Source organism: Pinus tabuliformis, chromosome 1_1, assembly GCF_031772625.1.
Source record: "Pinus tabuliformis cultivar Carrire ecotype Pingquan chromosome 1_1, CPIR1, whole genome shotgun sequence".
NCBI classification, from domain to species: domain Eukaryota; kingdom Viridiplantae; phylum Streptophyta; class Pinopsida; order Pinales; family Pinaceae; genus Pinus; species Pinus tabuliformis.
In genome coordinates this window covers 359,154,030-359,298,208 of record NC_142297.1, presented here as the reverse complement: position 1 = coordinate 359,298,208, position 144,179 = coordinate 359,154,030, and positions in this window count along the sequence as shown.

Here is a 144,179-nt window from a genome sequence, read left to right as displayed (position 1 = left end):
CTGGTGGTTGGGTGATTCTGGCAATTCCTGAAATTGCCCAGCCACAAGCCGGGTGGGGGGCGAGCCCGCCTGCCCACTCGGCTGGTGGTTGGGTGATTCCTGAAATCGCCCAGCCACCAGCTGGGCGGGCGCCTGGTGGCTGGGCAATTCTTAGAATCGCCCAGCCCCCAGCCGAGCAGGCAGGCAAGCGGGCCGTCGGGGTGGCACCGGCCTAGGCCGTGCCACCCCGCTGGCCCGCCAAGAATCGCTTAGCCACCAGCCGGGCAGGTAGTCGGGCTGTCGCGGTGGCACTAGCCCAAGTCGCGCCACCTCGGTGGCCCACACACCCGCTCGGGTGGTGGCTGGGTGATTCCCGGAATCGCCCAGCCACTAGCTAGGCAGGGAGGTGGCTGGTGGCTGAGCGATTCGCGGAATTCCCCAGCCACCAGTCGGGCGGGCGGGTGCGCGAGTGGGCCACCAGATTGGTGCCATCCAAAGTTGCGCCACCCCGGCGGCCCGCCCGCCCGCCCGGGTGGTGGCTGGGTGATTCGTGCCACACCGACGGCCCGCATGCCCGCCCAATTGGTGGCTGGGCAATTTCCGAAATCGCCTAGCCACTAGACGCCTGTGCATGCCCGTCCGGCTGGTGGCTGGGTGATTCTGGGAATCACCCAGCCACCAGCCGAGTGCCCGCCTGGTGGCTGGGTGATTCTCGGAATCACCAAGCCACTAGCCGAAGCCGAGTGCCGGGCTAGTGGGAATCAACCAGCCACCAGCCTCCCGCCTCGATGGTGGCGGGGTGATTCCTGGAATCACCCACCCACCAGCCGAGTGGGCGACAGGTGGCTAGGTGATCCCGAAATCACCCAGCCACCAGTCGGGTGGGTGGCTGGTGGCTGGGTGATTCTGGGTGATTCTCAGAATCACCCAACCACCAATCGGGCGCCTGACTGGTGGCTACATGATTCTGGGAATCCTAGCCACCAGCGGGGCGCTCGGCTAGTGGCTACGTGATTTCGAGAATCCCAACCACCAGCGGGGTGCCCGGATCATGGCTGGGTGATTCCGGGCCCGGCTGGTGGTTGGGTGATTCCCGGGATCACCCAGCCACCAGCCGGGCAGGCAGTTGGTTTCTAGGTGATTCCGAGAATAACCCAACCACCAGCCGGTCAGGCGGGAGGGCCGCCAGGGTGACGCGGCCTGGGCTGGTGCCACCATGGTGGCCTGCCCGCCCGCTCGACTTATGTTTGGGCGATTTTGGGAATCGCCCAGCCACCAGCCGAAAACAGCCGCGCGACCGACTAGTGGCTGGGTGATTCCCGGCCACCAGCCGGGCGGGTGGGTGGGTCGGCAGGGTGGGCGCCACCCTAGCGGCCTGCCCACCCACCCGACTGGTGGCTAGGTGATTCCCGGAATCGCCCAGCCACCAGCTGCCCACCCAGCGGGAATCACCCAGCCACCAGGTTGCCACCTAGTTGGTGGTTGGGTGATTCACAGAATCAACAGCCACCACCTGACTGGTGGCTGGGTGATTCCGGGAATCACCCAACTACCAGGCGGCTGTCCGGCTGGTGGCTGCGTGATTCTTGGAATCTCCTAGCCACCAACCGACCGCTTGGCTGGTGGCTGGGAGATTCCCGGAATCACCCAGCCATCAAACGGGCGACTGCTTGGTGGATTGGTGATTCTGGGAATCACCCAGCCATCAAACGGGCGGCTGCTTGGTGGCTGGGTGATTCCAGGAATCACCCAGCCACGAGGTAACGGCTTGGCTGGTTGTTGGGTGACCCCTGTCGGGTAGGCGGTTGCTGGCTACGTGATTCCGGGAATCACCAAGCCACCAGCCGAGCGGGCAGGCGAGCCGCCGAGGTGGCGCGGTCTAGATTGGCGCCGCCCCGGTGGCCAGCCCGCCAGCTCGGCTGGTGGCTAAGCGATTCCGGGAATCGCCCAGCCACCAACCGGGCTCGGAATCACCCAGTCACCAGCCACGTGGGTGATTCCGGGAATCACTCAGCTCCCACCAGCTGGGCGCTCGACTGGTGTCTGGGTGATTCCGGGAATCACCCAGCGACCGCCCGACAGGTGTCTGGGTGATTCCGGGAATCACCCAGCCACCGCCCGACTGGTGGCTGGGTGATTCTCGGAATCACCCAGCCCCTAGGCGGCTGCCCACCTGGTGGCTGGGTGATTTCGAGAATCGCCCAGCCACCAGGCGGCCACCCGGCTGGTGGCTGGGTGATTCCAGGAATCACCCAGTCACTAGCAGGCCGCCTTGCTAGTGGCTGGGTGGTTCCTCTAGGCAATTCCAGGAATCACCCAGCCACTAGGTGGCCACCCGACTGGTAGCTGGGTGATTCCCAGAATCACCCAGGCAATGCCGCCTAGTGGCTGGTTGATTTCGGGAATCACCCATCCACCAGCGGGGCAGCCACCTAGTGCCTGGGTGATTTCGAGAATCACCCAACCACTAGCTGGGTGGGTAGGTAGGTGAGCCGTCCAGGCCGCGCCACCCCAGCGGCCTACCCACCCGCTTGGCTGGTGGCTGGGTGATTCCCGAAATCACCCAGCCACCAGTCGGGCGGCCACCTGGTGGCTGGTGATTCCCGGAATCACCTACCCGCCCCCCGGTTGGTGGCTGGGTGATTCCCAGAATCACCCAGCCATCAGTTGGGCGGTGGCTGGGTGATTCTAGGAATCACCGAGCCACCAGCCGCACAATTCTGGGAATCATCCAGCCACCAGGCGGCCACCGCACTGGTGGTTGGGTGATTCCCGGAATCACCCAGCCACGAAGTGGCCACCCGGCTGGTGGCTGGGTGATTTCTGGATTCACCCAACGATCGTCGGCTAGTGGCTGAGTGATTCCCGGAATCACCCAGCCACCAGTCGAGCGGTCGCCTAGTGGCTGGGTGATTCTTGGAATCACCCAGCCACTAGTCGGGCGGGCCGCCCGGGTGGCGCAGCGTGGGCCAGCGCCACCCCAGTGGCCCGATCGCTTGCCCGGCTAGTGGCTGTGCGATTCTGGGAATCGCTCGGCTATCAGCCGCCTGCCCGGCTAGTGGCTGGGTGATTCCGAGAATCACCCAGCCACCAGCCGGCAGGCGGGAGGGCCACCGGGGTGGCTCGACCCAGGTCGTGCCACCTAGGTGGCCCGCCTGCCTGCCCGGCTGATGGCTGGGTGATTCCCAGAATCACCAAGCCACTAGCCAGGCAGCCGCTTGGTGGCTGGGTGATTCCAGGAATCACCCAGCCACCAGGCAGTCGCAGGCTGGTTGATTCCTGGAATCACCCAGCTTGATTCTCAGAATCAAGCAACATGATTCCCGGAGTCACCCAGCCACCGGTCGGGCGGTGGCTGGGTGATTCTGGGAATCACCCAGCTACTAGGCAGCCACCCACCCAGCTGGTGGCTAGGTGACTCTGGGAATCACCCAGCCACCAGCTGGACGGCCGGTTGGTGGCTGGGTGATTTCTGGAATCACCCAGCCACCAGCTGGGTGGGCGGGCTGGGCTGGCGCCACCCCGGTGGCCTGCCCGCCTGCTTGGAATCGCCCAGCCACTAGCCGGGCGGGTGGGCGAGCTGCCGAGGTGGCGCGCCCCAACCGTGGGCGAGTGAGGTGGTACGGTGGCCGTGAGCGTGGGCAAGGGCGGGTGAGGGGGTCGGGCGGGCGAGGGAAGTTGAGGGGTTGGGGTGGGTGAGGGTAGGTGAGTGGGTGGCACGGGCGAGGACGTGGGCGAGGGTGGGTGAGGGTGCAGGCGAGGGCGGCTGAGGGGGTGGGGCGGGCGTGGGCATGGGCAAGGGCAGGTGAGTGAGTAAAGGGGTGAGCGAGGCTGGGTGAGGGGGTGGGTGGGTGTGTGAGGGGGTCAGCGAGAGGGCGGGTGAGTGGGCGACTGAGTGGGTGAGGGGGGGTGGGGGCGAGGGCGGGTGAGGGGGTGGGGCGGGTGAGGGCGTGGGTGAGAGAGGGTGAGGGGGTGAATGTGCAGGTGGGGCGGGCGTGGGCGATGGCAGGTTGTCATTGGAGATATTCCCCATGGTTTCAATATTTCGAACATTGACTATGATAGTGACCCTTATACTTCTCAAGCTCTTAGTATAGTGGTTGCGGGATTTGTAGAAGTCACGTCATCACCATTATGGAGATTTCTGACATTTCATTCAGACACACAATTGGCAATGATATTGTCAAGCTTCAAGGGGAAAACAAATTCAAGGATGCAGCTTACATGGTAAGACGTTTAAAATGTATATTTGATTAAAATTGAAAAATTCATTTATGTACAAGTTAATTGAACTTTTACTATTTCCTGTTAGAGGCAAAAGTCAAATCTTCTTAACAATGAAGATCAACAATTTATAAATGATTGTGAGTTCATTCATATTGATAGTTGGTCAAAAGATGATAGCCATATGTCTCTGATTTTTAATCGGGTAGACAGAAAGAGTCATAGCCAAATACTAACTTATGATGTTGTTGTGAGAAAACTAACATATGAAGACAAAGAAGCAAAATGAGAGATAATTAACATTTATCAAAAACCACAATTATTGATTAACTATCTTATAGACATTTGTTCAAATGAAGGAGATTGGGTTCTGGATTTATTTTCTGGGTCAGGAAAGTTTTATTATATGAATTCAATTTCAATATGTTATTTTTTAATTAATATGTCATTGTACAAATTTAGTTCATTATTTCTTTTGTGCTTGATAATTAGGTACAACACTAGCATGTTTCCTTCAAAAAGGAAGAAATTGCATTACAATTGAAAAAGATCCACAACAGTGCAATTTCATTCAGCAAAGAATTAATGCTCTTCAATTTCTTCCAGATGCAATGCAAGAAATTGGGTTGAAGAAAGGGGACTTTAGTGAATCACGTATGGCAAGAAAGGCAAAGGAACCCCAACCACCATTATATGGAATGTTTGGAAAGACATACATTGGGAGATTTGCGTACATTAAAGATCCATTAGAAGATGAAAATGAGCAAAAGGAAGCAGAAAATATTGTGGAAGAAGACAATGATGAAACTCTAGAGGACGAAGAGTTTGGATTACGTGACATTGTTGATTAAATTTAAGTTATGCTTGTAAATCAAGCTTTGCAATGTTCTGACTTTGACATTTTATGAGAAGAATAAACACTCAATTAGGGTTGTTATCCGTTCAATATTTGTAATATGTTATTTTCGCATTGATTTTTAAGTTAATCATTATTTTTTGAAAAAAAAAGTGATTATTATTATTTTTTTGACATGAAATTCATAAAAAAAGATATTATATAACCATTTTTAGTTAAAATTATTGTATAAAAATTGTGATTTTGACATGTCAATTCTAGCAAAAAATTATCAAAACGTGTAGTTTTTTAGTTATATTTATGTTAAAAATGGTTATTTTTATGTCCATTGTTAAAAAATATTGTTTTTTAAAAACAATTATTTCATGTGGATTGAAAAATTAATTAAGGATGTATAAATATGTAGAATATCGAAAATTCTAAATATCGATCTTCTAATTTAAAAATGCAAAACAATAAAAAGCCCACTAAAAAAAAGTTAAAATTAAAATAAAAAACAAGAAAATGACCACTTCAAAAATGATCAAATTTACAAAATAATTATTTACTTATACATTAGAAAATTTAAAGCCAAAAAACAGGTCTTTTAAAAAAAGGGGGTGATGCAGAATACTCACTTTTCAAAATCAGCATGAAAGTCACTACCATTCTAAAATGTAATGTACATAAAACTATCCTTCCCATGAAATTCCTTCCAAAACCTATGCTCTAAAAAAATATGTTCGTTCTGCATCACCCCTTTTCAAAATCAGGTCACTTTTTTTCTATCTCTACGAAATGGGTAATAGTATCAGTTCCCGTTTCAAAATGTTGTGCATCTGCCACAACATTTTGCTTCCCTTTTTTGTAGATGATTTCAAAGTCATAACCCAACATATTTGTGACCCATTTTTTTTGCTCTTCAGAAAATAATCTTTGTTCTAAAAAGTATTTAATACTACCGTGATCCACTTTTACCTTGAAGTGTCTTCCGATTAGGTAAGGTCACCATTTTTCAAGTGCATGTAGTATTGCCAACATTTCCTTCTCATAAATAGCTTTCTGGAGGGACATTTGTTTGTATGTATGTAACCATAAAAATACCCAATCGCTTACATCAAAACTTCTTTCATTGTGATGTTGATATGCCTGTTGTTTCATTTGATTATGCACCAAAGTGGTGTTATCCTTTAAAAGTTGGAGAACTTGTTGTTGATGCTCGATGTGATCTTTCACTGCTTGAATCTTTGTCTTCTTGATAGGTCCTTCTATCTTGAGAGTTTTAGGAGTGGTAATTTATTCCAATGCATTACAAGATATAGTCAGATTAATTTCTTGATGCTCTATGTGATCTTTCACTTCTTGAACATTTATCTTCTTGATATTTCATTCCATCTTGATAGTTTGAGGAGTGGTAATTCGGGCCATTGCATTGTAAGATATGGTCAAATTCATTTCTTCTTTCTTGATGTGGTCTTTCACTTCTTGAACCATTTTCTTCTTGATATGTCCTTCTATCCTAAGAGTTTGAGGAGTAGTAATTCTTTCTAATGCTTTACAACATATGGTCGGATTCATTTCTTCTTTCTCTGGGGTTGGTTCCTAGTGTATATACTCTTATTTTGATGTTTCTTGATGCTTTTCTTCCTCCTCTCCACAGTAAATGTAAAATAATTTCTTCTCAGCACACTTATGACCTTTAATGTATTTGTTATCACAATTGTAACAAAGCCCTTTTTCTCTTTTTTCTTCCAATTGCTGTGGTGTAACCCTTGTAAGTTGTGGAAGGCTAGGAGAAACAACACTTCCATCTTTATAGTTGTGAGGGGTAGACATCTTTGTTGCCATAATTTTTCTTTCCACTTTGTAACAAAGCCCTTTTGCTCTTTTTTCTTCTAATTTTTATGGTGTTTCTCTAAAGAATGTGGTGCTCTTTGTATCCTCATAATGTGCTATAACTTCCTCTGTGAATATTGACCACGTAACAAGTGGTTTGTGAGAACAAATCCCTTTATACCATAAAAATTGATCTTGTTCTAAATATGAAGATGAAATACATACCTTTTGTAACAGTGGTAGACCATGTAGATCAAAATATTTCCCCATTTGAAGTATCCAATTTACTGGATCCTTGCCATCAAACTTCCTCATCTCAATTTTTTTTTATTTTAGGAGCTCTATCTTGAAACAACTATAACTCTGTAATTTCAGATCTCCAAGTTCTGAAATTTCTTCCTACGGTAGCTCTCTAAGTTCTCTATCTAACCCCATAAGTATGATTAGGATTTGATTATCCAAGAAAGAGTTATGCCAAATCTTCCACGGTGACTTTATTATAGACTAGTTCAGTAGAGCGAACTTGTACGATGTGCCACGTCTCACTGTTTCGATCTTAGTACCTAAAACTAATATACATAAAACTACAAGAAGTTCTCTTTCTGAAAATCTTAAAAAATTTCAATTTGATGCTCAAAACAAAAGTTATGACGATTTTCTCCTAGTCACCTATTTGGAACGTAATTCGGGAGTCTATAAAGTATCTAAATTCCTCAGACCATATCTACAAATTTCTAGTGAGACAAGATCTGAAATTCAGACTTGAGGTTTAGACCAGTTTATTCTCAAATGTTTTTTTTCTCTTCTGAAATATTGTAGAAAAACGTTATACTGAAAATTCCATGATGACCTGTTTTAGATGAAATTTTGGAGCTTTCAAAAACCCTAACTTCCTCAGATCATATATTCGAAAATATAGCAAGTCAGGATCTGAAATTAGTACCCGAGGTTTACCACGATTTCCTCTGAAATGGGTTTTGTTTTTAGCTTCTGAAACGTTGCAGAAACAAATTTATAGTGAAACCCTAGAATCCAAAGCTTTGATAACAAATGTTATGAAACCAGCTCGCAAAAAGATAGAAAAGATACATCAATGCCTTAGAAATAAGCCTCTTTGAGGGGGAAACCTCCTTTACATTACACAAATGAACAATCCTTAGATGATACAAATGACAAGACCTCCTTTCTATATATAGGAGTCTAAGGGGTCATAATATAATCAGAGTCGACATAACAATAATAATTTAAGGGCACAATAATAAAAATAGTGGGCTTCTATGGGGCACAATAATAACAATATGGGGACTACATGGGTACAAAAATTTAATAAGGGGGTTGTACTAATAACAATAAGGGGTTACACTAGTAGTATAATAGCATAACATGTAGACCACAATGCATATATCAACAAATGAATTACCATCCATGACTACCCAACACGCGTGCACGTGACGCACTAATCAACTAGCATATGTTATGCATATAAACGTAACAATGATAGAATTACAAGAATATGTATAATCATAAGGGGTGTAACAACCATTAACGAACATAGCTGCATGCCAACATACAAACCTATATGACGATATGATCTTACCCTGAGGTCTAATGTTGTAACATCGTTCAGATAATCTGCTTCTCTTGTTCTATCTCAACTAACACATCAACATCATGATGAAAAAAAATACATGCAATGACCATCACAATTCATACATAACAACTCATAGAAAACTAATATGTATCAATGACAAACACATTCCACCCATCTAGTCCAAGTGTTGAACCTAGGATCTATGATACCATTCTATGGTATTAGATAACACCCAAAGAGAATGAAAGCCTACTATGATACCATTCTATAACACCCTCCACCCACATTTACCCAATTTCACCAGTCCACTGGGGTAAATATGTGATGAAGAGTTACTATGATACGACTTAACCTCCTACGTACATTTAAGGAAGTGGAATCGACAAACCAAAAATTTATTGACCTTCCTAGGAGTTATAGGACACCCAGGAGCCAAACAACCACTCTAGGTGCCCAAAACCAAAGATAACTTTCCTTTTTGTGATCTGGACTCCTAGGTGTTTTAATGAAAAGGAAATTTACTAAATGTAAGCCTCAATTCGCATGGATTTCCCTTCCTCTCAGTGATTGCATTCTAGACTTCCTAGTTTTATCCATGTGACCTTGGAATCTGAGCCACTTTTTCCAGTCTAGGATCTAGACCTCTTCCCATAACTTCATATAACTTTCCATAATGATTAATGACAGAAGGAAAAGTCCTCTAATACAAAACTTGATCAAGTACCTGATCTAACCAAGCGTAACAATGACATACATTTCTTCAAACATATGGCAGACATGTAATCTACAAGTCATGAATGCATATCTGAACATGGGGGTGTGAAATGTATCTAAGATTTATTAATAAGGTCTAATTCCCTCTCATATTAGCTATAATAAAATTTTTTATCTCATACATTCATTTAAGAATCAATAGATAAACAACTCATGTCAAGATCCATAGAAGATATACATCATATGGAAATCATATAATCATAAATTAACCAACATGTAAAGCATCGAAATCTAGCCATAATGTCACCAACATATTTCCAACATATATAAATGAATCATAATACAATAATATATTTTATTAGCATATCAAATTACTAACCAAGTTAGGGACTTCCATGTACCACCCAACTGTAGATTGGGCTAAACCAAATATCTCTTTCAACCAATCACCCTCGTGCCATATTCTAAGCATGAATGTGGGATCTCATGGAATAAAGAAACCAAAACCAAACCAGGGATTCTAGAGGATAAAACACCTTAACCCTCAACCATTGATTGCACCACATGGTTATACATCACTAACACCAACCAGATTGGTCTCTACCAAAGTTATCTAGGGCTCTAGAGTGTTTGTTACAACCTAGCTCTAGGACTAGTAACTCAACCCACAATTGTCGCATGGATCCAAAATGTTTGTCCATCCAAGGCTTTAGTACTAGTAACTCAACCCACTAAGGGCTCCAGAGTGTTTTTCTAACCAAGTATTCTGATAATAGTAACTTAACCCATGTTGTTCTTGGGCTTCCAAAGAATTTGTCCAACCAAGGCTCCAAGAACTAGTAAATCAACCCATAACTGAAAGGAACATTAAAACCAATAAAAACAAACAAATGGAAAAACCCACAACGCCATGGCTATCCATGAAATAGAAAGGCTAGGCAAAACCATTATCGATCCAAGCAATCCTCCATGCCAATGACATATCATAAACAAATAATCACAAGCATATACCTTGCATGCCAAATCTAGCAAGGAAAGCATACATGCAACTCGTTACTTGCAAAGAAACAACCATTGTACCTATTGATCTTGTTGTCCCCTTGTGATTTCCTACTTTTCCTTTTCATTCTTTCTCCAAATCTAATGTATGCCAAAGTGCTCCAAGAATAATCTAAGTGCATAAGCTTCGCCATGGTACTATCAAAAGCCATGAGCCGATCCTCAGAATCCTTTTTATCATTGAAGTCATTATTTTATTCATTTTCATCTATTTTTCCTTCTATTTTCATCCTCATGAAAATATGTGACTCTTCATCTCCCTTTTCTTCTATTTTCCTTTATTTTCATAAATAAATGCCAATTAATGCCTCTAAGCATTTGCCAATTTCCTTAGACATAAATAAACTGAAAGTGACACCCACTCAAATGTTTCTCCCACCTTTCAACTTGGAATATGTGTCCCACGACCTTGGTCATATCCTTTTTACATATAAATTGAACAAGAGGTTGTTACATTTGCACTTGATCATGTTAGGCATTTAATAGGTTAAGTATCTCACTAATTATTGAATTTCCAGTTTTTAGAATAGTAATTTCTTCTATTTTTTAGAAAATGTTAAAAAGGGTATTTTTATGTAATTCGACTTGGATTGGAGTCTTAGGACATCCTAACTCATAAAAAAATGTGTCCCATCTCATTTGGATTCAATTTTCTGGGTCATTCTGTGAGATAAATTAGAGGATAGACTAGTTGGAAGATTGGGTATTTTAGTCTTCATCATAATATTTTTGTGGTGTGCGTGTACTACTCTTGATTTGGAAGGTTATCATTGTAATCCTACATTTCTCTTACCATCATCAACATTTTTGTCCTCACTGCACAACACCCTCAAGACTCTATCACTAAAATTACATTTCTCAGTCATTGAAGGACACTGTGTGCATGTGTTTTTGTGTAATATGGGCCTCTAAGAGGTGATAAGTTTGGGGAAAGCCTCATATATACTTCATATACATTTATATACCATTTCCCACCTTTAGATCACCTTTTCCACCCTCATAATGCTCACATATCCAATCCTATTGAAAAACAAGGAAATCTTGTAGCATCCTATAACACCATGTAAAATCCCTACAAACTTGACCAAAATTGTCCTTGAAGCTTTATTTTCTCCCCTAACCTTTAATAATGACTTAGGATCCAAAACCATGATTTAGTAAGACCAAATAACTCTTAATCCTTTCCTCTTCTCCATTTCAATTCATCTTTGCAGTTACAGTTAGTGGACAAATTCATGACTTGAAGAGCATAATGATGATTTCCGTTATTACTTTATGAGGTACCTTATGAAATATATTGAAAAATCTATCTTGAATGCAGTGATTGAAGAATGATTTCATGATTATGTTTTCTTTCATACATCTTAGGCTAGGGTTTTCATTTCCAACATTGTTATTTCTATTGCATAAAATAGGTTTCCTTTTGATGTACCATTTACACTCTGCAAATATGTTAATGTTTACATTTCTACAAGTAGGATTGGCATTTACATTCAGTCAAAGTAGAATAGAATTTCCCTTCTTCAAAAGTAACTATGATTTCTTCTCTATAAAAGTATTTAGGTTTCTTTTCAGCAAAAGTAAGTAGGTTTTCTTTTCTACAATTAGGATTAGTTGTGCTTTTTCTTTATATAAATATAGAGTACTTTAGTCCCTTGCACCAACTTAGGTATAAGTGCACTACATATTGCACACACAGTGTTGCAACCTCTTAAGTTTGTATGACATTGAATCAAAGAAACAAAATAAGGACACATTGCATGATGCCCATATAGTGTTGAAACCTCTTAAGTTTGTACGAACCTCGGGTTGATAATTTAAGTTGGTCGCCTTGGGAGTTGCAACATTCTTAATGCAATATTGGGGCTCATTGTCTATGAATTTAGAAACTTTTGCATTATTCTCCTGTTCATCATGGGTGTAATAGGCTCCTTCAACCTTCTATGTAACTTAAAATTCTTCTCTGCCATACATGCTTTGTAGCTTGTCAAACATTTCCTTTGTTGTCTCGTAGTACCTTACTGTGGTGAAGTAAAATTATAAGTGCAGACACGAACGAATTCCTCTAACCTGATAATGGTTCTAGCCACAATAGATACATTCTATGGAAGATTTCCTTAGGTTAGAATCAATCAAGAGGGCCTACCTCTTAGTCACTTATCATGCTTGATGATATCTTCGCTTGCTTGTTCCAACAATCTCTTGCTTCCTTCTTCAAGCTCCTGAAACAAGTAAACAACAACAACACACAAACATAATAATAGACAAATTGAAATTCAACCTACTTAACAAGTCAAGAAACATTAAGCCATGAATATGTAATATTACAAAACATGTAGGAAATCAATTGATACTTGCATATATTAATATCAAAGAGAGATTACAACCATTCGTCTTAAAATCGCAGTCTTCCTCTAACAAGACCAGGTTCCCACACGCTTCTTATTGCATTCCACGATGGCCTCAATCAACAATATTTTTGAGGATCTTCCCTTTAGAATTCACTTCAAACCAAACACACCTCTCCCTCACACAACTAGATGGCTACAACTAGTAATAGCTTGCTTGTCTAATCGAAATAGTATACTCACACTCATCCAACAATCTCACTAGCTTGTGCTTGGGAAGAAGGGAGGTTTATATAGGAAATATGGATGGGAGATAGATCCTCTTCTCATGCGAGAAGGACTTATCCCTTAAGGTAGTTCCATCATTATAGGAGAAAGGAGCCCAAACTGTCATCCTTGACCCCATCTGGGCAAACCATTTACTAGACTTCCATTACAGAGCTTCTAGAGCTGGAAGCTTCCTCTATAATTTAAAAAACTTTCCATAATAGGACCGACGTGACTGAAACACATCTTAATCACAGAATCGATGCGGGGAATAGTTCTAATATCTAGACATTGGAACGGGGTAGACAAAGGCCATTATCGTTGGTCTTGTAAACTGGGCAAAGCAGAATTTTCAAGGGAAATGGTGCAAAAGGGAAATGATCTGCTCATGAAGAGGGACATAATCGGAATTTCTTCATGAAGGAAAAGCATGCAGGGTTAATTGTAGTGGTCCTCCAGGATCAAGGAATGGGAAGTAAAAGGACAATGACAAAATTTTGTGTAATGGATGCCCCCTAAAGCGTGAAGGACAAGCTAGAGTGAGGGATGAAATGCTTTATAAATCAATGTGTGGAACGAGTGTGCCATCGGAAAAATTGCAAGAAAGTAAAAATACAAATACATAAATAGAGATCTCTATCAAATGATACATGAATCGCGGCATGGATGCAACCATCCAGAGAATGATCATGTAAATGGATCTAGGTTTGGTCACAACCATCCATCAAAGAGGATCATAACAAAGCCAAGGTATGGTCGCAACCATCCGATAATGAGAAGGATCACATATGGTAACTCATGGTCTAGTCACAGCCAGCCATCTGATAGAGACATGCATATCATCATAACCATGTCACAGTAATTCGCAACTTGGACTTTTGTGATCTAAGTCCAGGGTCTTGCACTCCAACACGACCCAATCAAAGTATAGATTCTAGCATGAAAATAGATGTGTTAACATCGAACATGCTAGAAAGCTACTTGATTACCAGTCAATGATGTAAACTGTTAACAAGCATGAGATAAACCACCAATAAAGACAATTTCCCTCAAGGTACTATCCGCACCATTCATGGAATGTGAATATAGGAACTGAAGTCAAACAACCATGAAATCACTCGATCAAAAGCCAATGATGTGAACTTGTCAACGAGTGTGAAGAACTTGCCATTGAGGCATGCAAGCTCTAAGGTACTGGAAGGGAGTCTCTCGGTCAACATCCTGGATAATGAGTCAAAGTCGATGGAAAGCGACCATGTCAAAGGAGGGCCATAATGAATCCCACATCATCGACACAAGACGAGAGTATGCAAAATGATTTTGGATGATACAGAGAATCAGAGGTAAGTGTAACTGTAGAAGTATAACTCTTGAACATATCGTGGACAGAAACTAGAAGTCTTGCATCTTTTGGATCCACAGGATTGGTGGTCATGATGACATGGCAGAGATCAAATGGAAGAAAAAAATGAACATCCCAAACCCAGGAAGGTCAATGATACATAGGAAGATATCCCAACCAGACACAAAACAAAGAGTGTCATGTTCAAGAGTAAGTTGTCGACACGACTCGATAGATTTCCAAATTTTCCCCCACCATTTCTGGAAAGTACCCTAATTATCTTTTAATCGCAAGCTTGAAGGGGATAGCATATGCTTTCACTGTAAGTTCATCCTTTGGATGAATCTAACCTAGTAATTTTAACGAGCCCTAGGAAGGAGAAGCTCGTGTTCTTCATGATGACAAATTCGATGTTGTTTAATAGTTTAACGAGTTCGACAAAGGTGTAACTTGGTATCTTTTTCATGTTTAGAGAGTTTGAAAAAGACACGTAAAAGAAAACTCCACATGGTCCCTTTTCATACATTTGTGTTTCTCGAGCCCGAAAAGGTAGGAAACAATACTTGAGAGAATTGCTTGACGATTTCAGTCGAGTACCTTTTTTGTAAATAGTGCCTCCCAGCGCAAAAAAGGTGTAAAATTATACTGGGAGCATGACGTTTTGCATCTGTTAACAAGTTTGAAATGACAAGGGCTCGTCCATCTTTTTGTTTTTAAAGGGTCGGAAAAAGAGATGAAAGTGGACCCCCCATTTTTATTTTTTTTAACAGGTCAAAGAGGGAAAAATACTCGATGATATTTTCATATGAGTTTAACAAGTCAAGGAAAGAGCTGAAATATGACTCATTTCCAAATCGAACATCCACCACCTGTTGTTGCACAAGTAAGGAAAAGTGTATTATCAAGTCCTTGAGGCAAAGTAGGTCAAAAATATCTACAAAACCTAATATTTTCATGGAAAATGAATAAAAAGGGAAAAAGTAAATATATTTTTACCATTTAACATTTTACCTTTGCAGTGAAGACGTTTTACCCACTTTTTCCCTAGTTTTCCGGAGCAAATTACGGGAAATCCGGGAGGTCAATCAACGAGCTGTCAATTCCAGGTAATGGCCAAAGCCCTAAGCTCCATTTTCATGCTATTCATTTCTATTTTTAGCCATTTTTTAGGATTTTTAGGGAGATTTTTGAGAACTTATTTCACCCTCAGCCAGCGCAATTTCCAGGCACAGGATTGCACCAGCTGAGGGTTACTTGCATAACCACTCATGCCAACCAGTGCGACTATTTCTAAAACAGGCGCACCGACACCGCGAAAGGGGAATAATAAATTTTCCTCAAGAAATGACTGTTAAAATTTGGATTTTATGTGCCAAAATTGATCACTAACTTAAATAAATGGCTTTTGTAGGAGACAAATTGTCAAAAATGGTGGATGGGAAGGAAAGAGAACATGAAGATGTGGACACCCATTTTTCCTTACACCAAGGATGCAGGTCCAACTAGAATTTCTTTGATACTTGATAAGACTTTGGGACATCAATCATGAGATTTTTTCATTGGGGACCAAGAGCTGGAGTTCACAACTTCAGATATCTACTTAATCACTTGACTCTCTTGCAGAGGTGAGCCAATGAACTTGTATGGGTCACGTCCAGTTGGGGCATGCATATCCTCTTTGCTTGCCGAACATCTTCTTGAGGCCATGAAATCAAAAAGTGGGAAGATTGAGATTTCTAGTGTACAGGATTTTACATCGAGGGTGGTTTTGTTAACCATCAACAGAGTGACAGGGTCCTAGGTGGAACATGAGACTAACAAATCGAAGTTCCTTTACGCTATTGACTGCACAGCTCCTACAATCTTCAACTAGGTAGAGGCCATGAAGATGAACATCAAGCACCAGTTGTCCAAAGCCAAGGTGGGAAATCTAAAGCAATTTGGCTTTGGATTAGTACTTGTGACCTTTTTCTTAGAACGAGAGCCACTGTTCCAGTATCATTTGACCGAGGTTGATCCTCCCGTGCCACGCAATCCATGGATGGCTCGTTGGAGTCGTTTGATGCGCCAGATCACTGAGGGTCATCAAATGTCCTACCGAATAGCATTCATTTCATGGCTATGACAATAGAAAATCGTCATGGAGGATTGGCCATAGAGTAGCGTTTATTTCCAAGGAGACCCGGATATGCCCTTGCCAGATGGGGAGGACATTTATGGCGAAGGTAAAAACCAATTTTTTGATATTTTAAATCTTTTTTTTTATATGCATGCTTATAAAATTTCACTTTTGTATGCAAATGTTGGACCAAAGCAGCCAACCGGGATGTCCCCGATAGCCAGGCGCTACTGCCATCCTATTGATGTTGTCATCCCTTATCAGGAAGAGAGTGAAAATGAGGAGGATGTTGTGAGGAACCTCGAGGGGTTGACCCATGGTATCTCGGACTAAGCTCAGATAGGAGACATGCCTCGGTGGTACCAGAGGCACATAGTGGAAATCTCATATCGGATCTGCCGATTGCTGAGCCGTGTCTTACGCGTTGTCTTGTGCTATCATGACCACCATGCTGAGTAGTTCCTAGGTCTATTACTTACATATTTTTTGAGGCCTGCGTGCCATCGACATTTGAGGCCTGTGAGCCACCGATGTTATTATGGAAAAACATATTTTACATGTTTCGTAAATGTATATCCAACATGTAATTAGCTAATGCATCTGCTAATGTATTCATGCGTCTAGGAATATGATGATATGTAATATAATCAAAATGTCTTTCCAAGAGATGGATACGAAGATACATTCATAAAATTTGATGGTTCTTGACGGAATATTTCCCATTGAGTTGATGGACGACAAGATGTGAATCCAGGTTGACAACCAATTCTTTGATACCCAGAGCGATGGCTTCTGATAACAGTTCGATGACCGCAATGTACTCAGCAATGTTGTTGGTTATATGACTTAGGCAGATACCTTGAAGGTCAATCAACTCATCGTTAGGGTTATAGATAGCACATGCTATGGATGACAGGTTACGGGTGTTATGGCAAGAACCATCAACGAAACCAACATGAGGAGATGCAAACATTTGCAAAACAAGAAAAGTATAGTAAATAGGAGGGTTGTTTGAAAACTTATCCCACAAACCATGTTGTACAAAAATGAATCACACACTAATGTACATAAGTAACCGTGCAAGATGACCTAAGAATAGTACTTTTTGAGGTAAATCCCATTACGGGGCTTATCGAGAGGGTTTCCTTCATGATCAATAAGTTCATAGGCTCCTTTCTGCAAAGCACGTTTTACAATATAGGGCTCGTGCCACATAGGTTCGAACTTTCCTGCCCCCATCTTATCATTAGCTTGTTCGTATAGCAGGACCAAATCACCCTCATAGAAAGCACGATGGGAGACCAAATGGTCAAAATGGGTTTTGACCCATTTCTTTTTTGCTTCGATGACCATGGCAACGAGACGGTGAGTCTCGTTCGGCTGTTCTAGATATAAGAGGATTTCCTCTTAAGGTGATGTTTTAAGGAGGAGTTCAACAGCTAACTTAAGTGAAGGAATCTCACATTCGATTGGTAATTTTGCTTCCAGACTGTAGACTATCTAGAATGGTGTGAAACCAATGGTATCTTTGATTGAAATTTGGCAGGCCCACAGAGCTAAAAAAAGCATGATATGCCAATTTGACTTGTGCATCCCAATAGTACGCTGAAGCATGGTGATCAAAACTTTGTTCACGGCATCAACTTGGTCGTTGGCTTGAGGGTAATATGGGGCCGAGCCATCGTGGCACAAGCCCAATGCGGATGTCAATTCTGCCATCATGTAATCTCTGAAATGGGAGCCATGATCTATGACAATGGCTTGGGGTATGCTGAACCTAGAAATAACATGGTTAAAAAGGAATTGAGATGCCATCTTACCATCTGCAGAATATGTAGGCATCGCTTTAGCCCATTTGGTGAATTAATCCATGGCAACGATAATGTAGCCATGCCCCCCAGCCGAACGAGGGTTACATTTCATATAATTGATGCCCCTTTTGGAAAAGGGACCAATGGTAATGACGAGGTGTAGGTGAGTGGGTGGCACGTGCATCTTGTGTTGGTAGATTTGGTAGTCATGACACTTGCGGACATCAAGAATGTAGTCTTCGAAGTGATGCCCAGAAATAACCAGCGTGAAGGATTTTCTGAGCTATAGCATAACTAGACATATGACGACCACATGCCCTAGAGTGGCAAACACTGAGAGCTTTTTTAGCTTTCTCAATCGTGAGGCATCAGTGAAGAACATAATCGACACCGACATGGGATAAAGTATCACCAATAATACGGTAGGGTTGAGAATGATGTTGAATCCTTCGACAATCATCTTTGGTCAAAGTGGACCGAAATGTGGAGGTTTGCAGATACACGATGATATCATCGTACCATGGATCAAGGGTGCTAATAAGGAAAAGGGTCTCATCTGGGAGTTGTTCATCTGCACTAGCAGGGAGAGCTTTAGAGGGAAGGGAACATATCAATTTAGCGAAAACAAGTGACTTCATAGATTTGGCCATAGTGAAGACCAAATCGAACTCTTGCGGGATAATAATCCATTTAGAATACTTGCCCCCTAGCAACTGATGAGTCAAGATGTAGGTCATAGGATTGCATTCAAAAATCATTGTAGTCATTCATAAGAGAATATAATGCTGAAAATGTTGAACATCCTGGACGGTGGCTAAAACCAACTTCTCGACATGTGCATAACGTGTTTCAGTGTCGAGGAGATTCTGACTTAGGTAGTAGATCACATGTTCACCACCTTCGTCATCGTCTTGAACAAACACCATAGCAATGGTGATAGGGGATGCAGCTAGGTAAATGAAGTAATCTCGATAATAGTATAGTGGATGAAACATAGGAGAATTTATGAGGAAAGCTTTAAAGATCATCAAAATATTTTTGGGCTATCTCGTCCCATGCAAATGGTGTTCTTTGTTTGAGAAACCGAGTAAATCCTTTAGCTAGCCAATGTATTTGGGTATAAAACGATGAATAAAATTGGCCTTTCCTTCGAGGCTCTAGAGTTGGTGTAGTGAAGATGGAGGGGGTAAGTTTACAATGGCCTCACTTTTAGCGGATCCAGGTGAATCTCATCCTTGGAAATGATGAAGCTGAGGAGTCATCCTAATTCCACACAGAAAACACATTTGTGTGGATTTAAATGGATGTTATAGTGTCTGCATCGTAGAAAAATATGCCAAAGGTGGTTTGGGTCATCTCATCGCTTACGAGAATGGGCAAGAAGGTCATCCAAGTAAGGTTGGAAAATCTTGCAAATATCATGAAATGCATAGGACACTGCCCATTGAAATGTGGCCCTGGAATTTTTGAGGCCGAAAGGGAGCTTCTTGTATGCAAACGTATTCCATGGGCAGATAAATGTTGTCTTTTCTTAATCGACCAGTGCGATATTGATCTGGTTATAACCAGAAAAACCATCCATAAAGGAAAAGATCTCACTCCTGGCACATTCATCATTGATTTGATCAATGAAGGGAGTAGGATAGTTGTCTTTAGGAAAGGCGCGATTAGGATCTCGATAATCCACACAAATTTGGATCGTGCCTTGTTTTTTAGTCAATAGGACAATATTGGACACCAAGTATATAAGGGGAATGGGATAAATGAATCCAGCTTTAAGAAGCTTTTCAACTTTGCCATTAATAGCAGCAGCCTTCCTAGGGTGCACCAGATGAAGCCATTGTCAAACAGGTTTCGCATCCGGATACATTGGTATTTCATGCACCACAATGTTGGGATCAATGCCAAGCATTTCTTTGTAAGATCATGCAAACACATCACAAAATTCCTGAAACAGACAAGTATATGTCTTGATCTCATCTGGAGAAAAATACACCCAAATATGAATGTGTTAAATGACACCGGGTTTGATAGAAATGTCAATCGGCATCATTTGGGTAATATTACCCAAATTTCCTTCTGACCATACTTCATGAGTAATAGTCGGTGGTGGAAATGGATAAGAGGACGCTTCAAAAGAGGTAGACATGACCATCGGGTGAGGTAGGAACAAGGAGCAATGATGGGTATCAATCCGTGGGGGTTCCTCGAGAGACATGATTTCCATGATACCTTCATCGGTGAGGAAGGTCTCAGCTAAGGGATTGGATGATTCCAAAGTGCCAAGCTAGGGGGATTGAGAATACATATCAAGATAGGTCTTTGAGATATGAGAATCAAAGTATGAAGAGTTCGCAGCCGAAACAATTTCCACGTAATTGACTTCGCTGGGACTAAGTGGCATGACATCGCCCCAGGCATCAACCATATCTGGTGCTGGTATGACCAAGGGATAAGATCTGATCAAGATCATGTTGATGGAGGAAACATGAGGAGGTGGGAGTGGAAAAATCCCCATTAAGGTGGAATCTTTGAAGATACCTACCCCCACACTCTCAAAGGGAGCACCAGAGTGCTTGACATACGGAACATTTCCATCAAACGATGAAGAGGCAAAGAAATACAATTGATCAATGGTGACAATCCTCCCTTGATGGGGAAAATTGATCACATGAAACAAAGAGGAGGCCATGGCATGCATGGCATGAGTCCAACTTCGGTCAAGTAGAAGATTATAATTGAGATTGGCATCAACAATCTCTATTTCGGCTTGCACTGTCCTGCCTTCCAGGGTGATGGCAAGGTTGGGTAAGACACCAAAGGGTCACGAATCGCACCCATAGAAAGATTCCAATGTGTTTGGAGACTAGTTCAGTGTAGCGGAACCAATAGCCTTCCAACACACAGTTGACATGATGCAATAGAAGCACCTCCATCGATGATAGTGCGGTGGATGATCTTTTCATTAATGATTACCTGAATAAGAAAGGGAATCTGATGAGGGAGTCTCGAAACATGGTTCTCTAGATTGAAATAGATCAAATTAGAATCGGTGGGATCAATGCCCCCAATATCTGACAAGAAAGATTTCCACTGCGATGGGCATCTTTGGAGTACCTTGAGAGCCGACATGCTGATGGCGCCTGAGCTAAATCTTCAACAATATTGTAATGCTGAGCAGCTCGGGTCTTGATATTATATGAGGGTGGCCGTGTAGCAGAATCAGGGTTAGGGCACTCAATTTGTAGAGGGCCAGAACTCGGGGTAGAAGAATAAGATGGAGCTTCTTTTTCTTTCCCTGCTGTGGGAGCTAGAGTTTGATAATCCTTTGATTGGGTAGCCACATTAATGGGAATGCTCATTATGAACAATTGAGATCCTGAGGAAGCATATCAGGGATGGTCTACCATTTGATTCTGCTGAGACGGAAAAGGCACTTTGAGGATAGGAGGGGTCCCTTTGAGAAAATGATTAACTTCGGATCGTCATGGACAATCCTTAGTATAGTGATCCTCCTGACAGAAGAGACAGGAATACTTAAGTTTCCTTTGCAAGGATTCACTAGAAGATGATTTGGGAGGACCTTGTTTCTGGGCATGAGCTTTAGCTTTGCCTTTACCTTTATTTTCTCCTTCTGAGGATTTGTCCGCTCCGGTAGACTAGACAGTGTGGACCTCTCGGGTTTTACCAGGGCCTAGAGGGTTTTGAGATGAACTGTTGGGAGCAGTATTGGAGACCGACTTCTGTTTGGAAGAAGTTTTGGCAGGGGTCTGGGATACTGAACCAATAACTCCATCAACGGAAGGAACAACGGGTGACTTTGATGTCATGGAATCAGATGATGGTCGTGGAGCATTGGGTAATAATTCATATAAGGTGCTAGACTAATAGTAGACCAGGTCCAAGTACGGGGCACGGGCAATGGCTTGCTCTTCAGTGATGCATCCACCCATGGCTATATCATGAGCAATTGGGACTATGAATGATTTGGTATACCATTCAATGAGCAACTGATCATTTATCGCGAACTTGATCGGTTGACGTCTACATCTCCATTCATGGATATGATCAGAGATGTGCATCGCAATGTCTTGCTTAAGAGATGTGAGTGGATAGGTGCTCATTTCATAATGAATCAGTAGCTGAAAATGCGTGAGAAAGGCCATGGCCAATGAATTGAAGTCATGGAAAGTACTTCGAGGTAGCTCAATGCACCATTTTGCTACAGCACCCATGAGGGTTCGTTGGAAAAGACGAAGATGAATCGAATCATCCATGTATGAGTTCGACAAGCACCAGAGGTGATATGTCATTACATGGGCCTAAGGATCTTCTTTAGTTTTTCCATCGAGCTTTGGGCAATCACTTGGTATCTTGGATGACACTGGACACTCGTATGACGAATGAAGAATTGGATCATTCATAAGACATGATACATTCGACAACTCAAGTGTAGCCAAGGAATGTAATTGAGTGTTAAAAGGCATGGGAGGTCAATAAGCAGGCCCATAAGGAGGAGCCCATCCCTGCTGGTAAGGATTTTGACCCCACAATGGGGGATTTTTGCCATATGGCATCTGAGGCTATCCCCATTGCAGATTACCTTAACCAAATGGAGGATTCGGACCTTGAATACCTTGAAATTGTCCATGCATAGGTTGCTGATAGGCAACGTATGGGTTAAAAGTATGCCAAGCTTGTTGACCTTGGACATATGGGTATGGGACCTGTTGTCCTGGAACATAGGGCTATTGGGCCTGTTGTCCCTGAAAAAGAGGGTTCTGGGCTTGCAGTCCTTGGGCATAAGGTTGATATGCTTGTTTCCCTTGGATGTAGGGATTTTGTACCTGGTGCCCTTGGCCGGTAGTATTTTGAACCTGTTGGCCCTAGACAAGAGTATTCTACACATGCTACTACAAGACTTGACCTTGGACCTGTCCCTGCAAGGTTTTCCCTTGTTGATAGGTATAAAAGGGTTGTTGTTGCCCAGGTTGGTTTACTAACCTTGCAGTTGCAAAATTTGTCCTTGGGTTTGCAAAGGTTGGCCCTGCAAGGGTATGGGTTGAGAGGTATGCAAAGCATATTGCATCTGCTGCTACACAGCCTTCTGCAATTGCTGAAGGGACTGACCTTGCATTGTTGCAGGTGACCTTGCTACGGGATAATTTTCCCTTGCTGCGGGATAGTCTGCCCTTGTTGTTGCGTGGAAATCCCTTGCTACAACAAAGGTTTCCCTTGCGGTAATAAAGGTTGCCCTAGTTGTTGCAAAAGTTGTCCTTGTTGTTGCAAGGGTACTTGAACAGTGCCCAGGGAATTGCCAAGCTAAATCTGGTTGTAGCCAGGCTAGATGTACTGCCCAGGTTGGAGGGTGTAAGGTTTATTAACCAATCCTTGAGAACCATATGGAACGTAAGGATTTTGGTATTGGACCTAAGCCCCATAGGGCTACTGATACTGAAAATTTCTCGATCTAGATGGATCACTAGGATTCTGAACCTATTGGTACTAGAAAGTGCTTAATCTAGTAGCGTCAGCAAGGTTGTAAATAATACCAAGCATGTGAGCTTGTGAGCCACTCACATTAGTGGCACTTAACGCCATAGAGACATTCAGGTTCTACCCCTTAGGCAGTGGCACAATCTGGCCACTGACTAACATGATAGAAGAACTGGTAGAGACAATCTTTGAAATAGTCAGTTGAGATTGATGTGTAACTAGGATCGATGATACATGAGTGTTCAGGATGGTGGGTTGCACCGAAACTGAAGTAACAACTAGTTTGGAAGTCATCTTCATGATGAATGGTCCTGACATAGGCCTGACCCATGACGCCCAAACATAATTATGGTAGAGTGATGAGGCAATAGGTGTGCCTAAAACTAAGTGTCCCAAAGACACATAGTCAGGTGGCAAGCTAGTAGGAATACCTTCTGAATAAGGGAAACCCTCGGGAGGGAAATGCTACTACAATTCTTCCCCCTCAACATTCTGTGGAGTTGAGATTTCAGACTCATCGGGAGAGGTGACTGGAGCATCGCCTTCATGTTCCATGTCTGGAAAAAAATGACGACGAGTAGCTAAATGTGCACTAGGGGATAGTTCCAAGGGAACACCCCATTGATTGTACGGACTATAAGGGCACTGTGGTGATATTTCAACAACATCAAAAAGAGGGTTCAGAAGATAGATATCCAGTCCAAGCTAATCGTTAGTGGTTAGCGAGTTCTCTAGAGTTCAAACGGGATTATCCAGAGATTCTAGATCAAGATCAGCAGATGAACCTGAATCGAAAGTAGGTGGAGGATGAGATGATAATGGTTGAACACTCAAAACAATCATGAGTTCAACATTTTGGTCCTCAAGTGGCTCTCATAACTTGGGAAGAAGTTCCTCAAACAATCTTTCAGATGGAGGAAAGGAAGAGGAAATGGGTGAACCAGATGGTTCAACCACGATGACCTTGTCTATGTTGACAGAACAAATAACTTCAAGGATTTAAAATGTCCTTATAAGGGAACTCACGATTCGGTAAAAAAATCTAACAGGATGTTTTGGATCGTGGGAAATAAATTATTTAAGATGCATAAATGATTGATGTTCTTTCATTTTTTAAGAGTCGAGAAAGAAACAAAGATGAATCTATCGCTTTCAATTGGAAACGTGCTCGAGAGGGAAATTTCTCAGATGAAATTTTAAGTTTAATGAGTCAAAAATATCAAATGACTACTCTGGATGATCTAGGTAAACAGGATTACCAGGCAATCGTGAACTGCAAAAATAGATCCTGGTGAACCAAGAAGTACGAGCAGGCAATCTCCTCGAATGTTGTGTTCAGTGTATCACATTTGCAAGGCAGACAACTCGACTTCCCAAGGATAAAAGGCTTGCAGCCTAGTGGGGTCTCTTGTTATATAGGCGACAATACGGGGAGAACAAATCCATGTTAGGACTGTCTAATGTTGAAGCTAATGACAATTGCTAGGTTTACAGATGCTGAAACACTTATCTAGCCTAGACCTTCTAGATGTGATCGTTAATGTCAAATGCGCCTTAGGTTAATTGAATTCATTTTAGAGTTTATCTTGAGTTAAGTTTCAGTTTTCAGGTCTTAGCGGTGCTACTTGAAAAAATTAAAAATGCAACTAAATGAGACAAGACCTTTTCAATTCGATGAAATGCTTACACTAGAGGGAGTATAAACCGCTCAATAAAAATGCAAACAATCAAGCAACTAAAAATGAAATTATTTTTCACTACTTTACTTTTCAGATAATAAACTAACGAAAAATGCATTCCAATTCCTAATTTCTTAACAAGCACTTATCTATTGGTCCTTTCAAAATGAGATTTTTTTTTTCTTTTTCAAATGCTGATGCAATTTTATTTTTTTAAGAGATGCAAATCATACTGATGCAACAAACTAGAATTTCACACTTTCTCATGAAACAATGAAACAAACTTTTCACATACAATCCTTCAATGAAAAATTTTGTGAGACTATGAGCTCTTCAAGAAGATGAAAACACAAAAAGAGAAGTTCATTCAGATCAATGAAACACCGACTTTTTCAAGCACAAGACCAACTATGTAATCTATGTTGGAAAAATATGCTCAGCTTAGTAAATGAAACTTTTTCAAAAAAATTGTGCAAAAGAGGTCAAAATCATAGAGAGGACCAAAAACAAATGCAAGGAGCAAGACACACCTACAACCGGACTCGATGAGTCCACAAGTTGTTGAATGGATGACTAACCTTCAATCTACTGAAGTAAAATTATAAGTGTGGACATGAACGAATTCCTCTAGCCCGATAATGGGTCTAGCCGCAATAGATATATTCTATGGAAGATTTCATTAGGTTAGAATCAATCAAGAGGTTCTACCTCTTGGTCGCTTATCCTGCTTGATGATGTCCTCACTTGCTCACTCCAGCAATCTTTCACTTCCTTCTTCAAGCTCCTGAAACAAGTAAACAACAACAACACACAAACATAATAATAGACAAATTACAATTCAACCTACTTAACAAGTCAAGAAACATTAATCCATGAATATGTAATATTACAAAACATGTAGGAAATAAATCGATAGTTGCATATATTAATATCAAAGAGAGATTACAACCATTTGTCCTAACATCACAATATTCCTCTAACAAGACCAAGTTCACACACTTCTGCTAGCATTCCACGATGGCCTCAATCAATACTATTTTTAAGGCTCTTCCCTTTAGAATTCAATTTAAACCAAACACACTTGTCCCTCACACAACTGGATGGCTACAACTAGTAATTGCTTGCTTGTCTAATCGAAATAGTATACTCACACTCAAGAAACACTATAACTAGCTTGTGCTTGGGAAGAAGGGAGGTTTATATAGGAAATATGGATGGGAGATGGATCCTCTTCTCATGGGAGAAGGACTTATCCCTTGAGGTAGTTCTATCATTTTAGGGGAAAGGAGCCCAAACTGTCATCCTCGACCCCATCCAGTCAAACCATTTACCAAAATTATGTTACAGAGCTTCTAGAGCTCGAAGCTTCGACTCTAATTTTAAAAAAATTACATAATAGGACCAGTGTGACTGGAACACTACTCAGTCACACCGACTGGCATGGGGAATAGTGATAATCTCTGCACATCAGCACGAGGAGACAAAATCCATTATCATTGGTCTTGTAAACTAGGCAAAATAGAAGTTTCAGGAGAAATGGTGCAAAAGGGAAATGATATACTCATGAAGAGGGATATAATGGGAGTTTCTTCATGAAGGCAAAGATGTAGGGTTCACTGTAGAGGTCCTCTAGGATCAAGGAACGGGGAGTACAGGGACAGTGACAAAATGCTGTGTAACACTTACATTATCAGAGCTAGATTTTGAAAGCCCTTTTAAAATGACCCTCCTTGATTCTTCATCAAATTAATCCTTCACATCATACTCCAAGGAAAGTATAATTTTCAAGTCAAGAGTCAATCAATATGCTTCCAATCTTACCTTCCATAGTGCATAATCAACTCTTTCTTGAAACAATGTTAATATTGAGAGCAGGGGTCAATTAATATTAAGGATAGTTTAATTTTAATTCCAAAATATGTTTTTCACCTGGAAACCATTCATCCTAACAACCATGAGAATGCTATGTAAATATAAAATAAACTCAACACATGAAAAAGATACACATATCAACACAGAGTATTTAATGTGGAAACCCAAAAAGGAAAAACCACCAATATTTGGTTGTTATGATGAAAAATGTGAGCTCATACTTTATTTACATCATATGTGTGTGTGATCATCCACTCACAAGAAGGACCAAATGCATTATATTGTTTACTAGCACGAACTAGTAGGAAGCCCCAACTCCCTTCTTTGTAGACACCTGATGAGGTTACGAGAAGCACCAAATTCATGGATTCATTGCAAACAACCACTTTCTCAAGGCACAAAATCCAAGCTATCTTCAGACACCTTCTAGTTGGAAGTTACAACTCCCTGTTTTGTAAGCTCCAACCCATAATCAATAAGGAACTCACCACTCTCTATTTTTGGCTCTCTCTTAGACTTATAATAGCTTTGCAATCACTTTTTGGTTCTTTGTAACACTGAAATCTGTACCCTCCATTCACCTCACTGACATTACAAATATTCTTCCCTTTATTCTCATCCCTCTACACTATGTACATACTTAGAAGCACTCTTCTCTCAATATTCAACACTTCAACAACCCATAACAACATTCAGTTTGCTAGACAATAGAACTCAACCCCTATCTACTCCATAGGCCCACCTAGATTCTCTCATCTACTCTAATGCACAAAGAGCTATGAACTTAGCTCGCTAAAATGTTACATTCATCCAATTGCACTACCGAAGTCCATGGTTTTATTCAATAATATAGATATTTATGCAAGCGATTCTATCATTCATACTACCTAAGTATGTACACTCAACATGACTAAAAAATGTCCATTAATTTATTGAGCATGGTCTCCATTACCAATCTATATGGCACTTTGAGGCTCATATGCCCCAAGGGGAAATTTGTAGCACATAGTCAGAGATCTTAACATCATAATATGGATCTTCTTGTTTATTAACTGACCTACTATATACACACTATGCTTTGACATGGTTTACCATATGGATAAAGATCCATTAAATTCCTCTCCAAATAGTCGTTCTCTCCACCTGATTCTTCTATTTTTATCCCTGAATCCATCAACTACATCTATTCCAAATACTATTAATCCAATATCACATGTATTATTTCAATCAGTTCTATTAAACTCAATTATTGGTGATCTAGGAGGATCCAAAAAATCTTTAAAATTCAAAGTATTCAAATCTCAATGAAAATGGTACCAAGTAGTAGAGTTGGGTGAGAGATTTCCAATGGTTTGGAAGACACCACAAAATGCCTTAGTATGAGGAAGATATGACCTTCTAAATCTTTAATGAAACAATGTAAATGGGGCACTAACAATGCCACTTGGCATGAATAGTGCCATGTCGCACAACTAGAACATGCCATTTGGAACCACCTAAGAGGTTCCATGTGGCAATTTTGGGATGCCTCAACATGTTCGTGTTGGCATGGTCATCGTATTGGTGAATAGAAAAGTTAGAGATGATGTGTTTTGATGTGGAACAATCCACGATTGCCATGTGGCTTGATCACTAGGTTCGACATGGAACCTTGTGGTTGCCCACATTGGTCTACACTAAAAAAATTATGGTTTAGTTAGAATAGTCAAGTTTGAACCCTAAACTTAGTGAAAAATGGATGAAATGCCCAACATGTCCTCCCAATGCTGGTACCTATTCATACATCTAAAGCACATTACATTTAAATGGTGTTTTGAAGCATACACTAAAATGAGGGTAGACCCACGGGTTTGACCCTAGGACCTTTGCAACCACCAATAGACCAATAGTAACATGCCAACTTTACCACCTAATGGTGAAGTTATAAACTACGCCCACCACAAAACATTATAAATCATGCCTTTCTCAATCAATGTGGGACCCATGTATGAGAGCACTCAGGGATGGAGCACTAAACCATGGAGTGGCATGGAATAGGCATAGTGGGAGGAGGCATGTGCTTTGTACCTAGTAGGACGTGGTCCAAAATAAGCATGAAACTTTCGTAGTGGCTACAACCACCCTCCAAAATTTTTCCTTAGCTTCGTTTTGGAGCCTCCTTACCAACCTTTCACAGAAGTATGTCTTGCTTCATTAATTACACGAGCTTCAGTGATTTTCTTGTAGAATGAAAGCGTGTTCATCAGAGCTTGTTGAACTCCCTTCAAATGTTGTTCCTCCATACTTGGTCCAGCTATAGGTTGAGCAACTCCCTCAAGATACTGTGCAATTCTGGATGGAAACCAACCTTCCCTCCAAAAATTGCACAATTCAGTTTGGCAGCCTACTTGGCTCCATTATTGCGCAATTCTACCAGTTAGGCTTCATAAAAAAAATTGCAAAATTCCTCCCAGCAGGGCTGCTCATCTTAGGAATTGTGTAATCTTGGGTAGCAGTCAGATGCTTTTCCCAGAAATTGCACAAATCTCTTGGGCAGCTAGTCCATCTCCCTTCCAAAAATGTACATTTTCTCCCAGCAGTTGAGCAACCTCTTGCATGTGAATTTGAGTTGACTGGTTCCCTCCATGACCGAGAAAAACCATTTTGTATACATGGGATGCTTCTCCCAAGGCAACATGCAAAGGACTCCCTTGATTCAAGGATCTACTTTTAGCAGCTAGAGGTTGCATGCAAAGATCATTTCCGAAACTTCCCACCAAGTGTCACTCTTCCTGGATTTGTGGCATGCACATGACATCTTTGATTTTATCAAAACTCATGAATCGGACACTACAAAGCTCATTCCTCACATCAACCTTGTAGCTCTAACATCCCACATAGCATCTAGGAGTCCTCAGAACATTCATCTCAGTTGTTTTGGGGTAAGCCCGCCTTTCTTGTTTTGTGTTGCATTTCTAGCGCTTTTTGTGTTTTGCTTAGTATGAATGTTGTCTCCTTGATTTCGGTGAGTGCTTGCCATAATTTTGATACATACTAGCTTGTATTAGAAATATTTCAGTTTTCATTAACATCTCACTATTGTCGCATGCATGACACTCGTTAACGCATGGACGATCATCGTTGTGGTGACTCTCTTAACACACATGCATGCTTTCCTGTTTTCTGAATCCTGCATGTTGGGTCCCTATAATACTAGTGATTACCCCATTACTATTGTAGTTATAGCCCTTATTTGTGATTACCCCATTAATATTGTATTTATACACCTTATTTATATTGTTGTGCCCCTATTACCCACATATTGTTATTTTTGTGCCCCATAGTATCCCTCTATTGTTATTTTTGTGGCTTTATATTATTATTCTTAGGTTGGCTGGATTATATTGTGACTCCTTAGACTCCTATATATAGAAAGGAGGTTTTTTCATTTGTATCATCCAAGAATTTCTCATTTATGTAATGTAAAGGAGGTTTCCCCCTCGAAGAGGTTGAATTCTAAGGTGTTGATCTATATTTTCTATCTTTTCTTGAGGTGGTTTCATAACATTTGGTATCAGAGCTTTGGATTCTAGGGTTTCGCTGCTCCAAATAGGTCATTGTGGCATTTTCACTATAACTTTTTTCTGTGACATTTCAGAAGTTGCAAAAACAACCCATTTGAGAAGAAATCACGCTAAACCTTGGGTATGAATTTCAGAGCTTTTAGCGCGATATTTGCGGAGATATGGTCTGAGGAAGTTGGTCTTTTTGTAGACTCCTGAATTACATTCAAAACAGGTGACCTGGGGAAAATCGTCATAACTTTCTCTCTGGGGATTGGATTGAAATTTCGTAAGAAGGTGCAGAAAGAGGACATAATTTAGTTTCTTGTATGTGTGTTTTAGATCCAAAGGTTGAAACAGTTTCTCGTGGCACGTTGTACCAGTTCGCTCTACTGAACTAGTCTAAAAGCAAGTCACTGTGGTAGATTTCACATAACTCTTCCTTGGAGAATCCAATTTGGGTCAGAATTGTGTCATTGGAAAGAGGACACAAAAGGCTACTACAAGTCACAATTTCAGAATTGGATGATCTGAAATTACAGAGATACATCAGATTCAATATTAGGCTTCTATAAAGTGAAAAAAGGTGTGTAGTTTTTTTTGAATTTTTGTGTAAGCTTGGTTTAACGGAATTCAAAGGGCATAGTAAAGCATTATTATCAGTAACTGATGCCCCGAGGTAAGAAAATGCAAACACCTAGTAAGGAACCTGAAAGCTTTAGCATGACTCATGAAGAAGAGGAAGAAATGCTACATGATATATCAAAATTACAAGAACAAGTGCAACAAATGTCACACTCACAAAAGCTAACAGAAGCTAAGATAAATGGCGTGGAAGCTAAGATGGATGATTTGAAGATAGATTTCAAGATAGATTTGAAGAGAGACATGGCAAATTTGAAGACAGATTTGACGACCGACATGGCAGATTTGAAGACAGATTTGACAAATTTTCTACAAGAAATACTTACTAATGGTGAAAAGGTTGTAAAGGAAACTCATGATGTGAACAAAAGTAATGTTAATCATGATTCCATAGACTCTAATTTTGGATCGAAGACCCACCATATTCCAAAAATCGATATGAGGAAGTTTGATGGCAAGGATCCCGCCACATGGATATTACAGATGGAGTAGTTCTTCGATCTCAATAATGTGCAAAACGCACAAAAGGTATGTATGGAAATTTTATATTTGGAACCAAATCTGTTGAAAAGTGTGCAAAAATAAATTCTTGTTGAGATTGCAACAAGATGATGGAGCTTAGTGGAAAGGAGTCGCCTTCACTAAGTTGGCCCGCAGGCAAATTATGGCGCAAGTTCTATTTTTGATCACAGTGTGGATGATCAAAGTGTGAGTGATCACAGTGTGGATGATCAAAGTGTGGGTGATCACAGTGTGGATGATCACAGTGTGGGTGACCACAGTGTGAGTGATCATAGTGTGAGTGATCAAAGTCTATTTTTAGACTGGCTGAAAAAAATAGAAAAGTCAAATATTATTGTCTCATAATAATATTTGGACTATAAACTTGATCTTATTCTCTTGGAGCACTTCAGGATGAGCTACGGATGTGGTACATGCAGATCCCAGAAGGAAATACGTGGTTACCTATGGGATGACTAATATTTGCGTGCAGGACTTCAGTTAGAACTCAAGTGAGTTGATTTTAATGGACTGGAGGTGCAGTTGATGGAGTTGTGTTCAGTTTAGCTTTGTTAAACTGGTTGTATTTAGTCTAACTGGCAAATACACTAGAGATGAGTTGGGTGAATTAGTTATTAATTAATTCACAAGTTATTATCTCATAATGCAACTACAGAATACATCAGTTAACTCAGTTGCATGTCAGTGCATGTTCAGTTCAGCAGGGACAGGTGTTAGAATATCAGATTGCTATTAGTTGTGACTATAGTTGTGCATGATGATTTGCACAATCAGAGGGATTGAGTATGCCAATGAATTGGCCAATACCAAGAATTTTAGACTGTGCTCATGTCCAACAGAGTGTGAGTGATTATTTGCAAGTCAAATACGAGTTTGGTAAGCCATTCTCATCAGTTCTTGAGCAGGTATTGAGCTGGAGAGGAAAGCAAGCAGTGGAATAGATGTGGAGATCAGATCTGAGTTGTATTGTGTGTAACAGGTGGAGCTGGTACTGGATTGCTTGTGATAAGCATTGTACTTTGTATTGTGACATGATTCAATCACTATAATATACAGATAGTGTGGGGTTTTTAGTGAGATGCTTTCCCCGGGATACATACTATGTTTATGAGTTTGATTGATGCTTCTATGTGTGCCTGTGAATGTTTCTGCTTCTGTAAATTAATGATCAACGTAGAGGAGATTATGTATTATACATGTTCCGCTTATAATTTTATGATTAGGATAATCTCTGTGAATATGTGTTAAATTATTCAAAATTTATACAAAATCATTTTGTATGGTATTAATGGATTTGCTCTCGTAAACAATTTATCACTTGGGCAATTTTTACGGAAGAATTGATAGCACATTATGAAGATACAAAAAGCAACACTTTTTTTAGCCAATTGATAAGTCTCAAACAAAAGGGTTCAGTAATGGAGCACATTGAGTAGTTCCAAAAATTGAACATAAGGGTAAAAGATATTCCATAGGAGCATAGGATTGATGTGTTCATATGGTCTTTAAAGGATAATATCCAACATGATGTTCGCCTTTGGGAACCTGATTCATTAGAGAAGGCATTCAGGTTAGCAAGAAAAATGGAAAGCAAAATTATGGCAACCAGGAAGCATACCATTCACAACTATAAAGACGGAAGTGTTGTTGCCCCTAGTCTTCCACAACCTATAAGGTTGACACCACAACAATTGGAAGAAAAAAGAGCAAAAGGGCTTTGTTACAGTTGTGATAGAAAATACACTAAAGGTCATAAGTGTGCTGAGAAGAAATTATTCTACATAGATTGTGAAGAGAAAGAAGAAAAGGAGCAAGAAAGTTCAAAAGAAGAAGATATACTCCAGGAACAAAACCTAGATGAAGAAAAAATAAATCCGACCATATCTTATAATGCATTGGCGGGAATTACCACTCCTCAAACCATCAAGATAGAAGGACAAATCAAGAAGAAAAAGGTAATAGTGTTGATTGATTCAGGAAGCACCCACAATTTTATTCATTGTAGGGTAGAAAAAGAATTGAATTGCTTCCTATATCCAGCACCAGAGTGTCAAGTGATGATTGCAAATGGAGGAACAATAAATTTCTCTAGAAGGTGCCATAATATCAAGCTATCCATGGGAGAATATGTATTGAATAGCCCAATGCTTTCCATTCCAATGGGAGGTGTTGATGTTGTACTAGGAGTCCGATGGCTACAATCCTTGGGTACAATAGATTTTAATTTTCAAGAACTTTTCATCAAATTTTCTACGGAAGGAAAGGAAGTTGAATTAAGGGGTATTGCAGGGAAACCAAGAAAGATAATCAGCTCTAATGGTATGACAAAGCTTCTAAAAAAGGAGCAAAGAGGTGTAATTGCACAATTATGTTCGCTAGATGTTTCCACATCGGAATCATCTATTTCTCCAGATCTCCAAAAAGTCCTGGACAATCATTCCAAGGTATTTGAGACTCCAAAAGGTCCCCCACCTATGCGTGATCATGATCATGCTATTCATCTGATTCCAGGAAGTGTTCCTCCAAATATCAGGCCGTACATATATCCCTACGTCCAAAAAAGTGAAATTGAACGTATGGTTGCAGAAATGCTAGAGGCTGGTATAATTCAACCAAGTCAAAGTTATTTCTCTGCTCTAGTAGTATTGGTGCACAAGAAGGATGGATCATGGCGCATGTGTCCGGATTATAGGGAGCTCAACAAGATCACTATTAAAGATAAGTTCCCTATTCTGTCATTGATGAATTACTGGATGAATTGCATGGTTCAATTTACTTCACCAAGATGGATCTTCGTTCGGGATATCATCAAATCAGAATGAAGATAGAATAAATTCCAAAAATGGCATTTAGAACTCATGAGGGTCATTATGAATTTTTGGTCATGCCTTTTGGCCTTACTAATGCACCTTCAACATTTCAAGGTTTGATGAATTCAATTTTCAAACCATTCCTTAGAAAATTTGTGTTAGTATTTTTTGATGATATACTAATCTACAGCAAGTCCTTGAAGGATCATGTTGAACATGTTGACAGGGTGCTACAACTATTGGAGGAGAAACAATTATATGCAAAAAGATCCAAATGTTTCTTTGGAGTCCAGGAGGTGGAATATTTGGGTCATATTGTATCTCATGAAGGAGTTAAGGTAGACCCTAGCAAAATTAAAGCCATTAAGGAATGGAAAATTCCCACATCCATAAAGCATCTGCGAGGATTTCTTGGGTTGACAGGGTATTATCGCAAGTTTGTTAAGAATTATGGGAGAATAGCAGCACCTCTAACAACATTATTGAAGAAAGATGCATTTTCATGGACTCCGGAAGCAACAAAGGCCTTTGAACATCTTAAAGAGGCAATGTGCCAAGCACCGGTCTTAGCTACACCGGACTTCACAAAAACCTTTATTGTGGAATGTGATGCTTCGGGAAATGGAATTGGTGCCGTTCTAATGCAAGATGAAAGACCCATTGCTTTTGAAAGTCGTCCAATCAAGGGAAAGTTTTTAAGCAAAGCTATTTATGAGAAGGAAATTTTGGCAATACTCCATGCACTTAAGAAATGGCAACCCTACCTAATGGGAAGGCACTTCAAGGTAAAAACGGATCATGATAGCCTTAAATACTTTTTAGAACAAAGATTATCCTCTGAAGAGCAACAAAAGTGGGTCACAAAGATGTTGGGTTATGACTTTGAAATCATCTACAAAAAAAGGAAGCAAAATGTGGTGGCAGATGCACTCTCAAGAAAGGATGAGGATGTGGAAGCATTGTTGTGCGCCATTTCTATTATCCAACCAGATTGGATAAACGAAGCAAGGGAGGAATGGAAGAATGATGAAGAAGTGTGGGCACTTATTCGAAAGCTGCAACAAGATTCCAGTATGTCTGATACATTTAGCTGTCAAAATGATTCATTATGGTACAAAGATCACTTATACCTCTGTAAGAATTCCCAGCTAAAACAAAATATTCTTATGGAATTGCACACTTCTCCCTTAGGAGGGCACTCAGGATTTTTAAAAACTTACCAAAGGGTTAAGAAGGAATTTTTTTGGGATGGCCTTAAATCAGATATTCAAAAGTTTGTGGTGGAATGTTTGGTTTGCCAACAAAATAAAGTTGAAACAATTAAGACACCGGGTCTATTACAACCTTTATCCATTCCAAGCCAACATTGGGAGGAGGTTTCAATGGATTTTTCACAGGTTTACCCAAGTCTGAGGAAAAGAGTGTCATCATGGTGGTAGTTGACAGACTTACCAAGTATGCACACTTTTTTGCATTATCACATCCATTTAAAGCCAGTACAGTTTCTACTGCATTTATGGAAACAATTCAAAAGCTACATGGAAACCCAAAGATTATTGTAAGTGACAGAGATCCCATTTTCACTGGAAATTTTTGGACAGAATTATTTTCTTGTCTTGGTACTCAGTTACTCATAGCTCATCTTATCATCCTCAATCTGATGGGAAAACTGAGATAGTAAACAAATGTTTGGAAGGATATATTCGTTGCTTTGTATCTGATAAACAGACACAATGGGTCAAATGGTTGCCTCTGGCTGAATGGTGGTATAACACTTCCTTCCATACATCAACAGAAATGACCCCATTTATGGCACTTTATGGGTATCAACCACCATCCATCACATCATATTTAAGAGAAAATTCTAAGGTTCAGGTAGTGGAACATCACATCGAACATCAACAACAAGTCCTCCAACTCTTAAAGGATAACCTCGTGTTGGCACAAAATAGAATGAAACAACAGGCAGATCAACATCGCAGTGGAAGAAGTTTTGATGTAGGTGATTGGGTATTCCTATGACTACAACCATATAAGCAAATGTCCCTAAAGCAAGCTAAGAAGGAAATAAATTATCACCAAAGTATTATGGTCCGTACAAGGTGTTGCAAAAGATTGGTACTATGGTATACAAATTGGAGCTTCCTGCAGCTTCTCGATTGCACCCAGTTTTCCATGTTTCATGTTTAAAGAAGGTTATAGGCAACAAGCTCCCAGTTCAAACAATATTGCCAGAACTTGAAGAGGAAGGAAAAATTATATTGGAACCGAAAGCAGTCACAGAAACAAGAACTTGACAGCTACGAAATTGATCAATTTCAGAGTATCTTATCAAGTAGAAGAACTTATGCGCTGAAGATTCCACATGGGAGGATGAGAATTTTATGCAGAAGTATCCAGAACTACTCAAGCGTTGAGGACAACACTTTTTTGAAGGAGAGGGGTATGTTGGGTCCCTATAATACTAGTGATTACCCCATTTCTATTGTAGTTATACCCCTTATTTGTGATTACCCCATTACTATTGTAGTTATACCCCTTATTTATATTGTTATGCCCCTATTACCCACATGTTGTTATTTCTATGCCCCATAGAATCCCTCTATTGTTATTTTTGTGGCTTTATATTATTATTGTTAGTTCGGCTGGATTATATTGTGACTCCTTAGACTCCTATATATAGAAAGGAGGTTTTGTCATTTGTATCATCCAAGAATTGCTCATTTATGTAATGTAAAGGAGGTTTCCCCCTCGAAGAGGCTGAATTCTAAGGCGTTGATCTATCTTTTCTATCTTTTCTTGAGCTGGTTTCATAACACTGCACTTGATGTTTGCATGAATAATCATTCACTCTTGTTTGCACTCACCTCATCATGTTTTCACACTTCTCATGTTTTCAGTCACCCATTGGCCGAACTGAGCTACCTTAGCTTAGACTGTACCTTACCCGACTAGCACTGCGCTTTTCCAAAACCAAAGGCTCTACCTTCCCTCCAGAAATTGCGCAAGCCTAGATAGGAACTAAGCTCCAAGCTTGCATTGAGCAATTGTTGGAGGCAGTGTCTCGTTGGCACCATAAACTGTGTAATGAAATTTGTTGTTTACATGTCACTGCTGACTAAAATTTTCATTATTCAGTTTCAGTCCTCAGTAGGCTAGGATGGACTATGCATTGCATAATTCCAGTAGTCAATCAACATCTTGACAACCCGGACTATGCCTTGCACAGTTTTGGCATTCAGTATCCTGACCTCCCATCGGAAATTGTGCGACCTTCATGATTAGCCATGCAGGTATGTTACAAGTCAGTTTTCAAGTTCGTTTTTGTTTTCAACGGACAGATTGTCTACCATGAGTGTTTCCATATCTCTAGGTATCGGAGGTTCTCATCTACCTCTCAGCAACATAGGTACAATGGTTTCTAGGAGAGCAGAGTCCAAGACACTATTTATAGAACACTTGGAGATGTAATCAATCAAGTGTCTATGAACTTGCCTACCCACGAAGACATCAAGTTCTTTGTAGACAAGGACATCGAGATATAGTGGCAACAACATCGTAGCAAGCAACATCATGAACAACAGCTAAAGGCAACACACCAGATGTAATGAACATAAGAGGAAGGTTGTTGAAAACACAGAGGCAGAACAAAATTGCAAGCTCAAGCAGATCCGCATGTGATGAAAGAAACTTTGGATACTCGGGTTATGAGGTATGATGTGACATGAAGATCGCGTGAAGATAGAGAATGGAACAGAGAAGGAGTTGTATGTGCTCAAGTAGAAACTCAAGGAATAACAAGAGCTGTATAGATGGGAGAATGAGCTGCAGCAAGAATAGGTAGATTAGTGGGTGCAACATGCACAGATGGATGAACCTACACATGTACAAGTTATATTTTCATCCCAGTAGCTCACACGGAGTAGACATGGTGGGTGGTGTTGTTGATCGCCTGCAAGGGAATTCAACAACATGCATGTCATTGTGCACACGCATGTGATCTAACCCATTTGGCACACTCACTTAGGCAAAGACAAGAAGCAAGTCCGACTGGAGATGAACATGTAGTTGACAGTTGATGTGCATGACCACTAGCACACACTAGAAGATCAACTTGAACACTATGCATTAGTGTGTTGCCGGTTTAGCCTCACCCAAGAAGACGATGCACATGAAAGTAGACAATCTGAATGGAGGAGCCATACCAATGCACCTGGATGCAACATAGGCAAGAGTTCGCTTCAGCAAGATGTCACCATGGAGCACATGCACACCATCACAGATGACCAAGCTTGGCATCAATCCATCACCTTCACCATCACAAGCATGTCAAAGAGTTGGTCTGGACAGAATGGATCACGTTTTAGTGATGTCTTGCATGGCTTGTTCAAGCCATTTTGTCTCACATGGGCACATGTGCATTGTAATGTAATGTCTTGTCAAGTGCAAGTTCAAGTGTTGATAGTTGGATGTAACAGTCATAGAGTAGATGAAGAGTCATGAGGGTAGATGAATTGTCACAAAGGGAAATTTCAAGGGTCACCCCACCTTTTTCTATAAATAGAACCTCATAACTCATTATAAAGTCTTTTAGTAAACCAAGCTTATGATAAGACTATCTTGGAGAGAGCTTGGACAGTATTGTAATGAGCCTTGGCTTCTCCACTGCGGAGAGCTATATCTCTTTGGAGGAATAGGCAGTTGTGGTTGTAACGTTCCGCTGTCGAAACTAGTAGTAGACATGGATATATTGTATGACTGTAAGTTACACTTCCTAATATAATAGAGCCAACACCTTTCATGAATATGTTGTATTGTATTCTATAATATATAGGTTACTCTAAATGATATATGTATTTGTTTTCTTACGCATGCATGTATGGACTATTTTGTATAAGTATGTACAAACCTTTCTAAAAGTGTTTTTGGTTTTCCAATCACTTTGGATTGCTCGCTAACTTGATTTCCAGCTTGAGATAGATCCTCACTCGTGTGTTCCCTTCCAGGCCACTTACTATTACAGGTTTCCAAGGGGCTCAATGATATCACCCTCAATGTGTTAGAACCTCTCATGCACCTTCCTTGGCTTGTTATAGTTGTCACACCCTTAGTACCAACAGAGCCATATTACTTGCCTTTGTGTGAAATCGTGGTCAAGGCATTACCGTATGACCCACTATTGGGACTCCTACACCAAGTAGTCTGAGGTCTAATTCAAACTTCTTACTGGGGAGATCCCCTTACATGCTAGTGGGTCCAGCATCGTCAACATTTTTAGCGCTATAAGGAGGGCTAGATGACAAGCTAAGCCCTCAAAATCTATTTTGAATCTTTGGACATCTATCATGGAGTTTGTTAAAGTTCACCCTTTGAAATTTATGTCCAACAGACATATCTTTCATGTCGAGAGGGATTTCTGGGATCACTTGTCACAACTCATGTATGATGGTGAAGGCAAAGTGACCTAGCCTAAGCACTTAGATGACTTCCATGCGCTCACATAGGGCATGGAAGATTTTAATGAAACAATGGTATTTTTTATTGAGAATATGTTTCGGTAAAAATCATATCGTAATTCATTTGTTGACGCATTTTGAACCAACAAGTGTGGTTCATCGTCAGGACAAGTTGAAGAACCAGATCATGGAACCATGTTAAATAGAGAGAGCAGATCATCCAATGACTATATTTGACCAGGAAATGACTATTTTTGACCAAGAACAACTATATTTGACTAGGTAATTGTACTGGACTGAGGGATAGGGATAGGGAAAATTAATTATTTCAAAATTTAGTTTTGTTATATGTATTACAATATCTCATTAAATTTATCTGCTTGTATTTAACTACAATGAGTATAAATCCATAACTAATTAATAGATTTATTTTTATTATTAAAGCTATATAGATTAGATACAAACTAGATTATGAAATAATAAGAAAATTTAACATTATTTATTAAAGGCTAACCTAGTTATTAAAAACTAAATTAAATGACCTAACAGAAATGATATTTTTTTTTTTGAGGAATTTTTGAGAAAGAAAATGGTTGTTAAATTCATTATTAAATTTTTATTTATTTATACTAAAGGAATAACGCGATAATTAGCTACCCTCTTCAAAATTCCTTCATTTAGGTAAAAAAAAAATTATTAATTATTATACCATGTTAATTAATTAAGTCTTAAAATTATTTTTACTACCTATTAAAACAAACATCTTATTCTTATTGTCAGAGAACAATAAAATGCTAATTTTTTTTATTAGAAATCAAAGAGCAGAATAAGAATAAAAGGAAAACAAATGATCTAGAAGATGAGAGAAGACTGGGCGCTTTATTAATCAAAGGATTCACGGACACTCAGCCGACCTAAAACATGGGAGGTCCCAGTATTCCACCTTGGCAGAACATATGAAAAAAACTAAGCATCACATACGCATTGAGGAGGCCCATGTTATTGCCAATATTGTGCCTTTTCATCACCGGAAGTTTAGGGAGGCCATGTAAATTGAAAAAAGGTTGAGAAATATCAATAGGGATGACGGCGGGAATATTAGCAAACATTGGATCCCTGCCCTTTCTTCCTAGCCACCCCCCCGCTCCCCCACCCTGCCCTCGTCCCTTGTGTTGTTCTTTTTATTGTGGTCTTCTCTCGTTTTATAGATCATTTGTTGTCCTTTTATTCCTTCTCTGCTCTTTGATTTTTAATAAAAATTTTAGCATTTTATTGTTCTCTGACAATAAGAATAAGATGTTTGTTTTAATAGGTAGTAAAAATCTTTTTAAGCTTAATTAATTAACATAGTTTAATAATTAATAAAATGTATTTTACCTAAATTAAGGAATTTTAAAGATGGTAGCTAATTATCCCATTATTCCTTTAATATAAATAAAAAAAAAAATTAATAATGAATTTAGCAACAACCATTTTCTTTCTCAATAATTCCTCAATATTTAAAAAAGAAAAAAATTAATTTCTGTTAGGTCCTTTAATTTAGTTTTTAACTAACTAGGTTAGCCTTTAATAAATAATGTTAAATTTTCTTATTATTTCATAATATTAGTTTGTATCTAATCTATATAGATTTAATAATAAAAATAAATCTATTAATTAGTTATGGATTTATACTCATTGTAGTTAAATAAAATAATTAAATTTAATCAAATATAATAATAAATATAACAAAACTAACTTTTGAATTAATTAATTTTCCTTGTCCCTATCCCTTGGTCGAGTACAGTTACACAGTCAAATATATCCATTTCCTGGTCAAATATAGTCGTTGGATCATCTGCTCTCTCTATTTAACATGCTGCCATGATTTGGTTTTTCAGCTTGTCCTGATGATGAACCACACTTGTTGGTTCAAAATGCATCGACAAATGAATTACGATGTGATTTTCGCTGAAACCGCTTCCCAATAAAATTGATATGGATCACAGAATCCTAAATTCAACAAGAAGTAGAGGTCTATTCGTTGCTCGCACACAAACTTTGAGACCACCCATCACAATGGTGTGGCACACTACCTCATAGATTTGTGCACTCACTCAAGCAGTTCAGCGATCTAATCGAATCTATTTTCCACCATTTTGATCCTAAAGTGTTTGACAAAAAAATGTTAAAACAACGGATGACCCCACATGAATCACCCATGGATTTTTCTAAGCACTTCCATCTATTCATGTTTGAAGCCCAAAAAAGTCAGATGAAATTTCAGTATCTCATGGATAGATTCAAATACTGCCTTGTCCAATCTATCAATCCTAAGAAGAAGTTCAAGCTTAAACCCCTCTCATGTTACCTTGGTGATAGAGCTATGTAATCATAGACATACATGGTTGCTGTCATAAGTGACTGTCCACTGTCCCCTCATAAAATAGCTCCACCATCATAGAGTGATATGGAGGAGCATGCACACACATTTGTTCAACCATCACATCCTCTAGACATTTCTCCTTCCGATTTTTGCACAAAATTGGTTGTGATTCCCATACCTCATCACATGTATTTTGTACCTCAACCTTTGTCTTCGAACTGGGATAATCCTCCAGATGACACTGTCTTGTGTTCTTCCGTTTCGTACTCTACACCTATTTTCAACAAGGATCGATCTATCAACAGAGTTGGTGTTGCACAATCAACATGTGCTGAAATTCTTGAAGAGCATGACTGGGAGCTTGAACATCCACCGACAACAGAGGACCATCCTTGTCTCTCTGTACCTCCTCTATTTTTTCTTGGCCTCCTTGGTGATCTTGCCATCCCTGATTTTTCATGTGTATCTTCGTCCATGGAAGCACCCATTGTTGATCATTCGCAGGACACACCAGATGTTAGTCCATCATCTGACAATGGAGAGGACCGATCATTCTTTGAACATCCACTTGATTTTTCATCTATATTTTCTAGAAACGTAGAGGATGAACATTCTTTCTTCTCATCTACCCCTCTGTGCGATTCATCGAATCATGAGGATGCCAACCAAGATATTGCATTTTATGATCTTAGTTGTCGTGATCTCCTCACCCCATCATCCGATCACAATTTTGATTCACTCTTTGTTAATATGTTTAAGACACTGGTCTATGATGATCCATCTGTCAACGAAGACAAAACCGACCATATTGTCGAGGTGCTTCAGCTTGAGATGATGGTTATGTTGGGTCCTCATTGTCTCGAGGTTGGTTTCACTTCTGATCAAGAAATTGTTCAAACATGCAAGGCTCCTCATCACTCATTTGTATGCATTGAAGATCAATCTAACACTCAAATTTCACTTCCTCCACTCGAACTACATGATCCCATTGCTCATGCATTGGAGGAATCTTACTCAGCAAGCACACTTGCGCAATGTAGGTGGTCTACCTTCCTCACGTATGCTTGCATATCATAGTCAAGAGTGTGTGTATGCTTAACATATGCACGTAGTGTCACACAGCATCATGGTATGTCCACAGACTGCATGTCATGCACTTTCACTCATTTTTGTTATGTGGACACTTGTAAGCTCAAAGTGTGTCTGTCTTCATTGTTGTATCTTTCACAACTGTTGGTCTGCATGACCGTGTTTCTTGCGGACCATACCTTCACCAACATGGGTCAACCAATGCGCTGATGGCTGCATTAGAAGTATCACTTGACGTGATCATGCCCATGCAACATTAGATTAAGAGTAGGAGTAGCGTTTGCTTTCAGTTTTCTTTGTTGCATTCCTGTTCAATTTCTTGCTTTACATGTTTGTTTGTCTTCTTTCTTCTTTTCTTACTAACTTTGATTTTTAATTTACTTCTACTTCTGCTTTACTTTGTTGTTTGTTTTCGTTCGTAGGTTAGGCTCACATGAAACCATGCATGACTCTTGAAACAAGCTGGGTAATGTACAAGAGGTCTTGTGAAGCTATCACTACTTGGTTATCTACCATCCCACCTTTGTATGAATAAATTGTTACTTTTAGTCCATGATATGTCGATGGAAAATATGTACTATTCAAAGTGAACCTTGGTGAAAACACAATGCTTGTGCACTAACTAGTATCACCTACTCTAGTCAGTTGTTTTTGGGTTAATCCTTGTCAACTCAGTCAAGTAGAGTAAGGTGAGGGGGAAAACCTTAACAAGCACGTCAAATGTATACATAAACTAATTCTCTATAGGAATAATCTCTTCTAGTCTCAATAAGTCGAGATCCCTCTTCCGCCTCTAAAATGAATAAATGTTATGCACAGTTATGAAGATGAAAAAGTGAAAAAGTTTGAAAAAAGAAGGAAAATGAATAAGACAAAAGAAGAGAAAGGCTTCATACATAGATAGGTGATGCCAGTAACTCTGTTGGGGTACTGACAAGGCTTAGTGGCAGCGAAGCCATGCTTGTGTTCCTATGTGACTCTGTTAGGGTATTGTCTAAGCTTGCTAGTAGCAGAGCAACACCAGAGATGAAACAAAGAATTTGATGGCTATATTTCTTGTGCACCAATATACCCCTCAACTCCAATCGAAACAACTGTGTTGAATTTTCTTGGAATGTGTGTCAATCAACCAAGATCTTGGTAGATGCTACATCTTACAATCAAGCAAGTGTGGAAACCAAGGCAAACTGAGAACTAAACAATACTTCGATATGTGTTAGACTTGCGTTTCATGAACAAGGTCCATTCAGAGAGATGGAGTTTTACTAGTGTGTCACCAAATGTTGTAGCAGCTACAACCACCCTCCAAAATTTTTCCTTAGCTTAATTTTGGAGCCTCCCCACCAACTTTTCATAGCAGCATGTCTTGTTTTATCAAGTACAAAAGCTTCATTGATTTTCTTGCAAAATGACTGCCTGTCCATCAAAGCTTGTTGCACTCCCCTCAAAGGTTGTTCCTCTGGACTTGGTCCAAGCTACAAGCTGAGAAAATCCCTAAGGAAATTGTGCAATTTTGGACCGAAAATAGCGTTCCCTCTAGAAATTATGCAATTCATTCTGGTAGCCTGCTGGCATCCAGAATTGCACAATTCTGCCAGTCAAGCTTCATCTAGAAAATTTCGCAATTCCTTCCAACAGGGCTGCTCAACTCATGAATTGCGCAAGCTTGGGTAATAGTCAAATGCTCTGCCTAGAAATAGCACAAATCTCCTAGGCAACCATCCCAGCTCCCTTCCAAAAATGCGCATTTTCTACCAGCAGTCGAGAAGCCTCTTGCATGTGCATTCGGGTTAACCGATTCCCTCCGGGATCAAGAAAAAATGATTTGCATGTGTTACAGTGAAAAGTGTCTAGTCAGAACTACTTATCCCACTAAGGTGTGACAGCTGCCTTAGAAACAAACAAAGTAAAGCTACTTTCATTTTTCCTTTATGAAGTATAGATAGAGAAGAACAAAAAAGACCAACCTCTGTCTTGCGCTAATCTCCTGGTTCGATTCCTCTCTTCTTTGATAGTCTTTCGTTACTTGTTCCCTTGCACGCCCAGCTTCACAGAGTACCTGTAAGATCACAGTAGCATAACACTATACAAAGACATGGATCTATAATCATAAACAATCTAGGATCAAATGTAAATTGACCATACAAATGCAGCAAATATGAATGACACAAAAGTATGCAGGAAAAATTGAATAGATTTTATTGATAAACAAGAAAACGCCAAGAGGAGTTACAACCAGTTGTTATGACCCAGCATCAACCTCTCAGCAAGGAATCCCAGCTTCACCTCATACAAAGCTTAGATCACCCAACAATCTGATGTTTGTCTCAAGAAACCAACAACAATTCCTTACAATATGCAAAATTCCAGCCTCTGGATCTCTGGGATGAGGGATCCATATATAGATATCTGTAAGGGAGATGAGTCAGCTTATGATTTGATTAGTGTCTTCCCTCTAATATTTGTTGCTTCTACATGGATATTGATGATCTCTTACTCATCCTTGGTCGAATTCTGACAGGCAAGTGTCACAGGAGAAGTTTCTGGAAGCTTCCATTGCCTCTCCACCTCGCGGAATGACACTGCTATTTGTCATTTCTCGCCCATCGCACCCCATAGAAGGGATTTTTGAAATGCAACGCACCCCCACAGTGTACTTAGGTGAGATGCAACACACCTGGCCTGTGGAGCAGCTGAAATGATCCTGTTTTGACCAATTTTGAGCAATTTTTCATGGAGAAATTCTGGGAGAAGCTGTAATCTGTTGACCTTGTTCCTTTAGGGGTTAGAACAACACTTTTAGGGACTTAGGAGCCCTTGATTTATGGACATTTCATGCTTGGGGTTGTAGGGCCCAAAAATGTCTATAACAGTTGCCCCCTAAAGCATGAGGTCGTTAATCTTTTGATGTCGGGTGAAATGCTTTATTATGAGGATCCGAAGTTCTTTCAAGCTGGGAGGAGACCTGTAATAAGATACAATACAATACATTATCTTCATAATATTTTTCATGATCTAGCTGAGTCGGGCATTCCCATGCTTAGCTTTATAAATTCATTTTCATGTACATAAGACAGATAATCGTCTGAGTGTAGACTGATGATTCTGATAGAGCCATCATCCCTTTGACTGGATGATTATCTGTGCAACAATGATGTACATTTGATGTCTTTATTTTCCTGAATATATATATCACAGCCCGGATGGATGAAACTAGATCTGGGGTCTTCAATCTCGTTTGATCTTCACTCGAAGTACAATTCTACGCATGTGAGAGATGTTCTGGAGTTGAACATGGAAAGACACCACTTGATTACCAGCCAATGATATAAGTTGTTAACAAGTACAAGAGGAATCACTGATAATGATAATGACCCTCAAGGTACTGCAGTACAATTCACGTTGTGTGAATAAAGGACTTGGCATCGAACGCCACGCAAAATCTTTCGGTCGAAGGTCATTGATGTAAACCTGTCGCCGGAAGTGAGAAACTTGCCATTGAGGCATGCAAGCTTCAAAGTGCTGAATGGGGTGTTCCTAGATCAAATTCTTGGATAATGCGCTGATGTCGACAAGAATTGATCCGTCACAGTAGGGCCTTAATGAATCCCACATGAATGACACAGAACGGAGCAGATGGATTTAATGGAGGTGAAAACGGTCTGGTGATATAAGGTTTAGGGTGGCGGTCATGAAAGAATGGAGTATAAATGTATTGTAGTGGGTGAGACACAGGTGAATTCTCTAAATGACTTCTCTTGAACATATCGGCGACACTGACGTGATGGATTGGTAGCATTAACCCCAAATGTGGATGGTATGATGGGACCAAGGTGATGTGACCGGTGAATGAAACAACCCAACCCGACTTGGATGCGGAGTGAAAGTGTCATGTTCAAGATCGACTTGCTACCAACAAAGTTTCTTCAAGTTTTCTTCCCAATTTTTCCCCAGTCATTGCTGACCAGTACCTCTTTATTTTTATCAAGCTTGAGGAGGATAACATATGCTTGTTCTATAATCTGCCCTTCGGGGAAACCCATCGCTATATTTTAACGAGCCTAGCGATAGTGAAACTTGTTCTCATCTATAGACAAGTTTGTTGCTATTAAAATTTTAACGAGTTTAAAGAAAAAGATAACTCGGTCCTTTTCAATTTTAGAGAGTCTGAAAAGGAACGTAAAGGAAACTCCAAAATCCCTTTTTCGTCATCTAATCCCTTAAGTCCGAAAAAGTATAAAACAATACAGAAGGGATGGATTTTCGATACTTTTAACGAGCCAAACAAAACAAGCACTCGATCTTTTTGTGTAATAATCCCTTAGGTCCAAAAAGATTAAAATTTAGAGGAGGGATAGCACTTCCGGTCCCTTTAACGAGCTGGAGAGGCCAATGGCTTAGCAATCTTTTCATATTTTATGAGTCAATTGAAAAGAGCTTAAAGGAGACTCGTCTTTTGAGGAACGAGTGATAAAATGGGTAGCAACTGATTCCAGGTAAGGTTTGGAATTTTCCAATCACGGTAGTGTTACAAGGATGGCTAGTGAGATCACTCTTCGTAGCTGTTCCGCAAAATGGGTAAACAATCAAATGGAGGTGAATGATTGGCCAATGCAAAAGTGGAGGTGACAGTGCAAACACAACCAAGGCTTTAAAGGCTGAAGTATTACATTGACGATGGTTATTTACCAGAAATTGGTTCATTTTTTAATGAGCTTAAACTCTGGAGGAACATGTGCTCATTGCTTATGTTTATTTTTTAACGAGCATGAAGTCCGCGTTAAAACTACTCGATGCGGGTTTATTTTTAACGAGCTTGAACCCTGTAGTAACACTGCTCATGGCAGGTTTATTTTTTAACGAGCTTGAACCCTGCAGTAACACTACTCGTGATAAGTTTTCATGCCCCCAGCATAATAACGTAAATCGAGGCACATGCCCCCCAAGCTTCATTGCATTCAACTCGGTGGTTGGAATGAAGGTTTACCTTTGAGATTTGGAAAGGGGATTTGTTTCATTTTTTAATGAGGTTGACACAAGATAAGAACCATCCTCGAAATCCACTATATTTACAGTATTTGATAGAAAATAAAAAATTGATGGGTGATAAAGGTCATCAGGAGTATTTTCTTCACAATCCAGAAGAAGGGAACAATGGTGGTAATCATCCCATGGTGCCCCTTCAATTACCATTGATTGGACAATTCCTTCGTCAGTTTCATGCACTCTCAACCAAGGATCTGAAGGAGTGCCATATTCCTTAGACCTATCTATCCAAACGCTCGATGAGCATTGATTTGGGTTTGCCTCCCAAGCCAGGAACATTGATTGCTACAATATTTCTGTTGGGCTTGGAGGCAAAACCATCGCATGATCCATGTCGATATCATTTTCTGAGATCTTTTTAGAAGATATCATATTGTAGGTTCCTACTGACGCTACTTCTGCCAAATTGATTGGAGGTGGAAGGGCAAAAGTTCCCATTAATACAGGGTCTTTTAGTAGGCCTACTCCGATATTTTGAAGCAAATGGGGGCTTCCATGGATCATAGGAATGCTTCCCGTAACTTGAGAACCATTGGGGAGGAATTTTTGTTGATCGACGATTGTAATCCCTCCTTGAAAGGGAAATGGAATCTTCCTAAAATAGGCTGACACCACAGCAGCCATGGCATATATCCATGGTCTTCCCAGCAGGATGTTGTAATCGAGATTTCCGTCGATTACCTCAACATCTATTTCTACTGTTTTTCCTCCTAGTTCAACCTTCAAGTTACTTAGAATACCATATCGGGTATATGTTCGTCCATCAAATGCTTTTAATTTCATCGAAGATCGTGACAAGGTTGGAGATCCTAAAGTTTTCCAGCAACTCATCGACATAATACATGTAGATGCCCCATCATCAATAATTGTTCGATGAACAGTTTTGTTGAGGGCTTTCACTTGAACAAGGAAAGCTAGGTGAGCTGGTAATTGAGGATCGTATCCTTTATGATCGAAGGATACAAGATTGGAATCCTTTGGGTCTATCCCACCAATGGCTGATAACAAAGCCTGCTCTTGGGATGGGCAATTTTGTAGTACCTCAAGAGTCGACATAGCAGATGGAGATTGGGCCAAATCTTCCACTATATTATAATGATGTGCTGCTCTAGCGCGGGGATTAAACGTCGAATTCTGTACTACTCCCTTTGGTGGTTTTATTTTCAGTTCAGGAATGATGGGCGGCGCAACTTCTGTCGAAGTTGTTGTCGAACTACTAGGTTGATCTTTATCCTTGTTGTTCGACAGCTGTGGATTCCCATAACCTTTGTTCCTTGTCGATATCAAAGCATCATTTTGCTGTTTTGAAACCGACAACATTAGCACTTGAGACGGGGAAGCATTTCCACTGTCAACCAGATTTTTTCCTGGATTTGGAAACGGATCAGTTAACACTGCGGAGGTTTTTGAATTCTTGAAGAATTTTCTAAGCTCATCTCTGTGTGGACAATCTGCGGTCTAATGATCCTCATTACATATAAAGCATGGATTTTTTGGTTTCCTATTTCCAGGAGGGTTTGCAAAAGATTTTTCAGGTGATGATTCTTCCTGTTTCTTCTTCTTCCCTTTGCCTTTCTTCTTACCCCCTGGTTGTTTGGTTTCTTTGCCTTTATCTGTCGATACAACATTTACTTCTGAGGCAAGAAGTTCACCTTTTGCATTTTGACCTGAAATCTTACGGGCCTTTTTGGATGTAGCCTTTGTCGATTTCGTGTCTGTTGCACCAATCATGCCATCACCGGCATGAGAGTCATTGTTTGATTTAGGAGGAGGAGGAACTAAAAATTCAGGTCTAGGGGCGTCAGGTAGTTTATCGTAGAGCGTGCCGGACTGAGTGTAAATCAAATCCAAATATTGCACACGAGCGATAACTTGCTCTTCTGTTATGACTCCCCCCTTTGCCACATCTTCTGTGATTGAAGGTAGTAATGACTTGATAAACCATTCAGCTAAGAGCTGATCGGGAACATACATTTTTACCATTCTACGACGACATCGCCACTCATGTATATGATCAGATATGTGAGTGGTCGTCGTCTGTTTGAAGTTGGTAAGGAGTTCCATTCTCATTTTGTACCTTATCGGTAATTGAAAATGGGTTAAAAAGGTTGTGGCTAAGGTACTGAAGTTGTCGAATGAAGCTCTAGGTAATTCGATGTACCATTTTGCTGCCGGACCAGCCAACGTCCTTTGAAAAAGGTGAAGCCTAATCAAATCATCGTTTAGGGTGTTTGATGAACACCACAGATGAAAGGTCATCACATGATTTGACGGATCTTCACCCGGATTTCCATTAAATTTAGGAATATCTAATGGAAGTTTATGCGGAATCGCTAGCCACCAAGGGGCGTAAGCGATTGGATCGTTTGTTAACCGATTTAAATCAGGTAACTCTAAAGTTGCCATGAAGGGTAACTGTTGATTCAGGTTAGGCGAAGCATACCCAGGATAAGATGGGATTGCCTGAATAGTTGGTCTTTGCATACCGACATAATGCATTTGATGTTGGTAACTTTGGTAAGGTTGGTGGGCATGACCATTGTAAAATGGTTGATTTTGACTATTTTGAATAAATGGCTGCTCACTATTTGCAAAGATTTGTTGCTCAGAACCTTGGTATACTTGTTGGAATTGCGGTTGTTGGTATTGTACTAGCCATGGTTGTGAAGCCATGTGTTGTTGCCCAATACTAACTGTTTGACCAAGGTGACGGGTAATTGTACCCATCTGAACTTGTGTCATTCCACCATTTGGCGATTGTGGTTGAGTCGCAAGGTCAAGTGGTTGTTGCATTACAACCTGAGAAACCTGAGGTTGGCATACAACAGGAAGCACTTGAACTTGTGACACCGTCACAATAGCTGGCGTAGTTGGTATGTTTGACATAGGTAAGCATTGTTGCATCGAATATACAACTCTTGGTTGTTGAGGTAGTATCGATACCCAACCGCTTGAAGTAATTCCAGCATAACACGAATTTTGTTGTGAACTCCCGTATGGTTGTCCCCCCGGAGGGGATAATGAAAGGGTATATTGCCCCCCATACGGTGGTAATCCAGAACTCAAGGGAATAGTTTTCCCTCTAGGGCCGGACTGCCCAAATTGACCTCCAAATGGATCAATTTGTTGAGACTCGACATAAGAGTTTCCGGATATTAATCTGGATGAACAAACAGGAATAGACCATACTGTCGAAATGGCCGCCGAGTGGGCTCCTTCTAGCAACTGAGAGCTAGTTGGGACATATGGTATACCGGTGAACATTGTTGGAGTGATAGCAGGCGGTTCTACCGTCGCTGTGTCAGACGACACATTCCTAGATGTTGACGGTTGTTCAGACATTTCTATTCTATCCAAAAGATTACCTAGCGATTCTATAGGAGCTTCCGCTGGCAGTAGACTAACTTCTGACAAAGAAGGATACAGAGTGATCCCGACTCCAAATTGCGATGGACTACTAGTTGGAGGATCTTCCACAATCTCTTCTATGGCAATCAAACTAGGTGGAAGGGGTAGACCGTTAGGTACGTAGAATATTTCTGGTGCCGAAGAAGTTATGGAATCGGCAGCGACAGATGTTTGAGGAGCAAGACTCTCCGAACCAGTTGTAAATGGAACTGGTTTGGTAACACAAGTGTTTACCCTCAGACTAGGATCGGTACTGCTGTCCTTCTATGGCTACTGAACTTCTTCTGTAGAGGCAGGGATTCCAGAAATGTTTGGAGTAACCGGAGTCTCTGATTTTGTTAGAACACTTGTTCTAACTTTAACAGGATATTTGGAACCGTTTAAACGAGTTCGCTTTGTCCGTACTAGCTTCGATTCCAGAGACAAAGACGGTTGACTCGTAAGCCTCCACGAACAATGGGGTTTCAATTGATTTTCTTCCATGATTTCGGATTACTCGATCAACTCAAAATAAAGGGGAAGTATGTTTCCGAATTGAATGAATTTTAGACGCTTTGACACAACTTGTTTTTTCAATTTTTAAGAGTCGAGAAAAAACAAAAGATGACTCTAGTCTCCTTCGATTTTTAATGAGCTTGAAGTGACAAGTGCTCATATGGACCTTTTCTTTTAAAGAGTCTGAAAAGGAATGAAAGGGACTGCTATGGAAATCTAGCTAGAGGGATTACCAAACCAATTGGAAAACTGCAGAATACTTTTTATGGTACGACAGTCAATCTTCTCAAATGTTGTGTTCAGTGCATTGCGATCGATAGGGCGGCAGACACGGCTTCCTATGGATAAAGGATTAAGCCTATTGGGGTCTTCCAAAATATACTCGACGGTACGTGGGAGCACAAGTCCGTACTGGCACTTATCGTCTCAAAGTGGAGGAATCACCCAACCATCAGTGAGAACAATAGTTACCAGGCTTTACGATGCCGAATACGTCTCTAGCCTAGACTTATAAATGTTTTGTGTTAAGTTTCAAAGCGTTGTTAGATTCATTGAATTTATTTTATAGTTGATCTTGTTTATGAAGTTTGCCTTTCAGGTTCACCGCGAGATGTAGATGTAATTCCTAAAATGCAATCACAGATGATAAAAAATCTTCTTATCTTCTTTGTGCAATGAAAATCCTAACTACTAAGGAAAGAAAGATAGAATCTTTTCACAAAGAGAAAAGAGCACACTCTAAATGCACTTTCCTAAATCAAACCAATCAGACTGTCTAAATGCAAATGCACATGCATGTATTTTTTTTCGACTTTCTTAGTATATGAATGATAAGAAGAAAGTTGATGCACAAATCTGAATTTCTTTTCAAGTTACAAATATCAACAAGTTTCTTTTTGAAATAAAAAATGGAGACGACCACAACACCTTACGATTTTGAAATGAATACTTGTTTTGACACTAGAAAAATTACAAATTTAGACCAAAAACAATAGTAATAGGATAATCGACTAACAACAGCAATCAAATTCTTTCCTACGATTGAATTCGACACTTGCGACAGTTTCAAATCAAAGGACGACAATACGATTACACTTCTTTTGCAAAGGAGAACTGAAAATGACTCAACAAACACACAAAAACATTTACAGTTCTTTTGTACAAAGGAGGCGGAGTAATAGCAAGGAAAAGGGGTTTCAAACAGACATATACTGATCACAGGTAGCAAAATTCAGGAATAGAATTGGAAAGAATGAATCACAGAAACCAAAACTGCACAAACCCTAGCCTGATCAATGCACTTGTAACACAGGGAATTTGAAATGCAGCGCACCTTCTACACTCATGAAGTGCGCTGAATTTCAGATTCTCAGAACAGTACCTGTGTTGGGCCAGAAACGAGACTTTGCTTGGGTTCCGGGTCACAGTTTCCAGTTCAATTCATGGGTTTTGGTCGAGCAAAAGGTAATCAGTAATTCAATAATCAGGGGTAGATCTAAGGAGGATCTAAGAGCTATCACAAGGGCAATCAGAGAGATTGTGAATCAGTTGTTTAAATCATAAACAGATCTCGTAGATGGACTGAAGTAGCATTTATCTACTTTGCATTTGCTATGGAAAATGCAGTTCGAATGCTACCTGTAAGTTTATGAAATAGACAACAAGGAAGATAAACAAACAAACTAATTCGTCCCCAGTGGAGTCGCCATTTTGCTATAGGGAAAAGTGTCTACTCAGAACTGCTTATCCCACTAAGGTGTGACAGCTGCCTTAGAAACAAACAAAGTAAATCTACTTTCATTTTTCCTTTATGAAGTATAGATAGAGAAGAACAAAGAAGACCAACCTCTGTCTTGCGCTAATCTCCTGGTTCGATTCCTCTCTTCTTTGATAGTCTTTCGCTACTTGTTCCCTTGCATGCCCAGCTTCATAGAGTACCTGTAAGATCACAGTAGCATAAAACTATACAAATACATGGATCTATAATCATAAACAATCTAGGATCAGATGTAAATTGACCATAAAAATGCAGCAAACATGAATGACACAAAAGTATGGAGGAAAACTTGAATAGCTTTTATTTATAAATAAGAAAACGCAAAGAGGAGTTACAACCAGTTTTTCTGACCCAACATCAACCTCTCAGCAAGGAAGCCCCTCTTCACTTCATACAAAGCTTAGATCACCCAACAATCTGATATTTGTCTCAAGAAACCAACAACAATTCCTTACAATATGCAAAATTCCAGCCTCTGGATCTCTGGGATGAGGGATCCATATATAGATATCTGTAAGGGAGATGAGTCAGCTTATGATTTGATTAGTGTCTTCCCTCTGATAGTTCTTGCTTCCACATGGAGATTGATGATCTCTTACTCATCCTTGGTAGAATTCAGAGAGGCAAGTGTCACAGGAGAAGTTTCTGGAAGCTTCCATTGCCTCTCCACCTCGCGGAATGACACTGCTATTTGTCATTTCTCACCCATCGCACCCCCTAGAAGGGCGTTTTGAAATGCAACGCACCCCCACAGTGTACTTAGGTGAGATGCAATGCACCTGGCCTGTGGAACAACTGAAATGATCCTATTTTGACCAATTTTGAGCAGTTTTTCATGGAGAACTTCTGGGAGAAGCTGTAATCTGTTGACCTTGTTCCTTTAGGGGTTAGAACAACACTTTTAGGGACTTAGGAGCCCTTGATTTATGGACATTTCATGCTTGGGGTTGTAGGGCCCAAAAATTTCTATAACAGTATGCATGGGCTACTTCTCCCAAGGAAGCATGCAAAGGAATCCCTTGATTCAAGAATCTACTTTTAGTAGTTGGAAGTTGCAGGCAAAGATCATTTCGGAAACTTCCCACCAAGTGTCGCTCTTCCTACATTTGTGGCATGCGTGTCACATCTTTGATTTTATCAAAACTCATGGACTGCACACTGCAAAGCGCATTCCTCACATCAACCTTGTAGCTCTGACATCCCATATTGCATCTAGGATTCGTCGACATATTCAACTCAGTTGTTTTGGGGTAAGCTCGCCTTCCATGTTTTGTGTTGCATTTCTGGCAATTTTTTTGTTTCGCCTTGTATGAATGCTGTCTGCTTGATTTCAGTGAGCACATGTTATCATTTTGATACATACTAGCTCATACTAGCATTGTTTCAATTTTCATTAACATCTCACTATTGTGGCTTGCATTACACTGTTTAGCATTGATGATCGCTGTTGCGGTGACTCACTTCGTACACATGCATGATTTCCCATTTTCCAAATCTTGCACTTGATTTTTGGATGAATGATCATTCACTCTTGTTTTCACTAACCTCATCATGCTTTCACACTTCTCATGTTTTCAGTCACCCATTAGCCAGACTGGGCTACCTTGGCCCAGATCGTGCCTTGCCCAGTTGTCACTATGCATTTCCAAAAGTGAAGGTTCTATTTTCCCTCCAAAAATTTCGTAAGCCTAGCCACAAGCTGACATCCAGGCTTGCATTATGCAATTCTTGGAGGTTGTGTCTCGTTGGCCCCAGAAACTGTGCAATGTAATTTGCTGGTTGCATGTCACTGCTCACTAAAATTGCGCATTACGCAATTTCAATCCTCAACAGGCCAGGATGGACTGTGCATTGCGTAGTTCCAATAGTCAGTTAGCCTCCTAACAGCCAGGACTGTGCCTTGTGCAGTTTATCATTCAGTCTCCTGACCTCCCAGTGTAAATTGCGTGACCTTCATGATCAGTCACACAGGTATGTTGCAAGTCAGTTCTCAAGTTCATTGTGGTTTTTGACTGGCAGATTCCATGCCATGAGTGTTTCCATGTCTCTAGTTATTGTAGGTGCTCATCTGCCTCTCACGAGCACTATTACAATGATTTTTAGGAGAACATAGTTCAAGACATTATTTAGAGAATACTTGGGGATGTAGTCGATCAAGTGTCTATCAAATTTATGACCCACAAAGACATCAATTTGTTCATAGACAAGGACATCAAGATATAATGGCAGCAACATCGTAGCAAGCAGCACCATGAACAATAGTTGAAGGCAACACACCGGATGCAACAAACTCATGAGGAAGGTTGTTGAAAACACAGAGGCAGAACAAAGTTGCAAGCTTAAGTAGATCCACGTGTGATGAAAGAAACTTTAGAGACTCAGGCTATGAGGTGACAGCGAGACATGAAGATCTCACGAAGACAGAGAATGGAACAGGGAAGGAGTTGCATTTTCTTAAGCAACAACTAAAGGAAGAAAAAGAGTTGCACAGACGAGAGAATGAGTTGCAACAAGAACATGTACAATAGGGGGAGAAACATGCACAAATGGATGAAACTGCAGCGGTACAAGTTATAGATTCATCCCAATATTTGGCACAGATCAAACATGGTGAGTGGTGTTGTTGATCATCTGCAAGGGAATTTAGCAGCATGCATGTTGTTGGAGAGGTAAATCCCCTCTACGGATAGAGGCGATCTCTACTAGCCCAGAACGGGTCTAGCAACAATCAGTCAATGCTACTATGCAAGTCCCTAATTGCAAATAAAAGGTAGGCAATGAACACCTACTTGGATTCCAACGTTATAGTTTGATGAAGAGATGTCGCTCTCGCTCCTTCACTTTGGCCGGTCACGATCCTTCACGATCTCCGTGAATAGATACCTGCACACACGAAGAGAAAGACAAACACAAGCGTGAAATCTAATAAAAGCAATTATACATCAGTCAGAAAGGACGTAACTCACATTAACCATTACGAAGACAAATGAGAGTGGAACCATAATAGTAGTCATCTATTATTAATCAATAGCAGAGAAGAGTACAACCAAATGTTCTGACATCGAATCCTTCTCAAGAGGGTCCAGCCAACAAGTCTCTTAAGCATTCACCCTTGGAGGTAGATCTCCCAAGACAAAAGCTCTCTCTTACACAAGCAACACTCCACAACCTTCCTTAATCTATCTAGCAATTCCACACTTATCACACCAACTACCTACTAGTAGCAGCAATCTGAGCACTATCAACTCCACACAATCCAAACTAGCTGCTCATGGCAATGGTAGGGATTTAAATAGGAGAAGGAGTCTCCATGAATGGTGGGAGGATGAGCTTATCCCCAAGGAAGGTGGTTTCAAATGACGAACATACATGCCATAGAAGGGAGGGCGATACTTACAAGGCCAACAACCAGGTATGGAGTCATCTGGAAGGCTGGCTGTTAGAACAAATTCGCCCAAACTGGATCAGCGCGGGTGTACCAAGTGGACCATAGTGGACCAAGTGCCAATGATGTCTTTCATGGCTTTCTAAAGCCATTTTTTCTCTCATGGGCACATGTGCAATGTAATGTAACATCTTTTCAAGTGCAATTTCAAGTGTCGATAGTTGGATGTAACAGTCATAGAGTAGATGAAGAGTCATGAGGGTAGATGAACTGTCATAAAGGGGAATGTCAAGGGTCACCCCACCCTTCACTATAAATAGAACCTCATAACTGGTTATAAAGGCTTTTGGTCATCCAAGCTTCTGATAAGACTATCTTAGAGAGAGCTTGGACAGTATTGTAATGAGCCTTGGCTTCTCCACTATGCAAAGCTAGTATATCTTTTTGGAGGAGCAGGCGGTTGTGGCTGTAGCATTCCACTATTGGAACTAGTGGTAGACATGGATGTATTGTATGACTGGAACTTACACTTCTTAATATAACAGAGCTAGCACATTTCATGCATAAGTTGTATTTTATTCTATGCTACTTGGTTTACTCTAAATGATATATGTATTTGTCTGCTTACACATGCATGTATGGAATATTCTATATAAGCATGTATGAACCTTTCTGAAATGTCCTATTGGTTTAACCATCACTTTGGATTGCTTGCTAACTTGCTTTCCAGCTTGTGATGCATCTTCGCTCATGTGTTCCCTTCCAAGATGTGTACTATTACAAGTTTCCAATGGGCACACTCACCTCACCCTTAGTGTGTTAGAACCTCTCATGCACCTTGCTTGGCTTGCTGTAGGTGTCACACCCTTGCTATCAACAGAGACATTGTACTTGCCTCTGTGCGAAATCATGGTCAAGGAATTACCGTACGACCCACTGCTGGGACTCCTACACCAAACTGTTTGTGGTCTAATTGGGACTTCTTACCAAGGAGATACCCTTGCACGTTGGCGAGCCCAACACCATCAACAGAACCTTGAGATGAGGAATATTCCAAGAATATTCTATCTATTGTGGTACCGTTTTCAACACAGAGATTCTGAGAGGGGATCCAAAAGTGAAGTTGGTAAAGCCATATGATGTTTATAGTTGTTTTTCACAATTTTTCAAGACAAGTTCACCGGTGGAGACAAAATATGGATATTAGTAACAAATCTAAGGGATTGGTAGAGGCCCACATGTGTCATTAATTCTTTGCATGAATCACAAGACATAGATGCACATTTTTGAAGTTGGTCATCTTTATAGTCAAAAGTTGTAGAATGATAATACAAACCTCTTGGTGTTATGTTTGATTCTATTTTGATCCAATTTTAAATAAGAATGCAACAAATTACAGATATAACCATAAATACAAAGATGTAGTAGAAATAACATTTAATTCAATTAATATCACATACTAAAATATGCTTACAAACAGAATGGAAATAAGTCTAGATCAGGTGATGGTAGCTTATCTTTGAGAAGAGATGTGGTGGCTACATGCCTCTGAATTGTGTTACAATGAGTCTACAATTCCTATTTATTATTGAGAAACAATGGAAAACCATAAACATCCAAAAGCCTAACCCTAATAGAGGAAGCGTCAAAACTGTGGGCCCTGTTTGGGTATATTGGTACATCAATTTTGCAGTGTTGTAACTTTGGCATACAATCTTTGTTTGGCTCTCATAATACCTCATTTTGAATATCTCAAAGAGTAGTCCATAAACATATAATATGACTAATTCACGAATTTTTTGGTGTTTTTGTTTTCCCTAAAAACATCGTTTAAAGCCTCAAAACGGCTCCGCAATTTCATGGCTTGAAAAGTGCAAAAAATAGTAAATTGTGCTACAATTAAGGAAACTAAAAAACTAAAAGAGATTGTGTTGGGCATCCAAGTGGAATAGGAGGGTGGAAAACAATATGCACCTGGATTATTCCTCCACCCTTAGGAAGAAATGGTCCCCATTCCGTTGAGTTCCTCCATGATATGGGGAAACCTCTACTGAACTTGGTCCCTGTTAAGCCACTTGCCTTGGTGTAGGTGTTGGCTATATTTGAAAACTCGATATAGTTGGATATTTTGTTGGAAAGTCTTATTGACATTTGTTTCCATGTTCCAATTAGTTGTGGCTTGCTCCATGCAGTCTCGGTTTAACTCTGTTGGTGTGAGTTTTTCTACAAGGTCTGATGTGTCCAGCAAATGGTGGGAAATATGGTTGAAGGCGGTCCACATTGAACACTGGGTGAAGGCCAAGGAATGGGGAAATGCTGAGCTTAAAATAATTTTCTCCCATAGTCTTAGTAATGGTGTAAGGACCATATCAGATTGGTATGATCTTTTGAATGGCTCCAGTTAGCCGTTCTTTTTGTAAGAGCAACCACAATTGTTTTCCCACCTGAAACTTGTGTGGCACCTGATGTTGATCATGTCACTGCTTGTACATTGCATTTAACTTCTCCTGGATGTCATGAACCTGCTGGCATATGTGTTGGATGCATTCAATAAATATGGTCACTTTATCAGCCTTGAACAACACATGTGTGGATTCTATATATGTAATCACATGAGGCATGACAAAATCAATGAGATACAATGGTTGAAATCCCAGTCCCACTTGAAAGGGAGTGCGAATAGTCGAACGATGGAGAGCTCTATTATAACTATGCTACACATATGGAAGACACTCATCCCAGGTTCAAGGATGCTTGGAATTGTACATGAAAAGTATGTGCACTATCATCCTATTAACGACCTTCGTCTGGCCATCAGTCTAGGGATGGAAGACACTTGATTTCGTTAACTTAGTGTCCAATAGTGTCTAGAGGCTTGGCCAAAATGTGCTTAGTAACCTGCTATCCTGATCTAATATAATGGTCTGCAAGATGCCAAAATGTAATCATACTCATTCAATGAAGAGTTTGGAAGTGTCCTTTGATGTGATACTCTTCTTGCAGGCTCCCAATATAGCCATCTTAGAAAATTTGTCCACGAAAACAATTACACAGTCATTACCATGCATGGTAGAAGGGAGGCCAGACATATAGTCCATGGAGATGGATTCCCATAGCTGGCTAGGAGTAGGTAGAGGAGTGTACAGGCCTTGCTTCTTGATGGTTGGCATATGCAGTGCAGGATCTAATATATTTCCCAACATTCAGTTGGAGTTTGGGCCAATAAAAGTACTTTTGTAATCCAACCACTATTTTCTCCGCACCAAAATGTCATACGACCTGACTATAGTGTGGCTCCCAAATTAGCTTGGTATGCTCACTTGAAGGAACATAAAGGTGGCTCAGGTAGCATAGTAATGTGTCCTAGAGGTGGAAATAAAGAAATTTCTTTCCAACTACTAAAATCTTGTATGTCGAGGTGAAATCTGGATCATTTTTGTATATTTGTGGTAATCTAGAGATCTCGTGACCACAAGAATTGAGAACAGTAGTCAGTGATGCAACTGGGGGCTTGCTGAGGCAGTCTACAACATGATTGGTGCTAAAATTTTTGTATTTAATATTCGAGTGGAATTTTTGTGATATGTAGACCACTTCTGATGGCGATCATTCTGCAACTTCCCTTGTGTCTATATAAACTCAATAGGTCGATGATCTATGTGGATGATTGTCTCCTTCCCAAAAATGTATTGCTTACATTGTCATCAAGCCTGCATGATAGAATACATCTCTTTATCATAGGTGGGGTACTTTTGAATTGTATAGGAAGGTGTCTCACTATGATAGGCCACATGATGTGCGTGTTGGGTGAGGACTACACCAATAACATATTCCAAGGGGTCTGTATCAATTTCAAATGGTTGCTACAGGTCTAGGAGTGTTAGTATTGGTTTAGAGGAGAGGCGATACTTCAACTCAATGAACGCCTTTTGTTGGGACTCAGACTAGGAAAACTTTGCTTTCACCCTAGCCTTAGTAACTTAACTCAAAGGCTAAATAATATGGGAGAATCCCAACACAAACCTCCAATAGAAATTTGTAAGGCCCAAAAAGTTGTGAAGCTCTGTTAGAGTGGTTAGGGGTGGTCAATCCTGAATGACTTGGATCTTGGTTAGTTCCACATGTACGCCATGCTCATCTGTGATGTAACCCAAGTATTTGACCTGGCTCATGCCAAATGTGCATGTCTCCAAGTTGGCACACAGTTTGTGTGGTCAAAGAGTTTGAAGGACCTACCAAATGTGCCGCAAGTGTTCTTCCCAACTCTTGCTGAATATAAGGATGTCATCCAGATAAACCACCACGAATGAGTTGGTGAAGCACTGCAAGATGTCATCCATTAGCCTCATAAAAGTAGTAGGGGAATTTTTCAACCCGAACGGGATAACCAACCATTCAAAAAGGAATTCCTTGGATATAAAGGCAATCTTCCATACATCTGTGGGATTTATTGTAACCTGGTGATAACCAGACTTCATATCAATCTTGTTGAAATACTTGGCCCCTTGATTTGGTCCAACAGGTCATCAATTTGTGGGATTGGATACATGTTCCTAGCAATAATTCTGTTTAGTACCCAATAATCAATGCAGAGTCTCCATGTCCCATCCTTCTTATGTACAAGTATAATCAGGCTCCCACAAGGAAAGAAACTTGGTTGGATGTGCCCTTTCTGCAACAAATCCTAGATTTTCCACTTGATCTCTTCATTTTATAGAATGGAGTGGCGATATATCAACCCATTAGGTTGAGGTGCTCTGGGAGTCAAATCGATTGAATGGCTGACTTGGCTATGTAAGGGTACCCCTATGGGTGAGGAGAAGATGTCCCTGTATTCTTCCATGGCCATATCTGCCTACTTCTACTGTGACCTTCCCCTTACTTCAAGAATGAATCATAAAGAAAACAAATTTCCTAGTCTGGGAGATGACCTTACTGCATTTCTTAGCAGAGATCAAAGAGATGGTGGTAGATGGGGCTACTTCTGGTATCTTGTATAACTTAGTACCCAAACAAATAATAACAGAGTGAGGTCGAGACTCATATACAACATGTCGCTTCGATAAGTATGTTTTTCTAAATAATACAACAATAAATTCAAGAGGAGCAACATCACACAATGCCTCATCCATGAAGGGGTTGATGTTGTAGGGAAGGCATCACTACTGACTGACGCAGAGGTCTCGTCCTTGGTGAAGCCGCCCGATGGTATACTACTATCGATGTGTTGTAGTCGGTAGATCCATCCACTTCATGACCTCTGCTAAAATCTAGTTCTTTTGGCTCCCATTATTGACAATGAACTGCAACGGAGAACCATTCACCCACATCTGTGAGTGGAATAGGCACTCCCCCTCTTTTGGATCTTCAGGCTCAATCTTCTAGATATTGGTGGTGGCCACTATGGCACTGACCTCTGCATCAATGATCTACTTCATCTTTTCATTCCCCTTGTCAAGTTCTGACTTAGAGTCGAAACATGCATCACACTCAGATGCCTTTAGCTCAGCCACTAGTGACTGCTTGGCCCGACACTCACTTGTGTTGTGAGTGGAGCTCTTATGGAAATCACACCACTTTCTCATGTCCTTATTTTTCTTCATGGTTTTTTTATTTTATTGTGGCTTTGACAAGTTCTCTTGGGTTGCCCTACCTTGGCCTTGCCCTTTTCTCTACAGTATGATGGCACCTTTCCCTTGCTTCAGATTCGCATATCCAAAGTCTCACTTTTTTCTGTTTAAACTTTTGCTCGATCTTGACAGCGTATCGGTACGTCGTGTCGAGAAAGGATATGTTAAGGAAATCCATCTCATCCTGGATGTACTTGTGTAGGTAGTTGCGATACTTGAGTAGTAAATGTTTCTCAGAATTCTTGATACCCAACTTCATGCAAAGGGTATGAAAACCATTAGTAAACTCTGGCACATCTTGGTCCCTTCCCTGTCACAGTGTGCTCCACTTTATGCATTTACCTCATATCTCTCGAAAAGGTAGTACTGATCCTTGATGACATCCTAGAATGAATCCCAAGTGGGTGCAACCAACGAGAGTGAGGTCGTTCTTCTTTCATCCTTCTACTCACAATAGGTTTCCCACTAGTCCTTGATGTGGGGGGCAGCTTTGATAAAAGAAAATGTAATTTTTTCCCGGCTAGAAAAATCACGAACATAAAAATATCCTTCTAACATATTTAACCATTTATTGATGATATCTGCATCGATATGACCCTCAAATATTGGGATGTCAAAGTTAACTTGTACCTTAAAGGGTGTGGTGCTTCCAGAGTAGCTACTGGAAGTAGATGAATTGCCCTTGGGTAGTCATTGAAGGATCTGGGAAAAGTTTTCCATCATTGTGTTCCTCTATCACTTGAGGGCTTCTTCAAGTAAGATTTTGAAAGGATATCTTTCCCCCTCGTCTCTCGTTTCTTCCCCAATTGGAGGCTGTCAGGATTGGCGAGACTGGTCTTGCAAAGGTTCGACCAGTTCAATCCCTAACTCCTTATATCTCGACCTCATTGGGGACATGCCAAGAAAATTAGAGAAATAGAAAACCACTCTGATACCATACATCCAAATTTAAATAGGAACGCAACAAACTACATATCTAACCATAAATACAAAGATGCAGTAAAAATAAAACTTCATTTCATTAATATCAAATACTGAAACATGTTTACAAACATAGTCGAAATAAGACTAGCTCGGGTGATGGTAGCTTATCTCTAAGAAGAGATGTGGTGGCAACATGCCTCTAAATTGTGTTACAATGATGCTACAAGGCATATTTATTATTGAGAAACAATGGAAAACCCTAAACATCCAGAAACCTAACCCTAGGAGAGGAAGCGCCAAAATTGTTGGCCCCATTTGGGTAAATTGGTACATCAATTTCCCGGGGTCGTAACTTTGGCATACGATCTTCGTTTGGCTACCATAATACCTCTTTTCAAATATCTCAAAGAGTAACCCAAAAACAAACTAGATTCCTTGTTTGGGTCTTTTTAGGTCTCTCCATTTTCCCTAAAAACATTGTTTAAGGCCTCAAAACGGCTCTGGAAGTTCAGGACTTGACAAAACTGCCAAAAATAGTAAATTGTGATACAATTGAGGAAACTTAAACACTAAAAGAGATAGTTTTGGGGGTCCAAGTGGAATAGGAGGGTGGTGACCAATATCCACCTCGATCAGGTTTGAGTATCTAATGGAGTGTTTTTTCATGGAAACCAATGTAAGTATGACTTATTATTGATTTCCCCTTTTGAGATTTGTAGAAGAGAGAACATGTATTTGCAGACATGGTGGGGTCTAAGTAGTCGATTTAAAGAGTCTTTATGCCATTTTTCCAAGATATCTCAACATATTTAAAGGGAGATCAATTGTGCCACTTTATTTGAGAATCCAACCCATTTAACTTGAAGAAAGGAAGAATGGTTTATGCCACTGGCTTTTTAAAATTTATTTCGTTTGTATTTTCGAAGGATAATTTATCTTTGTAGGAGAGACATTGCTACATGAGTGAGACTTTAGTCCTTATATAAAAAAATAAGACTCTTATTGAAGATCAACTAATGAAGTAACTACATAGTTGAGTGGATCCTAGAGATGTAGCTCACACATTGTGGGTGAATGTTGGTATCAAGTTCTGATGCAATTGTACTCATTATATTTTCTTCATTTGTTCACTTATTTATGTATGTTTCACTTATGGTTATTTCATGTTCTTTATGAAATTCATTTTAAATTCTTCAAAGTGAATATATCGAATCATGTTGGCATCATAGTAGTCTTCTTCGATGTGAATTGCGAGTGTGAATTCTTACTAGGGCCAACTTCAAAGAGGGTGAATACATTCATATAGAGAATGAAGAGGCTGTCCATAAGGCTTCTTCTTGGTGTAAAATATTGTAGAGAAACGGTTTGCAGATTATTAAAAGAGAGACGTAAAAGATGAAAAGAAGGAAACTTAAGTATAGGATAATGCTTCAGTGAACCAAATATTTGGACAAGACCCTCTAGAGCCTCCATCTCCATCTTCAATTTAAATTCCTTAGTTTCATTCCTCTCATTCTCATCAATCAAATCATCATCACTGCAGAAGTCAATCAAAGAATGTTGAATTGAGAAGACTGATACAAGAAGTAAAAGAGGAGAAGAAGAGATTATAGATTTATTTACAAGCCAAAAAAGAGGCCTTGATAAATTTAGAATGTAATGAAGGATTTGAAAAGTCATCCTCACCTATGAATCGATAAATGAGGTAAAGGGTGTCAGTACCTTTGGGTGAATGCATGAATATGGGTTACATTTTTGGGCCAAATGTGGCAATGAAATTTCAATTTTTTCCTCTTTGATCAAATTGAATCCCTCAAAATTCATAAAATCATTGTTAATTTTGAATTGGAATAAAAAGATAATATGTGGATAATTATGTTGTTTCCCTAATGATAGTTTTTGCAAAAAAAATTAGTGTCATATAATCTCTCAATTTTCCATTAAATGCAATACTTGTCCTCACAAATTTTCCCAAATCTTAAGATGTATGTGTATGTTCACGTAGCATAACTTAGTTTAAAATGTGTAATTTAATATATATATATATATATATATATATATATATATATATGAGCATGATATACATGGAGAAAACTAAGTTTTCAATATAAAAAAAAATTATGCAAACTTATATTTTTTTATTTTTTTCGAACTTGGAAAAGTAATATTTCAATTTCACTTTGAAGACACATCTTTTCACGTATTTGTTTTAAACTCCTTAAATAAATAGAAATTCTAAGGGTACCCTTTTGAAGAGGACTTGTAAATGAATATAGTGGTATTTTTTAAAAAAAAAATTGTTGTGTATATTTTTTGTTATTGATTTTTTATTCGGCCCCTCTCAAAATATCCCAAAAAATTTCAAGCATTATGTTTAAAAGAAATTAGATGAAAAATATCACATGAATTTGAAAGTGGAAAAATCATATGTCATTTGATAGAGGATTCTTTCATGAATCCAACATGATCAACTTTGCCACTTAAGGACAAATTCTGCCCTAAATCTGATAGTGTACAAATTGGGGTTGCAAAGAAATCTGTGAAAGGGGTGCTAACGTTTCCATTTTTAAGACCTCGGGAGTTTGATCAAGCGCTTATAACACTCATTCGAGCACTTGATATTGAAATTCAAATAACTCATTCGAGAGTTTAATAAAACCTTGATCAAGCCCTTAATGTGGTTAAATAAATCCTCAATCTAGCTTTAAAGCTTGATCTAGCCTATAACTTGATTTAGCTTTACGGCTAGACCTAGCCTATAGCTAGATCTAGCATTTAGGCTTGATAAAGCCACTTTTTTTAATTCCATGCCTAGGTTGTATTGGCAGGAAGTTCAAAAACGTGGCTCAATCATGCTTCTCGATAATTTCGGGTTTCATTGTTTAAGCCCTCAAATAGCTTGATCGAGGGCTCAAAGATTGCTCGATCTAGTGCTTAGAATGGCTCAATTGAGTTATTTTTTTCACCCAAAATGCGCCCTCTCTCACCAAAAGGTGTAACTCAACTTAATGCGCTTGCCATTCTCTAGTTTCATGTTCTTTCCATTATGAAGATGATTTTTGTTCTTTTGAAAATCATACTACAAGAATTGGCTTGAATAAAATGGGATATGAAGGAAAATGCGTGGGAGTTAATGGCCAAGTCATTGTGAATCCCATCAAAGTGGTAGAGCTACCTCCATATGCAAGGTTGTGCTACATTATAGAGGAAGTTGGGGAATGCCCCAATACCATCAATGAAATAGACTCAAAAGCCATAGAAGAAAGAGATTCTTCAACCAACCAGTCTAAATCAGTGCAGGTTGAGAGCACGTTACACCATTGCAAGTCATTTCTAGAGGAGGTGAACATTTGAAAGAATGAGCTAAGTAAAATTGTTCTCACCAAAGCCGCACCATAGACAGTCATTCAAGGAAAGTTGTGTCAACCAAAAATAGGCCATGATATAAAGACTCCTCTCCACAAAAAGAGAAAAAGAAGGGAAAAAAACCTTGTATGAATAAAAAAGATTGCACCCATTGCAACAAAGGTGGACATCAGAGAGCTACCTATTAGAATCTCCATATAGAGATATGTCCAAAGAAGGACTAGAAGCCTATGAAAGAACCTACGAATAAATCATCCTGTGTGTAGGAACCAACAAATAAGAAAGTGGAGCACATTATAACCCTCCATGAAGCTGCACAAGAAGGAAGATAGCGACATGAAGAGATCCCAATAGCTTGGTTAGGAAAGATATGGGTATCTTTTTTACGTAGTGGAGTCTGCCCACCATTTTAAATCACATGTTTATTTCAAAGACCTCATAGATGGGTAAAAACATGTAAAATTGATGAAATGTATGACATCACTCATGAATGCAATATAGTGATATTTTAGGCCTTTGCCAGCTAGCAAAGAGTATGGGTTTTGTTGTGAATCAAAGAGACATGTTTGATCTATGTAAGCAAATTTTGGGGTCCATAAGTCCTTTAGTTGGGAGGATTGATCCAAGAGGATCCAAAAATGCTTAAAATTTAAAGTCCTAAAATATCATTAAAAATGGTACCAATCCATAGAGATTAGCAAGATATTTCTAACAATGTGAATGACACCTCGAAAGACTTTCATATGAGGAATATATGGCCTTCTGAAGTTTCAATGAAATAGTGAAATTCGGACAATGATAGTACCATGTTCCATCACTAGTAGAGGCCATATGGCACCACCTAGGATGCGCAATGTGGCACTCTTCAGATGCCTCCACGTGGTAGTTTTGGCATTGTTAGCATATTTATGGATAGACAAGTTAGTGATGCCATGGTTTCATGTGGACTAATCGATGAGAGACACGCGCCCCAATCACTAGGCACCCTATGGTTTGCCAATTTGGTTTACACTAAAAAATGGTGGTTTGGATGGAACTATCAAGGTCAAACCCTGACCTTGATGGAAATGGGTCAATGTCCTAACTCACGTGTCTAACAATGGTACCTATTCATATGAATAAACTGCAACACATTTAAACTATGTTTTGGTGTATATACTAAAATTGGGGGAGGCCCATGCGTTTGACCAAAATATGTCCCCAACCACCAACATACCAATATTAACATGCCAACCAAAACACCCAACAATGGATTGGAAAATGTTTCCCGCCACAAAACCTTATAAACCATGACTTGTACAATTATGGGTGACCCACATATGAGATCTCTTAAAGAATGAGTGCCCAACCACATATAAAAATAGAATGGTGGAAGTGGGAGGAGGCCCGTGCTTGAGACCCGATGGGATGTGCCTTAGTACAACCATGAATCCTGAGATGGGAATATTCTATCAATATTTTAATTGTTGTGGAAATATTTTCAACACAAAGATTCTTAAAATGGATCTAAAGGTGAAGTTAAAAGAATCATATGGAATTTATAGTAATTTTTCATGATTTTCCAATACAAGTGCACTAGTGTAGAAAAAATATGGATCTGAGCAACAGATCTAAAAGCTCATGGTAGAGGCCCACATGTGTCATTAATGCTTGGCATAAATTTTGAGACACAGATGTGTTACACTAAAATTTGTCACCATGACTATTTGTAGTTAGTATGGCTCCATCAATTGTCATACTATCCTCCTTGGCAAGTCTTATACCTCTGCTACTCATGTCAAGCTCCAAGAAAGAGAGAAAGTCTTTAAAAATCTATATAACTCTAGGTACGAAATTTCTCTTAGCCTTACCTGCGTGTACGCACCTCAAGTTCACAATACCTGCATACTTGTACGCTCTGTCTATAAAGGGGTGGGTGCGTACTCCTGTAAAGGTCAAAAGGCGCAAGTTTTACTCCAAAAAAGTTACTTGTGGTCGATTCTAGAGCATTCTAGAAGTTGGCTTGACGTGTATTGAGCGCCTCTAGATGGTTCATGCATCCCAAAGAAAGAGGAACTTATCCCATCAAGAGGGGAGCTATCCCATTGAAAGAGGGGCTTATCCCATTGATGGTGGACCTGATTAACTTCCTCCAAAGCACTATAAATATAGGAATTGGGCCAGAGGGAGGGGAGGTTGAAAGCTGAACATTCCTAAGGATAGATGCTGCTGAAATTAGGACTCCCTTATAGAGCTTGAGAGGAGAGCTTCCCATCCTTTCTTAGCTTCATTTGGAAGTGGGTGAGCTGATCAAAGTAAAGGAGAACTCTTGCTAGACCCTGGGAGGGACCTGCACAACACCAAGGCACTGGTTGTAATGGTTTCTTTTGTTTCCACTTAATACAATTAAGTTCATTTTTCTCAACAAGTTGTTATATATAATTTGTTTCATGTACTCCTTGGTCTTTATGATGAATATGTTTTATTTTATGAGTTATTCAGGTGCTATGTAATCGTTTTCTTGTTAGTGAATGCAGGTTTCGAAGAGAAGGAGGATCTCATCTAGATCGGAGAGGCTGGACTGCTACAAACAGCGTTGGATTAAAGGTATGTTTTAAACACCTGATTACTTGTATTCTAAATGCATATTTAGGGAAAGATAGTGCTTAATTGTCTTGTTTGTCACTAGAAAGCCTTAGCTTCTAGGGAGGTCGGTTTTTTCCGCAAAATTGACTCTTTCCACATGACAAAATGGCGACCCCGCTAGGGAATCCATGGATTTAATTGATTTCTCTTTTGATTGATACTTTGATTTGCGAAAAGTTTTTTTCTTTCTGGTTTTTGGCTGATGGACTGTGAATTTGGGTGGAATAGCTTAGGGTTAAGTTAGATTTTATTTTTCTTAGTTTTTCTAGTAGTACGCACCCTCTGCGTTAAGCACAGTGCGTACTTGTATGCACTGCAGCTTTGTACACAGAGCGTACACGCACCTGTGCAAACAGGTTGCCTGCGTACCCTGTCAAAAGTTGAGAAAATTTCTATTTTTTTCCTTTTTACCTCGTAGATTTTGTTTATAATTTGTTTTTGTTGCCCAGATCCACTGGTTACCTATCAGAAGTCTTCATCTAAACTTGTTTCATTAGTATCAAGGGTTTTAGTGAAATTCATAGAAGTTCTAGCCCTAGGGTTTGATTTTTGCATTGGTCCTGTAGTGACTTTGGCTTTAGAAGTTGTAAAACCTTGGATCTCCCTGGTCTTTTCAGTCTTCTTAGGAGTCGTACCTTTCATAAAATCCACCTTTGTGAGAAACCTACCTTTGTGTTGTCTCTTTTCGGAATTTCGAGAAAGCTTGTTGGTTAAGCTGTGAATTTCATTCTTAATAAAAAGAACAAAAGATTTTGATTTTTGTTTTTGACTGGTTTATGATTCTACATGAACTAGTCCTTGGTTGAATTGTAACTGAGTAAAACATCCTGGAATTATACTTTGTAGGCTTTTGCCTCATTAGATTTGCTTTTAGGTGAATTTCTCTTAGATTTTCTTTTAGGTAAAATTGATTTGATTGTCATAGATTTTTTAAATTGATTTTTGTGAATTAGTTTTACATGCTTTGTTAATATAGGAAAAAATACAAAAATCTCTTTTGAAGAAAGTTTGTTTTAGTAGCATTTGAGGTCTTTGAAAAGAGAATGGAATTTTCGTGAAATAATTAGTGGTCATGTGTTGTATGCTTTGGAAAAGATAAAGAGATTGTTTCTTTGATTTTCATTGCCAAGAAAGTTTTCTTTATATCAATTTTGCGTTCTACAACTCTCTTAGCTAGGGAATTCATTTTAAAAAGAAAAATAGTTTAAATCATCCTAGGTGCATCTTTTTAGTGGATTTGAGTCGAGTCTACACACCATCAGTTTCGTCTCCACTACATTTTGTCCTAAAGAAAAGCCATAAAAATTAACGCTTAAAGTAAAATTAACTTAGTAACTTTTTATTTACTAGGGCTCTGAAACAACAATATAGATCAGGCTAGTGCCTTGGAGTAGGAGAGTAATTAACTCTCCAAGACAACAAAACCAAACAAGTAGCTCATCTTGTGGTAGGATAAATCCAGCTGTTACATTTATGCTCTGGGATAGCTCCTCTTAAAGGAGAATCACGAGATCGTGTCCGAACCAGTGAGGGGATAAATCCTCCTTCATTGGGAATGACGCCAGATACGCACGTACTACAAACGGTAAACCTCGGATTATTGTCGAGGAGCCTGGGGTCACTTGTCGGTAAACCTTGGATTATTGTCAAGGAGCCGGCAAGGGGATTGAGCTTGATACTCTGCCCTTGCGTGCTATCGGATCGTAGACTGTTCCCCCAGGTGTATTTGTTGCTGTTGGTGACCTTAGTGACCATTATCTTTAGGATTCTACCCAAGGTGACGGTGGAGGGAAGATCCCACTGTACCTGGAGCAGACGTCGGCTAGACTCACTTGGATTTTCCGGGGGGTTCACTTCACTCGAGGCGGTTAAAGTGGAGGAACTTGTGCCGGTCTATTCATTAAGAAGGTTGTCGGGGTAACTGTTCCACCCGCCACTTCTGTACTGAATTCGGCGATGTTGGGCTTCATCACCAACTAGTGTTTTTAGTTCGGAAGGCTACTGTTTGTGTATGGTTTGACACCCTAGATTCTTTAGGCATGTGATTCGAATTTGTTTGGTTCTTTAGAGACTTTAGGTGGTTTCCTTTGAGATTTTACTTTGTTTGTGTGTGCAGTAGTTAAAAGTTTTTAATTGTGGCTGAATTACCGAGACAATCCCGTAGACTTCGGGGCCAGTCTCCTGAGATTGTAACCGTGGCCGATTTGTTGAGGAAGTCTTGTAGACTTCGGGGCCAACCTACTGAAGACGTCCCGAGTCATTACGAAGGTTTGAAAGTCCTTGTAACTCCTAGTGGCAGTAAAGTAGGTTCACCTGAAGAAGGAGAGTCATCGTTGGTAGTTCATCCTGATTACCAAAGTCTAGAAACAGGTTATAATCCCGAAGCTGTTGCAGTTTCCGAGCTTGCTGGTAGTTTTTCATCTACTAGTGATATAGGCGAAGAACCTGAAATATCTAAACCTGTTACTCCAACTTCTAGTGCTCCTGATTCACCTAGGGTAGAAAGAGTCATCACCGAAAATCTTCCTTCTGGTTTGATAGCTATTGAAGAACTTGCTCCAGAAGAAGAAATAGGCGTCCCTATCCCTGAAGATCAACCTACTATTGATCTAAGGGAGCGTGAATCCATTTTTTACAGTCCACCTAGAAGTACTACTTGGTATCTTTCGTTAACTAATTATTTGGACAACTCAGGGTCAGGTTTTTCTCCACCTCGTACTCCTTATCCACCCGGAGGTATTTATACTCCTGTAAATATTTCAGGTCAGTCGTCTATGTTTACTCAATCTCCTGAATCTTTCTTGTACGGCGGTCCTTCTGTTCCCTCTGGGTATCAGTCACTTTCTGGTACTTTTGCGAGAGCATCTCCTCAACCCATTGAACATGGGTTATTAACTGGAAACAATGGTAATAAACCGTTGGGCGTAGGAGACATTTACATGATGTCAGGTTCAATTCCCAGTTCTCAACCTCAAGGTGGCCAGTTACCGCCTAGGGGGCAGCCTCAATTAACGCCTCGGGGGCAACCTCAAGGACAGTATGTACCCGTGGTGCAATACATTCCTCAAGGTCAACCCCAGCCTCAATATGTACCCCAAGGTCAACCTCAGTATCAATTTATACCTCAAGGTCAACCCCAGTATCAGTACTTACCTCAAGGGTATCTACCCCAAGGTCAGTACTCGAGTCAAGGTTATCAACCACCCCAAGGTCAATGTTATGTTCAAGGTACGGGAAATGTACCTTTCAATTATCAATCCTACCCTCAATCCGGTTATGGATCTCAATATCCTCAACCTGTCATGGCTCAATACCCCGGAATGAACATAGTGTGGGATCCATCGCAAGTTCAACAGGTATTGCAGCCAAGTGTACAGTTGGCATCTCAAGCTGGACAACCCTTAGTTTCTGGTTCACCCCAGCAACCAGTCCAGTCTAATGTTCAAACTTTTGTACCTTTGGTAGTTTCTCAGTTTGGGCCTATTGCACCTAGGGTATTCCACATAATGGCAAGATCGTAACCATAGACCAGCTGGCTTACTTTTCATCCGACCCAGCCTCTTCAGAGAGTATCCAGCATGTTGGTAAAACGACTATCCCTTATAAGGATGTTGGAGTAGGATTAGTTAAAGATGTCGGTTTACTGGGAACTTTTCCTTTTCCTCCAATCAACGCCTTTTCTTCGTTTACATCCATTCTTATGATTACATCAGATACCATTGTTTATGACGATCCTTGGATCGTTCCTTCTGAATCTGAGATAGAATCATTTGGTGATGCTATGCCTTTGAGTCCATATGAAATTGCTTATGAAGCCGTGCAGTCTTTTACCGACCCGAGTTCAACCAAAATCGACCAAATGAATGTGGTCCGTGAGGAATCACTCTTCACGTCAACCTCGGAGTTAATAGCGTTTCCCGAAGTTGTGTAATCTGACGAGCAACTTCGTGAAGTCCTGTGTGTAGACGATTTACCATGGGAAGATCTCCATCACAGATCTTCGTTTTTACCTGAGGATGATCAATTTGAAAACGATTTCTCATCAATCTTTACAGCTGAATATGTCAAAGAAGCTCAGAATCCAATGAAACATCCTGATTCACAGATGAATTTGGGAAACATTTCTCGCACTATTCCAATTGACATTTCAGTCAAGCCCGGAATTGTTGAGCACATTCATATAGGTGCCTCGTGTTCAGATGACGAAATTCAGACATACAAGGCCCTATTTCAAGAATTTCGCGATGTGTTTGCCTAGTCCTATGAGGAAATGCTAGGAATTGATCCCGCAATTGTTGTCCATGAGATCCAGACTTACCCGGACGCTAAAGCCGTCCGGCAACGTTTGCGTCAGATTCACCCATGAAAAAGCGGCTGCAATTAAAGCAGAAGTTGACAAGCTGTTGAAAGCAGGTTTCATTTATCTGATCCCGTTAACGGATTGGGTATGAAATATTGTTCCGGTTAACAAAAAATAGGGAACAATAAGAATATGCATCAACTATAGGAATATCAATCGAGCTTGTCCCAAGGACAACTACCCAACACCCTATATCGATCAAATAATTGATGATTGTGCCAGCAGTGAAATATTTTCCTTTATGGACGGTTTTTCCGGTTACAACCAAATCAATATTCTACTTACCGACCAACCAAAAACGACTTTCATTTGTCCATGGGGGACATTTGCTTATTGCAAATTACCTTTTGGACTTAAGAATTCCGGAGCCACTTTTCAAAGGGCGATGTCTTATGCGTTTCATGACATCAAACACATTGTGCAACTGTATCTCGATGATTTTCCTGCTCACTCATTACATCGAGTTGATCACCTTGTCCATTTACGAGCAATCTTCATGAGGTGTAGGCATTATCATATTCGGTTGAATCCACACAAATGTGTCTTCTGCATAGAAGTGGGACGATTGCTGGGATTTGTAGTTTCAAAATCCAGCATTCGCGTCGATCCCTCGAAGGTAGACGCTATCATCAAATTGCCTCCTCCTTTGAGTCTTCGCCAACTCCAAAGTTTGCAGGGGAAAGCAAACTTTTTACGCCGATTCATTCCCAACTACGCCGAGATTACAAAGGGTTTTACCCGGTTGTTGAAACAGAATGCTCAATTCTCTTGGGATGAGATAGCTCAGAAATCTTTTGATGCACTCAAGCACGTGTTAACCCATGCACCGTTGCTGCATCCTCCCAACTACAACCAGGATTACTTTTTGTACCTCGCCGCCGCTCATTCCACCATTGGAATGGTCTTAGTACAGGAAGATGAATTCGGAACGGAACATGTGATATATTACCTTAGTCGGACGTTAAATCCAACTGAGCTCAAATATTCACATGTGGGGAAATTGGCCTTGGCAGTCGTTCAAGCTGTCCAACGTTTTCGTCACTACATTCTGCTCCGTAAAACTACAGTCATTTCGGATTGCAACCCTATGATATACATTTTGACTAAACAATTGCTAGGGGGGAATTACTCTAAATGGATCTTATCCTGCAAGAGTTCAACTTGGAGTTTGAGAAATCTAAGTCTAATAAATCTTTAGTTTTTGTCGAGTTAATGTGTGACTTCCAGCGTGCTGACGCAGAAACTGTGGCAGAGGAACCCATTACGGACGAATCTTTGTTTCTCATCAGCACTTTAGATCCGTGGTATGGGGATACATCATCTATCTCCAGACCCAATCCTTTCGGCCTGAAGTTTCAAAGTCAGAACGTCGAAAAATTCGATTCCAGTCCCAACAGTACAAAATTATTGGAGATACTCTTTATCGCAGAGGGGCGAAGTTGGTTTTTCGACGTTGTTTAACTCACGAGGAAGCTGAAAGGGTTCTGAATGACTGTCACTTTGGATCATGTGGCAGTCATATGTCTGGGTATGCCACAACCCAAAAGATATTGCGCGCTGGCTACTTCTCGCCGTCTTTATTTAAAGACTGTATTACTGCGATTCGGAAATGCCACAACTGTCAAGTGTTTGATCGCAAGATGCGCGCTCCACCTGCTCCTATATACCTTATAATTGTCATTGGTCCTTTTGCCAAATGGGGTATCGATTTTGTTACATGTAACCCTCACTCGGCCGGGGGGCATGCGTATATCATCCTTGCGGTTGATTATTTTACTAAGTGGGCCGAGGCGATGCCTACATTCGAGGCAGACGGCAAGACAGCTGCAATTTTCGTATTCAATCACATTATTGCTAGGTTTGGTGTCCCACAAGCGATAATCACTGACCATGGGCGCCATTTTCGAAACGTTATGATGACAGAACTTACAGACCAGCTTGGTTTGCGTCACGATAGCTTAACTCCTTATTATCCACAAGTGAATGGTCTGGTTGAGTCCATCAACAAAGTTTTAGTTATCATGATCCGACGAATCATTGGTATTCATCAGTCGAATTGGCACAACATGTTATTTTCAGTGCTTTGGGCGTACCGAACCTCAGTGAAAACATCAACAAGGTTCACTCCTTTCCAACTAGTTTATGGTTTGGAAGCTGTGCTGCCCATTGAATGCGAAATCCCATCACTGTAAATGGCTGTCGAATTACTTCCAGCTACTTCCAAAGAGGAGAAGCGTTTATTATACTTAGCTCAATTAGATGAGACTTGATGTGATGCTACATTGGCAATTGAGACTCACGCAAAACGTATGAAAGCTCAGTATGATCGAAATGTGACCCCTCTAGTTTTTTCGGAAGGAGACCTAGTGCTATTATACGATCAAGCTAACGATAAATTAGGTGCTGGAAAATTCATTCCTATGTGGCATGGGCCCTACATTGTCAAGCGAAAGCTAGCAAAAGGGGCCTATGAGTTGGTAGACTTTGACGGGGACTCTTTGGGTAAACCCAGAAATGGACTTTACCTAAAGAGGTATTATGCTTAAAAGATGGGTATGGAGATTTTAGATAGGTTAGGTTTTTTCTTTCTAGTTGGTGTGTTTGTTAGTTAAGACAGTGTGCTTAGCTTAGAAAGTGTGTTTTTCATCGTTATTCTGCTTATCTTGGTTTTACGCTTGATGTTTGCAGATGTCGATGCCTCTCCAAACATACATTGGATTTGTTGATGGTGCTTGTCGTAGTACACGGAATATCTCTTCTGCAGCTTGGGTTATCTATTCGCCCTCTTACGAGTTAGTTTCTATGCATGGGGTAAGACTCGGTCAAACAACAAACAACATTGCAGAGTACAGTGTAGTGATTGAGTTATTGTCTGAATCTATTTCATTTGGGATTCGGAGTTTGATAGTGAGGTTAGATTCTGAACTCGTTGTATTACAGCTTAATAGAGTATATGCCATTAGAAATCCAGTGTAATTAAGGTTATTTTTGAGAGTGCGTCTCTTGGAACGTGAATTTGATTACATTGAATATCAACATATTCCAAGGTCTTTAAATACATTAGCAGATGCAATTGCTTCTCGAATGTTAGACAGACATTTGCAATAATCATGCATGTAAATTTAAAAACATTTCATCACACATGTTTAACAAGATAAGCCAGTAATAATGGTATATATAGATAGGAGTGTGTCAAAAAATACATCGTCTTCGATCATAGGTTGAAAAACACCTTATGATCGGCAAAAATGATAAGTACAAAAAACCAAAATGTCACATGTGTCTACAAAAAGGACCATCCAATCACTGGTGATGCTCTCTATACGACACCACTGCACGAGCCACCCTACACAAGAACCTCCTAAAAGGTCCTGGGACTGCGACTACATAGCGCTGAAGCCTGATAGGAATATCATCTATAGTAGTCTCTGGTATGTCTGCCGTAAGACGCTCTAGGTCTTGTTCCAACTCAGCTAGGGTCTCTGTGGCCTCGTCCCGTGGGGCCGGTGCCGCTGCAACTGGTAGTCTCCTCTCGAAAGGCCGGAGATTAGATGGACGACGTGGGCCTACATCTGCATTTTGAAAATTTATTACTGTCATTTTTGAGATGATATAAAAAAAGGTAGAAAATTTAAAAACTTGTGGAAAATGAAGTACCTGTGTCATCCCATTGTTCTCCCGGTTGAAGAACCATGTCCGGATCCCCACGAAAATCTACTCCGGCATAAGGAAAATTTTGTATAGAAAAGATCTGGTCCTCCAACCAGTGAAAATACTCCGAAGTAAATCGGACAACCTCCATGCCGTCGTCAGGATGATAGGCCATAACCGCAACCCATCGCATCAATTTAGGCTCTCGGGGAAGCCCAGCCTCAACAGTGAGCTACTGTGGGATCAGCATCGGAACCCTCTCTAAGCCAAAACTGACAACTAAAGGCCCATAACCAAAAGTCTTCAGCTGCCCGTTTTTGGCTCGAGTCAGTTGGCCTTATAAATTGGCCAACATAGCATCACACCAGTTGAAAATGGTGCCTCGATAGCAAATCAATCGCCATCCACATTTGGGACCCAGTAGCAATGTGCAAAGTGGCAGCCCCGCAAAGTCTGGTAACTGTAAAGGCAATTACCATAAGTTCAGGTCGGGATATAGTTTTAATCTCTATCCCCTTATCCTGGTTCTGAGTATTACACCACTCTAGACAGAGACTAGCAATGGACTGGCCACCTGGCCTAGTCCCGAACAGAGTCAAGTGTTCGCCTCTCTTGGGCAAACCAGTGAGAAAGTAAATATCTGAGGGTTCTATCTCGAGCTGGTGCCCTCCAATGTAAAAGCACTGATCCTGAACATTCCACCTTTCTACCAGCCACTCTAGAAATCTCACCTGGGCCCTCAAGCCAGGTATGGCCCAGTATTTGTAAAGGCCACATGCCTTCAAAGCATCAATGGACGGTTGATGATTAATGGCGGCCAAATCAACATCTTTGTGCTCTCTCTCACGCCAATCAAGCATGGTGGGCAATCTACACACCAGAAAACATCCATTAGAATTCATAAAATCAAAATTTATTGGTCCAATTTGGAGAATTTGGGGTTTGTAAACCCTTTGCGCAGAGTACGCACCCTGCCTTTAGGAACAGAGCGTGGGTACGCGGGTTCCTTTAAGGCAAGTTGTGTACGCCCGCCATTTTCCCAACTGAGAAAATGTCGGGGTACGCAGGTCACCAGTGGAGCACCCGCGTACCCCGAAAGGCGAACCTTGAAACCCCAAAGTCTCCAAAAAGTGAAACTAGGGCCTAAAACCAAATTCTAAATGGATGAAAATGCAAAGGAGGATGTTGTAAAATACATGATGAGATGGCGTTTGATTTCGACGGTCGGATTCTCTGCAATGTCCACGGGAAGTTTCTTGCCAAAAGCCCTTTTTCTCTCCTCAACAGTAAAATGGTAAAAATGAATTGGTAATAGCCCTTTTTATAGGATTTTTGGGTAAATAAATGGTAAATTTGTTTATTTTTCACCATGAAAAGGTATGTTTCAAAGTATTTTTATCTATCTTTAAACAGGTATGAGTAATGTGTTGGTTTTTGTGCAGGATAAAGGATTTTAAGGGAAAATTGTCATTTTTCACAAACAAAAACACCAGAGTCATCTTTAAGCCCTTTTCTGACTCCTAAAACATGAAAAGATTGTCGAGCGTTTCTTTTACACTCGTTAAAATGGAATTAAAAGACGGTCCTCTTACAGCCCTTTTCTGACCGTAAAAACAGGAAAAGATTGCCGGATTATTGTCGTTTCAAATTCGATACAGGAAATAAAACGACGTGTCCTTGATCGCTTTTTACTTTTCAGGTCAAAGACACTAATTATGAAAGTACTCCTTGGTCGTAAAAGATCAAGCGGTTCTCTCAAGTATTATTTTATACTTTTTCGGGCTTGGGAGACACAAATTTACGAAAAAGTTCAAACCTGGAGTCTTCTTAAGTTTTTCAGACTCTCTAAATTTGAAAAACGCCGAGTTTCTCCTACACTGGACTCGTTAAAATTTCACAGTAAAGGACCTGTTCAATTACAAACAGGAACAGACCACTACTTCTTAGGGTTCGAATCTAAACTAAGTTGGACTCATCCGAAGGATGAGCTTATAATCAAGCATATGTTATCCTCCTCAAGCTTGTAAAAAATAAAGAGGTACTTGCCAGAAATGGTGGGGGAAAGAGAGATAAATGAGCATATTTGTTATCCTTTGTCTCAGAAGAAACCTTATTACCACTCTTGAACACGACACTTTTCATTCACCTGGGTTGGGAAATCCTTTGCCTAACAGTTGATCAAACCACATTGAAAATCTTCAACCGGTTCCGGGTATTAACTTTGGGTCAATTGTCACCAAGCCATCTGTCGTGTCGTTATGTGTTCAAGAGGTCACTGCAAATAAACCATTCATCTGCAAAATACCTATCATCCATCTCGACCATCCCTGAGTCAGTCCTTACAGCTAGATTTCTTCAACTTGATTTATGATTTCGTGTTGTGGGCTTGCCTACAACGGGTCGTTTTCTATCGACATCAGCACATTATCTAGAAAGATGACCTAGAAATCGTTAGTACCTTGAAATCTGCATGCATCAATGGCAGGTTTCTCGCCTTTGACGACAGTTTACATCATTGACTTTCGATTGAGGGATTCCATGACATGTTCGACATCAACGCATTCATTCGCATCTCATGGATTGTACTGGGTACTTTGAGAACCATTGACATCACTGGTGGTCTCTCTCACACTTGTTAACAGTTTACATCATTGACTGGTAATCAAGTGGTTTCTACCATGTTCGACATCAACTCATTTATTCGCATGGATAGAATCGTGCCATTTCGGGAAGTAGAAATGAAAACCCTGGATCTAGTTTCCACCATCCAGGCTGCGAGGAGTTTTGTATTCATTATACAATAGACTAATCATAAACATATGGTTGCGTCCATACTATGTCTACAAAAGTCTATGATTATGATGTACTGCACAATCATTCCTATATCAGATCAGTAGTTAGTTGGTTAGTTAAAGTTTTCAATCTGAGTATGGGAATGCCTACCTCAGCGATGATATGATCATATATATGTATTTTGTGTTGAAGACTTGCAGGTTCCGACTGGCCTCTCCACAAGATAATCCTTGAAATGATAAAGTACTTCACGCTTCCTAGATGATATGAAACCCTAATCTACTACAGGCTTTGCACTTTAGGGGGCAATTTGTTACACTAAAATTTGTCACCATGACTATTTGCAGTTAGTATGGCTCCATCAACTGTCGTACTATCCTCCTTGGCAAGTCTTATACCTCTGCTACTCATGTCAAGCTCCAAGAAAGAGAGAAAGTCTTTAAAAATCTATATAACTTTGGGTACGCAGTTTCTCTTAGCCTTACCTGCGTGTACGCACCTCAAGTTCACAATACCTACGTACTTGTACGCTCTGTCTGTAAAGGGGTGGGTGCGTACTCCTGTAAAGGTCAAAAGGCGCAAGTTTTACTCCAAAAAAGTTACTTGTGGTCGATTCTAGAGCATTCTAGAAGTTGGATTGACGTGTATTGAGCGCCTCCAGATGGTTCATGCATCCCAAAGAAAGAGGAACTTATCCCATCAAGAGGGGAGCTATCCCATTGAAAGAGGGACTTATTCCATTGATGGTGGACCTGATTAACTTCCTCCAAAGCACGATAAATACAGGCATTGGGCCAGAGGGAGGGGATGTTGAAAGTTGAACATTCCTAAGGTTAGATGCTACTGAAATTATGACTCCCTTATAGAGCTTGAGAGGAGAGATTCCCATCCCTTCTTAGCTTCATTTAGAAGTGGGTGAGCTGATCAAAGTAAAGGAGAACTCTTGCTAGACCCTGGGAGGGACCTGCACAACACCAAGGCACTGGTTGTAATGGTTTCTTTTGTTTCCACTTAATACAATTAAGTTCATTTTTCTCAACAAGTTGTTATATATAATTTGTTTCATGTACTCCATTGTCTTTATGATGAATATGCTTTATTTTATGAGTTATTCAGGTGCTATGTAATCGTTTGCTTGTTAGTGAATGCAGGTTTCGAAGAGAAGGAGGAGCTCATCTAGATTGGAGAGGCTGGACTGCTACAAATAGTGTTGGATTAAATGTATGTTTTAAACACCTGATTACTTGTATTCTAAATGCATATTTAGGGAAAGATAGTGCTTAATTGTCTTGTTTGTCACTAGAAAGCCTTAGCTTCTAGGGAGGTCGGTTTTGTCCGCAAAATTGACTCTTTCCGCATGACAAGATGCACTTTTCAAAAGTTGGTTGCTTTTACAATCAAAAGTTGTATAATGAAGAGACGAACCTGTTGGTGCTATGTTTGATTTGGTTTGAACATTTGATGGAGAATTTTATAGTGGAAATGAATCTAAGTCTCGTTTATGATTTATTTTCCCCTTTTCATATTTGTAAAAGGAAGAACATGTATTTGGAGATATGTTGGAGTTTAAAAAGCAGATTCAGATAGGATTTATGCCACTTTATGCAAGATATTTTAGCCCCTTTGAAGGGAGAACAATTGTGCCACTTTATGTGAGACTCCAACCCCTTTAACTTGAACAAAGGGAGAAATGTTTATGCCACTCGTTTGTGAGAATTTATTCCTTTTGTATTGTTGAAGGATAACATCTGTTTGTAGGAGAGGTATTTCCATATGAGTGAGATATTAATCCTTGTATTGATAAAGAAGAGCCTTATTGAAGAGTATCTAATGAAACAATTCTGCAACTGACTGGATCCTAGAGATGTAGATCACACATTTTGGGTGAAATTCATTATGAAGTTCTATTACAATTGTCCCCATTTTCATTTCTTCATTTTTTTCATTTCATTATGTATGTTACACTTATGGTTATTTCATGCCCTTTATGCAAATCCTTTTAAATTCATCGAAGTAAAGATCCTAGATCAAGCGACCCATTCAAGCACTATTAACCATGACTATAGGAGATCCCACTTTTGTCATAGCTATAAAATATGGCACATAGTTCCAAAGCTAATGGCCTGTTTAAGTCCATTAAAATTATGCCCATAGGAGCTTTGTTTAAAGCCTGAAGGCCCAAGCACAAACAATAAGGCCTAACATCCCAAACTCAATGTTAATCCCCCATAGTTTAGATTTGAGCCAGAAGGCCCCTAAATCTTAACATTGTGAACTCTTTTCATGAAAAAACCTTGGGCTTGCCCCCCAACATATGATGGAAAAATTACCTATCTTGATCCCATCTCCCTAAATATTTATATGGGGCACCTTTGAAAATCCTTGAGATAGAAGAATTGGGGTGATGTGTCCGATGGGACCTATACTAAAAGAATCAAGGTGATGTGTCATGTGGACTCCTGCCTACAAAATTCCTCCTAAACTTACTCACCTTTCCATTGGTGCTCACCACCATGTCCTTACTGCTCTGTCACCCCATAAAAAAAACTTACACCTCCTTTGGAAACTATTGGGGTTAAATCACCAAGTTGATGTGTCTCATGGGGCCCAATGACTGTAGTCATGGGCTAATCTGAAAATCCTCAGGGGTACATGTATCTGCCACTGGTTCCCATTCTCTTGATCGATGCTAATGGGAAAATAATTTGGGTTATGTGTTTTTCCACCTTTACTGACATGTCTGCCACCTGGACTTTTCTGCTATATGTCATGCTCCTAGTAGCGCCATGTCTCACCTATTTTTAGCCCACTTGCACACCCGAGAATGCCAAATTTTCATGCCATGTGTCATCATCCTGGTGTGCCACATGTCCTAGTACTTTCAGATGCTACTAACATCATCCTATACCTTTGAGTTGCTTACACACTAGAACAAAAAAGGTCATCGGTGAGGGTCATGCCTATGATAGACCTTTAAGCTCCATCACCAATGTCACATATGATTATGGTCCTTAAAAAAAAATTGTTGTAAGTGCATATAGTGATGGTCCTTTAAGGTTTGTCACCAAAGCCATTCTCAATGACACTTTTGGTGAGGGTCTTTAAAGGCCCATCACTAATTATCTCTTTAGTGACACTTTTGGTGACTATCTTTTATCGACCCTCACGAATGCTACTTTTGGTTATTTTTGGCGATGGTAAAAAAATGTTCATCGTCATTGATCATTCCAATGAGTTTTTTATGAAGCTATGTGTTTGTTACTATATCTTTTGTCAAAAGATAATGATTTAAGACCATCGTTATGGAGTCTTTTTCATTATGTGTCTAAGGCCATAATGGTTATATTCAATCAATTTTTTAATATGTAATTAGTGTGTATCATTTCCCTCAAGTACTGAGAATATAGTTTTCCTATGAGTCAATGGAAGACTAATCATTATTAGGTTTATTATCTAGCAAATTCCATTTACTAGTGTGAGTAGGAACTATATTATTTAATACATAATCAAGTGTTGGGCATGGAATCCCCCCAAGACATGTTTTGGGGCTTAAAGCCCAAGTTTTGACTGAATATTTTTGTAAAAGCTCTACAAATTGCGGGTGTGGGGTGCGAAAGTGTAATAGAGTCACAAGGTTGTCCACACTAGTTTTTGTAACATAATGTTAGCTAGATAGACCTAACCATGGTCTGCGGACCATGGGATTGTATAAATAGAGTGAGGCTCTAAGTCTAGAAGATAACTAATAGGACGGAAGCAAGAGAAGTGTAAGTGATTGAGTCAAAGTGTAAAGTGTGTCTCTGGGTTGTAGAGTAGGAGAAGGCTCTAAAACTAAGTGTGTAGAGGCCTAGTAGTCCGCAGCTAAGTGTGCGGACCCCTGTAGCTTAGTGCACAGGGTAGGTTGAGTCTGTAATCGTTGGGAAAATCAATAAAGAGAAATGTTGCTATAATTCTATGTATCTTTTCCTGGTTTAATGCATGATTGGATATAATTTTCAATTATATTGTTTATTTACTGTGCAAACCTGTGTGAATGTTTTGTATCACTAATTATAACTTAAGACCTTCAAGTAGGCGAAGGTAATTAATTAGTACTGGAAGATAAGTTAGATCTCAAGTAATAGTGCAGAGCATGGCACAACCCCTAGTTAGGGTTGCGCGAAGATAGAGTACCAGGCCGCAAGGAACGAGAAGTGCCCAAAGCGATCTGCGTGTGGGAACAAACAGAGGACCAGTCGTACCTCTCAGACATCTCAAAGGTGCAAAAACCTAGTTCTAGCACCCTCCCACACTACTTTGGGTGAGACCTCAGTCTGCGCTCCGTAGACTGTTGCCGAAAGGGCCAATAATATAGGGATTTGTTTGGATAAATAACTCTAAACCTTGGTCAGGCCCCAACAAGCCAACAAATGGTTTCGTTGCCAGGACCGGGATCTACATAGAGATTTTTGATGTCGTATCACTGGAATCTGACAAAAAAAGGAATTGAAGATTGGTTGGACAAAAAGATTCACGAGTTCGTGATGCAGGAAAATAGGAATCCGCGACTATCAAAGGAAGAGTGGTTAGATTACTACTTGTATACAGAGATCCATGAAATTTTCTTTTCATCCTTTCCCACTGAGTTGTATGAGTGGATTACAAAGCTAACAGATAGCCAAGGATACTATAAACTCGACAAACCTATTGTGTGGACTCCAAGATTGGTGCGCAGACTGGAAGCATCAAAAGATAAGATTGTGCACATTGTCAATCACTGGCTCAATCAAATCATAGGAGGATTCATCACCGAATTCATGGTAGATACTTTAGTCAGCTATAGCGAGGCAAAACGACACTTCCTCAAGGGACCTTGAGGTAAGTGCATTAAATCTTTGAACACTTGGATTAAAATGCTATTGTGTGAAAAGTGGGTTATGTGAATAAATTGATGTTTGGGGCTACACAGAATGGGAGGATCTACAAAAATGAAGGTAGCATAGAACTAGAAACTGGCCCCTTGATTTCGCCTCCACGAGGGGGTGAAGAAGTGGTCGTGAAGGTATTGCCAAGAAGTGCGATCAATCTGATAAGGCGAAGAATTCCGTGCATACCATCCATGCCCACACCACCACCAGTTCACCATCTTCACCCTCGTCTTCCCCCATACCACCTCCGCCACCACCCCGAAGCTGTATGGCAAGTTCGATAAAGCTACCAGTGTTTAATGGAGTAGGGAATGAAGATACAGACTAGTTTTGGTTCGTGATAAAAGTCGTATGGGAAGCACATGGTGTCACAGACGACAATATAAAGAAGGCAACGTTGATCAATGCTCTGCAGGATCATGCACTAACCTCGTACATTAAGCATTCCAATGGAAATTTGAATGTGGGGATCATGGATATCTAGGCTACACTAAACAAAGAATTTAGCAAGCCAAAGTCATAGGCATAGTTGATCATTAGGTTCAAGTAAATCAAAATGCTACCAGGCGAAACCCCATGGGAATTGGATCAAAGACTGAAGTGCACAATCCGCTAAGCGAACATGACATTAATAGATGGGCAACACCATGAATGGTTTGTAGCATCGTTAACGCCGCATCTACGCAATGCAATGTCACAGCAAAGGTTAACCACTCAGGTTGAGGCTTTGGAGGTCGCAATGAGATTGCATGAGACTCCGATATAAGATCCTAACCTAGGAGTTTAGCAGATTAACACACAGCTAAAAAACTTGTGCTTGGAGATGTAGAGTTTGAAACAGACAAGATAACCTGCCTAGAGATGTGCAGTGAGGTATGGTGCATAAAATGCAAGGGCCAGGGGCATGAAAAGGATCACTGCCTTGTGTTTGGTGGGAGGAGGGGAAATGCCACTTAGACCAGAGGCACAAGCAGGACCAAGCGCGTTTCCCGCACTATGGTGCACGATTTGTCAGATAGGAGGAAAGCATGCTACAGATAATGGCCATCTATTACAATAGTATACGCAGAATTCACAGCAGTTGTTCTGTAATTTTTGTAGGTCGGTAGGACATGATGAGCACACCCGTTGAAGTTATGAACTGATGATGGATTGAAATCCTACATATGGATTTCAGGGTGAAACATGGGCCCTCGATCAAAACACAGGAATGGTGCGCATTAGATTTCAGGACGCGGATAAGGCTGAGGTGGAGGGGGACTAGGAAGGGGTTGTGGAAAACTGATATGTTACAATTGGGGAGGGCTAGGGCATTATGCCCGCGATTGTATGAATCCAACGCAACCATCATGCTTGTATTGTACGTTGTTTGACCATGAGATGGAGGATTGTCCCACATTGATAGTGAGGTTGCGCGATAAAGGATAACTCCAGCCTCCCCCGACTCAGAACCTACAAATGATGAAGTCTGAGTCGCACGAGGAAGACACTAATGTAAATATCATGCTCTGGAGTTGTTTTACAATAGGGGATGACAAAGGAAAGCATCCTAAAGAAAGTACCTGGGTTTGGAAGGCTCCAACAAAGGAACCAGAATTTGATTTGGAGCACTCTAAGGAGACCTTCATGGAAGCTAAGAGGAGCTTCGCTGATGCCTCCACTTCAGGAAGTAAAGAAATATTGGAGTTGGAAATGGACCCATCAATGCTCACTATGTTCTTAAAGACATGCATGAAGTTGTTGCACTACAAAAAGGTTATAAAGGGGCTACAAAAACTCATAACTAGATATGCTGGGACCACACTAGGAAAACCACACGTAGTCTGGAAGCTTGGGAAGCACACAATGCGAACAGAAAGGGAGATGAGATTGATTTCATAGATCATGGAATATGAGATGGACCAAGTGATTCTAGATCTAGGATCAAACGTGAACGCCCTACCAAAGTAGACATGGGAGTGCATGGGCAGGCCTACATTGCAATGGTCTCCTATCCAACTGTGAATGGTGAACCAGCAAAGGATCCTACCTATGGGGAGACTGTAGGGAATCACAGTAGATATCGAAGGAGAAAGTGCGCTACCAAATTTTGAAGTGATAAAGATTGTTGGTTACAACAATCCTTACCCCACACTATTGGTAATAGATTGGGCCACTGACATGAATGGAATGATCAATCTAAAAAAGCGCAAGATGATCTTTGAGAAAAAGTCACTGCATGTAGTGGTACCCTTAGACCCTATAGAAGGATCACGCTATAAGGAGCCAGTACACGACTATGACAATGACGATGATCTGGATTACATCTACAAAATAGCAACGCGTGAGAGAGATTGGGTAAATCCAACCGCGGATGGTCGAATCTCTTGGGAGTGTGAAAGTTCCTGTGCATCAGATTCTAATGAGGAGATAGAATGATGGCAAAACCGATTACACAAGGTAACCACACTCAACTATAACATGATGACAAGGTTTTTGTGCTACATAGCAATAGAGGTAAGAGATTTGGCTATGTATGATGGGTTAAGTCAGGTGGGTGACGTCCTGAAAAAAATTGAAAGAGAAGTACTGGAACAGTAGCGTTTCGACAATCTAAAATGGGTATTGCGAGCTACGCCCACAAGATGGCTAGATACGCACCAAAAATTTTTTGAGGACCGACACAAATGCAGAATGATGATGTGCATGTGGTTTGGGAAGCCTCAAATGCAATTGAAAGACAAGTATGACCCAATGATTGATGGATGAAGTGATGAGAGGGTGTGGAAAGCTGACTTGACTTAAAGAAGGCTAAGACAATGGAAGAGCAAGAAGGTAGGGTTACATGGGCAGAAGAATAGTTGTGAGATGAGGAACCTAACTAGGGGATGGAGCAGCTGGCCTGGTCGAAGCTTAGGTGGATGAGAGAGTGATGAATATGCCATGCACGGTGTACACTTAACCAAATCAACCAATTCCTACACACAATCAAAATCTTAGCTAATCTATCCTAACTGTCAACGAAGCAAATGAACAGCAGCTTTATTTCTAAAGAGAACCATGTACAACACTTAATAAAAGAAACATCTCAAAAGGTCTAAATGCATGACTAACTTCTACAAATGAAGACATTACACCAAAGATTGAATGGTCAAGCAAACTAGTGTTTTTGTTGGGCAACATTGTTTCTGCAATTCTAGCCCCTGATCCAATAAGGGAGAGGTGAAACTTAGAGTGTAGACAACCCCTTTTCCTGGATTTTTATCGATTATTATCCTATCAATCTATTCTACACATCTGAAGCAATTCTATTCCTCAACAGTGACCTATTTAACCAACACAACTAAATCTTGCTCCATAAAACCATGTTTCAAATGCATAAAAGGAAAATCACAATGCATAAAGAAAAGATAACAATACAAAGAAGGAGGCCCTAGGTTCTCAGGTTGGGCCCAACCTCGAGACTTATGGCTCCTATAGAAAACTCAGAGCTGATATCAAATCTAACTGCTTCTCATTATCAAAAAATAATCATAAGTTAAGAGTTATGCCAACAATGGATGCAAGAGAACAAAATAGAGTTGGCAGCACTGTAGTGCAAAGTATGCAAGAGTTTTCCAAAAGTCCCTCACGAAGGCTGAGGCCTTAACATTTATACACCACGAGGCCCTAGCTGGTCTCCTAAATCCATGGGACTTGGCTGCCCAAACTGTGAGTGAACAACTCCTTCCAAAAAATCTGTTTGGCTGCCTTCTAGATCCGGTTTTGGTGGCCTTTGGAGCTCGGGGTTGGGGGTGAAGATCCCGAGGGAGGCTATTTAATGCCATAGACAACCCCGCTACGAATCTTCAACCCAAGCTTGGCTGTCTCCTAGCCCATGACTGCTCGGTTTGCTCCAACATGTGTCAAAAAATCATGAAATGAGCACGTGTTAGCCACCTAGGAAGAGTAACTACCCTTATTCGTACAAATGACATAAACATACTAAAAAATAATGCATAAGTTATGGAAAATAAAGGATTGAACAAGGATAATTAGGCCAAATGAGCCCAAAATGTTACCAAATTTGGGGCTCATCATCACCCCCCTGCTAAAATGATTGCTCATCCCTGAGCAACTAGTCCAGCTCGTCGTCCTTCGTTGCTTTAATCGCCACTCTCACATCCCAGGTTTCTAAAGTAGTATCCTCCTCACTGTCATGGAATCCGGCCTTCTTCTCCACCTCTTCCCACTGCTTATGCTCTTCTTTTTCTGTGCTTCCTTCTACCAATCCCAAAAGCAAAGGTGGGCTTAGCTTGAGGCCGATCCAACTGGCCTAGAGGTTCTGCATGGACTTCTTGTAGAGAGGCACCCATACTAGGGCCTCCCTCATCCTAGTTGGAGTGTGATACTCCTTGATTTTGAGGTTGTGGGACAATGTGTTCCACCTTCGGGTGCAAGCATGAACACAATTGTCCCCTAATAATCACTCCATATCCTCAAAATGTGCTATAGCTTGAGCTTACTAATCCATGTATTTTAATAAAGCCTAAGAGTTGGTTTCTAGGTGTTCGTGGGCTGATATCAATGCAGTGGGGTCCCCTGGCTCTGCTCTAATCAGCAGTGGTTCATGTATCTCTCGGTTCATAACATCTTTGACCTCTGTCACTCTCTTTTCTTCGTGGTTTAACCATGAGGTAAATGCCATCAGTTGCATATCTCCCACGACTGTGTTGGGGTCCCATGAAGTTATGTTTGGGAGGGTCAAATTATGGAGGTAGAACTTTGATAGCTTGGCCTTGTCCTCTGTTGAGCTGCTGTTGCATAAATCTGTGAACTGCTGGGGGTTTTGCATTTGGGAGATACCCCTCTGTGCCAATGCATTAACTTGGAATTGTAGCCACTGGTCTCGTACGTATAGGCCATAAGATTTGGCCGGCTGCCTACATTGCAGAGCATCCATAGCCTAACTGGCCATGCAGGCCAGTTGTGCCTCTTTTTCTTGCACCTGCTGTTTGAGAGCTTGTGTCTCTATGTTTTCTTGTAATTTCCTTTCCTGTAGTTGCTGGTTTAGTTCCTCAAGACTAGCTTGCATTACTTCTTTGCCTTGAGGTTCTGTTGTAGTGTCCTCTGATGTTTTGCCCCTTTCTTTCCTCTGTCCCTGTAGCTGCAGTTTGAGCTTCTCATTCTCTTCCTGTAGAAATACTCGCTGGCAGTTTCCCATGTGTTTTGCCATAGCCAATTCTCTTCTTGCCTCCTTGAGTTGTTCCTCCAAGGGGCCTATATCTGCTACTCCTTTGGATTTAGCTATCCTCATCCATGTGTGGGTCCTCACTCATTCTTCCTCCAATGCAAAGAAAAGCGGCACTGTGAATTTTTGTGGAATAATTTTCCCAGCCTCCAAAAAGTTATAATAAGAGCTCAAGCTGGGCTGGGGGCTAGGTTCCATAATGTGCTCTACGTCTTCTTCCCTTTGTGGTGATGTGGCTGCCTCCCCCTCCATCCTTTCGGTCTCCTTGAGCCTGGCCAATGTTTCGTGTAGAACGGCTTCAGCATCCTGTAGAGGGGTTTTTGAAGCTAACCCATCCATCTCTCCCTCCAGGTAGTTGTCTTCGGGCTCCCCCACTGATAAGTGACTGATACTTTGGAGGGGGACTTCTCCTTTGGCGAGGTACGGGTGTCTTCAATGGTAATTGGGTCCTTGGATGGAGGTTGGGGCCTACCGGTTTTAATTCTTACACTTCTCCTTGCTTTGAAATACAGAGGAGTCTCCCTCTATCATTTTTCCTTTGGCTTGGGAGAGGTACTTAGGGTGGCCAACACAGTTGATGCCTCCCTAGCAAGAATTTCGGCCATTTTCTCCTTCTGTTTTCCTTTCTTAGGACCTCTTGTAGAAAGCCCTGTAGTGGCTGATTTTTGGCTTCCTGTAGAAGTCATTTTTAACCTTCCTGTAGAAACAGACGGCACCGTTTTAGCTTGCTTGGCTGAGGGTGCTTTTTCTTTTAACTTTGTTGAGGCTGCCTTAGAGGTGCCCTCACTGACGTGGACTTTTTCAGTCCTTTCCACCCTGCTCTGTAGTCTTTTCTCCCTGGGTGTTAGTCTGGTTTTGTCACCCTCTTTTTTGGCAACTTGGTTTTTCTCTTGTTTTCCCTTATGTTTTTTCTTTGGTGTTTTGGCCAGGGTTTCTTGGCCTTTACCTTTCTTCTCTGCTTGAGTGTGTTCCTTCTCCTCCCTGCTGGAGGAGGTGAGCTCCTCAGCCAAAATTCAGATTTCATCATCCTTAGTCAAATTTCGAAAGGTTTCCCAAGAGAGAGGGACGATGTACGTGTGGAGTGCATCTTCCACGAGGAGATTAATGAGCCCATGATGGGCTATCGAGTCTCGCATTCCCTCTCTCAATTTGGTGGCACACTCAGTCATGGACTGCAGGAGGAAGTAAGGAATGCTCAACTTTTTCTCTGAGGGTAGGTCCATTTGGTGCCTGAGTTCTGTGACCAACCGGAAATGATATCCATACACGATGCTAAATCACCCCTCGCACGTGATATAATTCATAATCTGGAGGCTGACCTCACTCCAGAATGGCTGTAGGCTGGTTCTTCGAACTCCATTCTTGTCTTCTGAGAATTGTTCCTCTGGCAAAAAGAACTCCTTCTTAGCTTTCTGACCCAGTTTTCTCTCCTCCTTATCCCAAGGTACCCCCATTGGTAGATCAGTTACTCTGCTAATGAACTATGGGGTGAGTCTGAGGGTCAATCCTCTGAAGTTGACAACAACTAATGTCTTTGAATTTGGCTTCAAGGATTGCTGGAATTCTTCTGCAACCTCGTCATCTTGACCTTGAAGCTTCTCACAGAATGACATCCATCGTGCACGAGAAAACAGGTCCACCACCTTAGGGGTTTCCCATAACTTCATTGAGTTTGTAGGCTCTTTTCTAATGAACCCTCCCAGCATGGTAAAAACTTGCTTTGTTGGCCTGAGCTTGCCTGCTCGTATACAGAAGTGGATCTTTGGGATTTCCTTAGACAGAGCGCAGAGCTATGTCTCTGTTATGCACACAGTTTATAAAATTCACAACTTTCTACGAGTGAGCCTTAACAGTGGCTCAATTATAAATCAAACCCTGGAGAAAATCCCGCATACACACTACGACGACAATTCTCATGCAGTGATAAGAAAACGCTTGTAAATTCATGCACAGACTGTAATTCACAGTTTCCTACCCCTTCAACACGTCAATTTCACCACCTTTCGAACCAATTGCATGGGAGAACTATGTTCAGGCTTACCTCATTCCAGAATTGCCACCTTCGATGTGAACAATCCAAATTCCTCCGTAATGTTGAGCTTCCTATAGCGCAACGTCCTGTAGAAGTCGTGCACGGATTCTAGGGAGTGCTTCAGTGGTTTTGGGCCTTCTGTGCAGCAACAAGACGTTGGAACAAGCCGAGAACTCGGAGTAACAGCCTTCAGAGATTTTAGGATGCGTACTCGGCTGCAAAACGGTTGAGAATAAATGAGTGTAGTGCGCCATACGTGATCTAGCTGGCAGATTTGAATTTCTGTGGAATTCGTGGTGCGGGGGTGAGTTGTCCCCGTCGGCCCGTTGGCCGACGTCACCTGCTATCATTGCACTGCATGTATGTCTAACTGCCGAATCCTTCCCCGTATATCTACCGCCGCCACTCCTGTTAGATCGCCGCTTCTCTCCGACTGGATGCTTCCCACGTGTCCATTTCCTGTCTTGTCAACACAACCAAAGCTTTTCGGATCCGACGAGGCCGTCGGGCTGGTTGTGGTGGCTAGTTGAATGGCTACCCGACTTGTTCAATCCATTCATTTCCATAGTTACACACATTTTAGAGCATCGCTTATGTAATTTGATGAAACAGGGTGAGGCACTTACTTGTGCGACCGTGGACGTGATTTTTCTCATGCTTCAGGACGAGGGGTGATGGATCCGCTTGCTGTTGCTTCGTGCACAGGCACGGGAGCTCCTTTTCATTGACTACTGCTGGTTGCGAGACTAGTTTCCTAGTTGTGGATGGTGCATGCATTGGCTTCGTGAGTTGCAGGTTCCTTCATGGTGTGTGCTCTAGACAGATCAACTACTACATGATTCCTTTAGGACATCCTGTAGCCGTTTCTCCTCTAGGGTGCATGCCGAAATAGTGGAATCACGTTCACAGGTGCAGGGTCCTCAGATTGCCTTGACAGGTAAAGCGTTGAGCCTCTGCATGCTTTATTTCCCACTTAAAAATATTTCTTCTGAGAGTCCAACGTTCTAGTATGATTGTGCAGGTATTTCAATCATATGGCAGCAATGGTGGTGAAAGAAGGCGATAGCAGTAGGGGATGGAGAAAAATAAAAAATAAAAGAATTAGTTGCATGCCTCCTTATTGGACTTCGAGCTTCAAATTCCTCTACATAGTTGGTCCTGGCCCGTCCAAAGATTCTACAGGATGTTTCCTGTAGAAATACAGAACTTCATGTAGAAAGTCCTGTAGCTTCCTGTAGAAGGCTAAACTGTGACCAGATTGTGCCCAAACCTTGGAAGAGATGAGTGTTTATGGAGGGAGTGCTGGTGAGGTCACTTGGTAGCATGGTAGGGACCCTTTTCCTTGAGTTGAGAGGCCTCCTTTTTGCATGGAATATCTGCCACCTGCATTAATTTCCAAAGATTGAACCTGTTTTCTGTTTCTGCCTCCTTTTTTCTTTTTTCTTTTTTGCTTTGTTTTTTTTTTCTTCTTCCTTTTTTTTTTTTTTTTAGGAGACAGCAAGGGCGCCTCAATGAGGTTTTCACCCCTACTATCTGCCTTGGGTGCCTCAGAGAGGTTTTCACCCAAGGGTCTTTTTTATTCCAATTCTTTTTCAGAGAGATAGCAGGGGCGCCTCAATGAGGTTTTCACCCTTACCAGCTGCCTTGGGAGCCTCAGAAAGGCTTTCACCCAAGGATCTTTTTTATTATTATTACTTTTTTTTATGATGCTCAGGGTATGCCCAAAAAATAGGCAGAACCATTCTCTATGACCAACAGTGATTTTTCCATAGTTTTGATGAACTCTTGCCTCAAAAGAGGTTTCTTGTAGATCTTTAGTCGATGCCCATTGACGAGCATGGGGATGGCTTCCTCATCAATGGTCCAAATAAAAACAGACCCATTTTCATTACATTTCTCCACTACATATGGTCCTAGCCATCTTGTCCTCAGCTTCCCCTTGAAATCCTTATGTCTGGAATCATACAGCAGCGCCCAATCTCCCGGTTGGAATTGCTTGTCATTGAGGTGTAGGTCATGCCATATCTTCCTCTGAAGTTGAACCACTTCTGTGTGGAGAAGGGCCTACATTCGGTGTTCATCTAGCCCATTCAGCTACAATAACCTTTCTTGTTGGGCATGGATGAGATCTAGGTCCAGCTGAGCTGCCATCCTCAATGTGTTGTACTCGAACTCAATTGACAGCAAAGCTCTCTTCCCATAGACCAGTTCATAAGGTGTGAAGCCAGTTGTGGTCTTCCAAGTGGTTTTGTAAGCCCAAGTGGCCTCAACCAGGCGATCTGCCCAATCCTTTCTGCTGCTACTCACCACCTTAGTCAAAATCCCTTCTAATGCTCTATTGGTGACTTCCACCTACCCATTTGCTTGAGGATGATAGGGGGTGGAAGTCCTATGCTTGATCTTGTGATGAGAAAGCAAGTCTTCAATTAAGTTGGAGGTGAACTAGCTTCCTTGATCGGTGACTAACTCTCTTGGGTAGCCAAATTTGTAGAAGATGTTTTCTCTTAAAAATTCAGCCAACTTTTCTTCTGTCGCTGCTTTGATTGCCTTGGTTTCTGCCCACTTTGTCAGATAGTCTGTGCACACAATGATGTAAGACCTTTGCCTTGAAGGAGGATTGATAGGACCCACAAAATCCATACCCCACTTCTCAAATGGTTCAAGAGTTACTTGAGGTTGGAGAGGCATTTCGTCCCTTGGGGTTGACTTCCCCATCCTTTGGCATCGATCACATTGGCTGATATATCTCTTGACATCTTGATGAAGCGTGGGCCAATAGTAGCCTGCCTGTAGAATTTTGAAGGCATTCCTCTTGACTGCAAAATGTCCTCCACAAGGCCCATCATGACAGGTTAGGAGGATGTCGAAGACTTCCTCCTCCCTTACACAACGCCTTAAGATCTGATCAGGGCCAAGTTTGAACAGGTTGCCCCCGATCCAAGTGAATGAGGCACTCTTCCTCACAATTCTGCTTTTCTCTTTTGAAGATAGATGTGGAGGGAACTGTGCTGAGACCAGATAGTTTTCTATATCAGCAAACCATGGAGAGAGTACTGAGATAGAAAACAGATCTTCATCTGGCATCTGGTCGTCCACTGTTCCATATTCACCTACAGGTAAATCCAGTCTAGACAAGAAGTCAGCAACAACATTTTCTTTACCTGGTTTGTCAATGATAGTCAAATCAAACTGCTGCAACAGAAGTAACCATCTAATAATACGAGCATTCACATCTGGTTTATTCATTAAATATCTAATTGTAGCATGATCATTATGTGCAAATGTTTGATAGCTAGTGATGTAGTGTCGGAACTTGTTGAGGGCATGGACCATGGCCAAGAACTCTTTCTCAGTTACACTATAATTCATTTCTGCCTTGGATAAGTTTTTGCTGACAAAGTATATGATATATGGGAGTTTTTTTTCAACCTGTCCTAAGGCTACCCCTATGGATTTTTTCGAGGCATCAGTGTGGATGTGGAAAGGTAGGGCCCAGTTTGGACCTCTCAATATCGAGGCGGACACCAACTTATCCTTTAATTCATTCAGAGCCCTTTGACAGTCGTCCGTCCATTTGAACTCAACATCTTTTGCTAAGAGGCCAAACATTGGCGAGGCTAGCTTACTGAAGTCTTTAATAAGTCTTCTATAATATCCTGCTAAGCCTAAGAAACTCTAAACATCTCTTACCTTCTAAGGAGGTGGAACCTTTTTTATGAGAGAAAATTTATTAGGATCCACCTGCAATCCTTGGCGAGAAATGGTATGTCCTAGCACGGTTCCTTCAGTCGTCAGGAATTCACATTTTTCAGGACTAAGGGACAGGTTCATTTCAATGCACTTGGTTAGAACTTTTCTTAGATTGGAAAATGCTTCCTGGAAGTTGGACCCATAAGAAGTGAAGTCATCCATATAGATTTCCACCGAATCATGGACCAGCTCAGAAAAGATGCTCAATACTGCTCTTTGGAAAGTGGCAGGAGCATTGCATAGCCCAAAGGGAAGGACTCGGTAAGCAAAGGTACCCCAAGGACAAGTGAAGGTGGTCTTATCTTGGTCTTCCGGGCTGATTTGGATCTGGTTATACCGACTGAACCCATCTAGGAAAGAGAAAAACTTCTTCCCCGCCAGTCCATCCAACACTTGATCTATGAAAGGTAGAGGAAAGTGGTCTTTCTTGGTGGCTTTGTTCAATTATCAGTAGTCCACACATATTCTCCACTTTCCATTTTTCTTGGGTACCAACACCACAGGGGACACCCACTCGCTATCCGAGATGGGGTAGATGAATCCTACATCCAACAGTTTTTGCAATTCTTCTTTGACAATTTCCTTAAGGGCTGGATTCATTCTCCTCTGAGGTTGCGTGATTGGTTTACAATATTCTTTGATGTAGATGTGATGGGTATAGACCGAAGGATGGACTCCTTTCATCTCTTTATAGCTCTAAGCAAAAGCATCTAGATGACTGGCCAACAGACTATACAACTCCTTTTCCTGGGAAGGAGATAGGGAGGAGCTGATCTGTAACGTTCTCTCAGGGCCAAGCTCCACATTTTTGACTCTGGGAGAGATTGGATCGGTCACACAAAGGTCCACTAAGGTGCTGGCTTGAGTATCCTCCACCAATTTCTCTAACGACAATGCATTGGGAGGCAGATTCTGAATCAGGGTCTCAATCAAATCATCCTCAGTTTGAGCACCTCCCCTGGTGGTTTCTAAGGTGCACAAGGGTGCAGAGTACAGCTCATTCTCTTCTCCTTCTTCCAACCAAAGTGGTAAGTCATGCTCTAATAGAGGTTGGGCAGGAGGGTATAGGACTAGCTGCTTGGATATAGGACCATTTTTGATGGTCATGTTTCCTGCCTGACAGCTTATGTAAGCATCTGCAGTGGCTAACCAAGGTCTTCCCAAAATAAGGGGGTATCTAGTAAGCTTTGCCTTTGTTTGAAGAACCAAGAAGTCCACAGGATACTCCCAAGAGTCAACAGAGACCAAGACATCCTCCACAATCCCTTCGGGAGTCACGGTGGAGCGATCTGCCAACTGCAGGACTGTCGAGGTCTTCCTTAAGGAACCCTAAAGGTTGAGTTTGAGCATGGTATCCCTGGTCATCACATTAATGGCAGCCCCTAAATCAATCAAAGTGTGGGGTATGATGTGGACATCAACTACAGGACTCCCAGGATCCAAATACTTTGGACAGATTACTTGCCCCAACATAAGATCAGACAGTTGTCCTATGACATTGATGGTTGAGGCATCTCTTTTTCGCCTGCCTGGGTGCCTGAAACACTTTTCCTTAACCAATTTGTTGTATATCGATACATCTTTGATGGCTTGGAGAAGTGGTATTCTCACACACAACTGTTGGAGTTCTCCCAGAAGCTCATTCTCCTCTGGGTCGGGTTGTTTGGTTACTGTTAGTCTCTCAGGAAAGGGTGGAGTGGCCTTGGGTTCACTTTCATGTTTATCTTCCTCATCCTCTAGGGGAGGAGGTTAACGATATGGAAGAGTCTTTCCAGATCGCAGGTTGATCTCCTGGATCTCCACAATATAGGTAGGGAATGTTGTTTCCCTAGTATATACCTGTTGGGCCTGTCGGTTGTTAGGATTCGGGTTCGGTTGAGCAGGAATTTGGGGTTGTCTTGGAGGAGCAGGAGGTAATGGTTGTGGTTAAGCTGGTGGTGGAGGAAAAATGGAGGGAGGAGTGTTGTATTAGGGCCTCCACCCTAGTTGAGGTGCATTCCACTGAGGCTATGGCTGGACATGTGAGTGAAACGAATGAGTAGTGGGCTGAGTATGGTATTGAGGTGGGTAAGACAATGGAGGAGGCACAAACCGGGAAGGATGAGCAGGGGGACCCGAAGAAGGCATAGGAGTAGATTGGTTGGGGCTATAATAAGCTTTGTATGTCCCTTGCATCCCCTGCTGGTAAGGTCTAGGTTCATGCGGCCTCCTTTGGTTGAGGAAGTAGAGAGGTTTAGTGGGTGCCTCAGTTCCTTGGTACATGGCCTTAAACCAAGTAAGGTTGGGCATTGGTTTGTGGGGTGGTCCTTCTCACAAATGAAACATACCTCTACCGAGTGTAATGGACACACGTTCTTAGGGTGCTTCCTTGTACACCTAGGACAAAAGAGGGCCAAAGCCCTCTCGGCTTCCTCTTTCTTTTGTTGGATTCGGAATGTATCAAGTTGCATGGCAATGGTTTATCTCACCTCACTTTTGAGGTCCTCCATCTGATTAACAAACTCATGCTTGGAGAAAGTAGTACTAGCTGAAAGGGGCTTTCCCCTGCCTCTTTTCCGAGCTGCCCTAGAGTAGTTTCTAAACACAGTCTTTATATCCTCATAAGGTAGTTGGTAAATATCTCCTCCACCTAGCATGTGAAGGGTATCTAGAAGGTCTTCAGGGACTGTTACACAGTAATTTGTCACTGTTTCCCTGTCAGTCTCCCTACTGTGTCATGAATTCACATTGATCATGCTCATGCTCTCTTATCTGGCCAAATGACCCACTTTGCCAAAGTTTTTCCATCATCGCGACTGTTATTAAAATAACTGCGTTGACCCGTGCCTCATAGTGCAACGAATGCACTCCCAGCGCGGAAGCACACAGGTTTTCCGCGTTGGTCGAATTTCATGAGCCAACGCATCCTATGTTTGTATTAAGTGGTGCTAACACAACTTTCTCCGTTATTCAGATGCAATGTCAGCGCTCCAATGCAGTTATATACCCGCGCTGATCCAGTTTGGGCGAGTTTGTTCTAATAGCCAGCCTTCCAGATGACTCCAGACCTGGTTGTTGGCTTTGTAAGTATCGCCCTCCCTTATATGGCATGTCTGTTCGTCATTTGAGCCACCTTCCTTGGAGATAAGCTCATCCTCCCACCATTCATGGAGACTCCTTCTCCTATTTAAACCTCTACCATTGCCATGAGAAGCTAGTTTTGGATAGTGTGGAGTTGATAGTGCTTAGAGTGCTGCTGCTAGTAGGTAGTTGGTGTGACTAGTGTGAGATTGCTAGAGCTTAAGGAAGGTTGTGGAGTGTTGCTTGTGTGAGAGAGATTTCTTGTCTTGGGAGATCTACCTCCAAGGGTGAATGCTTAAGAGACTTGCTGGCTAGACCCTCTTGGGAAGGATTCAACGTCAGAACTTTGGTTGTACGCTTCTCTGTTATTGATTAATAATAGATGACTACTATTATGGTTCCACTCTCATTTATCTTTGTAATGGTTAATGTGAGTTATGTCCTTTCTAACTGATGTATAATTGCTTTTATTAGACTTCACGCTTGTGTTTGTCTTTCTCTTCGTGTGTGCAGGTATTTATTCACGGAGATCGTGGAGGATCGTGACTGGCCAAAGCGAAGGAGCGAGAGCGGCATCTCTTCATCAAACAACAACGTTGGAATCCAAGTAGGTGTTCATTCCCTACCTTTTATTTCCAATTAGTAACTTGCATAGTGCCATTGACTGATTGTTGCTAGACCCCTTCTGGGCTAGTAGGGATCGCCTCTATTCGTAGAGGGGATTTACCTCTCCAACAATTTGGCGACCATACTGGGGAGCTGGCCTTTGTCTCTTTTTGTTCATTCTTTCTTTGAGTTTGATTGTTACTCTCTTTTCAAAGATCAGGTGTTAGTCCTCTGCTTTTAACCTTCCTGGTTCAATCTGGGAGGTGCCTTAATTGTTTAAAGAGTTATTGCCTTGGTTTGGGAGCTTTTGGCTTGTTTGTGCTTGTTTTTTAGCCTCAGCGCGGTTTATATCAAAACAGTCGCGCTGACATCGCATAGCTGTGTCTTTGACTTCGTGGTCATCGTGCTTGTACACTTAACAGTCGTGATGATTCTGAAAAACGAACCAGCGCGGCTAAGCCGTGTACTTCCGCGCTGATAGCGCTTTGTTGCTACGCGTGACTTCTAGTCAGCACATTGTTGCTGAGTGTTACCCGCGCTGATCCTGTAGAATTGAATTTGTTTCAATTTTTCCTCCTGAGCCTGTTGGTTTGACTATCCCCTACTCTTTCCACCTGGTTTATGACTTGATTTTTTGTTGTTTGAACTGTGAAGCACTTTCTTGCGAAGTCTTGTCGGGCGGATCTTGTTTTGTGTCCTGTGACCTAGTGCTATCATCCCGTTTTTGCTGGATTGACTTTGTTTTATCACTCGTTCACAAAGATTCGTTACTACTTGCCTTTGCTTTTGCGGAAACCTTCCTCTTTTGCTTTCTTTGCTTGGTTGTTTAGGTGATTGTCATTGAACCAATCCTCAGATTGTTTCGATTATTTCTCACTACCCAGACACAGATTACAGTTGCTTGGGTTCAACCAGCTCTTTTCACGCTTGTTGTGTTTTTCATTGAGTGATTTTATTTCTCTTTACTCGGTGTTGTTGTCTCTCAAAATTTATTTTAAGTGCATTGTGCCATTGGAAAAAGAAATCGAACTAATATCTTTTGCATTCAATAGTTAATGAGAAAAAGAGCATTTCATTGATTTGTGTTCTCAAAAGAAAAGTCTCATTTCTTTGCCATTAGCTGCATAAGATTGTTTGATTGATTGAGTTCATTTTGTTTGACTGAAAACTCTTAACCCTCTCATAGTTAGAGTTCATCGAACGAAATGGTATTCTTTGGCATGTAGTTTGCATCTAGGTAATTGTGAGAGATCACACGATAGGGCCTGAAACTTAAACTTAATTCAATATCAACCATAAAATAAACTGAATAAACCTAAAAATGCATTGGAACTTAACGCAAACATCTAGAGGTCTAGGCTAAAGACGTGTTCCGGTGTCTTTAAACATAGTCACTATTGTTTCACATTACGGTTGGGCGATTCCTCCTTCTGTGACTCGATAGTGGTCTAGCACGGATTGTGCTCCCACGTACCATCGCGTATATAGGGAGACCCCACTAGGCTTTTATCCTTGATCCATAGGAAGCTGAGTCTGCCGCCCTGCGAACCGTAACGCACCGAACACAACATTTGTGAAGATTGACTGCAGTATGGAAAGTCCTTGGTTCTCATACGATTGCCAAAGTGTATAAGCAGTTTTATGGATTGCTTGGTAAAGCCTTTTGCCTAGAGTCTCCAGAGCAGTCACTTTTGATCCTTTTCGGACTCCCTAAAAGAAAAGGTGCTAGTGAGCGTCTTGTCACTTCCTGCTCATTAAACATTCGAAGGAGACTAGAGTCATCTTTTCGTCCTTTTCTCGACTCTTGAAACATGAAAAGGTCAAGTTCAGTTCCTGTGTCTTAAAAATTTATTCGGCCACGTTAACATCACCTGGTTAGATCTTGTGTTCGTTAGTTTGAGTAGGGTCCTTTATCATTAGATTCCTTTAGGTCTTGTGTGGGGTTTGTCATCCTGGCTGACCCGTCAACTCCCGTTCTAAGTGATCAAGGCTCTCCATCTTCTGCTGCTCCTGAGGTACCAGTTGTAAGCGATACTCTTCCTGTTTTCCCGAGTATCCAACCTATCAACTCACATGCCCCAGGCGACGAAGATTACGAAGAAGATTGGAACCCTATCTGGGAGCCTGACGAGGACGATATTCATGTTACCCCTACTGGTGTTTCGTCTCCGATGTCTACCTCCCACATGGATGAGACATCTCCCAGCGCAAGTGAGACACCTGTGGTGTCGAATGTCGACACTCCCATCCCAGCTACTTCTCCACTCCCCCCGCGTTATCAGTCGCTAAGGGATAGAGTAGCTGCCAGGACTCCTGCTACGACTATGTGGGATCCTCATGTCATTCCCACCATGGAACCCTTTGTTTCACAACCCCATACTACACCTGTTACCTCAGTTCCCACGAATCCAACCGTTTGTGTATCATACTCAACTCCGGTCGTTAGTGTCGTGACAGTGTCTTCATCGAAGAACACTGGTGCTGGTCCCTCTCACGGTCAAGGGAGTAGTGGCTAGCCGGAACTCTCGCCTATAGTCGTCAACCCTGCACAAAGTGCTCCATCCTCGTCTGGTCCTGTTCTAGGAGGGGGGCCATATGATGCCTATGGGCAAGCTGTTCAGGACCCAAATGCGCAAGGTCCACTATTTTATTACGATTCTACTGGTCAATACCTCCAGTACACTCAAATCGTGCCTCTTCAACCTTTCGTTGAGGTTCAGTACCGTTATCCATTGATTGGGATTCTAGTACCCATTCTTTTCATGGGGGTCGGGCCATCCCTGCACAGCTACAAGGACCGCCTAATCAAGGCCAGCCACCTTATGTGCAAGGCCCCCAAGGGCAGCCACTTTATGGCCAGTCTTACCCAGGACAATCTGGGGGCCCACAAGGACAACCCTATCAGGGAAAACCTTCGGTCACTGGTGGTCCATCGTTTACCTATCAAAGTCAACCTTCTGGTTATCCAGGGCAACCTGGTACCTAGCAAGGTTACCCGTCTGGACAACCAGGACAGCCTTACATCCAACAAGGCCAACCTGGTCCCCAGCAGGGTTATCCCTCTGGACAAGCTGGGCAAACTTATATTCCTCAAGGTCAACCAACAGTCTAACAGGGGTATCCTTCTGGGCAAGGGGGGCAACCCTACGTGTAGCAGGGACAACCCACTACTTAGTCTAGTCATCCTTCTGGGCAGGGGGGGCAACCCTACGTACAGCAAGGCCAACCCACTGCTCAATCTATGCATCCTCCTGGGCAAGGGGGGAAACCCTACGTACAGCAGGGCCAACCCACTGCTCAACCTGTGCATCCTTCCGGGCAAATGGGCTAGCTTTCTATGCAGCAAGGCCAACCCACTGTCCGTCCTAATCATCCTTCTGGACAGGCTGGCCAACCTTAAGGTCAACCGGCTGTCCAGCCTGCTCAGCCATCTGTTCCGCAAGGACAACCCTTGGTTGCTCAAGGACAGCCTGGCACCCAGCAAGTACGTCCTTTGTGGAAAACAGGTCTATCCCAAACCCAACCAGGCCAACCTTCCGGCCAGATGATCCAAGCCCAACCGGTTCAAGGACATTATTCTGGGCCCCAAACTCAAATGGGTTATCAAATGCAAGGTGGGTCACGGCCCCAACCTTCTTACCAAGCGCAGCCTTCTTATCAGGCTCAGTATGGAGCTCAGCAAATGTATGGCTACCAGCAACCCCAGGGGCAAACTCAGTTTACCCCTTATCAAAATTATCAACAGATGCAGGTCACTCCTTACCAAAATTATCAGTATGCTGCACCTGCAGGTCAAGTTGCTAATTCATGGGGTGCTGGGGGGCACGCCCAGGGTCAACTGTCTGCATATGGACAAAATCCGTATGGACAGAACCCCTATTGGCAAGGTCCCTATGGGCCAGGCCCATCTGGACAGAGTCCATGGGGGCAACCACCACCTGGTTGGAAGCCCGGTACTGCCTCTCTTCCATAGCCACAAATGTCCTTTAACCATCAGTTGCCTTTCTTAGCGACGTTGGAACTTCCGAATGTGTCCAAGTTAACGAATGACCCCATTCTGCATAATCCGTATTGGCCACTAGTTCCAACTAAAATACTCGGTGATTGTCCAAAATTTGATGGCAAAGTTGGTGAAGATCCTCAAGCCCATGTCATGACCTATCACCTCTGGTGTTCATCGAACTCATGGCTTGACGACTCTATCTGGCTCCGCCTCTTTCAAAGAACTCTCACCGGTTCAGCCGCTAAGTGGTATATTGAGCTGAATCGCGGCATGTTTCAAGATTTCAACTCGCTGGCTATGGCGTTCTTAACTCATTTTCAGTTACCCATTCGGTATGAGACAGGGACACATCTCCTCACGTCTCTCAAACAGGACACGGCTATGCATATATCTGATCATTGACATGAATGGAGAAGGCAGCGTCGCTTGATCAAATTCTGGATTCCTGATCAACTCCTGATCGATTGGTTCACAACTTCCTTTGTCCCTGCGATTGCACGAGACATCGCCATGGGAGCTTGTGTAACTGAAGAGAAAGCTATCATACGTGCTCAGTACCTTGACTTAGTGTACTCTCAGTCGGGTACTTTATATGATTATTAGCCAGATGCCCCAAGGCCTGGACAGTCCAAGGCTCCGCCAAAACCATCTGTTGAGGGAGTCATTGGTTCCGTAAATTCGTCATCAAAGAAATCGGCTGCGAACCCTGGGAAGCAAAAACAGAACGCTTCTAATGGAAATACTTCTCAGGGCCAATCTAATTCTGGGAGTACCTCTGAGGTAAATTACGTTCAGTCCACCGCGGCGGATAAATCCTCAAAAGGGAAAAGGAAAGGGAAAGCTAAAGATAAACCTGGACAGCCCAAGCAGGATCCCCCTAAGCCTCCACTCGAGGAAGGAGCTAAGCGAAAACCTAAGTATCCTTGTCTCATCTGTGATGAGGATCACTACACTAAGGACTGCCCAAGGCGGTCTAAAGTTAGTCGACTTTTGAAAGGTGCTCCTGGGCCTCCTATTGTGCTTAAAGAGCCTTTCCCTTCCCAGCAGACTCAAATGGTGGCAGACCCGTCTCAACCCTCTTCCTCGTTCGGTTTTCAAGTGTTCATGGCTGGAACGATTCCCATCCATGTTTCTACTCGAGCAAAAGAATATCCATCTCATCCCGGGAAAGAGTCGAAGGTCCCCTCCAGCGCTCCTCCATCCCGTTCTGGTCCTCTCCACATCGAACGGCCCAGCACTGAGACGATCCCCCGACCCCCTCCTAAAGGTGTACTCCGGAAGTCGTCTTATAACCCTAATGCTCATGCTACCCAGCATTATAGCATTGTTGAGGAATTAGCTCAGGCTCCGTCTGCTATGTCCGCTCTAGAAGTCCTCCAGAGCTGCCCCTCCCAGAGGAAGTCCTTGCTATCAGCTATTGGTGGCATCGACCAGGCAGATTCATATTTGATTTCTTTTTATCTCGAGGGTTTTACATAGAGACTACCTCACCAAGTCGCTTTCCTTATACAGGTCATCATCAATGGCAAGACAATTCATCGAACGGTCATTGATGAAGGTGCCTCAACTTGCATCATGTTTGTTGCTTGCTGGAAGGCTATTGGTTCTCCTACTTTGAGTCAGTCTCCTACAACGTTAGGAGCCTTCGATGGAAGAGAGTCCCGTCCTTACGGTATCCTCCAACGCTTTCCCATCTCTTTGGAAGGGAAGACGGTAGAAGTGGAGGTCGAAGTTTTTGACGCCAATCTTACCTACAACCTCCTCCTCGGACATAGCTGGACATACACCATGCAAGCCGTGGCTTCCTCCCTGTTCCGTGTCATTCGTTTCCCTCACCAGGGAAAGATTGTCACGGTGGACCAGCTTTCCTTCTTCGCCTCTTCTTTTGAAGGTAATGTGCCATTTGTGGAGCATACCTCGAAGTCATTAGAGAGCGTGGGTGCCGGACTTTTCAAAGATCCCACTTTAATGGGAGTCTTTCCCCTCCCACCTCCGAATCTCGCCCCTATTAACATGATCTCTGTACGCTCTGATCTGTGGATTCTTCCTCCCGCTAATCAGGAAGACTCTTGGGGTGATATGATGTCGTTGAGTCCTGCCGAGCTCAACTACGTCGAGATTGTCGCTGCATCGGCTCCCCTTGTTGAACCTGCTCTTCTGAGCAATGTTCCCGATTCATATGTTCATTCCCCTTGGATAGGAGATGAGGCTACTTCGGATCCATTGAAGGAAATATTTCCTTCTGATGAAGCCATTATAGAGACTATGTCTCTCGAAGAGCTCCCTTGGTCAGATCACCACCACCGCTCTTCGTTCCTCCCTCCCCATCCGGAAATGATCGCATGTCTCGAGAGGTTTGATTCGTGTATCCCATCCCCGCCCCTTCAAACACCTATTCAGCTTTATCAAGTTTCTTTTGAGGGCAATATGGGTAACATCACGCAAACCAAACCCATCGACATCTCTGTGAAACCACGGATTGTTGAATACATTTACATTGGAGTCACTTGTACTCCATAGGAGGTTCAACTTTACACTCCTCTATTTCGCGAATTCCGTGATGTCTTCGCATGGTCCTATGAGGAAATTCCCAGCATCGACCCTAGTATCGTGGTGCACGAAATACCGACGTACCCAGGGGCTAAGCCTCTCCGTCAGCGCCTACGCTCTGTGCACCCCCGAAAGGCTGCAGCCATCAAGGCCGAAGTCGAAAAGCTTCTCAAAGCCAGATTTATTTACCCCATTCCACTTACGGATTGGGTGTCTAATATTGTCCCTGTGACTAAAAAGCAGGGTACTATCTGGGTCTGTGTTGACTACCGTGATATCAATTGTGCCTATCCAAAGGATAACTTCCCTACACCCTTCATCGATCAGCTTATTGATGAGTGTGCCGGGAGAGAAATTTACTCGTTTATGGATGGCTTCTCTGGCTATAACCAGATCAACATTACACCCGCGGATCAACATAATACAACTTTTATTTGTCCTTGGGGCACCTTTGCCTATAAGAAGATCCCTTTCGGTCTCAAGAATGTCGGTGCCACATTCCAACGTGCAATTTCTTATGCCTTTCATGATATTCGTCACTTTATACAACCATACCTAGATGACCTCCCAGCTCATTCAGTCAAGCGTCAGGACCATCGCTCTCATCTTCGCGAAATTTTTCTCCGTTGCCGACACTACCGTATTAGGCTTAATCCTCATAAGTGTGTCTTCTGCGTGGAATCAGGCCGACTACTCAGGTTCATCGTCTCCCGAGAAGGCATCTGTCTGGATCCCCTCAAAGTCGAAGCCATCCTGAATCTTCCTCCCCCTGCTTCTTTGCAGCAATTGCATAGCTTGCAGGGCAAAGCGAATTTTCTTAGACGATTCATTCCAAATTATGCCGAGGTGGCTAAGGGTTTCACACGGTTATTGAAGCGAGACACACTGTTTCGTTGGGATGCTATCGCTCACGAGTCTTTCGAGCGACTCAAGGACCTCCTTGTCTCGGCTCCACTCTTAAGACCTCCGAACTACCACCGTGATTATACTCTCTATCTAGCTGCCGCTGACACCACCATCGGCATGGTTCTAGTGCAGGATGATGATGACGGCAATGAGCACGTTATCTATTACCTTAGTCGCAACCTTTTGGATACGGAAACTCGCTACGCTTATGTCGAGAAGTTGGCATTGGCTGTTGTCTGCGCCATCCAAAGTTTCTGGCACTATATCTTGTTGCGCACCACGACCGTGATTTCTGACTGCAACCCAATGAACTACATTTTGTCGCGTCAGCTAGTGGGGGGAAAATACTCGAAATGGATCGTAATCCTCCAAGAGTTCAACTTGGAATTTACTGCTGCCAAGTCTAAGAAGTCTCTGGTCTTTGCTGAACTGCTCTATTCTTTGCCATCTCCTTCTGCACCATCTCGTTCGGAGGAGCATATCTCGGATGAAACGTTGTTTCTCATCAACACCCTCGATCCTTGGTATGGGAACATAATCGTATATTTGCAGACGTCTTCCTTCCGTCCGAATGTATCGAAAGGCGCTCGACGGAGGATTCGTCACCAATCTCAACCCTATCGCATTATTGGTGATACCATGTACCGCTTCGGCGCTGATTCTGTTCTCCGCCGATGTTTGACTCTCGAGGAGGCTGAGCGGGTGTTGAATGACTGCCACTCCGGTGCTTGTGGCGGCCACATGTCCAGATATGCCACCGCCCAGAAAATTCTCCGTGCTGGTTATTTATGGCCTTCTATCTTCAAGGATTGCATCCTTGCCATCCGTGCATGCCATGAATTCCAGATCAACAACTGGAAAATGCGTGCACCTCCTGCACCACTACACCTTGTTGTTACCGTAGGTCCATTTGCCAAATGGGGCATCGATTATACATCATGTAACCCTCGTTCGGCCGAGGGGCATGGGTATATCATCGTTGTCGTGGATTATTTCACCAAATGGGCCGAAGCGATGCCTACATTGAACGAATATGGGTACACAGTGGCGCAATTTTTGTTTAATCATGTCATTACTCAGTTTGGAGTCCCTCAGGCTATCGTCACGGATCACGGAAAGCATTTCCGTAATCACATGATGACAGAACTAACGACCCAACTAGGCTTGCGTCAAGATAGTTCGACGCCGTACTACCCTCAATCCAATGGCCAAGTTGAAGCTGTGAACAAAGTTTTGATCACAATGCTCCAACGTACTGTTGGTACACACAAGTCTAGTTGGCATCTGATGCTGTTCCCTGCCTTGTGGGCCTACCGGACCTCTGCGAAATACGCCACCGGTTTCACCCCTTTTCAGCTAGTTTATGGACTGGAGGCCACCCTTCCTATTGCATGTGAGATTCCTTCGTTAAAGTTAGCTGTCGAGTTACTTCCCAACACCACTCCGGTGGAGGAACGAATTCTTTATTTATAACAGCTAGACGAAACCCGTCGCTTAGCTTCTCTAGCTATTGAAGCGCAGAAGAAGAGGGTTAAGGCTCACTTCGACAATACCATTCAACCTCGTTCCTTTATTGAGGGAGATCTAGTACTGCTCTACGATCAAGCTAAGGATAAGCTAGGGGCAGGCAAACTCGAATCCATGTGGCTAGGCCCCTATATCATGAAGAGAGTTTTGCAGAAGGGCGCATATGAGCTGATTGACTACGAAGGAAATCCTCTCGACAAGCCCCGCAACGGGCTTTATTTGAAAAAATACTATGGATGATTTCGTGCACCTAGCTCGTACATACGTGTGTTTTTAGCAAGTGTGTTGTGTGTGCATGATTTCACGTTTTTCTTTGGTGTGAAGGCGTGTTTGCCTCTTATTGTGTTTTCTGCTTCTTGTGCAGATGTCTAGTGCACCTTATGTTGGTTTCGCTGATGGCGCCTGCCGTAGCACTTGTAATTTGTCTTCTGCGGCGTGGGCGATCTATGATCCTCACGGAGAGTTGCTAGACCTTTAAGGTGTGTGCTTGGGTCGTACCACTAACAATGTTGTCGAATACAGTGCTGTAATTGAGTTACTGGCCGAAGCTGTTGATCTCAGCATTCATGCATTGGTGGTGAACCTGGACTCTCAACTTGTCGTACAACAACTCAACGGGCGATATTCTGTTAGAGACCAATGCATTCTAAGGTTGTATCTACATGTAAGATTGTTAGAAAGGAATTTTGATTGCATCACATATCAACACATTCCGAGACGATTAAACACGTTAACTGATGCATTGGCAAACCATGTGTTAGATAGACATTTGCGTAACAGATAAACATCATACAAGAAGACATAGAAAGCATAATAAGACCATAGAATAAGCATATGTATATAAATAAATCCTTTTCCAAGCATAGTTTGCATGTGTGTTTGCATGTGTGCTTTTAAGCTTGCATAAAAATTAAAATATGTGGGTCGTGTGTTATGCAACTGATACATTAGATTACATTTGTATTAGACATTTGCATAGCATATAAAAACATCATCACATGTGAACGATCCATCCAAAATCAGTATATATATATATATATATATATATATATATATATATATATATATATATATATATATATATATATATATATATATATCACGCGGCGCACCAAGGCGCTCAAAAAATAAGTGTATATCTCCAAGATAAGGTCAGTGTCCTTAGTACATCTGAGACACATGTCTCTCAAAAAACATCAGCGGAAACAAAACCTAGATGTCTACTGTGGTGGGTTATGCTCTCTGTAGCATACAGCTACCCGTGCCACTCACCTCAACAGATGGTGCATCCTGGGTTCCACCCCCACTGTGTGGATCTGAGATGCTATGGGGACCTCCTCTATCCCCTGGTAATCTGGCACCCCCGCCAGTAAACCCTCGAGGTTGTGTGCCACAGTCTCCGTCGTATCGACTCGTAGAGGAGCCAGGGCCAGGACTCCAGCACCTTGTCCCTCTCTCCGTGCCTCTGGGGCTAAACCAACAGGTCTCATGGGTCCCACATCTGCACACCATAGCTTTCATCAAGACATGTACATGAAAAATCTAAAAACATTACAAAAGATAAAAACTTAAAAAGAGATCAAGTGTTATACCTCCATCGTCCCAATGCTCTCCCGCTGGTAGTGGCATGTCTGGATCACCGCGGAAGTCTATGCCAGCATATGGCCAGTCCTCTACAAAAACAACCTGCCGATCCAGCCACTCTCGAAAATATACACCCCATGCCACTGGGCGGCCGCCACCTCCTCGCGGCATGACATGGCCCCATAGACTGGCCCTCGTCTCCCGGGGACCTCTGGGTGGATCCACGACCATGTCCTGTAGCTGTAAGGCCGGTACCCGCTCCAGCATGAGTGGGAGTAAGAGCGACCCATAACCGAACTGCTTCGACTCACCACGTCGACAGTTGCTCAGTTGTCTCTTCATGCTGGTTGTTACTGCTGCCACCCAATTGAATATGGTGGGTTGTAAACACTCGAGAGCTAATAGTAGATGGATCTTTGAGGCCTCGTGATTGGCCAAGCAGCCCGCTGCCCGGGTCACCATAAAGAGTATGGTCCGAAGGACGATGTCCTCCACTGTCGGAATTGCCACCTTTCCACTCCGTGTTTTACGTGCCCGCGGGCACACTCGAGCCATCAGCATATCAAGGGTTTCACCGCTGGGTCGTTGCCCCTCCAGAATGGGCATCTCGCCCCGGTGTGATAACCCAGTCAAAAAATAAATATCTGTGTAATCGAACTCGATATCACGGCCTCGAATCGTGAATTTTCCATCAACTGGGTTCCAGGCTCTGATCAGGAACTCGAGAAGATCGGGCTGCGCTCGCAGGCGCGGAGTGAGGAAAAATTTGAGCACCCCGCATGCCCGCATTGCGTTACGGCACCCAGCATCGGCATAAGCTGCTATATCTTCGTTATCGTGAGCTCTCTCTTGCCAAACAAATGCCATTGTGTCCTGCATGACCATAAAAAACTATTAGAGCCCTGACCGTTGAAGTTTATACGTTCAAAATCATAAAAATATAATTTCACGGCGTGAGCGCGACCGTTTTTAAAACAGTCGCGTTGATAATGGCACCCTGTGTTTTTTTCCTTGGGTCAGCGCAGAACCACACGTGTTTTCCGCGCTGATCCGGAGGTGGTGCGTGTAAAAATTAATCGATCAGCACGGACCCGATGAGGAAATCTGCGCTGGCCGAGAGCGCATTGAAGCTCCAAACATTCGCCCAAATGGCCACTTCCCACCGTGGAAATGCTGCAAAAAAAAATGAAGCGCAAGGAAAGGAGAACCTACCTGGAACAAGTTGTAGGATGGATGGTGTCCGCACGGGATGGAATTCGCTCCGTCAACCTCGCAGCTCCACAACGTTCTCCACGGCTCAAAATGGTAACAATGGTAAAGAATTTCTTTTACCTCCCTATTTATGGTAAAAAATTTATAATTGACTATGGTTTTTCATAAATGTGGGTTTTTTTCATGTTTTTACCATGTTTTTCATGCCAATGTTGTTGTACTATGCTTTTATGCATGTTTTACTATGTTTTTTAACATGTCGAACAGATTTACGCGGGTGGCATTCTTGCGCAGGTTCTCGTAACCGGAAGGGTCACGACAAGTTATATATATACTTGGTCCCCAAAAAATGTCATCTTTAAGCTCTTTTTCGACGTAAAGAAAGAAAAGATGGTCGAGCTCCCTTTCGGCTCGTTAAAAGGAACGAGAGGCGGTCACTTTTAAAGCTCTTTTTTCGACCATTTAACTTAAAAAGATTGCCGGGTGTTTGTCGTTTCGCACTCGTTATTGGCTCCAAAACGACATACTTTTGACCGCTTTTCTACTTTTTCGGGTCGAAGTCACTACATACAAAAAGTACTCCTCGATCGTACCAGTCCGACAGTTCTTTCGAGCATTGTTTCATACTTTTTCGGGCTCGAGAGACACAACTTTACAAAAAAGGACCCCCCTGGAGTTTTATTTTTCGCTGTCCTTTCAGACTCTCTAAACAAGAAAAGACGCCGATTTCTTCCTTTGTCAGACTCGTTAAAACTCAATGACATCGGACACCGTCGAAATGACGTTTTCCAAGCATATGCTATCCCCATCAAGCTTGTCATCCAAAAATAATCGGGGTACCTGCTAGAAATGGTGGGGAAAATGGAACTGTAATAATGGTCGTGTCGGCAGTATGTCACTCTTGAACATGGCACTCGTCTGCATTCGTGTCTGGGTGGGGATTTCTCATCTTGTTTTACACTAGCCTCCGTGGGTTTGGGTTACCCTATTTTGACCTCTCATCTGCTCATTGCCTTGTCACCATGACCTCTGCTCATTTGATGTCAAATACTGCCAAATCTGCTGTTGTGCCGCCATTATGTTCAAGAGAAGTTGACCTCTGCAAACTTACAACCTCCCTTTGATGTCTCACACAAAATATTTTATCCTTCTCTGTCTCGTGTCGATAATGTGGGAAACATTATGGCCCACCTTCGATCAGGATTACTTCCTGTCGACTTCAGCTCATTATCCAGAAAAGTGACCTAGAGACTCCCTTCAGGTGCCTTAGAGCCTGCATGCCTCAATGGCCGGTTCTTCATGTTCGACGCGAGGTTTTCATCATTGGCCTCCGATCGAATGATTCTGCGGGTGTTCGACACTAGCTCATTGATTCACACGCCGCGGATTGTACCTATAAGTACCTTGAGGACCATTGTCATTATTGGTGGTACCTCTCGCGTCTGTTAACAGTTTTCATTATTGGCTGGTAATCAGACGATGTTCATGCATGTTCGACTTCAGCTCATGTATTCGCATGCTTGGACTTGTACTTGTTCGGGTCGGGATGGAGCGCAAGACCCTGGTTTTTGTCTCTAGCAAACTAGGTTGCGATTTTGTGGATTATTATTACATGACGCATTGATGGATGGCTGCGCCCATACCTGAGTCTTTTGGGATGGCTGCGACCATAAATTTTTATCATCATGGTCTCTTCAGCTGGGTGGCTGCGTCCATACCACAGACCTTCTTCGTATGTCTTTTGGATGGCTGCGCCCATGCCTAGACTACATGTAATAGAGATATCAGTTGTACATACGTGCAGGTTCTTCCTGGTGGTGTTCCAGTTCAGCGCGTTTTGTAAAGCATTTCACCCCTCCCACTCTCTCGGGCTTCATGCTTTAGGGGGCATCTGTTACACAGTAATTTGTCACTGTTTCCCTGTCAGTCTCCCTACTGTGTCATGAATTCACATTGATCATGCTCATGCTCTCTTATCTGGCCAAATGACCCACTTTGCCAAAGTTTTTCCATCATCGTGACTGTTATTAAAATAACCGCGCTGATCGGCGCCTCATAGTGCAACGAATGCGCTGCCAGCGTGGAAGCACACGGGTTTTCCACGATGGTCGAATTTCATGAGCCAGCGCATCTTATGTTTGTATTAAGTCACGCTGACACAACTTTCTTCATTATTCAGATGCGATGTGAGCGCTCCAATGCAGTTATACACCTGCGCTGATCCAGTTTGGGCAAGTTTGTTCTAACAGCCAGCCTTCCAGATGACTCTAGACCTGGTTGTTGGCTTTGTAAGTATCGCCCTCCCTTCTATGGCATGTATGTTCGTCATTTGAGCCACCTTCCTTGGAGATAAGCTCATCCTCCCACCATTCATCGAGACTCCTTCTCCTATTTAAACCTCTACCATTGCCATGAGCAGCTAGTTTTGGATAGTGTGGAGTTGATAGTGCTTAGAGTGCTGCTGCTAGTAGGTAGTTGGTGTGACTAGTGTGAGATTGCTAGAGCTTAAGGAAGGTTGTGGAGTGTTTCTTGTGTGAGAGAGAGTTCTTGTCTTGGGAGATCTACCTCCAAGGGTGAATGCTTAAGAGACTTGTTGGCTGGACCCTCTTGGGAAGGATTCAACGTCAGAACTTTAGTTGTACTCTTCTCTGTTATTGATTAATAATAGATGACTACTATTATGGTTCCACTCTCATTTGTCTCTGTAAAGCTTAATGCGAGTTATGTCCTTTCTGACTGATGTATAATTTCTTTTATTAGACTTCACGCTTGTGTTTGTCTTTCTCTTCGTGTGTGCAGGTATCTATTCACGGAGATTGTGGAGGATCGTGACCGGCCAAAGCGAAGGAGCGAGAGCAGCATCTCTTCATCAAACAACAATGTTGGAATCCAAGTAGGTGTTCATTCCCTACCTTTTATTTGCAATTAGGAACTTGCATAGTAGCATTTACTGATTGTTGCTAGACCCGTTCTGGGCTAGTAGGGATCGCCTCTATCCGTAGAGGGGATTTACCTCTCCAATAGGGACTCCTCGGAGCAGGACCAACTTGAGAGATTCAGGGTCAAGTGTGCACCTGGCTCGTTTATAGCTAAGTTGGAACCTTTCCTCATAATCTTCTAAAGACTCATCATTTCCCATGGTCATCCGAAAGATTTCTCCCTTGGCTTCCTTAGACCTACAGTAGTCCCAGTATTTGGTATTGAAAGCTTGCTGCATCTGAGCCCAAGTGGTGATACTGTTTCCAGGTTAGCCCATGAACCAGCGTAATGTTGTATCCTTGAGGGTAGAGGGAAAGAGTTTCAATTTTCGCTCATCTTCTCTATAGTCATAGGTTCGACAAAGGACAACAAACTCAAACAGGAAGGTATCAAGGTCTTCAGTAGTCAATCCATGGAAGTGAGGTAAATCGGAGGGGCTTATGTTTTTCATTTTCATGTCTCCATTGGTCTCTCGGATGGGAAAGGCACCTTCTATTCTCTCATCTTCTCTTCTACCATTTTGGTTTTCAGGCATGACTTCAGGTGGAGTGTTCTTTAACTCTTCTTCTGTTATAGGATCTTCGTATATCTCAAGAGGCTCGCCTATAGGTTCTTCTGGATCACTGTCACCAAAGAAGAGAGAAGGGTGACTCAATGAAGTGGTGGGGATGTTGGGTAAGAATTTGCCGATTTTATCTCTGTTCCTACGAGGCATGAAATGGAAAGGCTTTTGATTGCTTTTTGCTTTGTTTTTGGCACCTGCAAAACTGAAAATAGATTGAACTGCAACTATCTATCTTGCTGAAATGAAAACGCGGAATTGAAATGAAAGCAGGAAAGGACTAAGCTATGTTGCTCAAATGCAATTTCAAGAATGAAATGATAGTCTACGCTTGCAGAATTGAAATTGTAGAATTGAAATGTTAATCTATGAAAGCAGGAAATATCTATTTTACTTTTGCGGAAATGGAATTACAGAATGGAAATGAAATAAACTATTTAGTAGAAGGCGAGTGTAGGAAAATAGAAGAAAAGCAACAATCACCAATACTCTGACGCTTCCCCAGCAACGGCGCCAAAAAGATGGTGGGCTCCAGTATTGCAGCAATAATGCTACAACTCCTGGGACTCCCTTCTTTACTTTTATCAACCTGGTAGTAACAAACTTGGAAGTGACGGTGTTGTATGCACAAGTACTAGCTCTTGCCGCAACTGTCACTTGGTCAGCTGGCACAAGTCCGTTAGGGGCTTAAGCCAACTTCTATGAGCTCTTAGAAGAAGCTTTTTAACTGATGGCTGGAAGCTAATTCAAAGGAAACTGATCTACTTGCAGAAAGAAACTGAAAGCCAAAAAGTAACATAAACCCTAGCAAACCCTAATTCTACCAGCTAGTCCTACTGATGCAGAGGAGAGAATGCAAACCATTAAGAGAGATTCCATTACTTCTATGAAGGTAAAATGCACATGTCTAGGCTACCTCTATCAAAAGGAAACATCTTTTTGTATTTTCAAATAAGTTATCAGAATTATCATGCATGTGTTTTAACTGGCTTTTTACTTGTGCAGGGGTGGATCAAGGAAGAGAAATGCTTGGAAAAATTCAGGAAGGCTTAGGGAGGGTCTAAGGAGTCCCTAACACCCTTCCGTAGAGTTTCACAAAGTTTGGCTATCCAACAACCTCATTTGTGAGCTTCTACAGGAAGTCTGCAGGGGTTCTACAGGATGTTTCAGGGATTTCTACAGGATGTTTAGAAATTTCTACAGGATGTTCTAAAATTGGATTTTGGAGGATGGGTGAGTGAGAGAAGATGCATGAATGGATAGGGAGGTAGGGTAGGGGTCTGAAATGACCCAGTGACTGATGGATGAAGTGATGAGAGGGTGTGGAAAGTTGACTTGACTTAAAGAAGGCTAAGACAATGGAAGAGCAAGAAGGTAGGGTTACGTGGGCAGAAGAATAGTTGTGAGATGAGGAACCTAACTAGGGGATGGAGCAGCTGGCCTGGACAAAGCTTAGGTGGATGAGAGAGTGATGGAGATGCCCTGCACGGTGTACACTTAACCGAATCAACCAAGTCCTACACACAATCAAAATCTTAGCTAATCTATCCTAACTATCAACGAAGAAAATGAACAACAGCTTTATTTCTTAAGAGAACCATGTACAACACTTAATCAGAGAAACATCTCAAAAGGTCTAAACGCATGACTAACTTCTACAAATGAAGACATTACACCAAAGATTGCATGGTCAAGCAAACTAGTGTTTTTGTTGGGCAGCACTGTTTCTGCAATTCCAGCCCCTGATCCAATAAGGGAGAGGTGAAACTGAGAGTGTAGACAACCCCTTTTCCTGGAGCTTTATCGATTATTATCTTATCAATCTATTCTACACATCTGAAGCAATTATATTCCTCAACAGTGGCCTATTTAACCAACACAACTAAATCTTGCTCCACAAAACCACGTTTCAAATGAATAAAAGGAAAATCACAATGCATAAAGAAAAGATAACAATACAAAGAAGGAGGACCTAGGCTCTCAGGTTGGGCCCAACCCCGAGAGCTATGGCTCCTATAGAAAACTCAGAGCTGATATCAAATCTGACTGCTTCTCATTATCAAAAAATAATCATAAGTCAAGAGTTATGCCAACAATGGCTACAAGAGAAGAAAATAGAGTTGGCAACACTGTAGTGAAAAGTATGCAAGAGTTTTCCAAAAGACGCTCACAAAGGCTGAGGCCTTAACATTTATACACCACGAGGCCCTAGCTGGCCTCCTAAATCCATGGGACTTGGCTGCCCAAACTGTGAGTGAACAGCTCCTTCCAAAAATCTGTTTGGCTGCCTTCTATATCCAGTTTTGGTGGCCTCTGGAGCTCGGAGTTGGGGGTGAAGATCCCAAGGGAGGCTCTTTAATGCCATAGACAACCCCCCTATAAATCCTCAACCCAAGCTTGGTTGTCTCCTAGCCCATGACTGCTCGGTTTGCTCCAACATGTGTCAAAAAATCCTAAAATGAGCACTTGTTAGCCACCTAGGAAGAGTGGCTACCCTTATTCGAACAAATGACATAAACATACTAAAAAATAATGCATAAGTTATGAAAAATGAAGGATTGAACAAGGATAATTAGGCCAAATGAGCCCAAAATGTTACCAAATTTGGGGCTCATTAACTACTGAACCAACTTTGGGCGTCGCATTTCCACCATGCCCCAATAACCGTTTTCGTCATCAAGCAGTTGCTCTGTTTGGTGCATGATGGGTGTTTGTTGTTGGAGGAGCCCATCAGAATGGGGATCAACTGCAAGCCATATTTGTCACCCACTATCTACAACAGTATTCAGAATTTTGCGGAATTTAAAGTGGACATCCATAGAATTTACATTAGATCGTGTAAGGACTCCACCAAAAAATGAAGGAAGCTACCCTTTGTAGCCATAGATGATGATATCTTTAACGTCCTGGAGACATGGCTGCTAGAGTTGCGTGCTCTAGACATCACGGAGATCGAGAAGTCAACGGCACAGAGGAACAAAGATGAGGCTAAGCTGCGCATTGCATAGTTGGCAAACAAGAGAAGGAAGGAAGCAGTGGCAACAAAAGTGTGGGCAGTGCGGGACCCGCCCGAGCGATACATACAAAACCATAACACTTTTAGATTCTCATTCACCTTTTCTTCCACAAAGGAAAACATGAATAATACTCAAAATTGGCAGTAGTCAAGCACAAAGAAATTATTTTCACCTTAGAAGGGCTTGTAGAATCAACAAACAATTTTCATGACAATAGACCGAGTAAACGGCCGGGTATCGCTCTGACGAATTAGATATATACCCAAACAACCTAGTTGTCTCCTTCGACTGGAACCAACTAGGCAGACCCAGTTTGCCAGCAAGCATACCATTTAGAATTATCGTCCAAATATACAGAATGATCATGGATGGCACCATCATTGATGAGGGGGCATCTGTGAGTATCCTTTCCTCTATTGCTTGGAAAGCGCTTGGTTCGCCGGCGCTTTTGCCTGAAATGAGAAATCTGACTGGCTTTGATAAAGGAACCAGTCGACCTTTAGGGATCCTCCCCAATGTGCCTATCACATTGAAAGGGAAGATCGTTCAAATGAACGTGATGGTCGTTCAAGGACCCTTGGATTATAACCTACTCCTTGGACGAGACTATATATATTGCATGGGAGCCATCGTCTCCTCACTCTTTAGAGTAATGTGTTTTCCACACAAAGGAAGAGTGGTCAAGCTCGTGGACCAGCTTTCATTTCCCGGATCACGCATCGCAAATAGTCATATACCATCCCTAAATGGTCTCTTCACGCAAGAAATGTCCCAACCTACGGTCCGTCCTCCCGATGAGCGCGAGTAATTCGAAGGGATATGACTGGAACCCAGGGGGCATGCGTCCTGGTCTGCTTCGGCAGGAAAACTTTGGGTATAGGGTAGGTTTCCGCGGGAGAATATGACTAGTCTGTACCTTGTCCGTCTTGGAAGAGGGGTTATTCTAGAATAAGATTCTTTTGTCAAAGTTATGTGTTTGGTGCTCGTTGTCACTCACCTTTATCTATCTCGGTAGACATCGCCGAAGAAATGTTTTGTTTTCTGCGCAAATGAGACAATATTTGGGAACCTGAAAGAGGTAGGCCTCTCCCGGTAAAACAAATGTTTTATTGGACTAAGAAGGGGTAACCTTGAAACCATATTTTATACATGGGGGCATGCAAACCTTTTGGAGTGCAAGCAAGGGGCGGCTATTTATTTTTTTAAATTTTTAGGTCCTCCCTTTAAATCAAAAAATGAAGGAAGCTACCCTTTGTAGCCATAGATGATGATATCTTTAACGTCCTGGAGACATGGCTGCTAGAGTTGCATGCTCTAGACATCACGGAGATCGAGAAGTCGACGGCACAGAGGAACAAAGATGAGGCTAAGCTGCGCATTGCATAGTTGGCAAACAAGAGAAGGAAGGAAGCAGTGGCAACAAAAGTGTGGGCAGTGCGGGACACTGCACATATAGCAAATAAGCAGGAAAAGGCTGTAGTAGAAGCACCAATAGCATAGGTGGAAGCTATGAAGGCTTGCGAGGGCCAAATGTCGCCTTCACATGGGAAGGAAACAGAGGAAGAAGAGGGAGGCATGGACTGACAAACCGCGTCAACACAGTTGAAGCGCCAGCACCCAACCGAGCGGACAGGGTCATACAACAAAGTCAAGGCATCAAATTTTTCTATTGACCTGATCACCCTAACTAAGCGTGGTCTGCACGACATCGGTGAGACAGTGCATGATGTCACCTTTGAGGCCCTCCAAAATTTCATGCAGGAGAAGCAGATTGTGTTGGGGGCCCTCCAAGTGAAGTTGTAGGAATTACAAGTGCACCCTCCTCTGGCTAGTACCCTTTCGACCAACCTCGCAGTCAGAACAATGACAACAGAACAAATGTTTCGAGCGCGGATGAAAAATACCATAGTGTTGTCAGAAGGGGCACTAGTGACAACAAGTGAGGTCGACAGGCCTACAGTTGCACGTTGAAGGGTCTCAATATCAATATGGCTACACTCCTGCGAGAGACCTTATATGTTTTGCAAGATGGGATAATTACAGATCTGCAAGCTAGGGAGAGCCATGTAATGTAAGTCCTCAACGAGCAGAAAATCAATATGGAATAATTGAGCTTGTAGCACGACGAAGTGGTGTTGCAGAATCAACATTTGGTACAATAAATAGACGAAGCTTTCTAAAGCGCCCTAGAGTTGGCCATCCCAGTAGACATACTAGCAAAGGCGCACATCCACATGTTAGAAGCAGGGGGACGTGAGGTGTGGGAGGAAATGACAAAGGTTCAGCTGGAGCTGAACCTTCAGATCGCCGAGCTGTGATTAAAGGCGCAGCCGTCCACCCCTCCGAAATTCAAAGAACAATGCACTAGCACTATCATAGCGGGACTAGATCAAATTGGTAGTGTAGTGCGAGACTACACCAGCATGTTGGAAGAATCATTTGAGATCCTCACAAATCTACAGGAGGGCCCCAACATCCAACGCTTAGAGATAGATGCACAAGAACTCCAACAACAGTATGACAACGTCAAAGGAACTGTGCAGACTGTTACACGAAAATATCGTCACCATGATTATTTGCAGTCAGTATGGGTCTATCATCACTTGTACTGTCATCCTAAGCAAGTCTTAGACCTCATCTCTTCAAGTCAAGCTTTGAAAATGGAGAGAAAGACATTAAAAATCAATGTAACTCTGGTTCCACACTTTCTCTCATGGTCACCTGCGGTCCTGCACCTTCTGTGTACAAAAACTGCAGACCTGCCCCCTCTTTCCCTAACGGTGTAGGTGCGAACCCCTGTGAAAGTCAAAAGGCACAAGTTTTATCTTAAAAAACTCACTTTGTGTTAATTCTAGAGGTTTCTAGAAGGAATTTTGACGTGGATTGTTCGCTCTGAGGTGGTTCATGCATCTCAAAAGAGAAGGAGCTAATCCCTTGATGAGAGGAGATATCCCTTTGAAGGAGGGCTTCATCCCTTTGAAGGAGGGCTTCCTCCCTTTGAAGGAGGACCTAGTAACCACCCTCCATTGCATTATAAATACAGGAATTGGGCTAGTTGCTAAGGAGGTTAGAAGCTGAACATTTTTGAGGGTAAATGCTGGTGAAATCAAGACTTCCTAGTTGAGCTTAAGAGGAGAGATCACATACCTTTTTGGCTTCATTGGGGAGTGAGTGAAACTTGTCAAATTAGAGGAGACTTCTTGCTGGACCCTGAGAGTGTTGGAAATAATACTGAGAGGGGGGGTGAATCAGTATTATCAGATCAATCAAACTTTTTCAATGCTCAGAAACATATACGCTACTTCAGTTAAGTGAATCAGCGTGTACACGCTACTGTGACTAAATAAAACAGCGTATAAGCAGAAAACTCATAATTTAGTTAGATTATTCTTCAGTTAAGTTCATCAGGACATTATTCACCACGTTAACAGTAAACAGGTGCAGTATAACAGAACAGATCAAAAGCCACACACATGAACACCAAGATATAAGGTGGAAACCCAATGTGGGTGAAAACCACCTGCTGCAAGTTGTCTCTATCTTTCTTTAATAAGAAACTTCAGTTTACAATCTTTTGTACTGGTGCAGCCCTATACTAGTACGCAGGCTACAACCTGCAGAAGGCTACAACCTTCTCTCGTTCTCCAAACTTCCTTGGAAGGGAGCTCCAACCCCCTTTTGCTCTTGTACTAGCCAAGATACTAGTACGTAGGTGCTGACCTACAATCTTCTTTCCTTCAGATACCACCTTTCATACATTTTCAGACTGGATATTCCTGAAGCACAACATTACAATCTGTAGACCCCAATTCATTCAACTTTCACAACAGATCATTGAAGCATAAAACAACCAATACTAGTATTATCAAACTTTGAATCACTGCACCACTGAACCCTGTCAATCACCAGATACCAGAACACAGAGCAGTCTACAGAACTCTGCAATAACAGTCAGATCCAACTGCAAACCCAAAAATCAAGCTTTAAGAGATATACGCTACTTCAATGAGCGAAACCCGCGTATACACGCGCTTTTACCTAAGCCAACCTGCGTACAGATCTAAAAATAGATTCTCTCAACTTGCAGCTGTACCAGACATCAGTTAGACCCAGAATATAATATTGCGACAGTATGTAGATCTAGAAATATGCATAATCAACCATATCATAATAGTGCATTTCAAACCATTAGATCCCGATTTATCCTTAGATCTAGTCTTCCATCATCCGATGTGATTTCTCCTTAGCTCATATCAAGCAACCCAGACCCTGCATATCAGATCTCTTTCTCTCTTAGATATTCAAGCCTTGTCGAAAAAGATGTACTTGCCTAATGATCTTCTTCTCCTTATATAGCCTTAGGCCTTGCTCAATACCAAGAGCCAAAACCATAGTAACACAATACCATCAACTTCAAAACTAGGAATCGACACGCCCGTCGAGATATAATGGTCCGAAACCATAGGCACAACTTCCAAGGACTAACCGCCATGGACCAAAGGTACTTTTCCACATACACGCGCTTTTGATGAAGCCAACTAGCGTGTACACGCGACTTGGGCTTAACGAACCTGCGTATATGAACTTCCTTGGCATGCTGTACTAAGATCTGTCTTCTGATTAAGTTGCCATCACCTGTACCAACCTCTGAGCACCTGTACCAACCTCTGAGTGAGTTGCCATCAAGGACAACACTTGAATCATAATGCCAACAATCTCCCCCTTTGGACTTGATGGCAACCACCACACCAAGTCACTCTCCCCCTTTGACATCAAGGGAAAAGGGTTGTGCTCCCCCTGAGGACATGCTGATACCTCTGCTTGGCTGTGCTGACTCATGCTCCCCCTGACAGTAGGCCAGATCTGCAAAAGATGTTCTTCAACAAGAACCAAGACTTATACACCATAAGGGACCTTCCTATCACCAAAAGACTCAAAAATTACATCCATACTCCCTACCAAGAGGGGACATATCAGAAATAACCAATTATATTACAGCATTCATCCCAGGCATAGTGGGGAAACCAACATAGGCCGTTACATGACCTTGACACCATAAAAGAGATATCACAAGAGATACATGACATAGAGACAACAGATCTAGACCAAGACTTATGAAAATCATCAGCAGCATATTATAAACATCTTTTTAGATCAGCAACCAGGATTTCTTTCTGAGCTCCTTTTTCCTGAAATCAACAACCAAAACATCTGAATGCCAACAATGCTTTATGAGACTGTTAAGCTGCTCCCCCTGAACCTGTGCCTGCTGCACCCCCTGAAACCGTGCCTGAAGAATTCTGACATACCCATTGCTGTTCAGAACTCCAGAGTTTGCCCTTGCTGTTCAGAACTTCATATACGCGATTTCTCCTGCATGAAACAGCGTATGGACGCGGATATAATCTCTGCAACAAGCGTACACCATACACGCGACTTTCCCACCATAAATCCGCGTGTATACGCGTATATACCTTTCGTAACTTGCGTATACCAACTTTTCTGTAGAACAGACAAGCTTCAACAGCAGGATGAAGCATCAACTACTCCCAGCTTTTGTCTGAGATATTCAAAAGTTTCCCTGGGCAGTGGTTTTGTGAGAATATCAGCAACTTGTTCCTTAGAAGGAACATACTCCAACTTGACCTTCTGCTCAAGCACTTGTTCCCGGAGAAAATGGTACTTGATTGGTATGTGCTTGGTCTTGGAGTGCATGACTGGATTCTTTGAAATGCTGATTGCACTAGTATTATCACATAAGATAGAAACTGGTGGAGTGCAAGTGATTTGAAAGTCCTGCAAGGTCTGCATCATCCAAAGAAGTTGTGTGCAACAAGATGCTGCAGCCACATATTCTGCTTCAGCTGTAGATAAGGCAATCGAACTCTGTTTCTTGCTGAACCAAGATACTAATCTGGAACCCATGAAGAAAGCACCACCACTTGTGCTTTTCCTATCATCCACACTTCCAGCCCAATCTGCATCTGTGTAAGCATGAAGAGTGAGATCTGTATTTCTAGGATACCATAAGCCATAGTTTTGGGTCCCTTGAAGATATTTGAAGATTCTTTTGACTGCCTGAAGATGAGTTTCCTTTGGGTTGGCTTGAAATCTTCCAACCATTCCTACTGCATGTGTAATATCTGGTCGAGTACCTGTCAAATAAAGCAAACTCCCAATCATGGATCTATAAGTGGGTTGGTGAACTGCTGCTGATTCATCATTAGCACTGAGGCTGCATCCTGTAACCATGGGTGTACATACTGGCTTTGACTCTTCCATGCCATACTTCTTCAATATCTGCTTGAGGTATTTGGTTTGAGACAAGAAGATACCTCCTTCATTTTGTTGGATTTGCAATCCAAGAAAATATGTCAATTCTCCAAGAAGTGACATTTCGAATTCTTTCTGCATAACCAAGGCAAAGTTTTGACTCATAGTCTCTTCATTGCTGCCAAAAATAATATCATCTACATAAACAACAAGAATTAGCAATTTTTTATTTTCAACTTTTATATAGAGATTGCTATCTGCTGATCCTTTTGAAAAGCCTTGTTGGTGAAGATATTTGTCCAACCGATAGTACCAAGCCCTTGGAGCTTGTTTGAGTCCATAGAGTGCCTTTTTCAATCTGCATACAAGGTTTGGATCATTCCCAAGAATGAAGCCATCTGGCTGCTCAATATATACTTCTTCTTCTAAGTCTCCATTCAGGAAGGCTGATTTCACGTCCATTTGAAATACCTTGAAGTTTTGAAAGCTTGAGAGAGCAAGGAACATTCGGATGGCCTCAAGTCTTGCCACAGGAGCAAAGGTCTCTTCAAAATCTATTCCTTCTTGCTGTGCATACCCTTTACAAACAAGTCTGGCCTTGTTTCTAATTACTTCTCCATTTTCGTTTAATTTATTCTTGAAGACCCATTTTGTTCCTATTACATTCTTATCTTTTGGTCTAGGAACTAATTCCCAAGTGTTGTTCTTTTCGATTTGCTCAAGTTCTTCATCCATTGCTTTGACCCAACATTCATCTTTGCATGCCTCTTTCACATTTTGTGGTTCAGTGGAGGAGAGTAATGCCAAGTAGCTTGAAGCTTCTGCAAGTGTCCTTCTTGTTTGTACTCCTGCTTCTTTCTGCCCCATAATCTGAGTTTCTGGATGATTCTTTTGAACATATCTGGATGGAGTCTTCTCTTCTATTCTTGTCTGCTCCTCTGGTTCTTCTTGAGATTCTTCTTCTTCTTGAGGTTCTTCTTCTTCATCATTTCGCCTTTGAGAGTAACCTTCATCTTCTTCAATGTCTTCATGATGAACTTGCCTAGGAATATATCCCTTCTCATCAACCACTATATCAATACTGTCAACAATTCTGCCAAGTCTTTTATTGTAGCACTTGTATGCTTTGCTATGTGGAGAATAACCAAGAAGAATGCCCTCATCTGCTCTTGGTTCAAGTTTGCCAAGTTGCTCATCAGTATTCTTAATATAACATTTGCTCCCAAAGATTTTGAAGTGCCTCACGGAAGGAGTTTTACCACTCCAAAGCTCATGAGGTGTTTGAGTGTTGTTTACTCGGACATTTGTTTTGTTAAGAATAATAACAGCAGCATGTGCAGCTTCACCCCAGAAGGTTGCAGGAGTTCCTGATTCATCGAGCATAGCACGAGCCATTTGTTGGATAGTTCTGTTCATTCTTTCCACAACCCCATTTTGCTGAGGAGTTCTAGCTGTAGAGAATTCTCTTCTTATCCCATGTTCGTCACAGAAATCGAAGAATTCATTTGAGGTGAACTCCCCACCTCTGTCAGATCTGAGGCACTTAATTTTGTGTCCTGATTCATTTTCAACCAATGCTTTGAAGGATTTGAATTTTTCGAATGCTTCATCTTTATGCTTCATAAGCCCTAACCAAACAAACCTTGAGAAATCATCAATGAATAATATCAGATATTCTTCTCCTCGAGGTGTCCTTTTCCTAAATGGACCACATACATCTGTATGGACTAGCTCAAGAGGCAAGCTAGCTGATCCTTCCTTCTCTGGAAAGTTAGTTCTGGTTTGCTTTCCAAACTGACAAGATTTGCATATGGTGTTGTCTGGAATTTTGATATCTGGAAGATCGCGAACTGCCTGATATTTGCATGCTTTCCTTATTTGTGAGAAGCTTAGATGTCCCAACCTTCGATGCCATAACCAGTGCTCTTCATCCTTGCTAAGATAGCATTGTTGTTGTCCTTCTTCAAATATGTACAGATTATTTGGAGTTCTTTTGCCTTTGAGAACTGTTTTACCTGTATCAAGATCACGAACAAGACATCCATTCGATCTAAAAATAACCTCGGTTTTTTGATCACACATCTGGCTGACACTTAGTAGATTATGCTTCAATCCATCAACATATAAAACATTTCCAGCCTTGACCTTTTCTTTCAAAGGAGCAATACCTTTTCCTTTTATAGTTGCAGGAGTATCATTTCCAAAAGAAACTTTCTTTCCCTTTTCTAAAGTAGAATAAGATTCAAGTTTTTCTTTATCACCTGTCATATGTTTCGAACATCCACTGTCAATGTACCATAGATTTTCCTGTCCTTTTGCATAAAATGCTATCCCACATCTTTCTGTTTGAGGTTCCTTTATTCTCCATGTTTTGGTGCTCGTGGCTTGTTCCTTTTTCTCCTGAAACCTGCTCCTGCATTCAGAGTCTTTATGACCAAAATTATTGCAAATAGAACATTCAACTTCATTTTCAAGAACCGAAAAGTTGTTATAGGTCCTTTTTGTAATCCCTATCATACTTCTTTGCTTTTGAGCTTCCCTAGTCATGATTGTTTTATATGCAACACATTGAGCTGCTTTGTGACCAAAGTTATGGCAAGAAAAGCATTGTCCATTGAAGAAGCTTCTGCGGTTATTGAATCTACCAGCCAACTGATTGTAATTTCTATTTTCATCTATTCTTGAGCCAAACTGAGAAGATTTTACCTGTGGTTGGTTGTAGCTTTTGTTCACCCTTAAGAAGGATTGTCCCTGATAGTTTCTGTTTGTAATTCGTCCCTGCTTTACCTGATTATCTTCATTGTTCTTCTACTCATTTCTTCTTGCTGCATCAAGATAACTTTTTGAGGTGGATGCTTGAGAAGTTTCTCCATTATAACCCAAACCTGTCTTGTTTAGAGGAGACCGCTGCACATTGATAATCTCATCCAAAGTTTCAGATCCTTTGACAAACTTAAGATTAATAGCTTTTGTTTTCTCAATTTCTTTTCTGAGACCAACAATTTCACCTTCTAGTTTTTCAAGATGTTTTTCCTTTTCATCAATTTGAAATTGCAAAGTATCAATGATCACATTTTTTTCTTCTATGCATCTCTTGAGTCTAGTAATTTCATTATAGAGATTATCCACATCTACAGCATCCTCATAATCATCATCTTCAAATGCCATTAACAGTTTATATTTATTACCTTGTTCATCTTCATCACTGTTTGATAAGCCATCACTATCTTCATGGGTGTAGTAACTTTTCTTATTTGCACTTTGTTTCTTGTTCCATCTAGCAGGTTCTTTTCCTTTATCCTTATAAGGACATTTTGCAGCATAATGACCTACTCTTCCACAAGCAAAGCATTTGAAAGGTAGCTTACCTCTGAACCTTCCAGAACCCCTTTGAAGATTTCTGACAAAATTTGATTCTTCTTCCTCTTCTTCTGGAACATGGCTTGCTTCATAGTAATCTTCTTTTCCTGATGCCTTAAAAGCAGCTTCCCTTCTGTCTGATGGACCTCCCTTTCTCATTTCATAAGCAGTTAGAATTCCATGTAGCTGAGACATAGTGAGAACACGAAGATTTTCTTTTTCTTCTATTGCAGATACTTTAGATTCAAACTTGGGGGATAATGATCTTAGAATCTTTTGAACTACTATAGTCTCTTTTATTTCTTCACCCAAATTTTTCATACAATTAACAATCTCATCTACCCGAAGAAAATAATTAGCCACACTTTCATCATTATACATCTTGAGAGTCTCATATTGAATCCTGAGAGTTTGAAGTTTAGCTTGCTTTACCTGTCCATCTCCTTCATAGCTAGTGATCATTTTGTCCCATATCTCTTTTGCTGATTTGAAGTGCATGACCTTCATGAATTCTGTTTGGGATATACTTCCTAATAGAGTACTGACTGCTTTTGCATTTGTTTCATACTGCTTTTTCTCAACTGGATCTGTAGGAGTAGCTGAAGGAAAAGCATAGCCTGTTTCTACAATGTTCCAAACTTCTGTACCAAGAGATTGAAGATATGCAGTAACTCTTACCTTCCAATAATTGAAATTTGTCCCATCAAAAATCGGTGGCCTGATTGATGCTTCTTTCTCGTAGTTGCTCATGATGAATGATCTTCCTTCAAGCGATCAAGCTTCTCTGAAGGACCTGCTCTGATACCAATTGTTGGAAATAATACTGAGAGGGGGGGTGAATCAGTATTATCAGATCAATCAAACTTTTTCAATGCTCAGAAACATATACGCTACTTCAGTTAAGTGAATCAGCGTGTACACGCTACTGTGACTAAATAAAACAGCGTATAAGCAGAAAACTCATAATTTAGTTAGCTTATTCTTCAGTTAAGTTCATCAGGACATTATTCACCACATTAACAGTAAACAGGTGCAGTATAACAGAACAGATCAAAAGCCACACACATGAACACCAAGATATAAGGTGGAAACCCAATGTGGGTGAAAACCACCTGCTGCAAGTTGTCTCTATCTTTCTTTAATAAGAAACTTCAGTTTACAATCTTTTGTACTGGTGCAGCCTTATACCAGTACGCAGGCTACAACCTGCAGAAGGCTACAACCTTCTCTCGTTCTCCAAACTTCCTTGGAAGGGAGCTCCAACCCCCTTTTGCTCTTGTACTAGCCAAGATACTAGTACGTAGGTGCTGACCTACAATCTTCTTTCCTTCAGATACCACCTTTCATACATTTTCAGACTGGATATTCCTGAAGCACAACATTACAATCTGTAGACCCCAATTCATTCAACTTTCACAACAGATCATTGAAGCATAAAACAACCAATACTAGTATTATCAAACTTTGAATCACTGCACCACTGAACCCTGTCAATCACCAGATACCAGAACACAGAGCAGTCTACAGAACTCTGCAATAACAGTCAGATCCAACTGCAAACCCAAAAATCAAGCTTTAAGAGATATACGCTACTTCAATGAGCGAAACCCGTGTATACACGCGCTTTTACCTAAGCCAACCTGCGTACAGATCTAAAAATAGATTCTCTCAACTTGCAGCTGTACCAGACATCAGTTAGACCCAGAACATAATATTGCGACAGTATGCAGATCTAGAAATATGCATAATCAAGCATATCATAATAGTGCATTTCAAACCATTAGATCCCGATTTATCCTTAGATCTAGTCTTCCATCATCCGATGTGATTTCTCCTTAGCTCATATCAAGCAACCCAGACCCTGCATATCAGATCTCTTTCTCTCTTAGATATTCAAGCCTTGTCGAAAAAGATGTACTTGCCTAATGATCTTCTTCTCCTTATATAGCCTTAGGCCTTGCTCAATACCAAGAGCCAAAACCATAGTAACACAATACCATCAACTTCAAAACTAGGAATCGACACGCCCGTCGAGATATAATGGTCCGAAACCATAGGCACAACTTCCAAGGACTAACCGCCATGGACCAAAGGTACTTTTCCACATACACGCACTTTTGATGAAGCCAACTAGCGTGTACACGCGACTTGGGCTTAACGAACCTGCGTATATGAACTTCCTTGGCATGCTGTACTAAGATCTGTCTTCTGATTAAGTTGCCATCACCTGTACCAACCTCTGAGCACCTGTACCAACCTCTGAGTGAGTTGCCATCAAGGACAACACTTGAATCATAATGCCAACAGGGAGGAGCTTGTATAGCGTCAAGGCAAAGGTTGTAAAGTTCTTCTTCTTTTGAATTAATACAATCAAACTCATTTTTCTCAACAAGTATCTCATGCTATTTGTTTCATGGACTCCTTGAATTTCATGTTAAATATGTTTTATGCAATTGGCTTTTCAAGTGCTATTTAATTTGTTTTCCTTGTTTGTGTTTGCAGATTCATGACAAAGGAGCTCATTTGGATCGAAGGAGCGAGGGCATCCACAAGCTTTCGTTGGACCTAAGGTAGGCCCTAAAAACACTTGTTTGCCATTGTTAATCAAAGCATATTTAGAGAAAGATAGTGTCTGGTTGGTTTGCTTGTCATTAGGTCTTCTTTAGATTCTAGGAAGGTCTATCTTGTCCGCAAGATCGACTTATTCCGTGTGACAAAATGGCGACTCCACTGGGGACTTGATTGTTTTCCTTGTTTTTACTTTGACCTGAGAAACTATGTTTTTGTTTCTGTTTTTGGCTTGTTGTGTGTAAAATTGGGTAGAGTTTGTAGATCCAGGGTTATTTTTTGTTTTTCATAGCTTTGGGAGAGGACCGCACCCTAGCCATTTGACGCAGAGCATACCTACCCGCAGCTTGGCTTTTACCACAGAGCGGGACTGCACCTGTGTCAACTGTGGGCCTGCGGACCCTGTAAAAATTTTGAAAAACCCTAAGATTTCCTCTGTTAGTCAGCTTTGTTTTTGTTTAGAAACTGTTATCCACTGCCCAGACCTGCATATAACTTGTCAGAAGCTTTCCGTAGATTGATTTCGTTAGTGTTAGGGTTTTAAGTGAAATTCCTAGGAGTTTTGCTTGTTGGGTTTGTTTTTCATTATGGTTGTGTAGTGGCTCTGAGCTTAGAAGCTGTAGGGGCTTCAGATCACCTTAGTGTCTACCAGCCTTCTTATGAGTCTGACCATTTATGAAATCTCCCCTTGTTGAGGAATCTACTTTGAGTCTTCTCTTTACAAAACTTCGAAAAGCTTGTGTTTGAGAGTTTGGATTTTCATTTTCAAAAAGAAAACAAAATTGGTTGTTCTTGACTTATTTGTGATTCTGCATAAATTGGTCCTTCGCTTACATCTAGCTAAGTAAAACATCCTTAAAAAGACTTTTAGTAGGCTTTGACTTCAAATAGGGTTTCATAATTTGTTGATCTCAAAGTTACTCATTTTCATAGTTTTGAGTGTTTTATTAAAAAATATAAAAATCTCTTTTGAAAAAAGTTTGTTTTGTAGTGATTGAGTGCTTTGAAACAAAAAAGGGAAATTTTTGTGAAATAGCTAGTTGTCTCGTTTTGACTGCATTGGAAAAAGGACAAAAACTCTTCTTTTAATTTGTTGAATTGAGAAAGATTTGTATTTACAAAGTATTTGCACTCTCAAACTCTTCCTTAGTTTAGAAGTTCATCGAAGAGAAAAAGCTTGTTTAAATCATCTTAGGTGCATTTTTAGTGATTTTGAGTCGAGTCTTCATACCACGAGTTTCATCTCCGCACCTTTTGACTTAAACAAAAACCACTAAAATTAACGCTTAAACTGAAATTCACCTAGTAACATTTTTATTTCAAGGGCTCTGATACACCAACTTAGCTTAGGCTAGTGTCTTGTAGTAGGAGAGTAATTAACTCTCCAAGAGAGTAAAAACAAAAAAGTAGTTGTATCTTGTGGTAGGGAAGAAATCCAATTGTTGCACTCATGCTCTGGGAAAGCTCCTATTAAAGGAGAAGCACGAGATTGTGTCCGAACCAGTGTGGGAATCAATCCTTCCTCATTGGGAATGACGCCAGATATTCATGTATTAAAAACGGTAAACCTCGGATTAACCATTGTCGAGAAGCCTGGGGTCACTTACTAGTAAACCTTGGATTATGTCAAGGAGCCTTCAAGGGGATTGAGGTTGCTACTCTGCCCTTGCGTGCGTATCGGATCGTAGACTGTTCCCCCAGGTATATTTGTTTCAGTTGGTAACCTTAGTGGTCATATTCTTTAGGACTCTTCCTGAGGTGATAGTGGTGGGAGGATCCCACTGTACCTGGAGCAGACGTCGGCTAGACTCACTCGGATTTTATAGGGGGTTCACTTCACTCGAGACGGTTAAGTGGATGAACTTGTGCCAGTCTATTCATTAAGTAGGTTGTCGGGGTAACTGTTCCAACTGCCATTTTTGTATTGAACTCTGCGACGTTGGATTTCATCACCAACTAGTGTTTTCAGTATGGAAAGTTACTGTTTGTGTGTGTTTGATCTCCTAGATTCTTTAGGCGTGTGATTCAAATTTGTTTGGTTCTTTAGAGACTTTAGGTGCTTTTCATTGAGATTTTACTTTGTTTTCGTGTGAAGTAGTTAAAAGTTTTTGACTGTGGCTGAATTACCAAGACAGTCTCGTAGACTTTGGGGCTAGTCTCCTGAGTGTGTAAACGTGGCTGAGTTACTGAGGAAGTCCTGTAGACTTAGGGGCCAACCTCCTGAGGAAGTACCGAGCCAGCTTGAAGGCTTGAAAGTCCTCGTAACTCCTAGAGACAGTAGAGTTGGGTCACCCAAGGAAGGAGAATCGTCTTTGATAGTACATCCTGATTTTCAACCGTTAGTAGCAGATTATAATCCACAATCAGTGTCTGTTTCCGAAATTGCTGGTAGCTTTTCATCTACTAGTGATATAGGTGAGGAACCTAAAATATCCAAGCCTGAAAGTGAATTTTCTGCTACTCTGACATCGGGGTTTGTTTCTCCAACTTCTAGTGGTCTTGGTTCACCTAGGGTAGAAAGAGTAATCACCCAAGATCTTCCTTCTAGACTTATTTCTATTGAAGAAGTTGCTCCGGAAGAAGAAGTAGGCATCCCTATCCCTGAAAATCAACCTGTTATTGAACTAAGGGAGCGTGAATCAATTTTTTACAGTCCACCTAGGAGCAGTTCTTGGTATCTTTATTTGACTAATTTTCTAGAAAACTCAGGGTTAATTTTTTCACCACCTCGTGCTCCTTATCACCCAACACCTAGAGGTTTTTATACTCCCGTAAATATGTCAGGACAATCATCCATGTTTACTCAATTGCCCGAATCCTTTTTGTACGACGGTCCTTCTGTTCCCTCCGGGTATCAGTCACTTTATGGTACTTTTTCGGGAGCATCTCCTCAACCCATTCAACAAGGGTTATTAACTAGAAACGATGGTACTAAGCTGTTGAGCGTAGAAGACATTCTCATGATGTCAGGTTCTATTCCCAATCCTCAACCTCAAGGTGGCCAGTTACCGCCTGGGGAGCAACCTCAAGGTACAGAGTTTGCATCTGGGGGGCAACCTCAAGGACAGTACATTCCTCAAGGTCAACCCCAGACTCAATATGTACCCCAAGGTCAACCCCAGTATCAATTTATACCTGAAGGTAAACCCCAGTATCAGCATGTGCCTCAAGGGTATCAACCCCAAGTTCAATACTCGAACCAAGGTTTCCAACCACCCTACGGTCAAACGTATGTTCAAGGAACGGGAAATGTACCTTTCAATTATCAATCCTTCCCTCAATCCAGTTATGGTCCTCAGTATTCTCAACCAGTTATGGGTCAGTACCCCGGAATGAATATAGTGTGGGATCCATCGCAAGCTCAATACGTATTGCAGCCAAGTGTACAGTTGTCATCTCAAACTGGACAACCCCTAGTTTTTGGTTCACCCTAGCAACCAGTCCAATCTTACATTCAAACTTCTGTACCTTCGGTAGTTTCTCAGCCTGGGCCTAGTACACCTCGTACTCCGCCTCAAACGACTGCTACAACTGCCGCAACATCTGTTCAATCTACCCCACCTACTTTTGGATTATCAACAGCTCTGGTTTCTACTATTCCTGTATCTACTCCTCAGACATCTTTACCACCGTCTGGATCTACGATTCAAACTTCGGTTCAGATGCCTGTAGGACAACTTGGTTTAAGTACGGTTGTCACAAGTCAACCACAATTCACTTATCAACCATACCAGGGACAGTGCCAATTCGGTCCTGTTGTGCAGTAACCATTCTATCAGTATCAACCGTACCCTGGGTACACTTATCAACTACCTCAACAACCCCAGTACAGTCTGGATAATCCTGGTTTCCGGGAGGATACAATATCCCAAACGCGATTCCTATTCCTAGCTATCCTGGATATCCTCCTCTTGGGGCTGGTCTCATGACCTAGAGATTTAGCGATCCTAATCGATAGTTATCGTTTATCTCAACTTTGGACTTACCTGACTTGTCGCGCCTAACGAATGATCCCATTAATTATCTTCCGTTTTGGTCGACAATGCCGAATAAGTTGCCCAATGGCATTCCCAAGTTCGAAGGTAAATCAGGAGAGGACCCGTCGAACCATGTGATGACTTACCACCTCTGGTGTGCATCTAATTCCATTACAGATGATTCAATCTGTCTTAGACTTTTCCAGCGCACTCTAATTGGTCTCGCGGCCAAGTGGTACATTGAGTTACCGCAAGGAACTTTTTATAATTTTATTCAGTTAGCTACCTCATTTTTAACTCATTTTCAGTTGCCAGTCCGATATGACAATGGCACATAATTGTTAAATTCGATAAAACAATCGACATCCATTTACATTTCAGATCATATTCATGAGTGGAGACGTCGACGACGTTTAGTGAAGGTATTTATTCCGGATCAGATCTTGGCCAAGTGGTTTGTAAAATCTTTGTTGCCAAAGATCACTGAAGATGTTGCTAAAGCCGGAGTTGTTACTGAGGAGCAAGTAATTGATCAAGCATAGTACCTTGACTTGGTCTATACTTAGTCAGGTACGTTACATGAAAAATCCCTGATCTTCCCAAGAAAAATCAAATCACTGCAGCTCCTTCGGGATCTCATGCCGCCGATGGTATGATTGGCATGGTTAACACTAAAAGCAAGAAGAAGTCTTCCAATAATTCTTCCCCTATTATAACCTTGCCTGATTCCCCAACAGGAGATTCTTCTGCAGAGATCTCCGCCGATATTCATGTTGTAGAGTTATCTACAGCCAAATCAAAATCCGGTGGGAAGAAGAAAGGAAAGAAGAAGAATAAAACGGACAAAAGTTCAAAGGAGAAACCTGAAAAGGCAGAATCCAATGATAAAAAGTGCAAACTTCGTTATCCTTGTCTCATTTGTGATGATGAACATCTTACAAGAGACTGCCCTCATCGTGCAGAGGTTGCGAAGATTGTCAAGGGTTCCCAAACTCTTGTTGTTTTGAAGGATCCTTTTCTGGCTCAAGACATTAAGATGATAGGTTCATCCTCGAACGCCAATGAAGAACCCATACTGATGATGTCCCATGTTAGCATTTTGACTCGATCGCAAGATTATGGTAGTAAAAGTCCTGTTGATGGTAAAGAAGCATAATCTTCTCATTCTAATCCATCGACCTCAGCTCCCGGTTCCGATCCACTACAGATTGAGAAACCTAATCCATACTTGGTAATCAAACCACCCGCCAAGGGTATACTTCGAAAGTCAGCTTTCAATCCACATGCGAGAGTGGCTTAGAATTATAACATTGTTGAGGATTTAGCTGTTTCACCCTCAGCAGTGTCGGCTTTGGAAGTGCTGCAATCATGTCCAGCATAATGTAAATTACTTTCCTCTGCTATAGGAGCTGTTGATGTTCAGGACTCGAACCCAATGATTTTCAATCTAGAAAATAGTACACCGCGTTTGCCTCATCAAATGGCTTTCCAGATTCCAGTGATAGTAAAAAACAGGCCTATTCATCGGACTGTAATTGATGAGGGAGCCTCAATGTGTATTATGTCGATACAGTGTTGGAGATCGCTTGGTTCTCCTTCGCTAAATCAATCCCCGTCAATTCTGAAGGCCTTTGATGGTTGTGGATTTCATCCTTTTGGCATTCTACAGGAATTGCCTATAGGGGTTGAAGGAAAAACCGTTAGTCTAGATGTGGAGGTGGTTGATGCCCCTCTAGATTACAACCTTCTCTTGGGTCGAAGTTGGTCTTACGCTATGACAACGGTCATTTCATTGGTCTTTCGAGTAATAAAGTTTCCACATAATGGAAAGATCGTAACAATAGACCAACTGGCTTACTTTTCATCCGACCCAGCCTCTTCGGAGAGTATTCAGCATGTCGGTAAAACGACTATCCCATATAAGGATGTTGGAGTAGGACAAGTTAAAGATGCCGGTTTACTGGGAACTTTTCCTTTCCCTACAATCAACACATCGTCTTCATTTGCAACTATTCATATGATTACATCAGATGCCATTGTTTATGATGATCCTTGGATCGTTCCTTCTGAAGCTAAGATAGACTCATTTGGTAATGCCATGCCTTTGAGTCCATACAAAATTGCCTATGAAGCCGTGCAGTCATTTGCCGACCCATCTTAAACCTAAAATGACTTAATGAATGTGGTTCGTGAGAAATCACTTTTCATATCAACCTCGGATTTAACCACGTTTTCTGAACTTGTTCACTCTGATGAGAAAATTCGTGAAATCCTATATGTAGATGATTTACCATGGGAAGATCTTCATCACAGATCTTCGTTTTTACCTGAGGATGATCGTTTTGAAAATGATTTCTCATAAATTTTTACAACTGAATATGTCAAGGAACCTCATAATCTAATGAAACATCCCGATTCAGAGTTAAATTTGGGAAACATCTCTCAAACTATTCCTATTGACATTTCGGTTAAGCCCGGAATTGTTGAGAACATTCATATAGGTGCCTCATGTACAGATGACGAAATTCAACTATATAAGCCCCTATTTCAAGAATTCCGCGACGTGTTTGCCTGGTCCCATGAGGAAATGCCAGGAATCGATCCTGCAATTGTTGTTCATGAGATCAAGACTTACCCGGATGCTAAACCCGTCCAACAACATTTGCGTCAGATTCACCCACAAAAAGTTGCTGCAATTAAAGCAGAAGTTGAAAAATTATTGAAAGAAAGTTTCATTTATGCGATCCTGTTAACGGATTGGGTATCGAATATTGTTCCAGTTAACAAAAAGCAAGGAACAATAAGAATATGCATCGACTATAGGGACATTAATCAAGCCTGTCCAAAGGACAATTACCCAACTCCCTATATCGATCAAATCATTGATGATTGTTCCGGCAGCGAAATATTCTCCTTCATGGATGGTTTTTCCGGATACAATCAAATCAATATTATACCTGACGATCAACCAAAAACGGCTTTCATTTGTCCATGGGGGACATTTGCTTATTGCAAGTTACCTTTTGGGCTTAAGAATGCCGGAGCAACTTTTCAAAGGGCGATGTCTTATGCGTTTCATGACATCAAGCACATTGTGAAACCCTATCTCGATGACTTTCCTGCTCATTCATTACATCGAGCTGATTACCTCGTCCATTTATGAGCAATCTTTATGAGGTGTAGGCATTATCGTATTCGGTTGAACCCACAAAAATGTGTCTTCTGTATAGAAACGGGTCGATTGCTGGGGTTTGTAGTTTCGAAAGATGGCATTCACGTCGATCCCTCGAAGGTCGAAGCCATCATCAAATTGCCTCCTCCCTCGAGTCTTCGCCAACTCCAAAGTTTTCAGGGGAAAGAAAACTTTTTATGACGATTCATTCCTAGCTACGTCGAGGTCACAAAGGGTTTTACCCAGTTGTTGAAGAAAAATACTCCATTCTATTGGGATGAGATAGCTCAAAAATCTTTTGATGCACTCAAACACCTGTTGACCCATGCACCGTTGTTGCATCCTCCCAACTACAACCAGGATTACTTCTTGTATCTTTCCGCCTCTCATTCCACCATTGGAATGGTTTTAGCTCTCCACAAGATGATCCTTGAAATGATAAAGTACTTCACTCTTCCTAAATGATAAGAAATCCTCATCTACTACAGACTTCACACTTTAGGGGGCAATCTGTTACACAAAAATATCGTCACCATGATTATTTGCAGTTAGTATGGGTCTATCATCACTTGTATTGTCCTCCTAAGCAAGTCTCAGACCTCAACTCTTCAAGTAAAGCTTTGAAAATGAGAGAAAGACATTAAAAATCAATGAAACTCTGGTTCCGCACTTTCTCTCACGGTCACCTGCGGTCCCGCACCTTCTGTGTACAAAAACTGTGGACCTGCCCGCTCTGTCCCTAACGGTGTAGGTGCGGACCCTTGTGAAAGTCAAAAGGCGCAAGTTTTATCTTAAAAAACTCACTTTGGGTTAATTCTAGAGGTTTCTAGAAGGAATTTTGACGTGGATTGTTCGCTCTGAGGTGGTTCATGCATCCCAAAAGAGAAGGAGCTAATCCCTTGATGAGAGGAGCTATCCCTTTGAAGGAGGGCTTTATCCCTTTGAAGGAGGACCTAGTAACCTCCCTTCATTGCACTATAAATACAAGCATTGGGCTGGTTGCTAAGGAGGTTAGAAGCTGAACATTTTTTAGGGTAAATGCTAGTGAAATCAAGACTTCCTAGTTGAGCTTAAGAGGAGAGATCACATACCTTTTTGGCTTCATTGGGGAGTGAGTGAAACTTGTCAAAGTAGAGGAGACTTCTTGTTGGACCCTGGGAGGAGCTTGTACAACGTCAAGGCAAAGGTTGTAAAGTTCTTCTTCTTTTGAATTAATACAATCAAACTCATTTTTCTCAACAAGTATCTCATGCTATTTGTTTCATGGACTCCTTGACTTTCATGTTAAATATGTTTTATGCAATTGGGTTTTCAAGTGTTATTTAATTTGTTTGCCTTGTTTGTGTTTGTAGATTCGCGACAAAGGAGCTCATTTGGATCGAAGGAGCGAGGGCATCCACAAGCTTGCATTGGACCTAAGGTAGGCCCTAAAAACACTTGTTTGCCATTGTTAATCAAAGCATATTTAGAGAAAGATAGTGTCTAGTTGGTTTGCTTGTCATTAGGTCTTCTTTAGATTCTAGGAAGGTCTATCTTGTCCATAAGATCGACTTATTCCGTGTGACACAGACGGTGGCCTTCACTAAGAGGCTCGTGCATATGCAACATGCTAAAGTGTTGAAAGAGAAGGTGGATGCAACATGACACAAGGAAGCAGTCCTGAAGGTGTGCGTTCAGCCTTGTATCGACGAGCCCTTCACCATAATAGTAGAAATTGAAGGAAAGCTCACACACATGTAGGGGATGCATGCACTGATCCACAAAATAACTTCTGACATAGAGGTCTCGGACCAATGTATACAATAGATCCAGTAAGTAGCAGTTCCGTGCGTTGATGACCTTGCAACAGTTCGAAAACAAATGGACGGACTCCGCGCTGACAGAGTGACTCGAGGGCAAGTCATGATGTTTGTGTTGGGGGATTGTTGGGCATGGAATCCCCCCAAGGCATGTTTTGGGGCTTAAATCTCAAGTTTTGACCAAATCTTTTTGTAAAATCTCAGTGAATTGCGGGCGCAGGGCGCGAAAGTGTAATAGAGTCATAAGGTTGTCCACCTTAGTTTTTCTAATGTAATTTCGGTTGGATAGAACTAACCATGGTCTGCGGACCATGTGATTGTATAAATAGAGCAAGGGTCTAAGTGTAGAAGATAACTAATAACAGGGAAGCATGAGAAGTATAAGTGATTGGGTTGAAGTGTAAAGTGTGTCCGTGGGTTGTAGAGTAGGAGAAGGCTCTGCAGCTGAGTGCGTAGAGGCCTAGTAGTCTACAGATCAGTGCATGGACCCCTATAGTTGAGTCCGTAGGGTAGGTCGAGTCTATAACCATTGGGAGAATCAATAAATAGAAGTGTTGCCATAATTCTATGTATCTTTTCATGGTTTAATGCGTGATTGGATATAATTTGCAAGTATAATGTTTATTTACTATGCGAACCTGTGTGAATGTTTTGTTCACTAATTATAACTTAAGACATTTAGGCAGGTGAAGGTAATTAATTAGTACTGGAAGATATGTAAGATCTCTATTAATAGCGCAGAGCATGACACAACCCCTGGTTAGGGCTGTGCGAACGTAGAATACTAGGCCGCGAGGAACGGGAAGTGCACGAAGTGAGCTATGTGCAGGAACAAAATGAGGACCAATCGTACCTCTCAGACATCTCAAGGGTGCAGAAACATGGTTCTAGCACCCTCCCATACTACTTTGGGTGATACCTCAATCCGCGCTCTATCGACTATTGCTGAAATGGCCAGTAGTACAGGGATTTTTTTGGAAAATTAACTCCAAAACAGGTTCAGGCCCCAACAAGCCAACATCAAGCTTTGTCAATTCTATTAATGAGAGATAGCTAACACTCCTCGAGAATCCTCGCACACCTTAACATGCTTTGGAACACATTAACATTCCTTGGCACCTCACACATCTTGGAACATATTTGTACCTAGAACATCTTTCCATGACTAAGACTCCAAAGCACATTTTAGCATGCCTTAGCATAACATAACACTCTCCTAGCATGTGTTGGCATGCCCTCCAGTCTCTAACATGCCCTAGAACACCTTCACATGGATTGACATACACTATCTCTTGACACAGATTAGTACTTGGCATGTATTAGAACCTACTATTAGTGTGCCTAGAATTCCCCTTTTGAAAAAAATAAAGTACCGACTTATTAACCCTCTTATGTGTTCATTTACTTGCATTTTAGCTTGGTTATTCCTTTTGTTTCCTTGACACTCCTTGACACATATTGGAATACCCTAGTGTTATGAGGACTAATTACAAGTGCGGGCACAAGCAATATACCTAGGTTTCTGACAAAACCTAGTAACAAGAAAAAAATCAAGCTAATTCCTTCCCTGAATCTACATTTTCTAGAATCATAAGATAACAAGGTGAGAAAAGGAAATTCATACCTTATTACGACGTTCTTGACGAATATCCCCCTTCTTTCTTCAGTGCAACTCCTCCATGCTTGAATCTAGACCTGCACACATGGAAGCAACAAAGGGTAAAAGGCATATGTAGAATAACTAATTCAATAATTCAAAATAGTAATCAAGGAGACTAGTAACGAGCATCAATCCAAAGGAAAATATAAATAACATAAACCATCCATGAAATTCATCAATTAATCCATTAAACGATGTTGTGAGAAGAAACATTTGTTTTTATTAATTTTAGAAACATAAAAGAGCTACAAAACATGTGCCTTGATGATGTGAAACTCCTCCCATTGATATCAATCCTCTCCTAGAATGATAAGTTCTCCAACCTAATTCCTCCACCGTAAGATTACTCTCAACAACCCCTCTCAACTCCCATGCTTATGGTTTGATTAATAGAAAAAAGGAATTAGTTTGATATCCTTAGTCCAAGGAAGAGATCCACTAAAAGAGGGATGAGAGCTCAATGAAAAATTGGGATTACCTCCATAAAAAATTAGGTTATGCTTGAATAAACATGAGTTCAAGGCTTTCTGTTGGGAATGATTCACCCAACAATGCTTTTCTATATATCACTTTTTATCGAGTCGTGTGTGCAATTTTTAGTCGTATACAAAGCACACATTTTCACAAGGATCAATGTAAATAACTTTGTATGCACATAAACTAACTATGAAACTGCACAAGAGACTAAAAGTGGGTTTATGGACCACGTTTCCCATAATTAACACTTTATTCAAAGTATATAAGTTGTTTGACTTGCAAGGGAGTGCTTCATGACACTTGAATGGATGGAAAGAGATCCAATTTGATGATCATTTATCATGGTGACAAAATGAAGTGTAACACCTGGAACCCGGCATATCCTAGCATGCTTTAGAACCTGGAATGTCTTGGCATGCCTTGGCACTATTTGGCACATGTGAACTCCTTAACACAATCTGTAAATTCTTTAAATGCCCTGAAATTTCGTAGCATGCCTTACCAATTCATAACATGCCTTGTCAATCCCTCCTTATCATGACAATTATCACTCATTGACACTCCATGGAAAACCTCATATTCTTTCACTTCCATGCATTTTGACATAGTTCTCACTTTTGTTTTTCTAGCACTCCCTAACACTCCTTAGCATGCATAAGCACTCCCTAGCACACCTTAGCACTCTTTGACATGCACTTCCACTTCATAGCATGCATAACACTCCCTGACACACATTGGAACTTGTGACGTGTTGGTGCTTGGAAAGTCTAATTGGCATGCCTGACATGCACTGAGATTCTTTAGTATGCTTTGGTGTGGTTTACTATTAAATTTATTTGAGATCAATTATTGGAAAGTAGATGCAAAGCAATAGAGGAATATTTTACACTTAGAATGCACTAAGACTTGGCACTTGGCACCTATTAGAACCTAGTGTTGTTGTGCCTAGCATGACCCTCTTGGAAAATGTAAATTGATGACTTTATAACCCTCTTACATGTTCATTTCCTTGTATTTTAACTTGTTTCTCCATTTTGTTTCCATGACCATCCTTGACACGCATTGTCACACCCTTGCACATCTTGGCATTGTTGGGCTGTGTTATATTATTTCCACGACTAGCCCACATAGTTAATTGGGGGGTTAGAAAGGGGGTGGAGCCACCCCTTCGTTGCACTTATTGCATAGCGGGGGGGGGGGGGGGGAGTCACAGTGGATTTGACGGGTGCAGGTAGCCCCACTCTAGGGGGTCTATGACAATGCCTCAGAAAATTTTGTTTTTGGACCCTATTTTAGGTTGGGTGGACCTACCTATGGTTTTGTGCATGGTTTTTGTACATGGTTTTGGATGCGATGGTTTTCGATCCATGGTTTTGGACACAATGGTTTTCGGTCCATGGTATTGAATGCTTCGACATATATAAGTATGTATTGTAACATTAGAAGGAACATAATGAAAAATCAAGCTGGTAGTCCCGGTTTTGGGATCCAGGGGAAAATCTCTGTCAATATGTGTTTTATGTGTTATTCTCTCACATTGTTTATTTTTTGTGTTTTAGAATTTGTATGCAGGTAGTTTGTGTATGGCGTTAAAGCCTACATTTGGTATCGAAGTTTTTTTTGGCTTCAATGAGACGTCTTTGCTGCTGAGGGGTTTCACTTGGGACTGTGGTAGACCCTGTTCAATGGGAGATCTGCAAGATCGATTTTGGTGGTTAAAGAAGATGGAAAGTAGTGGAAAGATAGAGATCAAGAAATTTAATGGTTAGAGTTTTGAGTTGTGGAAACTCAAGATGGAGAATCTGTTGGTGGATAAAGATCAGTGGATCACGATAGATCTGAGTACTAAACCAAAGGGAGTTTCCGATGAAGAATGGAAGAAGTTGGATCAGAAGGCAAAGATTAAAAATATGATTGTGTGTCTCAGA